This window comes from Budorcas taxicolor, chromosome 17 (genome assembly GCF_023091745.1).
Source record: "Budorcas taxicolor isolate Tak-1 chromosome 17, Takin1.1, whole genome shotgun sequence".
Lineage (NCBI taxonomy): Eukaryota > Metazoa > Chordata > Mammalia > Artiodactyla > Bovidae > Budorcas > Budorcas taxicolor.
In genome coordinates this window covers 66143049-66264944 of record NC_068926.1, presented here as the reverse complement: position 1 = coordinate 66264944, position 121896 = coordinate 66143049, and the positions used below count along the sequence as shown (strand labels likewise).

The 121896-nt window shown below is 49.3% G+C and overlaps 1 protein-coding gene across 1 annotated transcript; it reads right to left on the bottom strand.

Annotated features, from left to right (window-relative positions):
* Positions 1-219: 219 nt before the first annotated feature.
* SEZ6L (seizure related 6 homolog like) lies at positions 220-71887 on the bottom strand. The gene is made up of 18 exons (XM_052654471.1): positions 71828-71887; positions 70456-70513; positions 68019-68777; positions 67102-67235; positions 64385-64577; positions 61973-62158; positions 57598-57763; positions 53602-53768; positions 52977-53171; positions 50872-51010; positions 26477-26673; positions 21371-21565; positions 20862-21053; positions 8719-8913; positions 5198-5230; positions 2174-2288; positions 1958-2060; positions 220-249 (listed from the first exon to the last, which is right to left on the bottom strand). The coding sequence occupies exons 1-18, from the start codon at positions 71885-71887 to the stop codon at positions 220-222; spliced, it is 3117 nt and encodes a 1038-aa protein (XP_052510431.1).
* Positions 71888-121896: the final 50009 nt, after the last annotated feature.

Here is a 121896-nt window from a genome sequence, read left to right as displayed (position 1 = left end):
TTTGGCTGCAGCTGCAATACATCCGACCACACACCTAAACTCGATTTTAAATATAATAAATACAGCGAAGAAAACAGTAAGTCTCCAGTAAAGAGTCTAAAGAAAGCCAGCCAACACTCCGGGGTTTCCATCAAATGCCACATGGTCTCTGGATGAGTCTCTCGAGGAGGTTGTAGTTGAGTTCGTATTTTTCAGTTCCCGTCTCACATGGAGCTCCCTCTAGATGGAAACTTCATACTCTCTGGTTTCCTGCGAGACAGAGAAGCACAGATCTGGTGACCTCTCGTGTGGCAGAGAGGTCCTGGCGTGGTTCTGGATCTCCACTCCTCCCTGTACCCGACACTGGACAGAGGACTTTGCAGAGCTCTGGGCTCTGGCCTTGACCTGCTTTTGCCGGTGGGTTATGGTAAGGTGGGGCTTGAAGAGTGCGTGTGTGTTTCTGCCTGTGTCTGCCCTTCTGCCATCAACAGGAGCAGAGCATGCCTTGATGGCCTCTAGCACCATCGAGATGTTGAGGAGAAGATGAGAGTTCTGGACAGCAGAGTTGGGTCATCGGCCAACAAGCCAGTCCCAGATGTGTACGTAAGGGCTGCTGAGCCAGGACTACTGCCCAGCTGAAACTAGCCAAAAACACTGTCCCACGGATCGATGAACAAATTAACGCTTTTTGGTCTGACCAACTGACTTTAGGGGCTGTTTGTTACTCAGAATTATCATAGTTCTAGGTGACTGATACACAAAAGTCTAATATACACAATGATACACATAAGCCTTAATAGGGTCTACTTTCTAAAGTACTATTTTTCGCCCACTTGACCTTCTTTGAGGATTCAGAAATAAGCTACATATGACATAAGACATATGACTTTGTCTTACCAGTGGCAAATCTAAAATGACCACAACATGTAGGCAGCAATCAGTTCCATTTCTCCAATATTCATTGAGTGTGTGTGATACACTCCAGGCTCCCAGGGCAGAGAAGGGAGATACAGGAAGTTAGAGACTTGGACCTGGAAGGGGTTGCTGTCATATGCTTTAATAGAAGTCTGTATTTCCCACTGGGTCAACACAGATAAGCAATTCTGTCTGTTTCATGGTAGATGAGACTGTGGTGGGAAGGCTCCAAGGTGGTCCTCATGATCCCCACCCTCCTGGTTTTCACATTCTTGTATGATCCCTTCCCCTTAACTGTGGACAGAACCTATGATTTGCTTCTAAGCAACAGAATACACAAAGGTGTCAGGATGTCACGCCCATATTTTATATTATATAGGACTGTGGCTTCCTCTTACAAGGGGACCCTCTCTCTCTCTGATTTTGAAAAACCAAGCTGCTATGTTGTGAGTCGTTCTACGAGAGGGACACATGGAAAAGAACTGAGGTTGACAGCCTACAAGAAACTGAGCCCCTCGGTCCAACAACCTGCAAGGAACTGGATGCCATCAGCATCCACGTGAACTTGGATGTGGTCCTTCCACAGTCAAGCCTCAGATGAGAATGTAGCCTCGACTGACACCTTAACTGCAGCCTGTGAGTCCTGGAGGAGAGGACCTGCATAAGCTGTTCCTGGACTCCTTACCTACACAATCTACGGAGTAATAAATGGGTGCCTTTTCAGGTTCCTAAATTTGCAATAATACTGTCACACATCAATCAATAACCAGCGCAGGAGCTCAGAGTAAGTGGGAGTGCAAGAAGGTCAGCAGGGACAAGGAACAAGTCAAGTTTATGCCCCCCAAATATTGGGAGACAGTTGTACGCCATCACACAGTGAATCTGAAGGGCTCTGATGCTGCAAATCCCGAGTAATCTTCTGGGGTCTTGGTGGGGGTCAGCCACTGGCCATGCCTTTCTGTCAGTGGCATCGTGAGCAAGAGGAAATGAAGCCTCTTGTTTTGATGTCCATGAGTTCAGAGCAAAGAGGGAGATCCCGGGGAGAGAAGGGAGACCGACTCACCCCCGTCTCGTAGATGGGGTTGTCGAACTCGGTCTCCACGGTGATCTGGCTGTAGGGGTGGGAATACATCAGAGGCAGGCGGAGGTTGGAGTAGGAGCGGCACCTGGAGAGAGGCCGTCAAGGGGAGAGAAGTGACTTTTCCTGGACAAGGAGACCTCAGCTTGCTGGTTGTTGGGGGGTTGAGAGCCCCCATCCCCACCCGGAGCCCCGCCGAACCTGGTGATGTAAATGTAGGCTCCTCCCAGCAGTAAGGAGATGATGAGGACGGGGATGAAGATAGCCAGAGCCATGTTTCCTCCTTCCAGAGATGTCTCTGCTGCCGCTTCTGCTACTAAACACACAACTGGTAAGGGTACCCGGCGCCCAGCATGGGGGCCCCACCCTCCCAGCCCTACACCCACTCCAGGAGCTAATGCCAGAGTGGGTGAAAGACTTCCTCCCTGGACAGCTGTCTCCAGAAGGGAAAAGAGGCGGAGACCGGAGGAAACGGGGCTGGTCCTTTGCAACAGAGCCCAGACTCAACCCTGGATGGGGTGGTCATAGACACCACCGAGAATTACATTCTTTTAACTTCAGTTGGTAAAGAATCCGCCTGGAATACAGGAGACCCCTGTTCGATTCCTGGGTCAGGAAGATTCCCTGGAGAAGGGATAGGCTACCCACTCCAGTATTCTTGGGCTTCCCTTTGGCTCAGCTGGTAAAGAATCTGCCTGCAATGTGGGAGACCTGGGTTCGGTCCCTGGGCTGGGAGAAGGGAAAGGCCATCCACTCCAGTATTCTGGCCTGGAGAATTCCATGGACCATACAGTCCATGGCGTTGCAGAGTCAGACACGACTCAGCAACTTTCACTTTCAACTCGTTTCTTCCAGGGAGGGGCGAGGTGATTAAAAGTTACAATCTGGTTAAAACCCAATCCAAGGGAAGACTTGCAGAAAACTCGCAATGTGCTAACTGGAAAGGCAGATTTGCTCGACTTCAATGGAGAAGACAGGGTTATGTCTAGAATGGCGGATCCCCCCAAGACCTGCTTAATCAGACTCACCAGCAGAGGGCGCTGGGCAGCCAGGTCAGTGCGCGGTACCCACACGTCTCATGACACCCCAACTGTGCCAGCTCGGGTTTGATTATCAGAGGCCGCGGCTGCACGCTCCCAAGTAACCCTCTCGGCCTCACCTGGAGCCCCCCACTACCTCCCAGTAGTCTGCAGAAATCACAAGAACTATCAGAACTGACAGCGGACGAGATGGCTGGATGGCATCATCGACTCCACGGGACAGGAGTTTGAGCAAACTCTGGGAGATAGTGAAGGAAGGGGACCCTGGCGTGCTGCAGTCCATGGGGTCGCGAAGAGTTGGACACGACTGAGCGACTGAACAACGACAAAATCATAATTCAGTGTGGAGGTGAAGGGGGTATGGGGGTGTTTTCCCAGCAAAGCCCCGCATCCCTTTTGGACACTTGACCTCCGTTTTCCTCTGCCATTCTCTGTGGCCACGTCTAACAGAGCTCGCCTGCATGCCAATCTATAATCCATTAACTGCCACTGTTTGGGCCTGAAAAATCAATTTTAATACCTATGATAAATGCGTGAGCACAGAACATCACAATGGCATCATGCCCTCCAAACATCATGCCCCCAGGCGTTTGAGACGTTCTCTCGGTTCACCGGTTGGTGGAAGACAGCAAAGAGAGGGCCTGAGTTGAGACTGACAGCATAAATGCCCTCTTTTTCCAGAGGACTGGCTAATACAGCCTCTGTTCCTGTACACACTTGAGCCCCAGTTCCATCTGCGTGGATTAAAAATGTCATCTGTTGCAAGAGAGTGCCACTCATGACATGTAATTCCTACCGCCCCAGATTCTAAGTGAACTGCGTATAGTCAGAAAGACAAGCGGCTCCAAAAATAATTTATAAGTCATCCAGTTGGTTAAACTTAAAAAGATAGGTAATTCGTTTCGGCTGTGCTGGGTCCTCGCTGCTGCACAGGCTTTCTCTGGCTGCGGCGTGTGGGTTTCTCGTTGCTGTGGCTTCTCCTGTTGTGGAGCACGGGTTCTAGGGAGCACCGTCTTCAGTAGCCCTGGTGCACAGGCTTGGTTGCTCCGGGGCACGTGGGATCTTCCTGGATCAGGAATTGAACCTGTGTCTCCTGCACTGGCAGGCGGATTCTTTACCACGGAGCCTCCAGGGAAGCCCTAGCACTTTTTATTTTTATGTTTTAACAAAATATTATTATTAGTTTTCCTGACTTGAGTGGTTTTGGACCAAACCAGATAAAGGTTATACAGAACAGAACATTTAACATATGAGAGGGGTTGAAAAGGGAAAAGAAGACAAAATCCTGTATCACTTTTAACATCTGTTCCCCATTAATAAGTCTCGCTTGGTAATTTCTAACCAAAGAAGAGAAAACAGGGACTTCCCCGGAAGCCCCTTGGTTAAGAATCTGCCCGGCAGTGCAGGGGCCGCAGGGGCCAGGGTTCTATCTGGGGTTTGGGAAGATCCCACCTGCCGTGGGGCAACAAAGCCCGTGTGCCACAACTATAAAACCGAGGCTGCGCGCCCTAGAGCCCGCGTCCCGCAGCAAGGGAAGCCACCGCGGCGAGCTGCCTGTGCGCCGCGACCGCAGAGCAGCCTCCGCGCACAGCAGCTAGAGAAAGCCCGCGTGCAGCAGACAAGGCTCAGCACAGCCACAATCAGAAACACACACACACACACACACACACACACACACACACACACACACACACAAGGGGCGGGGGTGAGGTGGGGTGGGGGGCCCAGGGATAGCTATATTTGGGGGAAGAAAAAGATGGAGGGAGAACCAGGTCACAGAGCATCCCCCAGGGAAGAGGTTTCCCTCCTGAAACCAGGAGCCTGCTCAGCATGAAAAGTGAGGCTTTCCTGGATTTAGTTCCTCAAATAGCACCACATGGTTGAAAAGTCTGACAAGAGGAGCAGGTCTTTCTCAGGCATGTGGACCCCCAGATGTTTTCTGCTCGGCATCATGAACAGAACTGGCGTCTGATCTCTTTTGGGTCATGGTTAGGACCATAAGTTGCAAACGCAATTTTTTTTTTCTTTACAGTATCATTTGTTTTCAAATTAGCTTCAGCAATGTGAAGGCAGAATTTTTGCTTAATTTTTTTTTTTTAAGCACCTGGATAAGGATTTCCAAGGGCCTTCCCTTGCTTTCTGCTATTAGCTTGGTTAATGAGGTGTTTTTCTTCGTGGGACTCACCTTCTAAGGCGTGTTCAAAGCTGTCTTGATTAACTGAAAGAGAAAAATTAGAGCACTGGTTGGTGTCAAGTGAATTCACTCTGCTCGTATGAAACGAAGGTGCCCCTCGCCCCCCGATTAAGTGCATAAGTCCATGCCCTGCCTTGCTGAAGTTAGTGCTGTATTTGTTTGTTTGAAATCTTGGGCTACTGGAATTAGTGGGGATGCCTGGCCTCATTCCCTCCCTATGTTCCTTAGAGAAAATGAGACATATGAAAGGAACAGGGCAGAAATCACTGAATACTCACCACGTGTCAGATTCTGGGCGTCAAGGACTTTATGTATATTTGTGCTTAACATGACAATCCCGTTAGGTGCTTACTATTATCATCTCCATTTAACAGATGAGCACACAGAGGCTCAGAGAAGGGAAGTGATTTCACACAGCTTCTAAGCGATGGAGGCAAGGTTTGATCCTGCTTGGCTTCCTGCGGCCTCTGCCCTTAACGACACAGTTTTGATCTCTTCAGTGTTTTTGTGTCCAACAAAGGCTGGCGGATGGTGAGGGGTGAGACAGAAATCTCCAGTCCTCAGCCCAGCCAGAGGGGAACTTGTTCTCCTGCTTGAAAATATGCATTTATGTGAGCCTTTCTAATTTCATTGTTCTTTTGTATTGATTTGGAATATAGGATTTATATTCCGTATTTTCATTCATCCACTGCCTTAGACTGGAACTCTCTGGACTTTGTTTATTCACTGTACAACTGCTCTGGAGGTTGAGGATGCTGGAGGCTGGCATCTTCACACTTAGGCATCTAAGTCATCCTGATAACTGAGCACAAAAATATACCCACACAGGGACTTCCCTGGTGGTCCAGTGGTTAAAACTTCACCTTCCAATGTCGGGGTTGCAGGTTCGATCCCTGGCTGGCGAGCTAAGATCCCACGTGCCCTGTGCCCCAAAAGTGAAATCTTAAAACAGAAACAAGATTGTACAAATTCAATAAAGACTTTAAAAATGGTCCACATCAAAAAAACTCTTTAAAAAATATACCCACACAGGTGGGGTTCAAGGATGAAAACCCCCAGAGTGAAGGGCTTTGATGAAAAGATTGTATGATAAGGTAATGAGAAGCGGTGACCCCCCAAAGGCTCAGCGATCCTCATGTCCTACCTAATACCAAGGCTTCCTAATTAGAGCTTTGGCCAAAGTGACTCTGACTTCCATCATTACCAAGTGATGATAACAAAGCCAGCTGAAAAAAATAGTGTACTAACTCATTCACTGACTCCAGCCATCTCTGGAGCCAGGGCTTTAGGAAAACGGAAAGATGAAGGCAGATGTGTTCCACCCAAGACATGAATGGGGCCTTGACTGCGTGTCTGGGGGAGGGCACGTAAGCTTCCATGAAACCTTAGAAATGGAAGATGTGGAGCCAAGTGTGATCAGTGGCCTTGTGGGGGGCGGGGACACATGCCCAAAAGCAGCTTCCTGGGCTCTTTTCTGGACCTGCCAGGGTGGCGTCTTTGGGGGTGCATGTCTGAAACTCTTGCCAGTTCCCCAGGATTCTGAAGCTGCTGGCCCAGCCACTGACTCTCCCTTAGAAGCCCTGACCTCAGTTCAGTTCAGCTGAGTCATTCAGTTGTGTCCGACTCTTCGTGACCCCATGGATCACAGCACGCCAGGGCTCCCTGTCCATCACCAACTCCCGGAGTCTACTCAAACTCATCTCCATTGAGTTGGTGATGCCATTCAACCATCTCATCCTCTGTCATCCCCTTCTCCTCTTGCCTTCAGTCTTTCCCAGGATCAGGGTCTTTTCAGATGAGTCAGCTCCTTGCATCAGGTGGCCAAGTATTAGAGCTTCAGCTTTAGCATCAGTCCTTCCAATGAACACTCAGGACTGATCTCTTTTAGAAGCCCCGACTTGGGCTCACCCAGTTATCTCACACAAGGGGAAACCAAGGTCGGAGGTGGGGGGTGTGGGGCTCACCCAAGGTCATACAGATGGTCCAGGGCAGAGCCAGGCTGGAGCCTGGGTCCCTAAGTCCCAGGGGGTGGCTTTATATTGGTGTTCAGTCATTTCTCCAACTCCAGACCATAAGTGATGAACCTCACTTATATTTGGGGAAGAGGAAGTGATTTATTATTTCCTTACAGAGCTTGGGGTAGGTCTCAAGAGTGGCAATGGAGCAGAGAGACAAAGGCACTTATCTCCCAAGGCAGTGTCTTTCCTGGTGGGCAGTCTGTCACAACTGAGGGGCCAGGACCAACTCAAACCTGGTGGGGTTTCAAAGGCAAGGAATTCACCATTAGCAGAGGTGGGTGCAAATCCTAGATTTATCTTGTTACCAGCTGTGTGGTTTGGGGAAAGTCACTTAACCTCTCTGAGCCTCTCGGTCCCCTTTTGTGAAATGGCTCACCGATCTCAGAGTAGAGTCATGAGGCCTCCATGAGGTGATTCGGGGAAAATCTTTTTTCTATGGGTAAAAGTCACATAAACTTAACCACCTGAATTCTGTGTCCAGTTCAGGGGCGCTGATCACATTCACGATGTTGTGCAACCATCACCTCTATTTAGTTCTAACACCTTTTCGTCATCTCAAACACAAATTCGTCCTTTGTAAATGATGCTGCTCTGGTCGTTTGCGCCAGTGTTGGTCTGAATACCTGTTTTCACTTACTCTGTGCCTATACCAAGAAGTGGAAATTCTGGCAGGGAAAGTGTTTTTAAGCCCTAATGCTGAACTTCATGAACAGGCATTTGGGGATCTGCTGAAGTTATGGGTTCCCAAGCAGAAATGTGGAACTGTATGTCTCTTTTCCCCTGGGGAGAGAACTCAGAGAATTTCTGCCTGATTCTCAAAAACGGTATTAATATCTTAAAAGGTTAAATCCACTTGCCTACAGCATTGAATCTATTTAGGATACGATTAAGAATCTCACACCTCAAAGATGCAAATAAGTGGACCCAAATCTCACTAGGTGCGTCATAACTTAATTTCAATGGTTAGAAAGAGTTCACTGATTCTAAAATACATTTCCCCTCTTCTACCCATCTTGGGGATGGGGGTGTCTTACAATCACAGGGGTGTTACAATCAGGGCCACCAGGTGGCGCTCACGATGCCTGCGCCTGTGCAGCCTTCAGTCCAGGACCCTTCGGAGATGGGGGTGAGCATCTCAGGGGAACACCCCAGAGATGACAGGGGAATACCCATCACCCTCGGGAAACAGGTGGTTGTGAGAAGGGGCTGCAGGCGGCGGGAAATGTTTAAGCCATGCTGTCCAAGCTGGAGTCAAAAACAGGCAGCCTCTCCTTTATGATAAAAATCGAAGCTCATTTAGGAAGTAGAAACAAAAACGCTAAGCACGGAGAAGGCACGGTGTCATAGTTTAATTGGTAGCGATTTCCTTTCTCAGAGGTGCAGAAAATAGCGGCGGTGTCTTAGTTGTAGCGCAAGTAGCTCGGCTTTTTAAAGCAAATTTAGAGTCACTGCAAGTCGGTCCCCATGACTGTGGGAGGGGGCGGGGTTCTTTACCTTTGCAGACGGGCAGCGGCCCGCTCCAGTGGGACGGCTGTCCCAGGATGCAGCGGATGGTCACTTCGCCCGTCAGCTCGAAGCCCTCGTAGCACATGAAGGTGAGGGACTCTCCAGGCAAGTAGAGCCGTTTGTAGAGGATTTGGTACCCGTTCTCCGGTAACCCTGGGTTGTCACAGGCCAGGGACTCCTCCGCTGAAGTGCAAGCCAAAAGGAGCTCTGATGAGAGGACGCAAAGCTCTGGGGCCTCCCATTCAGAGAGCGTGTGATCTGAGGCCAGGCTCTGCAGCCTCATTTCTCTGTAGCCCCGCCTCGCACTGAACTGTCTGAAATTCACCTTTTCCTCTCCCACCTCTGGGCCTGGGTTACATGTGGGCACAGTAGAATGTACTAAGCTGTGGAATCTGGGTTAAAAATCTGGGTTCTGCTATTTGCTAGCTGTGTGACCTCCAGAAAGGGCCACAACCTCTCTGAGCCTTAGTTTTCTCAATGGTAAAATAGTAGCAGTACCTATCTCACAGGGATTTGGAAGATTCAATAAGATCATGTGTACAAGTGCTCAGCATGCCCTTGAAATGGAGGTACTCAGTAAACGATGGACTCAGTAAATTATGAACTATTCCTCCTGCTTCTCAACTTGCACCTCACCTGCTCAACCAGTCTGGGTAAGCCTTGTCTTTCAACACGCAGTTCTCATGTCTCCTCCTCCAGGAAGCCTTCCCTGATGCCCCCTACCCCTAATTGAGTCACTAGTCTCTTGGGTTCTTCCTCCACCACAACACTGCCTATGCTGTACTGTATTTAATAACAGTCTCTCTCACTTGAGATGAGCCTGTTAAGGCATGCCTGAACCCTGTTAAAGCATACTTGAAGCTCAGGGCCTGGTATACAGAAGGAGCAGCATAAACGACCTCAAGAGATACAGTAGGAGCATTGTAAATGATGCCTACTAGCTTAAGAATGATTGGAGAGTTGAACTGCTGGTTTAACCCATTCCAGGGCCAGCTCCTTTTCAGCACCTGGATGGAATGGACACCCAGCGAAAACTGCTTTGCATACAAGACTACAAATCCTGAAACATTAAAACACGTTCATTATTTAAAAAATTAGACTGTGGTAAAATCTATAATATAAAATGGACCATCTTAACCATTGTAAGTGTACAGCTGAGGAGTGACAAACACGCTCCTACTGTTGTGCCATGTCCAGAACTCTTCATATTCCCAAATGGAAACTGTCCCCATCGAACACTGACGCCCCATCACCGTTCCCAACCAGCCCCTGGCAACCACCATTCTCCTTTCTGTCTCCATGACTTTGACTGTTCTAGGAACAGTATGTAACTGGAATCACACAGTTTGTCTTTTTGTGACTAGCTCATTGCACTTAGCATGATGTCCTCAAGAGTCATCCCTGCTGCAGCAGGTGTCAGAATCTTCTTTCTTTTCAAGGCTCAGTCATAGTCCATGGACTATGATGCTTAAATGATGCTTACTCCTTGGAAGGAAAGTTGTGACCAACCTAGACAGCATATTCAAAAGCAGAGACATTACTTTGCCAACAAAGGTCCGTCTAGTCAAGGCTATGGCTTTTCCAGTAGCCGTGTATGGATGTGAGAGTTGGAATATAAAGAAAGCTGCTGCTGCTAAGTCGCTTCAGTCGTGTCTGACTCTGTGCAACCCCACAGAAAGCTGAGTGCCAAAGAATTGATGCTTTTGAACTGCGGTGTTGGAGAAGACTCTTGAGAGTCCCTTGGACTGCAAGGAGATCCAACTAGTCCTTCCTAAAGGAAATTAGTCTTGTATATTCCTAGGAAGGACTGATGCTGAAGCTGAAACTCCAATACTTTGGCCACCTGATGCGAAGAACTGACTCATTGGAAAAGACCGTGATGCTGGGAAAGATTGAGGGCGGGAGGAGAAGGGGATGACACAGGATGAGATGGTTGGATGGCATCATCAACTCCACGGACATGAGTTTGAGTAAACTCTGGGAGTTGGTGATGGACAGGGGGGCCTGGCGTGCTGCAGTCCATGGGGTCATAGAGTCAGACATGACTGAACAACTGAACTGAACTGAATATTCCATTGTATAGAGAGACCACATCTTGCTTATTCATTCACCCATCAATGGACACTTGAACGGCTTCCCCTTTTGGCTACTGTGAGACAATGCTGTTATACAAACATGGGTATGCAAACCCCTCTTTGAGACACTGCCCTCAATTCTGTGGATATATACCCAGAAGTGGGATTTCTAGACCATATAGTAATTCTAGGTTTAACTTTTTGAGGAACCTCCATTCCGTTCTCGACAGGAGCAATACCCCTTTGCATTTGCACAGAGAACAAAGGTTTCAGTTTCTCCATGCCAAATCCTAAAACATTTCTTTCCTTCTAGATCTTGCTTTGCTGTACAAAGATCCAGGTCTTTACACATCACGGCTGCACCTGCCATCCGTGTTTCAGAGAAACCAGCTTCTGTCAATAGCTCTCGGTGCTCATTTGATTAGCAAAACTTCTCGGAAGAGATGACATGCTGTCTCTTTTACCTGAAGGATTCCTGTAATATCTGAGTGATTTCTACAACGTAGTGGTATTATTCTCCAGCTTGTCATCAACCTGACCCTTCAGGCCCTCAGCTTAGAACATGGAGTAGGCGGTCTGTTATTATTTCATAGCTGGTGATTCTGTTCCACTGGGGGAAGAGGCAGGTTCTCCTGGTTGGGCTGTCACAGCTTTGTGCATCGGCTTCTTGCCCTCCTCTTGGCTGGTTCCTGGCTTCACATCGAATTGGTCGTATTGGGCCAGGTGGGTTACACTATTTCACCTGTTTGTGCTTTGTTGATTCTGTTCCCTCGGCCCGAAATGCCCTTCCCCTTCCTATGTAAAGGAGAGTACAGTGGAAAGGCTAAGACAGACCTCAACAATCTTCACCGGCTACATTAATGCTCTTTGTAGCAGGACCTGTGACTCACTTCCAACCAATAAAATCACAAGGAGAAACGCTGTCACTTCTGTGAGGATGTTACCAAAGAATGGTTTTGACGTGCTGCGGACTCTTGTCTTCGGAGCAACAACTGGCCATGCAGCAAGGCACTGAGGGTGACGGCAGCAAGGAACTGAGTGCTTCCATCAACCACGCAAGCTGGGAAGCAGCTCCTTCCCGTGCTGAGCCGTAAGACGAACCAGGGAACCCAGCGAAGCCGTCCCCCTGACTCCTGAGTGGTATCTGCAGTGCGGCAGAATGGCCAGCAGGGGGCACTGGCAACTCAGAAGACTCCCCGCCCACAAACTTCCCCTGGAATTTTCTTTCATAAATGAACGGATTAATGAATATAACAAAATAATTCACTGAGCACCTTCTATGTGCCTGTCACTGTTCCTGGCCCTGGGGAGATAGCAAGTGACAAAGGACAAATTCTAGGACCTGGAAGCAAAGGACCATACAGCCAGCAGGAAGAGAAGAGGGAGGTGTGTCCAGCTGTTCTCGCCTGGCTTCATTTGAGAATTACGCTGGGTTATTCAGTGAGCTGGCTCTGCTCCCTAAGGTATTTTAATCAGTCCCCCAGAGCATTCTTTTTAAAGTTCCACAGGTGATTCTAAAATCCAGCCAGCAAAGACGACATACTGAGGGCCAAGAGGCACACGAAAAGATGCTTCACATCGCTAATTATTAGAGAAATGCAAATCAAAACTATAAGGGACCACCTCACACCAGTCATAATGACTGTCATCAAAAAGGCTACCAATAATAAATGCTGGAAAGGGGGTGGAGAAAAGGAAGCCCTCCTACCCTGTTGGTGGGAATGTCAATTGGGGCAGCCGCTATGGAGAACAGTATGGAGGTTCCTTAAAAAATCTAAACGTGGAGTTACCGTGGGACCCAGCAATCCCGCTCCCTGAGCATACGTCTGGAGAAAAGTCTAGTTCAAAAAGATACATGCAGCACTATTTACAACAGCTAAGACATGGAAGCAATCTAAACGTCCATCAGCAGAAGAACGGATAAAGACGGCGTGATACATTTAGCACTTCCCAGGTGGTGCAGTGGTGAAGAACCTGCCTGCCAATGTAGGAGACACGGGTCCGATGCCTGGGTTGGGAAGATCCCCTGGAGAAGGAAATGGCAGCCCACTCCAGTATTCTCGCCTGGAAAATTCCATGGACAGAGGGGCCTGGTGGGCTAGAGTCCACGGGGTTGCAAAGAGTCAGGAGTAACTGAGTGACTGAGCAGGCATGCCTACATGCAAGCCGTGGAATTCTGAGCTCAGTCACTCAGGCGTGTCTGACTCTCTGTGACCCCGTGGACTGTAGCCCACCAGGCTCCTCTGTCCATGGATTCTCCAGGCAAGAATGCTGGAGTGGGTTGCCATGCCCTCCTCCAACCATGGAATATTACTCAGCCATAAGAAAAAATGAAATAATGCCATTTGTAGCAACATGGATGGATCCAGAGATTATTATACAAAGCATCATATGGTATCACTTATATGTAGAATTTTAAAAAATGAGGCAAATAAATGTTTTTACAAAATAGAAATAGACTTTAACATCCAGCCAGAACTTTAGGGTTGAACGGTTTAGACTCAGAGCTGCTGCTTTGGTGTCTTGGAATGGTTAAGAAATTAACCACTTAATCCATTAATTTCCAAAATAGTCAAACACCCATTCTGTACCAGATGATTTGCAAACATTATTTCTAATTTCCCCCCAAATCCTTAAAGATGATAACAGTACTGACCAGAATAGCCAACATGTACTGAGAGCATTTTATGAGCCAGGCACTATTTGGAGTTTTTCTATCTACATGCTTAAACACTTAGTTGTGTCCAACTCTTTGTGACCCCATGGACTGTAGCCCGCCAAGCTCCTCTGTCCATGGGATTTTCCAGGCAAGAATACTGGAGTGGGTTGCCATTTCCTCCTCCAGGGAATTTTCTCAAATCAGGGATCGAACCTGAGTCTCTTATGTGTCCTGCATTGGTGGGCAGATTCTTTACGTTAAGCACCACCTCTTTTAATTATTACAACAACCCCAAGACACATTGTTATGGCTGTCCTCATTTTATATCTGTGCAAATGAAGAACTGTTGGGGTATCCCACTGGGTAACCTGTCAAGCCAGTGAGTGGGAGAGACAGGATTCAAATCCAAGTGGTCCTAATCTTCTGTTAATCACTACTCCAGAGAGCCCATTTTACAGATGAGGAAGCTGAGGCTCGGGCAAAGGTCTCTTACGAAAGGTACACAAGAAGGAAGTGGCTGAGTTGTGGTTTGACTCTCTGCTTCCAGAGTCAGTCCGATTCAATTCTGACCCAATCATCAGTAACAGTGAGAAGAATTCCACATGGAATTCTATCCCTGGTAGAAGCCAACCGTCTTTGAAGACATCTGTGTTTATCTCCAGTTCCCAGAAGATGGCAGGAAAGTGACATGGGAAGTGACTTGAATTTGAAACTGGAGGCCAGGCTCTGCTGTTCGCTTCACGTCTCTGGACTTCATTTTTTTCCTGCCTGTTAAGTGAACGGACTGGACCAAGACCTCATCTGTGAGCTGAGATGTGGCTGGACAATGGCATTCCCACTGTGAGAATGTACTCACACTTTGAAATAAGATTGTTTAAGGCAGGTATTTTCCAACCTAGATGCTACTGACATTTTTGGGCTGGGTAATTCTTTGTGGGAGGGGGGTGGTCCTGAGCCTTGCAGGATGTTGGGCAGCATCCCTGGCCTCTGCCCACTAGATGCCAGCATAACCTCTCCCAACGACAACCGAAGATGCCTCTGGAAACTGTCACTGACAGCTGTCCGCTGGGCGGCACATTCAGCCCAGCTGAGAATCACTCGTCTGAGGTCTAAACAATTCTGATGGTAATCCTTGTGATGTCATCCTGACCTCTCCCAGGAATTCAAGTGAGCTGGACTCGTGGCTTATAGACATAACCACCAAGCTACCCTCATTCCCTCCCAGCCACTCCTCTCTCTCTTTCGGCACAGGAAAAAATGTACATTTATGGAGCACATGTGGGCAAAATGCTCAAAATCAGGTTGCTTGCTTATTGCTATGAATGGTTTATAACACACTCTACAGTAGTGGAGCATTGAAACTGAGTGGTAATTAGCAACCGGTGTTAACTGAACACCTATTATATGCTAGACACACGGTTATGAGCATCTGTATCTATCGTTGTCATGATCCATTTTTCTGATGAGGACACCAGCTTTGGCTTGTTTAAGTCACGCAGCTGACAAGCGGCAGGGCAAACCTGACCTGCTGGGTTCGAAGTCCTGTGCACTTGATGGCTCTGCTATAGTGAAGGTTCGTTCCAGTTGGAGCTGGTGGTAAAGAACCTGCCTGCCAATGCAGGAGATGTCAGAGATGCAGATTTGATCCCTGGGTTGGGAAGAGTCCCTGTAGAAAGGAATGGCAACGGGCCCCAGTACTCTTGCCTGGAAATCCCATGGACAGAGCCTGGCGGGCTACAGTCTGTTGGGTCGCAAAGATTTGAACATGACTATAGTGACTTGGAGAAGGCAATGGCACCCCACTCCAGTACTCTTGCCTGGAAAATCCCATGGATGGAGGAGCCTGGTAGGCTGTGGTCCATGCGGTTGCGAGGAGTCAGACACTACTGAGCAACTTCACTTTCACTTTTCACTTTCGTGCATTGGAGAAGGAAGTGGCAACCCACTCCAGTATTCTTGCCTGGAGAATCCCAGGGACAGAGGAGCCTGGTGGGCTGCCGTCTATGGGGTCGCACAGAGTCGGACACGACTGAAGCGACTTAGCAGCAGCAGCAGCAGCAGCATAGTGACTTAGCACCGTACACATCGCTTTCTCAGAGACAGGAATTTCTAAACGAAGACAGGCACCCTGCTGCAGCCTGGCATGCTGCCTGAGGTGAGGCTGCTGGGGACAATTCATCAATGGAAACTTTTACTATGGCCACCGTTTGGCTATGTGGGTTCAGTTCAGGTCAGGAACTTTCCAGGTCTCGTATTTGTGGGTTCTGGGCTATGAAGGGCCAGGGCCTCTTGGGGGATCCCTGCAAGCCTCCCTGGAGATTCCATCCAGAAAACCCTCACTGACTGTGTCAGGTCCTCATGACTTTTCGTGGTGTGGTTTATGTCTTCTGGATGGGATTCCCAGGAGCCACCTACCACGCTGCCTCCAAAGAAGGGAGGTTGCAACGAAGCCGCAAAGTGCAATAAAGACCACGTTAGTACTGCTAACCGTGACAAAGACAGTAACTGCAACAAATACTGTCATTTTTTTGAGTCTGCTGGGACCGAGGGACACGACCAAATGGATACATTCCTAGTAAGTGTGTGACTCTCTGAACATAAAAGCAGGTCATTTCAATCAGCTGCAGCAAGTGCTGTGTGGCTATAGGAGCCGCGGGAGCACAGAGGAGGGAAGCGTGACCTCGCCGAGGCGGGCAGGGAGGCCTTCCTGGAGGAGGTGATGCTGAAGATTCACTGTTATTCCTTTTACCGACTTGTGTCTCTTCCCACATCTTCAGTAGATCCCAGGCTTCCTGACTATGTGGATTGTGTCTGTTTATATATCGCTGTGTCTTTTGCTGTATTTTCAGGACCTACCACCACTATTCCCAAACTATGTATCGTGGTGCCCCGGGGTGTCACCATGAACTCATGAGGGTGCTGTGAGGTTTTTTAAAAATGTGGAGGAGACACGGTGACACCTTCCAGACCCATGTGAACTCCTACTTTGAGGAAGCTCACAATTTTAACACCAGACTGAGCTATGTCCTTTTTGATGATGCTAGGTTTTCTCTGGTTGCTCTGCTAAAAATCAACGGCTGTGACAAAATCAAGGTGGAACAGGGAATGCAGGTGGCAGAGCCCAGCCTGATTCTAAAAGGCTGAGACGTTTGGGAGAACCCAAAAGGCACATACATCCCCACAGTAGTAACTGTGTTATTAATTATAGATAAGTATTATTTAAGAATGAAATAAAATACAATCCTTTCTCTGAATTCATGGGCATTACTTTTTCAAGCAACTACTAAGTTGTCAGGATATAGCTACTTATTAAGTGGTTTGGACCTAACTGGTTAATAAGTATAACTGCTAAGTGTTCTAGCCTGGGAAATCTATGAAACAGTCCTGGCATTCTAGAGATTCTGTGAGTTGAGAAAGTTTGGGGGCCTCTGTGTCAGCATCTGCTTGCATATAAGAGGACTCGTTCAATGACTGAGCTACATCCAATAACCCTGCCTGGTAGGAAGTAGTAATCCCCTTTTCATAGATGAGGGACCGAGGCCCAGGTCCCCTACTTGCCCAAGGTCACCCAGCAGAGCCGGGGATGGGTCTGATGGCAAACCCGACTCTTCCTTCTCTCCTGATCTGTCTCTTCTTCAAGAGGCCTGGGATAAAGGAACCAAGAGTGAGAAGACATGGCTTTGAGTCCCAGCCTGACCAAATCATGGCATTGGCAAGTGACTGTGAACAGAGGCTGCGGACATCCCGAGCTTACACAACTTGCCGTCTGCTTCCTAATTCTCTTGGTGGAAGATCTTGGTCAACAGCAGCGCCCTGGAGCTCTGCTGAGGAGCTATGACTGCAGGGAGGTGAGGTGGGAAGATGATGCTTTGGGGGTTAATCAGGCTTGAGCTGGAATCCTGAGTGCTTCCCTTGCCTGCTGTGTGACTTTAGGAAAGGTGCTCACCCTCTCTGCGCCTTCTCAGCCTGCTTTCAAGTGGACACACACAGCTCATGCAGTTTTGTGAGTTAAACGTGTGAATGTTGGGGAAGGGCTGGGCACAGCCACAGTGCCCATCAAACTGGGGCTGTTTCCCTGGCTCAGTGGAGGAAACCGCTTAGGGCTGCTTTAGGTTCAATAACCTCATCCTCATCGCGGAACTGGGATGTAGCCTCCCCCTCACTCTGGGTACCTCGCTGCTAGACTCTGACCATCCTCCCATCTCACATGTCATCTCCTGTCGGCCTCGCTGGGCCTGGAACGATGCTGGAACCCCACGCCAGGTTCTTCCAGCGTCTAGCAGGAGGACGGCGTGTCTCCTGACACCCAGCTTGACTCGTGAACTCATTAGCACGGGTGTCAGGGATGCCTTCTCACCAGAGCACTGCGGATCCCGGGAAAGGCAGCAGCCCCTAGGCAGGGGGCTGCTTTCAGGGAAGCTCAGCAGCTGCTGCAGCCCAGAGGGCTTTGAAGACTGTGCCTGATGAGTAAAGGGCCTTTCCTTTCTTTTTAAAAAATATCTCCAGCCTTCAGTATTTTTAAATCAGCATCTATTTTTAGCTTTTCATCTGTAGGTCTCAGCAGCTTGCATGACTCAAGATGCTTTCCACCACCCCCTCCCACGTTGGGTGCGGTTCACCTTCGGGGCTTCCCTCGCGGCTCAGCAGTAAAGAATCCGCCTGCTAATGCCGGAGGCCTGGGTTCACTTCCTGGGTCAGGAAGATCCCCTGGAGAAGGGAATGGCAACCCACTCCAGTATTCTTGCCTGGAGAGAATCCCATGGACAGAGGAGCCTGGCGGGCTACATCCATAGGTTTGCAAAGAGTCAGACACGACTGAGCATCTTTCACTCACTCACAGTCACTGCGGGGGGGCGGGGGGGTGGGGGGGCATGAGATCTGTATTTGCTTCCTGGGCGGCTGTAACGAAGGTCACTAACCAGGGGGCTTAGGACAAAAGTCATTCCTTGTCTCCTAGCTCTGGAGGAGAGAAGCCTGAAGTCAAGAAGGCAGCAGGGTCCTGCTCCCTCTAAAAGCTCCAAAGGTGGGTGCTTCCCTGCCTCTCCCCAGCTTCTGGTGGTTGTGGCTGTTCCTGGCACCCTCGACTCGCACGTGTGAAACTCCCATCTCTGCTTCTGTCATCACGGGACGCTCTCCCAGCATCTCTGTCTCCATCTCAGACCAAAATCTCCACTTTACTACACTTGCTTTTATCGTGGTTGTCTGGACCCGAACCCACAGTAATCTCCAAGGTCTGCCTGTATCTGTTTATCCAATGGAAGAGGACAAGGATTTTCTGGCTTTCCAATTGTCCTCCGACGGCGACGGCTTTTACCCGTCTGAATGGCAGCACTGCTTGTTTGTGTGGCATGAAAAAAGTCCATGAAGCCTGTTTGGAAGATTCGTGAGAAGTGATAAAACATAGCCGCTGGAGGGAAAGCCATGTCCGTAAGCTCGTTGCATCAGATGTAGATGAAGTGAAGTGAAAGTCGCTCAGTCGTGTCTGACTCTTTGTGATCCCATGGACTATGCAGTCGTGGAATTCTCTAGGCCAGAACACTGGAGTGGGTAGCCTTTCCCTTCTCCAGGCGATCTTCCCAACCCAGGGATTGAACCCACGTCTCCCGCATTGCAGGCAGATTCTTTACCAGCTGAGCCACCAGGGAAGCCCCTAGAAGTAGATGAGTTTCCAGTAAACATGAATAATCAACATCTGCCTTCTTGTTCTAACTCTAGATTCTCCGATACTACCAGAGGCCTCAGTGTGGCTCTGGGAGCTTGGGCTGGCTGTGGATTTGCTAGAAACACACGCACGGAAGACAGCACACAAACAGCAGTGTCGCCGACGCTTCTGAACCCCGGACGGTGCGTGAGGCTGTGAGCCTTCTGCAGAGCCTCAGGCTGTCCTTAAGCAATGGGTCCCATACCTCTCAGCATATCAGAATCCCTGGGGAGCTTCTGAAACTCAGGCTACACGCCAGACCTACGGCATCCAGATCTCCAGGGAGTTTTCAGACATTCTAGACAATTCCCATGCGCTCCTGAGGCTGAGACCTCCAGACCCCTGCTCTCCACCTCCTTTGTCTGGTGAGGATATGGTGTTACCCTTCCATTCTCAGAGTGACCTTAGGAGCCTTTTTGGAGTTTTTATGGTAGAGAAACCCCCCAAAGAGTTTTTTTTTAACGCCAAACATTTGTTTTGATGGCTCCGTAGAGGAGGCCAAAGAGTTTAAATCCACTCTACTTACTGCCCTGTGGGCTGCTTGATTTTAAGTACGCAGGGTCAGGCCGGTCTGGGTTTGCCTCTGGCCTCCTGCGTAACTAACTAGGCTGTGTGAGCTGGGGCAACGATTTCACCTCTCTGAACCTGAGCATCCTCTTCAGAAGACGGAGACGGTACTGCTGTGCTCACAGGGCGACTAGAGGAGGAAGAGAGGGAATCCTGGGAAAGGACTCAACCAGTGTGTGTGTGTGTGTGTGTGTGTGTGTGTGTGTGTGTGTGTGTGTGTGTGTGTGTGTGTGTTAGTCGCTCAGTTGTGTCAGGCTCTTCGGGACTCCATGGGCTGTAGTGTGTGTGTGTGTAGGTCTGTGTGTGTGTGTGTGTCTGTGTGTGTGTGTGTCTCTGTGTGTGTGTGTGTGTGTGTGTGTAGGTCTCTGTGTGTGTGTCTGTGTGTGTGTGTGTGTCTGTGTGTGTGTGTGTCTGTGTGTGTGTGTCTCTGTGTGTGTGTGTGTAGGTCTCTGTGTGTGTGTGTCTGTGTGTGTTTGTGTCTGTGTGTGTGTGTAGGTCTGTGTGTGTGTGTGTCTGTGTGTGTCTGTGTGTGTGTGTAGGTCTGTGTGTGTGTGTGTGTGTGTGTGTGTATGTATATGTTAGCTGCTCAGTCATGTCAGGCTCTTTGGGACTCCATGGGCTGTAGTGTGTGTGTGTGTGTAGGTCTCTGTGTGTGTGTGTGTCTGTGTGTGTGTGTGTCTGTGTGTGTGTGTGCGTCTGTTTGTGTGTTAGTCGCTCAGCTGTGTCCTTGGGACTCCATGGACTATAGCCCGCCAGGCTCCTCTGTCCACGGAATTCTCCAGGTAAGAATACTGGAGTGGGTTGCCATTCCTTTCTCAGGGGATCTTCCAGAACCAGGGACCGAACCAGGGTCTCCTGCATTGCAGGCAGACTCAGCACAGTGCCTGATAAACTCACTGTAAATCTTAACCATGTGCTGACGTTTACCATAAATGTTGGAGTAGCAGCACCCTCAATCCTGTGAGTTGTGGTCCTAGGATGGTAATCATAGATCATAGGTCATAATCATAATAAATGCTCCCAACAGTGGGTGCTGCCTCCTCACAGCCCAGCCCTCCACCAGTAGGAAAAGGCAGCCAGCCCTCCCGGCGGAGTCCCCCGGGGGCTCCAGTCAGCGCAGGGGACTCACAGACACAGTGGGGCAGGCGAGAGGTCCAGATGGGGCTGCCGGTCTCACGGCTGTAGCAGGTCAGGAGGGAGCTCCCTTCCAGCACGAAGCCCGGGTTGCAGGTGTACTGGATGGTGGTGCCCACCAGCAGCACGGGGTCCGAAATCAAGCGGGTCGAGTGGTCCACTTCCCCGGGGTCGGTGCAGTACATGACTGTGCAAGACAGATCAGACCAGGCGGGCGTTAGGGCCGCACGACCATCGGTGTGCTGAGAACTACAGAACAGTCTAGAACCCTTCCCCACTTCGTCTTTTCCTCCTTTGAAAGACAATGCACGTGGCTGGGGAACAGGCCAGGACAAAAGAGACTTGATTTCAATTTCGCTTTTAAGAATTGGCGCCCCCGAGAAATGTTTGCGTCAGGGTGCGAGGACCCGTATACAAGGTTGCACACTGCACCTAAGGGTATTTGTAATGGAGGGATTTACGGTCTGATGACCTAAAGGAAACAAAAACCAGGATGGCTCTTACTTTTCTCGCAGAATGGGGGGTCGCTGCTCCAGCTGAGGTCCCACTGGCAGGTGAGGGTATCACTCCCCACGATGTCGTAGCCGGGGTCACACTGGTAGGTGATTCGGGCCCCCCTCACGAGCTCCGTATGAGAAGTGGTTTTCCAGCCGTTCTGGATCTCGGGCAAATCAGAGCAGGAGTCGTTCCTTGACACCTCTTTAAAATAAAAATGTCATCCTTAGATGGGAAGGTGGCCTCTCTGTTGGGGGTTTGTTTTATGAATGTCAGAAGGAAGAGCAAATAGAAGATGAGGAAGCCTCTGGAAGTAAGCAATACAACTTCTGAAACCTGGCAGGAACTCTTAACCTGCAGGAAGTCTTCTAGAGGGGGCTTTTACAATGACTTCTTCCCACTGTGGATGTGTGACCTCCGACCCCAGTCAAGCCGTCGGATGACGGCAGCTCCAGCTGACACCCTGACCACAGCCTCGCGAGAGATCCCAACTCCAGGCCATTCAGTGTGAGCTCCTCAACTCTCGACTCACAGGAACTGTGAGACAGTAAACGCTTATGGCTAATTCGGGCACGGGGAGTCCTCTGTTACATAGCAGTAGGTTGCTCCTGTCCTCAGCCTTGAGCTTCCCAGGCGGCTCAGTGGTAAAGAATCCGTCTGCCAACGCAGGAGACACAGGTTCCATCCTGGGGTTGGGAAGATGCCCTGGAGAAGGAAATGGCAGCCCACTCCAAAATTCTTGCCTGGGACATCCCATGGACAGAGGAGCCTCGTGGGCTACAGTTCACAGGATCACAACAGTTGGACATGACTAAGCGTGCATATATGTACATAGCCTCAACCTTGTCCTAAGAAACGTCCATAGATCTATGGGCTTGATGGATTAGTCATACACATTTTTTGTACTGCAGATTGAGACAAACACATAACTATTAAGATAGAAATAACTATTGGTTGCATTCTTCAAATCCCATTGCCTGCCATCAGTGAACATTAACCACACTCCAGAAAATGCTACACACAGCTTATCATCACAGAGTCTTCCTCCAGAGTAACTCTGTTTTCCTCCTGCCAACCTTCGTTACTAAGGTAGCAGTCCAAAGCCCACTACTATGCCTCTCGCTTCAGAGTGCCCACTGCATAGATTTTGAGACAAGAGCTAATTACACCATATAATTAATTTGCGGCTCTTCTGTGCTTCTGGGGGAAGCAGAGCACCTCCTCTGTCTGCGGGAAAGTCATTCTGAGAAACAAGCAATGGTTTTTCCCTGGGATTTCATCATGATTTTATTTGAGGGAAGGAGATCTCCTGGGTGTCTGTGAGAAGGAGGGGAGCGGGAAACGGCTTCTAGAATTGCCTGGTGGGGAGCAGAAGCCTCTATTTTTAGGCCTTTGAAAAATCATCCAAGCCCTGGATTTGGGACACAGCTGCAAAAGCTCAGACTCTGGATGAAAGAGGAGAAATGGGGGCAAAGACGGAATCTGCGGTCTGTCTCGTGCCAAGAGTTTTGAGACTGAGAACGATTTGCTTGCCTGACTTATTTTTTTGCATCTTTTTTTAAAAAAATATTTATACTTTAATTAGTACAATTGCTTGGCAATGTCACGTTAGTTTCTGCTGTACAACAGCGTGATCAGCTGTATGCACACATATATCCCTTCCCTCAAGCGCCTCCCTCCCGCTCCCCTCCCGCCCCTCGAGGCTGTCACCGAGTGGAGCTCCCTGAGCTGGACGGCAGCTTCCCACTAGCTGTCTATTTCACTCCATGCTACTCGCTCCATCCGTCCCTCCCTCTCCTGCCCCAACGTGTCCACGTATCTGCTCTCTACGTCTGCATGTCTGCTCCTGCCTTGTGAATAGTTTCATCAGTGCCTTTCTTCTAGATTCCATGTATGTGTGTGACTTCTCAGTGAGCTGGCACGACTACACATTTCCACAGGGCCTCCCGTCTCCTCCGGGGCACTCATCATGTTTGCCATTGCTCAGCGCTGCCACCATGCCCCAGGGCCTTGGCTCAAAGTGTGGCCCCACGGTCCACTAACTGGGTGGCTTTGGCCCAGTCACGTAACCTTCTGTACTTCAGTTTCAGATTCAGGAGACCCCCTCTGGAGACCCTGCTTCAGGAATCTACATGTTCACCAAACATCCTGGGGGAAGGTCCTGGCATGATCTGTTCCTATGAAACTTCGTTAACTTTGCTAAACTTGCCTAGGAGTCACGTAACTTCCCTTCTAATTTTTTGTTGTCATCGTTCGTTTTTTAGAAGCTGTGTGATGCCTGTCACGTCAATAAATATCTCTGAGCCTCACTGTCCTCAGTCATAGAGTGGAGACGAGAATCATGACCCTGACTATCCCTAGAGGCAAGGTGGAAACTAATTAATGTGCAGGATATGAAAATAATACTAATATGAGACATATGGATTCAGTGATTTGTTTTGACTAAGACGTGAGTGCCTACCCTGGGGCAGGCGCCAGGATTTAGCGATCTGAAGCCACGGCTCCATTTTCACGGTCAAGATCAGCACGACGGTCCAATTTTTGGCAAAATATGTATTGAGTACATGCCACCACTTCCCAGTCTTACGCTAGCAGACATCACTAATCAATCACAGCAACTTCTTTCTTTGGGTCAAGCTGAAACCTCCCAATCCTTTTCCACACAACACTCCAGGGAGCCAGAGTCATTTGATTGGAGCTGACCCACAATATGGAGCTTATTTATTATCCTGGGATTAGAGGAATAAACACACAAGTGACCAATATCTCTCTGCAAAACACTGCTTACTCATCTCTGCTTTTTAATTCCCTTCCCTCCCATATGCTTGGCCGCAGACAATAGCAAAACATAAGAAGCAATGAGGAGACTGGGTCTTTGCCTCTGTCTGTGCAGAGAAGAATTATGGGAAGCCAGAACCATGTAGGTTCAGGGTTCCCATGGACAGTTCTGACAGCATCCAGGGAAGATAGGCCTTGGCTACCTTGCAGAGCTGGGGTCAGGCCTTGAGATCAGTCTAGGAGCTTCAGAATCCTCTAGATGACCAGAGAAACCCCCAACCCTCCCGTTGGACCCCTCTACTGGATGGGAGTTGCATCTACGTCTAGCTAAATCTAGACCCAGTGTAGCAAACACCTCTCCCGTGCCCATGACAGACATCACTAATCAATCACGGCACCCTTTTCCACTGACTTCAGACCTGGCTTCCTCTGAAGTCAACATGGTCTTCAGGCCAGGTAGTGATGAGCAATTGATTGACATCAAAATTAAACACAAGGCTTCCTCAGTGGTTCAGTGGTTGAGAATCCACCTTGTGATGCAGGGGACCCCAGTTTGATCCCTGGTCTGGAAGAGCCCACATATGGAGCAACTGTGCCTGTGCGCCACAACTCCTGAGGGGTACAGTTAGAGGCCATGTTCTGCAATGAGAGAAGAGGCACCAACAAGAAGCCTGCACCCTGCAATTAGGGAGTAGCCTCTCTCGTAGCCACACCTAGCGAAAAGCCCATTTGCAGCAACCAAGACCCAGCACAGCCAAAAAAAAAAAGAAAACCTGTTAAAAAAATTAAATACAGAAATTAGCTATGTATTTCTTTAACAGAAATAAGAAAAAACGAAACTGTTCTCTCTTTTTGTGTTACCTACATGAGCCAGGCTGTGCACCCCAGGGAAGCACTTGCTGGAATCCTATGCTCATCAGGATATGGTCCTGCTATTGTCTGCTAATGGCACTCACTCTCCCATTTTTACTAACTGGCTCAAGGGCAGGGAAAGAATTCTATTTGTTTCTATATCCTGATGCCTCGCACAGGGCCTGGCATGAGTTTGTGAACCAGACTCTCTGGAAACAGAGACAATGCATTTGAAGAAGAAATAAAATAATACACATAATAGCGCTGGCCAATTTCAAATCGTCACACAAATCTGAGTTTCTCGGCATCAATTAACAACAACACCTCCTCCTCAAGGTACTGCCAAACTGAACACTGGCTGGACTTTCTGGTCAACCTCAGGCAGCCTTGGAGAGAGTCAGATTTCCATCATCAAGCTGAATGCAATTTTGGAAGATTGACTTGGGTACCAGAGGAGACAAATGAGCTATGACCTCATCTTCCAGGAGGGAGGGAGGTGGGGAAGGAAGGTCTAAGGAGATGGATTGAGGCTGAGTCACCAGAAACTCTCCCTCCAAAGGCAGCTGACTCCGGAGGGCACCTGGCTGGGAAAGCCTCTGCCCAGGGCATTGGCCGGTAAAGAAGGCATGGAAAGTGGCGGCAATAACACTCTGAAATACTCAGCACTGCAATCAAGGGTAAAAAGGCCCCTGAGACACATAAAAAAGAGGACAGACACTTGTGATTGCTTTTCTGAGAGATGCATGCAGAGCAGGGAAGGGATGGGGAGTGTCCACCAGCTGGAAGTAAAAAGCAGGGGACCAAGAGGGCTATTTTGAGACATTATTCTGCTATCGTCTCTGTCTGCCAGCTGCCCAAATAAAGTCATATTCCCTGCCTCAACAACAACAACAAGCAAACAACACAAAACAAGTGCAAGGGACTCATTTTAAGACACAGGAAGCTCCTTAAGACAGCCAATGGTCAGGGAAGTAGCTGTATTCTGGAGGCCAGAGAAGGTACAAAGAGAACACTTCATTGGCTGAATATGGGCAAATCTTCAAGCCAATGGGAAGAACCAAAGACATGGTATCTTGTTCAGGCAAGATTACTGACTGGAGATGTATTATGGCCACAGGAGGAGTTAAGTTCCTGCAGAAATCTCCAGGTCAATAATGTGTTAAAGTCATAATCTACTAAGTCCTGGCATCAACCCCGTGGAAGAGGCATCACTATTTCCATTTTACAGATGACAACAAGGAGGCTCAGAGAGGTCAAGTGACTTGCCCAAGGTCACACAGCCATTGATGACAGTACTGACTCGAATCTGGTCCTTCCAACTAGAGAGCCTACCTCTTAAAAAAATGAAAAAAAATGTATATTTCCTATGACAATATATTAAAAAAACTCACATAGTACAACACTCCCCAAAAGACACATCTAGAGGGAATGGTCTTGGCTTGCATCTAAACACAAAGACAAGTAGTAGCTGGCTGAAACACTTACCGATGTAGTTCATGATGAATCCCTGGCCCTTCCCAAAGATGAGCCCAGCGGGGTCCGAGTGGAATTGGATGGTTAGGTCCGGCGTGGACGAGTACAGCTTCTGGGGGCCGCTGTTTCCCAGGTACTGTCCCAAGATGTGGGGCATAACCTCGTCACCGTCGTAGATGGTCAGGATGTCACTATTGCTGAGGTTCAGGCTTGGGGGACAGAGAGAAGAGGAGGTCGTCTTGAGAAGCCAAGTTACAGGCATTCAATAAGACCATTATTTTTTTTTTCCAGGCAGCACTTATTTTCTTGAGATATGCTATGTGGTCAGGGCCCAAACTAAGAAGTGGGGGGGGGTGGGGCGAGGGAGCCACAGGCTGAACCTGTAAATGGCACGTGCTGGTCCTTCCTGCACGCAGGAATGGATCTGCGGGTGGACTGGGCTTTTGAAGACTCATTCATGAAAGGACCATTCCTGCCGAGAGGTCACCGCAGAGCCAAGCGCTGCAGAGCCAGTAGGATTGCCTTCGATACCCCCGTCACTAACAACCCTTCCCTGGGGTAAACAAGTGCTGGGCCCTGAGCCGCCTGCTGGGGGGTGTGACATGGGTCTTCCATTTTTCTCTGACGCAGAACAAGCTGACTGCTTGCTAATTATATCCTGCCTCCTCATATTAAGTGAAATGATCTTTCCACTTGTTATGTGGCAAATGCCTCAAAATCAGCCAGGTTATCTATTATGTTTAGAGGATGGGACCGCGGGTGGGGTGAAGAAAGACAAAAGATGCATGGAAGATGCTCCAACCTGCCGTCACTATTCATAGCAGCATGGGATGACACACTTTTAAAGACCTAAACACAAGACAGAATGCTGATGAAGGACAGTTAACAATCCAGGAAGCCCTTCAATAAGGCCCAGAAACCAGTGCCGTGGCAGGCGTGCTGGACAAAACCGATCTCTGATTGTAGGGACGCCAGATAACTCAGCTTTGGCTGCATCAATCAAGGCAGCCCCAACTGTGTCCCCCCCTTTCCTTGTGTTCCCTCCCTAATATTTCCAAGCATTTACTATGTGTTAGGGCTTCCCAGGGGGCACGAGTGGTAAAGAGCCTGCCTGCCAGTGCAGGGGATGCAAGAGACACGGGTTTGATCCCTGGAGGAGGGCATGGCAGCCCACTCTAGTATTCTTGCCAGGAGAATCCTATGGACAGAGGAGACTGGCGGGCTACAGTCCGTGGAGGTCACACAGAGTCAGACACAATTGGAGCGACTTAGCATGCAGGCAGCATGTGCCAGGCACTGTGCTGTGCTCAGAAGACAGGAGGAGTCACAGAGCAGTGGTCTCTGGCTAGAGAGCCAGGCAGACTAGAAAGCCAGGCACTGTGGCAGGAGTTAGCACCATAAGTGCAGAGAAGGGAGTCTAACACAGACGGGGGGTAGGAGGGGCAGCATGGAAGCCTCCCTGGAGGAGGTGGTACTTGCTTGGGACCCTCAAGAAAGAGAAGGGGACCACAAGGCAGGCATGCAGGAGAGGCAAAGAGGGCAGTGCCTGCGGCAGAGGGAGGAAGGGAGAAGGGTCACGCACGACTCCCGAAGGGACACACCTGGCGGTCCCTGTGCCCAGTTTTGGGAACAGACGTGGGAATGAAGACTAGACCATGAAGGATTTAGAGAGCCAAGTTTAGGTCACCTGGGTGTCACCTTGCAGGGGATGGAAGACATGAAAGGATATTAAACAGGAGCATCCTGACGGACCAATTCACTGCCAGAGGAGAGGCGTTCCAGGAAACAGCCTTCAGTGAAGTTCTGGGAACTGATGCGGAATGATGACAGCCTCCCCGCCAAGCCCCCACCACAAGCTTCACCCAATGCCCGAGGGCAGTGTTTGCTGCCACTCTGGGAGCAGGGAGGAGATAAGAAAACTGCCCATGGTGGTGCTTCAAGGGGTAAGCACAAAGCAACACAAACACAAACACAAGCACAAGCACAAGCACAAGGGCCGCTGCTGAAGGTTGGCTTCCAGCAGGCAGGGGACGTGCTTTATCCACCATGATCCCTCACGTCTGGTTGTTTCAACGAGTGGCTTAGGGAGATTCTAATTGCCCCCACACCCTCTCTCAGCTTCCCCTGCACCACTCCCCAGAACATCCTCTCCTGAAAAAGAGTTCTGTGCTTGCTTTGCACACCGGGCTTTAAGACTAAGCTCCCAGACTCTGCCTATCCCCTGCCAGTTTCCAACTAGATGACAACCTCTAAACCCCTATTACATTGACATTCTGGAGTCACTACCTTCTTCTGCATACAGTAGGTGCTCAGTAGATGCTATGCTATGAGAGAGCCTCCCGGAGAGTCTATTTGGCAACAGAAATAGTAGGGTTAATGTCAGTTTTTGAACTATGGAAAAGCCTCTTAACTCTAAGTACCATGAAAACATCAATGGCTCATGAAAGCGCTGGGTCAGGCCAGTAGGAAACACAGCAGAGTGGAGATGTTTATTCCATAAGCCGACTTCACAGCCCATTCGCTGGTAACAGTTTGCAGACAGTGCATGACTTCGCTTTATTCTATCGTTCATTTCAATGATCTCAGTGCAGCAGAAGCATCTTCTAGGGTGCAAACACCTCTCATTCGAAAACCCAAGAGCAACTGTCTGTTCTTTCTAAAATAGGAAGGAACAGTGCTCTGAGAAGGGCACACAGCCTTGGGAACCAGAAAGGTCTGGTTTGATTCCTGTTTTGACACTTTGATGGAGGGCGTGTGGTTTTTCTGAAGTTCCTTGCCTATGAATTGGGCTTACCATTTCCAGTCTATGTCATGGGCTTTCAGAGTGAGGTAAGGGATACAAGAGATCTGGGATCAGATTCTAGGTTCACTGATAGCACCTGAGCAAAGTCTGTTCATTTGAATGTTATGTCATGTTGTGATATTATTATGGGCATCATCACCACCACCATCATCACCATCACCAACACCACCACAACCATTATCATTACCATCAACATCACAACCATTATCATTACCATCAACATCAACACCATCATCAACACAACCATCATCAACATCAACACCATCACCATCACCACCACCACCACCACCACCATCATTACCACCATCAACACCACCACCATCAAGACCATCATGACCACCATCAACACCATCATGACCACCATCAACACCACCACCATCACAATCCCCCCTTTGATGCTTACCAAGAAAACAGTAATGACAAAAATCAGCCTGGAGCTGCCTGCCTCCCTGGGGGCGGAACAAAGGAAGAAAGGGGAGGTACTGGGAGTGAGCCGCCCATCACTGGCAAGAACAGAGATGTTTCCCAGGTCTGGATGTGAACCCTGATGAAAGCAGCCCCTGTGCATCTCCTCAAAAATGGTCCCACCCTGAAAGGGCAATAGAATCCAGCAGCGGGCAAGGTCCAGACCATCCAGGCTCTGCCAATATCAAGTACACCCCGTAAGGGCGAGGAAAAAAGAGTAGCACTCTATACCTTCCATAATGTAACAGGGTGGTGACATTTGGCTCTCCTGTGAGAAAGCAGCAGCCCAGAGCCCCTTTCTCATTGCAGAATTCCCAGCCCAAGAAGCCCTGTAGAGGGAGGGGTGAGCTTTTACAACAAATAATGTTTAGAGCTATATGATTATTAGACTCAACTACACTTGTTGAGACCAGAAGGCCCATGAAAACAAAGCTTTCAACCACAGAAGCGAAACAATGGAGAAGGTGCATGGAGGACAGCGGGAGAAAGAACGGAGGTACTCTCTCCTGCGTCCTTCTTGCTCAGGCGCTCAGTCGTGTCCGACTCTCTGTGACCCCGCGGACTGCAGCACGCTAGGCTTCCCTGTCCTTCTGGATCCAGCTTTGAGAGGCTGGTTCCAATGATATACACAAATGCTGGTAATTGATTTTCCCTCCTGATCCAAAGACGAGCCTGTGTTTTTGCTTGCCTATTCAGCTGTGTTTGATACACTGACTTCATCCAGGGCCCCTGCCGCTGGGCCACCCCCCAGCAATCGAGAGGAAAACGCAGAGACTTAACGGCGGGCAGATTGGCCACAGGGCAGAGCAGGGCTTTCAGCAGGGGATAGAAGAGAGATGTCAGCTAGATACAATCCGAGGAGGCGCCGAGAAATCAGGATGTCAGTTTGACTCCAGCGCCAACGGGAGATGGAGAGGTGCTGGCAGGCAGGTGGGTTTGATCTGACTGGAATCGGGTGTAGCAGGTCCCCCGCAGGGAGGATTCCACGGGAAGACAGAGCTCCCCACGGCCAGCCCCCGCCTGCGCCAGCCCCCCTTAGGTGTCAGAGGGAAAGGCTTTCCTTGGGCACAGGGGTTTTGAGCTCCTGCCAGAAGATCGCAGCCTCTGCGTCTCCTTCGACATGACAAGCCATCTCTTTCTCCTTAGTCTCTGCCACTGGCTTTTCTCCACCTTTCAGCTGGATTGTGGGGCGATCTGAAGGCTTACTGACTCCGTCCTTCCCTGGCTCCCACTCCTCTCCCAGCAGCGGTCAGGTAAATCCTTCCCAAACACACACCTGGACGCCTTCCCTCAACAGTTCAATAGAGGAGCAAACGAGGTCTATTCACCCAATGGAATCTTATTCAACCATGAAAAGTGTCTGGGGACAGGACCTCACTTAGCATTTAAGTAACGCTACCGGCTCAGTATTACCCATTCAAACAGCAACCCCACAAGCTAAGACGTATTACCATTTCCTCACAGAGAAAGAAACTGAAGGTCAGCCAGGAGAAGTCATCTGCCCAAGGTCACATATGAATCAGACCTTGGATCAAACCTAGGTCTGTCAGAGCCCAAGATACGAACCACTGTTTCATACAACATCCCACGAAAGTCCCACACAGACGTGCCCCAAAAGTGTACCCAGACAAGGACCTATTGTATAGCATGGGGAACTATATTCAATATTTTGCAATAATCTATAAGGGAAAATAATCTGAAAAAACATGTATAACTGAATCAACTTGCTGTATGTCTGAAACACATACAACACTAATTCAACAACACTTCAATAAAAACAAGAAAGAAAAAGTATGCTCAGGTTCTGTCTTATCTCAGAAAATGCAAATTAACAGTTACAAGTAAAACCTGCAGAATGAGGGAGCCTTGTTTCACTGTGCCCCTGCATCCCAATATGCCTTTGGTTCATATGATGTCATCACTAGAGTTCATTTGAATAGTTCTTCTTTCTACAGACTCCTCATGTAAAAAATATTTCGTCTCCTAAACATTTTACATTTCTTGGTCACAAATTTGTTTCATCTTGTTGCTGATGGCGTATAATAGAGTATGTGATAAAGTCAGTGTTAAACTGATTACTTGGTCTGGGTGGTTTTATTTTAGTAGAATGAGATTTGTTACAGTTTTGCAAATATTTTAAGAGTCTGGAAAAGATGCTTAAGAAACGGATATAGCTGTTGCCTCAATGGAGGGGGCTGTTTGCCGGGGAAGGGCGGGAAACTTGACTTTCATAGTAGACCCTTCTGTACCTTTGGGGTTTGAATCATGTGGGTATTTTACCTCTTTACAAAGGATTAAAAAACAGCCCGAGGGACCCTCATCATAGCTTCCAGAAGGGTCTAGAGAGCCAAAGAGGTGAGGATAGAATGCAAACTTGAATCTGACATATATTAGCAAGTGTACTTCCTCTTGACCAGCAGAGGGCAGTGTGCACTTAAGCGAGACACAGGCATCTCTTTCCCCTGCAGGGCAACCCCATCTCCCCATCCTCACTCCAACAAACCAGGACCCTGCAAGTGGGGAGAAGGTGGTAGGTGAGCTTTGTAACTGCTGAGCTGTAGTTAATATTCCATAGAAGGCGCAGAAAGAAATGATGAGCAAGCCACCTTGCGTTTCCTATTCCTTTCCTAACAAACACCTGACCTTTGCTTAGCAATCTCGCCTTTAAAAGCCTCTCCTGAGTAGTATTCACAAGATGATTTGCGGTAGACAAACATCTTTGGAAATGTCTAATGGTTATGTATTTATTTAAATGTGAATTAGAAAAATATATAAATATACAGTTTGCACATCAAATGTCTCATTTCATGGACATTATCTTGCTTAGAGGAAGCCAAGTGAAAAAGGCAAGCCAATTTAAGGAGGGAAATAAAAAGCAGCTGGTAATAGAATTGGACTGTGGAAATAGCAAAAATTAGCCCACAGAATTCCACTAAGTTTTTCAGCCTTCCAAGACTTCCACGGGGTCCATGGGGCAGGGGAGGGGCAGGCAGCCCACCTCTTCTGTCTCAAACATCTTTGGACACCAGATCCTTTGCGGCCTCAAGACCTGCCTTAGCCAGGCTGGTCCTCTAACCTGGAATGCCTCTCCTCTCTGCCTGACGTCATTTTATAGGCCCCTCTGCACTCCTACACCCTCCTGCACTTATGGCCGTATGATAGCTAGCCAAGGCTTTCAGAAGGCTTCCTCAGAGCCAGGAGCTGTTCTTAGCACTTCACACGCACACCCCTTTGTTTATCCTCAGATGAACTCTCCAAGAAGCATTATTCTTACCCATTTCACAGATAAGCAAACTGAGGCCCCCAGAGGTGAAGAAACACGCTAAAGCTCACACGGCTGGTCATACGGGAGAGCCGCGTAGTTAGAAGGCGTGATTCTAGCACTGAACCGTGGGACTCTACCTGCCTATGTCAGCTCTCATGACAGGCTGTGAGCTCCCTGAAGGGACATGCCCAAACTCAGGGCTTCACAAAGGTGAAATAAATGCCATGTACACAGATGAATGATGGAGAATTCATTTCTGCTTTTTTCAGGTGACCAGACTGAGGCTCAGAAGGATTCAATGACTTTCTCAAGAAAACACCACCTTGCAATCAAGTCAGGACCTCCACTGGACTACAGAGATGGGTGATCAAATATACCGTTGACTTGAAATGAGGGAAGAAAGAGGAGCAGAACCCAGAGACGCAGTTGTAAATGCAATACAACTTTTATAAAACATATATTTTTTCTGAAGGCCTTGAGAAAAAGACTTGTTTAGAGTTCTTTTGTATCCATTCTCTCTTCATATCCCCTCAGCCACATGGTGAGGAGACCCGAGAAAATGAAGTTCCATTTCACAGAGGAGAAAACTGAGCCCACAGAGGCCCGGATCCCAAGGCCTCGGCTCCTTCACGAAGCCACACGGCGGGTGCCAGGCGCTCTCTGGCACCGTGGAATTGCTGAGGGACCCTTTGGCCCAGGGCTAATTTGGTTTCAATTTAATTTGATAAAATAGCAGGTGGGACAAGAAACCATGTTACCTCCGGGGAGGGCAGAGAAAACCAATCTCTCTGGCTCCCTAAAAAGACCCATTAAGGATAAAAAGTGAGCAGGTCTCTCATTTCCTTCTCTGTCCTTCCCCGTTTCTCTGCTTTCTTTTCTTCCTTTCGCTTCCAGATGCTCACCAAGAGCATGTCTGTGTGGGGCTCAGACCCGGCCTTCACCCAGTCCCGGCTACACAACAGAATCTCTGGGGAGATTTAAAAACTCCCGATGATGTCCAGGCTGCACTCCAGGTCAACGGGACCCTCAGCATCTCGGGGCGCAGGTCCCGGGCATCAGTGTCACTGAAGTTCCTCAGGAGGCTGTGCTGGCAGCCGGGACTGACAGCTGCTGCCCTGGAGGTTTCGATGTGGGTGAGACCCCACCTCTGTTCTGCCTCTCTTTCCTCCTTTTCCTCCACTTTTCTCCCTGCCTCGACCAATTCCCCCTCGGATCTCCAATGAGGAGAAGAAAGACACCCCCCGCCTCACTGAACGTGCCTTTCCTCTGGGATCACCCCACGGGCTAACCTGCCACATCCCTGGGCTGAGCTGATTCACAACACGGCAGGCAAGGCTTTGGCAAGATCAATAACAAGGCACATCACTCCCAGCGCTGCGGACCAGTGGCAAAGCCCACACTTCTCAGCTGCCTTGCTAGGAAAGCAGAGAGAAATCAGTCTGTAACCACCCTGGCGTTTTTTGCTCCATCTTGAGAGGCAGTGTGAAGAGAATGAACTCTGGGTTCAAGTCCTCAGTGTGCTGGTTTCTAGCTAGGCGACCTTGAGAAAGTGACTTAATCTCACTGATCCTCAGTGTCCTCACCTGTAAAATAGGGATAATATTGTTGAAAGCTGTGAACATTATAATCAATGCCAGGAATTCAATTAACAGAGCATGTTTCTTTTTGTCTGTGAAAAAAATATATTCATAATGAATTATACAGCCTGCTAAGGGGAGAGGGTTGTGGTGTCAGGAGATATCATTGAGAGCCCCCCCTCCCCCTGTTGCTTCTTTGCTTTGTGACTATGGACAAGGCACTTGCCCAGCCCAGGCCTCAGTTTCTCTATATGAAAATCTCAGAAAGCACCAATTGTAAAAAAAAGAAACAAAAAGCAAGAAAGTGTGGCCACTGTTAAGTAGCCACAATTTCCTTCTGCTTCATGCTTTCCTTCTCCCTAGGAGGTCGGGCCCCCATCTTCCCTGCCCTCTCCATCACTAGCAGGTAAGGGATGGGGTTGAGAACTCAGGGATTCAAATACAGACTGGGAAGCTTGGGTCTCCCACACCCAAGGGTGGCCAGAGGCGGCCTTGTAGCCCTTCTCAGACTTTCCTGTGTGCAGATGCCCACATCGCTCCCTCTTTCTGGACAGGAGTTTCTCCACATTTATATAGTTAGTGGGTGGGACCAGAGGCCTTCTTCATTTTAGGACCTCTGAGTCAGGGTAAAAGAGCTGAAATTGATAGAGTATAATTAAAGCATAAGTTAGAGTTTAATTAAGGGTGGGTTGGGACTTGTGGTGTGTGTGTTGTGTTGTCTGTGTTGTGTGTTCTGTGTGTGTAGTGTGTGTGTGTGTGGTGTCTGTGTAGTGTGTGTGTTGTGTTGTGTGTGTAGTGTGTGTAGTGTGTGTGGGGTATGTGTGTAGCGTGTGTGGTGTGTGTGTAGTGTGTGTGGGGTATGTGTGTAGTGTGTGTGGTGTGTAGTGTGTGTGGTGTCTGTGTAGTGTGTGTGTTCTGTTGTGTGTGGTGTGGTGTGTGTGGTGTGTGTATGCGGTATGTGTGTAGTGTGTGGGGTGTGTTGTGTGTATTGTGTGTGTAGTGGGTGTGGTGTCTGTGTAGTGTGTTGTGTGTGTGGTGTGTGTGGGGTATGTGTGTAGTGTGTGTGGTGTGGTGTGTGTGTGTGTGGTGTGTGTAGTGTGTGTGTTGTGTGTGTAGTGTGTGTTGTGTGTAGTGTGTTGTGTTGTGTGTGGTGTGTTGTGTGTGTAGTGTGTGTGGTGTGCTGTATGTGGTGTGTGTGTAGTGTGTGTGGTGTCTGTGTAGCGTTGTGTGTCATGTTGTATGTATAGTGTGTGTAGTATGTGTGTTGTGTTGTGTGTGTGTGGTGTGCTGTGTGTGGTGTGTGTGTAGTGTGTATGGGGTATGTGTGTAGTGTGTATGGGGTATGTGTGCAGTGTGTGTGGTGTGTTGCGTGTGTAGTGTGTGTGGGGTATGTGTGATATGTGTGGTGTGCACATTGTGATCTGTATGTGGTGTGTGATGTTTGTGTTGTATACGTGTGTGACATGTGGGGTGTGCATGTATCTGTGTGGTCGTGCGTGCATGGTATGTGAGTGCACACATGTGCGAACACACACACACATTCCTGTGCAGAGAGTCGCGGACCTGGGCCCCGCGGCGCTGGAGGAAGATGCTCCGGGCTGTCACAGCGGGAGCTGACAGCTGCCGGATCTGTTTGCTGTCACTGAGTCCCCATCATGACGCACCCTCTTGAAGACACCCCCTCATACAGCCTGGTGTGGCTCATCTCAGCTGCCAAAACACATCCCGTGCAACCCAGGGCAGGCTCCGGGAGGGCAGGAATGGTCCTCCAGGAAAAAGCCAACCATTGGGAACCTCGAGGGCTCCCCCGGGCTCCCCCTGGAGGTGTGACATAGCTGCACAGGGGCCCCCCGGCTGCCACAGGACCATGCTTGGAGCCTCTGCCCCCGCCTGGCTGCCAGACCCCACCATGTGAACTTGTGGGTTGTTTAGAGAATTAACCAAGTTGACAGAGGTGATGTACTCTGAAGAGTTTAGCGTGCAGTAAATGAGTGCTTTCTCCAAGCCTCTGATAAGCTAATGCAACGCCAGGCACGTGGTGGGTCCTCACCGAGCACCGGCTGGAGAGGAAGTGCCAGGGTCACTGCACATCAGACAAGCGGTGCGGCTCGTGGGACGTCAGATCTAACTGCATCTGAATGCCGTGGGCTCCTAGGTGAGCACCAGCAAGGCAGGGGCCAGGCTTGAGATGGGGGGGTGGAGGGGGGCGGTCCCGCGGCTGCAGATGCCAAGGCTGCGAAGAGCTGGCACAGCCGAGGAGTGGAAAAGGGCATGTGCTGGGGAGGACCTGTCCTAGGACTGCGTTTCCGTTACCACTCACACCAACAACAGGGGAAGGGGAGTGATCAGCCAGGCAGGACGTCTGGGGAGTGCCCTAGGATGAAGCTTCTTCATTCCTCAGTGCCCGAAGTTGGGGGCAACATTTGTGTGTGTGTGTGTATAGTTGTATAATAGAGCTCAATTTGTACACACATCATGGAAGGAGTTAATTGTCATCATCATCACAGCTGCCAAGTGGACTACTGAGTGTGTGCATGGTGTCAGGCCCTTGCCAGGAGTTCCACCTTCCCTGTCCATCACCAACTCCCGGAGTTCACTCAGACTCACGTCCATCGAGTCAGTGATGCCATCCAGCCATCTCATCCTCTGTCGTCCCCTTCTCCTCCTGCCCCCAATCCCTCCCAGCATCAGAGTCTTTCCCAATGAGTCAACTCTTCGCATGAGGTGGCCAAAGTACCGGAGTTTCAGCTTTAGCATCATTCCTTCCAAAGAAATCCCAGGGCTGATCTCCTTGCAGTCCAAGGGACTCTCAAGAGTCTTCTCCAACACCACAGTTGAAAAGCATCAATTCTTTGGTGCTCAGCCTTCTTCACAGTCCGACTCTCACATCCATACATGGCCACAGTAAAACCCATAGCCTTGATTAGACGGACCTTAGTCGGCCAAGTAATGTCTCTGCTTTTGAATATGCTTAACCATAGCTTTGACTATATGGAATTTGTCAGCAAAGTGATGTCTCTGCTTTTTAATATGCTATCTAGGTTAGTCATAGCTTTCCTTCCAAGGAGCAAGTGTATTTTTAAATTTCATGGCTGCAGTCACCATCCTCTATGACAGGCAAAAAGAAAGCCTTTTCCTCTTCCTGAAAAAGTCTCAGGATCTTTTGAGAGTGCCTTCCACATGTTAAGAAGCGTCAGGTGGAGAAAGAAACATTTTCTGATTCTTTATGCCAGGCACTGAGCCCTGGGTAGAACTTATAGCTGTGGGATCATAGGCAAGTTATTTCACTTCTCTGGGCCTCAGTTTCTTCATCTGTAAAATGGGGACAATGATAGTCATCTCCTAGGGACAGTTGTGCACAGGGATATCATTTGGAGCTTCGGACTGGGACCAGGAGACCTGAGTTCTCACCCCTACTCTTTGTTGGGTGTGGTAGCTTGACTGCAGAAATGATTTCAAAGCTATGGGGGCCCCTCTGTGTCCAGACCCTTTGTAGGGAGGCTCTCAAACATCTGCCACCAAGAGATGGAGTCCACTTCTCCATCCCCTGAATCTGGTCTGGCCCTTGCTTTGTGATTTGCCATAGGATACCAACGATGTCACACCAATTCCTGGTCTAGGCTCACTCAACAGGCCATGAATGCTTCTGCTCATGGCTGTGGAATGCTGGCCAGTCGCTACAGGAAGGAGCCCAAGCCAGCTGTTCGACGATGAGAGACCCACAGAGTAGAGGTGAGCCATCCAAGGCTACGGCTGCCTAGACTGACAGCCAGCCCACCCCAAATACGTAAGGCCAGCCGTGGACCCACGGGGCCACCTCCCTAGTCCATAGTTGCCCACAGACACAGGAGGGAGTCAGCTCAGACCAGGAGAACCCTCCTTGCTGACCTGCAGACTCATGAGACATGACACAAACTTGCTGTTTCTTATCACTGAATTTGGAGGGGTTTGTTATATGGCAATAGCTGACTGAGAAGGCAATCTCGGAACAGTCTTTCCCCATCTCTGGGCCACAGTTTCCTCATGTGAAACAGGGTGAAATTCGGGCTCTATGAACTGTGCTGCTCGAGATTCCCTAGAGTGTTTGGCTCTGGAAAAAAATCCCTTCTCTCTCCACCACTGGACTGGAGGGCTTGCTTTCTATCGTGGCCATTTCTCTTCATGATTTATGCTTGCTGTGTGGATATGGCTTCCCTGGTGGTTCAGATGACAAAGAATCTGCCTGCAATGCAGGAGACCTGAGTTCGATGCCTGGGTCGGGAAGATCCCCTGGGGAAGGGAATGGCAATCCACCCCAGTGTTCTTGCCTGGAGAACCCCATGGACAGAGGAGCCTGGCGGGCTACAGTCCACGGGGTGGCAGAGCCGGAGACGACTGACCGACTAACACACTGAGTGTCTGTGCTTCTTGGGGGCTGCCCTCAACTCTTTAAAAATATATATTAGTGGCATGCAGGAGCTTTGTGTCATCACGCAGGATATTTCATTGCAGCACATGGTCTCTCTAATTGTGGCTGTGGACTCTCTAGTTGTGGCTATGGACTCTCTAGTTGTGGCTGTGGGCTCTCTAGTTGTGGTGTGTGGGCTCTCTCGTTGTGACTGTGGACTCTCTAGTTGTGGTGTGTGGACTCTCTAGTTGTGGCTGTGGGCTCTCTAGTTGTGGCTGTGGGCTCTCTAGTTGTGGTGTGTGGACTCTCTAGTTGTGGTGTGTGACTCTCTAGTTGTGGTGTGTGGACTCTCCAGTTGTGGTGTGTGGACTCTCCAGTTGTGGCTGTGTGCTCTCTAGTTGTGGTGTGTGGACTCTCTAGTTGAGGCTGTGGGCTCTCTAGTTGTGGTGTGTGGACTCTCGAGTTGTGGCTGTGGGCTCTCGAGTTGTGGCTGTGGGCTCTCTAGTTGTGGAGTGTGGACTCTCTAGTTGTGGTGTGTGGACTCTCTAGTTGTGTTGTGTGGGCTCGCTAGTTGTGGCTGTGGGCTCTCGAGTAGTGGTGTGTGGACTCTCTAGCTGTGGTGTGTGGGCTCTCTAGTTGTGGCTGTGGACTCTCGAGTTGTGGTGTGTGGACTCGAGTTGTGGTGTGTGGACTCTAGTTGTGGTGTGTGGACTCTCTAGTTGTGTTGTGTGGGCTCTCGAGTTGTGGCTGTGGGCTCTCGAGTGGGGGTGTGTGGACTCTCTAGTTGTGGTGTGTGGGCTCTCTAGTTGTGGTGTGTGGACTCTCGAGTTGTGACTGTGGACTCTCGAGTTGTGGTGTGTGGGCTCTCTAGTTGTGGTGTGTGGGCTCTCTAGTTGTGGTGTGTGGACTCTCGAGTTGTGACTGTGGACTCTCGAGTTGTGGTGTGTGGACTCTAGTTGTGGTGTGTGGACTCTCTAGTTGTGGTGTGTGGGCTCTCTAGTTGTGGCTGTGGACTCTCTAGTTGTGGTGTGTGGACTCTCTAGTTGTGGTGTGTGGACTCTCTAGTTGTGGCTGTGGACTCTCTAGTTGTGGTGTGTGGACTCTCTAGCTGTGGTGTGTGGGCTCTCTAGTTGTGTTGTGTGGGCTCTCTCGTTGTGACTGTGGACTCTCTAGTTGTGGTGTGTGGGCTCTCGAGTTGTGGTGTGTGGACTCTGTAGTTGTGGTGTGTGGACTCTCTAGTTGTGGTGTGTGGACTCTCTAGTTGTGGCTGTGGGCTCTCTAGTTGTGGTGTGTGGACTCTCTAGTTGCGTTGTGTGGGCTCTCTAGTTGTGGCTGTGGGCTCTCTAGTTGTGGTGTGTGGGCTCTCGAGTTGTGACTGTGGACTCTCGAGTTGTGGTGTGTGGGCTCTCTAGTTGTGGTGTGTGGGCTCTCTAGTTGTGGTGTGTGGACTCTCGAGTTGTGACTGTGGACTCTCGAGTTGTGGTGTGTGGGCTCTCTAGTTGTGGTGTGTGGGCTCTCTAGTTGTGTTGTGTGGGCTCTCTCGTTGTGACTGTGGACTCTCGAGTTGTGGTGTGTGGACTCTAGTTGTGGTGTGTGGACTCTCTAGTTGTGGCTGTGGGCTCTCTAGTTGTGGTGTGTGGACTCTCTAGTTGTGTTGTGTGGGCTCTCTAGTTGTGGCTGTGGGCTCTCTAGTTGTGTTGTGTGGACTCTCTAGTTGTGGCTGTGGGCTCTCTAGTTGTGGTGTGTGGACTCTCTAGTTGTGGTGTGTGGACTCTCTAGTTGTGGTGTGTGGACTCTCTAGTTGTGTTGTGTGGGCTCTCTAGTTGTGGTGTGTGGGCTCTCGAGTTGTGGTGTGTGGACTCTCTAGCTGTGGTGTGTGGGCTCTCTAGTTGTGGCTGTGGACTCTCGAGTTGTGGTGTGTGGACTCTAGTTGTGGTGTGTGGACTCTCTAGTTGTGTTGTGTGGGCTCTCTAGTTGTGGTGTGTGGACTCTCTAGTTGTGGGTGTGGACTCTAGTTGTGGTGTGTGGACTCTCGAGTTGTGGTGTGTGGACTCTAGTTGTGGTGTGTGGACTCTCTAGTTGTGTTGTGTGGGCTCTCTAGTTGTGGTGTGTGGACTCTCTAGTTGTGGGTGTGGACTCTAGTTGTGGTGTGTGGGCTCTCTAGTTGTGGTGTGTGGACTCTCTAGTTGTGGGTGTGGACTCTAGTTGTGGTGTGTGGGCTCTCTAGTTGTGGTGTGTGGGCTCTCTAGTTGTGGCTGTGGACTCTCTAGTTGTGGTGTGTGGACTCTCTAGTTGTGGTGTGTGGGCTCTCTAGTTGTGGTGTGTGGGCTCTCTAGTTGTGGCTGTGGACTCTCTAGTTGTGGTGTGTGGACTCTCTAGCTGTGGTGTGTGGACTCTCTAGGTGTGGTGTGTGGACTCTCGAGTTGTGGCTGTGGTCTCTCTAGTTGTGGTGTGTGAACTCTCTAGTTGTGGTGTGTGGGCTCTCTAGTTGTGGCTGTGGACTCTCTAGTCGTGGTGTGTGGGCTCTCTAGCTGTGGTGTGTGGGCTCTCTAGTTGTTGTGTGTGGGCTCTCTAGTTGTGACTGTGGGCTCTCGAGTTGTGGCTGTGGGCTCTCTAGTCGTGGTGTGTGGACTCTCTAGTCGTGGTGTGTGGGCTCTCGAGTTGTGGTGTGTGGACTCTCTAGCTGTGGTGTGTGGGCTCTCTAGTTGTGGTGTGTGGGCTCTCTAGTTGTGGCTGTGGACTCTCTAGTCGTGGTGTGTGGGCTCTCGAGTTGTGGTGTGTGGACTCTCTAGCTGTGGTGTGTGGGCTCTCTAGTTGTGGTGTGTGGACTCTCTAGTTGTGGCTGTGGGCTCTCTAGTTGTGGCTGTGGACTCTCTAGTCGTGGTGTGTGGGCTCTCGAGTTGTGGTTGTGGACTCTCTAGTTGTGACGTGTAGTCTCTCTAGTCGTGGTGTGTGGACTCTATAGTTGTGTTGTGTGGGCTCTCTAGTTGTGGTGTGTGGACTCTCTAGTCGTGGTGTGTGGGCTCTCGAGTTGTGGTGTGTGGACTCTCTAGTCGTGGTGTGTGGGCTCTCGAGTTGTGGTGTGTGGACTCTCTAGTTGTGGTGTGTGGGCTCTCGAGTTGTGGCTGTGGTCTCTCTAGTCGTGGTGTGTGGGCTCTCTAGTTGTGGTGTGTGGGCTCTCTAGTTGTGGCTGTGGACTCTCTAGCTGTGGTGTGTGGGCTCTCTAGTTGTGGTGTGTGGGCTCTCTAGTTGTGGCTGTGGACTCTCTAGCTGTGGTGTGTGGGCTCTCGAGTTGTGGCTGTGGTCTCTCTAGTCGTGGTGTGTGAACTCTCTAGGTGTGGTGTGTGGACTCTCTAGTGTGTGGGCTCTCTCGTTGTGCTGCGCAGGCTCCAGAGTGCTTGGGCTCAGCAGTGGTGGCACTTGGGATCTTAGTTCCCCAACCAGAGATCGTAACCCTGTCCTTCATATTGCAGTGTGGATTCTTAACCACTGGACCAGCAGGGAAGTGCCTGCCCTCAACTCTCAGCTCTCCCTTCTTGCTTGGCTTTTGGGCTGAGTTCTCACCGCGCAAAGAAGCTATATCTGTTTGATGAACAGGAGTGCCCCTGGACAGGCACTTAATTTTTAGGGCTTGGAATTGACTTAGCGCAGAACGGGTTGGCAGCAGCTGAAGAGACATATTCCATAGCTATCATTCATATGGTTACTGGGGTTTGTTATTAGGTTCTTTTATTTCTTGGCTGATGGATTGTGCTGGGGTCCATAACAGGGAGAGATTTGGGGCTGTGCTCCACTGTGGACCCAAGAAAAGCAAACTGGAGCTTGGCTGAAATTTCATTTTTCCACGAATAAATATATATGTATATATATATATATATGAAGTAGGTGTCCAGGAAAAGGGAGGAGGGCATCTCTTTGAGCCTCACTTTTTCCTTCTGTAAAATGAGTCAAGGGATTTCTCCTTTGCTGAACACCTCATTACCATTTACTGTGCGGTTATAATATTGGATTTTGGCCCCAGAGACCTGGGTTCCAATCCCGCTTGGTTTCTTTCTAGCTGTGTGACCGTGGGCAAGTGACTTCACCTCTCTGAGCCTCTTGAGTTTTCCCATCTGTAAAATGGGGGCAATCACAACGTGATCACACACGTTTCTCAGGTGAGAGGTAAATGACGTGAAGGGCACTTAGTGGCTGGCAAACAGGAAGTGCTCAATGAATTTAGATACTGATTTTGACGCCAATGATAACTGCCATCATCATTCATGAAATAATTCCTGCCAAGTGTTTGCCATAAAGTCTGGCATATAGTAGGGACGACTGTTTGCCAGTTTGATGCCAGAAACCTTCCTGAGAACTTCGCATGCTGTTTAATAAACATACACACTCAAGGTCTCCTCTCTTTTATTCAACAGATATTTATTGAGCACTTACTGTGTGCCAGGCCCTGGGGATATAAACAAAATATCCCATTGCAAGGCAGCCACCTTCTGTCACCTTCCTGAAAATGCAGAGTCTGTAAGCAGCAGAGTCAGGGTTGAAAGGAGCTCCCTCTGACCCTAAAAGAGGTGATACCCACTCTAATGGCAGAAAGTGAAGAGGAATTAAGAACCTCTTGATGAGGGTTAAAGAGGAGAGTGAAAAAGCTGGCTTCAAACTCAAACTTCAAAAAATGAAGATCATGGCATCTGGTCCCCTCACTTCATGGCAAACAGATGGGGAAATATAGAAGCGGTGGCAGATCTTACTTTCTTGGGCTCCAAAATCACTTCGGATGGTGACTGTAGCCACAAAATTAAAAGACGCTTGCTCCTTGGAAGAAAAGCTGTGACAAACCTAGACGGAGTATTAAAAAGCAGAGACATCACTTTGCCAACAAAGATCCATATAGTATAAGCTACGGTTTTTCCAATAGTCATATATGCATGTGAGAGTTGGACCATAAAGAAGGCTGAGCACCAAAAAATTGATGCTTTCACATTGTGGTGCTGGAGAAGACTCTTGAGAGTCCTTTGGACTGCAAAGAGATCCAACCAGTCCATCCTAAAGGAAATCAACCCTCAAAATTCACTGGAAGGACTGATGCTGAAGCTCTAATACTTTGGCCACCTGATGCAAAGAGCCAACTCACTGGGAAATACTCTGATGCTGGGAAAGGCTGAGACAGAGGATGAAATAGTTGGATGGCATCACTGACTCAATGGATATGAGTTTGAGCAAACTCCAGGAGATAATGAAGGACAGGGAAGCCTGGTGTGCTGCAGTCCATGGGGTCCTGAAGAGTCAGACACGACTTAGCTACTGAACAATAACTCTTTGCCTCTAGAAGCTTCGTGTCTGGCAGGCGGCACCTCCAAGCTTGTGGCCCCAGGGCTCAGCTCTTGCAGCCACGCTCAGGCTGTCTTTCAGGGCCTAACTCTAACTTGCTGTGCAGTGCTGGGCAAACCACCTTCCCTCTCTGGGCCTCCTGCCAGGTATTCCATCCTCGAGCCTCTTCTCCAAGCACACCTTAGTTTCTTTATTCCCTGTTTTATGCTTTACGTTTTGAGAGAGCAAGAAGGAGAAAGAAGAGAGAGGATTCAGGGACTTCCATGCTGGTCCAGTCACTGAGACTGTATGCTCCCAACACAGGGGGCCAGGGTCCAATCCCCACTCAGCGAACTAGGTCTCTTAGCTGTGGTAAGACCCTATGTGTTGCAAAGACGACCAAAGATCCTGTGTACTGCAACTAAGACCCTGGCACAGCCAAATAAATAAATAAATATATTAAAAAAAAATTCTGAAGGATTTAAAAGATTCACATCCAGACGCACTTTAGGGTAAGCAGCGGATTCCTGACGGAACTGGGAAGTACAAGGTGGGTCAGGGACTAGGTATTTTGGGTGTGAAGGAGGTACAGTTTGGGGGCTCCTGACTCATCTCACCCACCTTCTTACCCATGATACTGACAACACAATTAGAGGGTTCTAATTACTGCTGCTCCTTGGAAGAAAAGCTATGACCAAGCTAGATAGCATATTAAAAAGCAGAGACATTACTTTACCAACAAAGGTCCAAACAGTCAAAGCTATGGTTTTTCCAATAGTCATGTATGGATACGAGAGTTGGACCATAAAGGAGGCTGAGCACTGATGAATTGATGCTTTTGAACTGCGGTGTTGGAGAAGACTCTTCAGAGTCGCTTGGACTGCAAAGAGATCCAACCAGTCCATCCTAAAGGAAATCAGTCCTGGGTGTTCATTGGAAGGACTGATACTGAAACTGAAGCTCCAATAGTTTGGCCACCCGATGCAAAGAGCCAACTCATTGGAAAAGACCCTGATGCTGGGGAAGATTGAAGGTAGGAGGAGAAGCGGACGACAGAAGATGAGAAGCTTGGATGGTATCACTGACTCAATGGACATGAGTTTGAGCAAGCTCTGGGAGTTGGTGGTGGACTGGGAAGCCTAGCATGCTGCAGCCTATGGGGTCACAGAGTCGGACAGGACTGAGCCACTGAACTGAACTGAACTGAACTGAACTGAACAGGGTAACTGCTGCAGTTCAGGGCATCCTGTAACACTGCTTGAGTCCTTTGTTCACAGGGGCCGCTCGGGCAATGCCCTTCTGCCATTACAGTTTGACCAAAGGACACTCCTCAGAATCCTGCTTGGAGGCCACCCTCTCTGTGACATTTCCATAACCCCAGTGCCCCAACCCACCCCCTCCAGCCACAGCACTGTGCCTGTATTCTGTGGGGTTGTCTGTTTATGGTCCTACTTCCCTTCCTGACCTGTGAGTTGTTGGAGGCCTGGGAGCCTTCTGGCTTCATCACTGAGACATATAGCTGATGCCCCCAAAAGGCTGTTCAAGTCAATGCAAGTGGACGCTACGGTGTGCACACCAACCCTGGCTCTGTCTTTCCCTAGCTGTGTGACCTGAGGCAGCCGCTTCACTCTCTGTGGTGTCATTCCCAAATCCACGAAGCAGTGGGGATCAAGATGGACTCACGAGGGTCCCTGGCACCTGCAGACCTCATTTGCTGCTGCTGCTGCTGCTGCTAAGTCGCTTCAGTCGTGTCCAACTCTGTGCGACCCCATAGACAGCAGTCCACCAGGCTCCGCCGTCCCTGGGATTCTCCAGGCAAGAACACTGGAGTGGGTTGCCATTTCCTTCTCCAATGAATGAAAGTGGAAAGTGAAAGTGAAGTCGCTCAGTCATGTCCAACTCTTCGTGACCCCATGGACTGCAGCCCACCAGGCTCCTCTGTCCATGGGATTTTCCAGGCAAGAGTACTGGAGTGGGGTGCCATTGCCTTCTCCGAGTCCTCATTTATGAAGCGCCAACTACATGCCGGGCCCCATGTGATGTGCTCTGCGTACGTTATCTCTAAATTTGGGTAATTACCCCTCTGCAATTATCTCTGCTCACATTAGCACTAAATTATGTAATTATTATCTCCATGTAATAACGTTCACATTCATTATCGCTCTCTGGGATGAATGATGCAGCTCAGGGCCTGGCACGCAGTAGGTCTTTCATAAATGATGACTAATTAGAGCCGCTATCCTAATGCCCACAGCATCAAGAGATGGGCCCAGAAGACAAGGGGGAGAAGAGTCTCCTCTCGCGGGCCACAGGTGGCTGAGGACCTCATGACTCAGCAAACATTCCAGCACCTACTACAGGCCACCTACCCAGCTGGTCCAGCAGTGCAAACTCCTTCCCCTTCCCCGATGTGATAAATAACAATTGCAAACACTTAGGCCACGTGAGGGGCCCTGAGGATGGAATTATTTTTCTATCACAGCCAAATTGGTTTACTAAAACTGTCAGCGGAAACCAAGCAAGATAAATTAAAGCCAGCAGCTCCTGGGCTGCGTGGCTTCCTCGCTAGTGAGATGCTGTTTTCTTTCCCTCCGTGGGAGGAAGCGGGCACCAGGCCCAGATACCGCTCTGCCAAGTGTGTGCTGGGGTTTGCCGTGGAGAGACCCGGGCTGGTGACCCCGAGGGCTCAGCTCCCTCTTGCCATGCTTTAATCCTGTTAGCTGCCTGAACCCCTTCCCCTGCTGCCTGGTTTGGGCACGTCCAGACTCCCTGATGTGGCCTTCAAGGCCCTGCCTGATCCCACGGCTTCCTCACTGGTGTCGTGCCCCCTCTATCTCTGAGCTCCAGACACATAGGCTAGGTCCTCTCACAGGCTGGCGAAGACCCCAGGCCCTGGAGACATGGCAAGCAGTTTGAATCCCAGCCATGTGATCACAGTCACCGTTCTACTTCTATGCACGTGTGTGTGTTAAGTCGCTCCGTCGTGTCTGACTCTTTGTGAACCCCATGGACTGTAGCCTGCCGGTCTCCTCTGTCCATGGGATTTGCCAGGCAAGAATACTGGAGTGGGTTGCCACTGCCTTCTCTAGGAGAGCTTCCCGATCCAGGGACTGAACCCGCATTTCCTGCATCAGCAGGAGGATTCTTTACCACTGAGCCACCTGGGAAGCCCTCTACTTCTATGAGTTTATTCATCTGTAGAGTGGAGATAACCACCAGACTTGCTGCCTGCGTTTGTTCACAAGGGATGTGAATGCCTGGGATGCAGTAAATGCTCAGCATATGTTCCATGTTATGGATGAATAATAAGAGAGTCACGCTTCCTGCTTCTGGACCTTAGCACATGCTGTTCCTTTTGGCTGGAACACTGTTCCCTCCATCTTTGCCTATCTTCTGCCTGTTACAGTTCACAGGCAGTGTGCTGGAACCAGTGGCTCCTTCTGGGTCATACGAGCTGATTGTTAAGGGTCCAGGCATTTGGTGAGCCTGTTGATGTTGTGTTGATTGCTTGAAACTGGTTTCACAGCGTAAGTATTTACATCGAGGAAATTGGCAAATGCTGCACATCGGGGAGCTGCTCCCCAGCCCACCAGCCAAGAAAAGCCACTGTGGAACCTTGACCAGCATCCTCCTGCTCTAGAATAACCCCATGTCTTTCGGGTCTGAGCAGCTGGCAGGATGGACGACTCCCTCCTGAGATGGGAAGATGAGTCGAAACAGGTTTGGAGAAAGGGAATCAAGGGGTTTAAGTCTGGGGACTTCACTGGAGATGCCTCTTGGACATCGAAGTGAAGAGGTGAGAAAGCAGGTGGAAATAAGGTGAGCTATATAATAGCTGGATATTCCACCTAGGATTACTTGGAGGAGCAAATTAATTAACACTTGAGAATAACCTTGCAGACAGTAAGTACTCAATGATGAAAAATAGCTTTCCTCACCACCTCCATGAGAAACGACCTTAACCACTCTCTAGACTTGTAGTTCCTCAAGTCTGAATCTGGTAGGGAGATACTTTTTATAAAGAGGGGGCATTATTTCTAAAAATTGAATTTATATTAGAGAAATGCAAATCAAAACTACCATGAGGTATTACCTCACACTGGTCAGAATGGCTTCGTTAAAATGTCTAGAAATAACAAATGCTGGAGAGGGTGTGGAGAAGAGGGAGTGCTCCTACACTGTTGGTGGCGATGTAAACTGGTGAGTCCCGTTGGGAGCAGAATGGAGGCTCCTCTTAGCACTGAAGCTACAGCTGCCATACGATCCAGCAACCTTACTTCGGGCACACAGCCTGACAAACCTACCGATATAATTTGAAGAGATAAATGCACCCCAATGCTCACTGCAGCAGTGTTCACAGCAGCCAAGACATGGAAGCAATGTGAATGTCTATCAACAGGTGAACGGATAAAGAAGAGGTGGTGCATATACACGCGGGAACACTCCTCAGCCACGATAAGGAACGACATACCGCCACCCGCAGTGACACAGCTAGACCCAGAGATGGCCATGGTAAGTGAAGCAAGTCAAAGGCAAACATCATACAACATCACTTCTATGTGGGATCTAAAACACGACCCAAACAAATGCATCAAGGAAGAAACAGGCACACAGAGAACAGACTTCCGGCTCCCGAGGGCGAAGGGGGTGGGGGAGGGAAGGGTTGGGAGTTCGGGATTAGCAGATGCAAACTGTTATACATAGGATGGATAAAAAACAAGGGCTCATGGTAGAGCACACGGAACTGTATTCAATATCCTGCGATAAACCATAATGGAAAAGCATGTGAAACGATACATGTAACCCCTACCCAGCCTCCACACTCCAGACACACTGAACTCCCGTTTAGCCACTAAGTGGGCCACTTTCTCTCTCATTTCCAGACTTTGCACATGCTGAACTCACTGTCTGGACCCTCTTCATTTCTCTTCATCACTTGCATATCTTCTTTCATCCCATCCCAGAAGTCACTACCTCCTGGAAGCCCTCCATGATTTCACACAGATGCCTGCTCTCCCCATCATTGCTCTTATCACACTGCACAAAGTTTCATGTCCTCATTCACTAGACAGTGAGGGCGGAGACTGTTCCACCTTTCTCACAACTGTATCTCCAGTGCCTAGCCTAGTGCTGCCTCACAGTAAGTGCACAGCAATTTTTTTTTTCCCAGAGTTTATAGAGACCAGTCAACCCACTCTTTTCCAGTATAAGCTTTACTGCTGAGTTGGCAACTATCAGAGCCTTTTCAGTGCTTGGCTCATAGCAGATACTCAGAAAACATGTCTTGAATGAATGACACTTCATTCCAGGCTCTAGAAGTCAGACAGCTAAGAATGGGAGAAAGGGGTGACTTATCATTGAGGAGGGAGGGAGGCAGTGGGCAAGGGAGGCTTAACTCCTGCCTCCAGTAGCCACAAAACACCCATGTTCCAGGAATCTCATTATAGATGAGAAAAGCCAAGGCCCAGAGAGAAGTCCAGAGTCTCACAGCTGGAGGTGGAGGAGACGAGACTCAGGTTGGCCCGACCCCAAGGCCACCAGAGGCAACCGTGCAAATCTATGACTCAGGGCAGCCTCTGAGGACACTCCTGCCTCCAAGGGACTGCTCCAAAGATAGTCACTCATAGTCTTGCAAATCATCTTCCTCTTGCCAGGCTCCTCTGCAAAGCCAGGCAACCCCAGAGTTCTGCTTCCCAGTCAAGCGGGTTCTACTTCAGGCTTGTGGGGACAGCTGACCCCCAGAGGTCCTGTCTGCATCCAGAGAGGCCCTCCCAAACTTGGCACCCAACCATGTGTCTGAGTCTGCTGGCAAGCCCTTTCTTCTGCTTTTCTAGACACCACTGTCTGTCTCTGTACCCTTCTCCCGATCCCTGCGGGCTTAGAGAGGGCAAGTTCTGGATGGAGCATCTAACAGGTTCCCTCACTGAGTATTGGAAAACAGACACACAGCCAGGGAAAGTCTATTCACTGTAACATGTCTTTTTCATTCGGCAGTCACTGTCTGAGCGTCTGCTGTGTGTCAGGCTCTGTGTAAGATGCCGGAAGAGAGATGAATCAGACCAGGTCCTGACTGCAAGGACCTTCTGCTCTAGCTGAGTGATCAGACGGGAAAACGAACTGCTGTGTGTGTTAGACTCCCTCCTCCTCCTGACCATCCTGGCCATCCGGGCCTCTGAAAATGCTGTCCTTGCTCTGGCACAGGGCCTTCAGGGGATTCTGCTCCTTTTGAATACGTTCACTCCAATTCATCTTTACATTCTGAGCTTTCTCAGATCCTCCAGGAAAGGCTTCGCTGACCTTCCTCTTGACGTCAGATCTCCATTATAGAATCGCATAGCATCAGGTGCCTTTCCTTACAAAGGTGCATTAACAAAGTTACATTGATGCATCTCCTCATTCAGTGCATGCTTCCTGAGCAGACTGAATTTCCTGAGGACAGGGGCTCTTTCTGGGTGTATGTTGTTTCCCCACCATAGGGACCCCAGTTATTTGCACAGCCCCTGACACACAGGAGGTGCTTGATTAATAGTGGTCAAAACAATCAAGCAGGAGCAATTTCTTCCCCAACTGGCTAGACCTGGGGGTCCACCCATCAGAAACACTCACAACTGGATGTCTAAGAAGATCCGCTTCTCCTCGCCGACATGGATCTTCCAGATACAGTCTTCACCTTCCACGTAGGGCTCCGGCCAGTTTGGTGACAGCACCACCCCGGCCACAGCAGAGAGCTCCCCACCACACATGGCTGTAAAAGGCACAGACAGACAGACATGATGCATAAGGAGACAGATATGGCATAACAGCTAGGAGTGTGGGCTATGAGACCAGACAGTCCATACATGTGTGGAAGGATTAAATTCAGACCGCCACCTGTCTCCTCCAGCTGAAGGCTGGCAAAGGCGGTATAAGGACATTGTACTGGGGGTTCTGCAACCCTGGGATTCAACCAACTGAGAAGCAAAGTCTGAAAAAATTCCAGAAAGTTTCAGAAACCAAACCTTGAATTTGCCACTCACCAGCAACTGTTCACATAGCATTTACATTGCATTTAGGACATTCCTGTATCATTTACATGGTGCTTGCAATTGTTTACTAGTATTTACTTTGTATTATAAGTAATCTAGAAATGATTTAAAGTGTATAAGAGAATGTGTCTTTTTATATAAGGACTTGAGCATCCATAAATTTTTATATTGGGGTAGTGGGTAGCGCTGGTTCTGGAACCAGTCCCTTGCGGATACTAAGGGATGGCAGTCAGGCTTTCAGGACCAAGGACAAAGCCCAAGGTTTCAAGGAACTCTTCAACAGACTCCCCCTTGAGCAGGGGGTGTAGTGACCAAGAGATGGTGCATTTGAATCACGTGGACCTGAGTTCGAGTCTTGCCTTGGCCACCAAAGGATCTGTTGACAAGGCATGTAAGTTCTTGGAGCCTCAGCTGTCTCCCTCTGGACAGCAGGGAGAAACACCAGTGCAGACCTCACTGGATAATTCTGAGGCTTAACTGAGCTCATGGATGTCAGACACGGCACAGTGCCAGGCACAATGTAAGCATTCAGTAATTCTTAGTTAAGGTTACTGTGGAGGGCCCTGGCTCCGAACTGGAAGTGGAGATGTGTGGCCGCACTTGGCCCTTTAAATTTCACTCTGTGTTTGCTGCTTTGGAAAGTTCTCAATGTGGCAGAGGCCAAAGCACCAATAAATTCTGCTCTGTTAAACCAGCACATTTAATACAGGGATCAATCCCTCACCACGGCAAGGCTATGACTTCACGCCAACTGCCATCTGAGCAGCGGCTGCCAGGAGCCAGGGCTCTGTTCATTATTCCACACTCCCCACGTGAGTTCAGGCTTGGAGTGGCTCAGCGGGGAGGGCAGGCCATTGGGCGTCCACATAGCTGAGGGTTCCACAGAGCTAACACTGTCCAAAGGGGCAAAGAGCACAGCTTTCAGAGAACAGAGAGATGAGAGTTCCATGCCTGCTTCTGCCAATTACCCTCAGTGTCTTCTGAGGCATGTCACATCACAGCTGCTATTTCTTTGTCTGTACCTGGGATCAATAATAATATGCTCCTCAGGTAGTGGGCTTCTCCAGTGGCTCAGCAGTAAAGAATCCTCCTGCCAATGCAGGAGAGTCCAATCCTTGAGTTGGGAAGATCCTCTGGAAGAGGAAAGGGCAACCCACTCCAATATTTTTGCCTGGGAAATCCCATGGATAGAGGAGTCCGGTGGGTAACAAATAGTCCATGGAGTCACAAAGAGTCAGACATGACTTCGCAACTGAACAAGACAGGATTGTGGTGAGGATTAAATCATATAATGCTCAGAGTGCCTGCAACACAGTTTTTTTTTTTTTGCACTCCTCTTAACAACTATTATTATCATCATTATCATTAATTAGACTCAGGGTTGCCATGTGCTGTTGGGTGGGCTGTGCACTGCACAAGTCTGCACAGCATATGTAGGAACTGAACTCCATGCAGAGATCTTCTCACCAAGCTGTGCATGATGGGGCCTTGTATCCGGAGGAAGGGGCCCCTTTTCAATTTTATCCATTTTGTAATTTTCTCAAGGATCAGCAGCAAACCTGACCCAACGAAGAGTGAGCCCTGGAAAGGGTTCTAATCCTAGAATCGGTACACAAGCTGGCTCTCTTCATCTGAAGGAGCGGAGGGCCCTGGGACACCCTGGAGGGAGGGCTGTGACCCACTCACCTCTGCACAGGGGCTCCGTGTCGTTCCAATACGGGTCTCGCACGTTGATGCACTCAATGATGGCCGGGCCCTGCTCCAGAGAGTGGCCGGGGTCGCAGGTAAACTCCACTATGGTCCCGATGCTATAGGTCGGGTCGGACGTGGTGAAGTTCCCGTTCTGAATGTAGGGCTCGTAGCAGTGGCCTTTCTCAAAGGCTGGGCCAGAACACAAAAGAGGGCAGCTGCTCACGCGAGTCGGGGGAGGCGTGCAGGGCCGTGCTCACGCGAGTCGGGGGAGGCACGCGGGGCTGTGCCACAAAAGCAGGCGCCCCTCCTGCTGCTAGGGAAGCCCCATGGAAAACGGGTACCAGACCCCCCACTCCAGCTCCTGCTGACCTGCTGAGGGCCCTTGGCCATTCACCTGGCCTCTCTACCGCTTTATTTTCATATCTGAAATGGGAACAAGGACCGTTGCCTCCCCAGCCCCAAAGAGGCAGCCTTTGGGGGTCCAAGGGGCAGTCTAGCCACGGCCTCTTCTCCAGTCTTAGCAGGTCACATTTCTGCCTCCCAAGACCCAGCCCTGCCATGCTTCCCTCAATCCCACAGCGACAACCCAGCAGAGGGGGCCGCTCCCCGGGACCCTCACCCTCAAACCGGATGTTGAAGGCTGAGGCCGCCGGCGGCTGGTGGGACGTGAATTCGATGCGGATGGTGTGGCCATCGCTCAGCAGGCCCTCGAAGGGGACATTCTCGGTTTGGAAGGAGTCGTAGAGAAGAGTGGACTTGTTGGTCAACCCGCTGTAAACCATCATCCTGGCAGTGCGGAAGGAGATGGGGGTCAATGAGAGGTCTTCAGGGGCCACTGACATGCAGCAGCAGGAGGCGTGTGCTGTGCGCGCCCGCTCTGGGACCGCATTCCCTGACTCACACCCCGACTTCACCCCATACTCACCAGGGTACTCTGCATCATCTCACCAAATTTGTCTCCCTTTCTGTACAATGCTTATCCTAGACTCATGGATGGATTCTGAGCTTGTAAGGAAGGTGCTGTGTATGATGTAATGACCCACTGAATTAATAGTTACCAATTATTTATTACTAATATGGGCTTCCCCAGTGGCTTAGCAGTAAAGAATCTGCCTGCAATACAGGAGACGAGAGCGATGTGGGTTCAATCCCTGGGATGGAAAGATCCCCTGGAGGAGGAAATGGCAACCCATTCCAGGATTCTTGCCTGGAGAATCTCATGGACAGAGGAGCCAAGCAGGGTGTCCATGGGGTCGCAAACAGTCGGACATGACTCAAGCGACTTAGCGGTAGCAGTATTTATTACTCACTAAGAAGTTGGATGATTGGGCTAATAACATTCTTGAAACACTGATACACACACACACACACACACACAAATACACATGTAATCACAGTCCCACCTTTAAATTCTGAGCTATGGGACTTTGGACAAAAACACTTTACCCCACCAAGCCTCAGATTCTTCATCTGTAAAATGGGTACAAGAGTGTGGGGATTAGAGGCCAAGGGTATAGTGTGCAGGTATGCAGGTCAGACAACCAAGTGTTGGACCACTACCAGGCTCTGCCACTGACTCTTGCCTCCTGAGGACACTGCGTGTGCAGTTAGAGGAGTCCCAACTTCCAGTCCCCAATTCCCCATCCACTGAGGTTACACAAGTCTCAACCCATCTCGGGCCTCACTTTCCACAGTCCTGAAAGGAGGGGTCACAAAGTCTTTCCTATCTGTCTTCCAGGGGGGCTTTGAAAAGATGAAGCACCCTGAAAACTGAAAGGTATCAGACATGTTGACATTCTTAGTGTTATTAAAACCCTTTGGCACTTGACTCTTTGCTAGCCATGGCAGTTTTAAAGAAGTTATGCAAAGATGTGGAAGGAACCAGTACACAAATTGGATCACTTACTTTTATGGATGGAATCATAACTAGGCATTTTTAATTTTTCAAGTTTTTTTTTTTACCATGACCCATATAAAGCGTTTATCATATGAATTTCTAATGCCATCAAAATGTAGAAATATTGGAGTCTCAGTCGGTTTATTCTGCCTTGTGTCCACTGTGATTCAGATAAGGAGGGGGCTGGGGTAGAGGCCAAGGGCCTCTTCACAATCTTCTAATCCCTCTTGACTTTATTGTGTCTTTGGGGCCATTCCCAGGACTCTTGTTTAGGAGAATTGAAGCCTTTGGCAACAAAGGTTGCTCCAGGGCAAATCCTCAGGATCTCAAAATCTCTACAGTCAATGACTCTTCCCAAGATAGCAGTTTTCTAGCTATGTTCTCTAGAATGTCTGAAATAGTGAAGAGTTTTATCTTAAATCTATGTATAGTCTCTGGTCAAATGGGCTTGGAAAATTTAAATGAAAATTAAACATTTTCTTCCCTTGCAGGACTTGTCAGTGCCTTTGCCAGTGAATGTGCCTTGATACCAAGATAGAGCCTGGGTATAGTGTCTCCCAAACATATTTGACCAGAGAACCCACTTTCTATGCTGCATATTATGGGACTGGAGTTTAGAAAGACTTCATTTTGGGGGGGTGGAAATCATCTTTAAAATTTCATTTCACTCCTCTACTCAAAATCCCTCCATGACTCTCTACAGCTTCTAGAAGCATCTGGCAGCCAAAGCCCTTCAGAAGATGGCCCACATTTACCTCCTCATCTTTGTCCATCTCCACTCCTATTCTCCCTGCTTGGGCTAGCTACTCCATCCACTCACCGTATTTTGGGTTCCCTGAGTGAATCTCTAAGGTTTAGATCAAGGTCCCATATCTTACATGGAGCCTTCTCTTCTAGCTCTAAGCTCTTGCAACTGTGGTACTTAAGCTGTTTTCCCTCAATAAAGTCCATGGACAGATAAAGCTCCCCTTTCTTCTTAGCACAGCGAGTACCTTCGCTCCTGTGTGTGTGTGTGTGTGTGTGTGTGTGTGTGTGTGTGTATGCTTTGACCTTGATGAGCAACCCCAAACTTCTTTCCCTAGAGACACTTGAGCACTGGTTTTCCCTGGTGGTTGTCAACACCTCCCTTTCATAAACCTTTGCAGGGCTCCACAGAAACACCCAGTGAAACTACAGTGTCCATGTGTCTGTCGGCTCATTTATCAGGATTTCATAAACTTTCAGAAAATACTCATTTTGGTTAATTTTTCTTTCTGCTTCTCACTGTCTGGTCTAAACGTACACTTGGTTTATTCCCAGTACTGTTCAGAAGAGGCAAACTAGAGGTCTGAATGTTAAAAAGCATTCATCACTGAGGGCTCCCAGGTCTTGCTTCTCAATGAGTCTCCAGGGGGAAGAGACTGGGCATCTGTTTTTCTTAAAGGTTCCTGAGGCCATTCTGATGCTACAGAGAATCCACGCTCTGAAGCCCCTATTAGACACCTTGTACTTTAAGGCAGTGATTTATTGATACAGAGTTGTTCAGGATAAAGCTGAACAGTTTGGAGGGAAGTGGACTCCAGAGTTGGGTAAATTATTCAGTTGTCTGGTATTTTCTCAGAATCCTTTCCCAGAGGTTAATGGTTTAGGTCTGAAGCTTCAAAGAAGCCAGGACACCATAATTCTAAGCTGAAAGTCGGACAGACTCCAGGACTTGAAGGTGCTGGCATTCTGTGGGTGCCCTACCCGTACCCCTCAGCACTCTTTGCTCACCCAGTTTTGGCCAGTTTCCAGAGTCTCTGAGAATCAGCCAGTTCAGCCAGCTCAAGGGGTGAGAGCAATGCTGGGCAGTCAGTGTGTCCAGGAGCACCCCTCCTCCACAGTGGATGAGTGGGTAGATAAATACCCCAGCTCCCTTGCCCTCTGACAGGAAGTCTCTGAGCCATGCTAAATACAGCTTCCTGGGGGACCCCTGTAGATAAGACACCTGACTATTAACACACACTGTATCTACTCCCTTTTCTTCTCTGCTCATTTTCCTGGTGCTTTCTAGGATCAGCTGCTAAATAAACCACTTTCTCTCACACCATTGTCATCCTGTCTGTTTCCAAGGGAACCCATTCCAACACAGCAATTCTAAGCAGCCAAGATCCTAATTTTCTAGAATGTTTCAGAATATTCTGGAATAAGGTCTCAGCTTATCAAAGTTTTCCGATTCTGGCTTCTGTGCCTATTACTTAGCATTGACAGATGTGCTCTTAGCTAAATCCTGTCTTGTTATCGAAAGTTCCTTCATGTGCATACATCTGGTTTTTGAATCTCAATTTCCTGTCACACCAGGAATCAACGTTCTTCTCTCCCATTCTCCTTTGAGGCCAATACATAATTTGGGCACAGAGCAGGTGCTCAGGAAACGCTCTCTCCTTGCTCCACTGCAAAAAGGGATGTGCAGGAGAAGGGACGAGGCAGTGAAAGGTAGGGGGACTCCCTTCCTGCCTCTCCCCCCTACCCTGCTGTGTGACTGGGGCAAGTCTCTTCCCCTCTGTATGCCCTGGTTTCCTTATGTGTAAAAGGAGGAGATCAAAACTGATGGTTTCTAATATCCTCGCCTCCCTCCCCAGCTCTTCCTTTCTCGACCTCCGTGAGCCAACAATTTAGCCATTTCAAGACTCCAGATCCCAAGCCACATCCTAACAGTCTGGGAAGGCATGAGGCCTCTGGGGACCCTCAGGGGTTTACCTGTCCTTCTCGTGCAGTGCCAGCCTCTCAAAGTGCAGGTGCAGCTTCTGGCCCTCTGGAGCTTCGATCGTCCACACGCAGAACTGGCTCCCACTGGCATTTGCAGAGTGACTTGGGGACAGGACGCGGCCGATGGTGGCGTTGTGCACAGCCCCTCCACAAGGGGCTGGAGCCAGACAGTAGGGGTGGGTGGGCAATGAGAGGATCGCGGAGAGAGAGAGAGAGGTGGAGGGGAGGATAAGTGAGTGTTTTATCCTTCTCTGACCCCAACCCCTTAGGAAGAGGAAGACCGCGGGCAAGTCCCCTCCTCCGGAGACAGGTTCGTTCTGTTTGACAGGAGATCCAGTCCCACGACCGGAACCACTGCCCCATGCATCCACGGCAGGGAATGAATGACTGTGCCTTAATGCACTGGCTGTGCCCTGGTTCTCAGTTACAAAATGGTAATCAAGAAAGACATAAACAGGCAGTTCTCCAAAGAAGAAGTCTGCTTTTAGTACTTAGCTAAGCACTCAAAAAAGTCAGCCTAACAATAAAAGAAATGCAAATCTAAACTATATTCTATCTCCGTCCACCTAATTGGCCCAGATAAAGAGCAGCAATAAACGGGGAGCGCCATCTTCAGTGATGAGAAATGGTTGCTCTCCATTCAGGCCTGGTTAGAATGCAAATTGCTATGACCTTTCAGAAGGGAAATCTGATGAAAAATACGGAAAATGTGTTTAAACACTTTGACCTGGTAATTAAGGTTCTGGGGACTTATGTCAAAAAAAGATTTAGAGAGTTTCACAAAAATGTATGAATGATGATGTTCACTGTTTGATTGCTTCTAAGAGCAAAACACTGAGAAATAACACGAATGTCCACTTACAAACGCTTGGTGAGATGCATGCCATTCATATAGTTTTTAAAAACCTTGTTATCAAAGAGTACTTCAGAGTATAGGAAAATGCTCTCTATATTTTAAGTGGGGGAAAAAAAAAGTTAGAAAATGGTCTGCCATACCTATTTCAATGAGCTATATGCAAAGATCAATTGAGATCAGGGGTATAAAAGTGATTTGTCAGACTCTTCAGCACTTTTGTATTTCTTGGAAATACATTTTTTAAAAACCAGAGTTATATATTACTTTTATCATAAAAATCTAACATACATGAAAAAATGGTTTGTGAACTGAGAAGAGTTCTGCAAATGTTGGGAGGCAGTTTTATTCTTAGAAGATATTTGGCTCTCATTAAATGTTTGTTGAATGACTTCATGACTAATAAAAAATTGCAGAGATGAGAAAGGCCAATAGCTCCCTTGCCTGCTCTGGACTCTGCTGTGACCTACAGCAAAGATGTTGCTAGGAAGACTTGCACTTTTTTTCAGGACCACGGACAGAGTACCGGCTCCTCCATCTCTGCACTCTGCCTCCTGTCCCAAAGTGGAGGTTCAAGTCTGCCCGGTGTCACTTACCCGCTGTAGATCCAGGACAAGTCACGGAAGCTCTCTGAACCTCTAGTAAAGCGGTAATAATAATTTCACCCTCCTTATGGACTGAGATGAGAAGTGAAACACTGCGTCGAGAAGGCTTGTCGCCATCCCTGGCACAGAGTAGGTGCTCAGAACGCAGGCAGCCTCCTTGCCCTACAGCTCAGGGGCCAAGGAGATGGACGAGCTGTCCCTGGTGGGGGGCTCCAGCCATCTGTCCTCTCTGAGCGGCTGCTCATTTGCTGCCTCTCTGCTTCCCTTCCTTGCCTTATTAAGCCGACTGATGACTCTGTTTGGCTTCAATTTGCCAGCCGTGGCTCCCCATCCATCTTTCTTAGCACAAATTGAGGCTTAATTCCTCTCTGATTTCATACATAGATAAAAATTAACTCGAGGGAGGCATGGAGACCAACTGCCCTATGGTTTGGATTTTTCTTTTGTTTTTTTAAACACACACACACACACACACACAAAATTCTGAACAGCCTTGAGAGAACAATACTGCAATAATTAAATCTCAGAATTTACCATCAGCTCTCATTTGCATCTTCAATTCTAGTGACTACAAATGCCTGGAGGGCAGGAACGATGTTTTTCTTATTCCCAGTATCCTGTTTATACATGGCTCATGGCCTGGCACATAGTAGGTGCTCAGTTAATGTGAGCAGCCTGTACTCTCCTGGCCACAGTCAGGACTTTTGAGAATCTAACAGGGTACTACTCTCTCGATAACTGAGGAAGGTCAAGGTTACGGCCACTGGTACAGATAGAGTGTAGCATAGTGTGCTTCTCAATCTATGATGTGCAGCAGTGAACCACAAAAAGAGCAAGCTAAATGTAGATTTTTGATTTGCTTGGTTTTGTGTGGGGCCCAGGATTATGAATTTCTAATAATCTCACCCGTCTGCACTTTAAATAGTGAATGTGTCAGGGAAACAGCTCAAGAGAGAAGGACGCTAGATCCAGTTCAGTTTCTATCTGGTGACTTGGAGGAAGAAACTTCACCTCCATGAGCCTCCGTTTCCTCATCTGTGAAATGGGGATAATGGTTCATGCCATGTAGGACTGCTGTGAGGATTCATCACAGCCCTGGCTTATGGAGTGGGCTCATAATATGGCAGCTGTCACATCAAAAGCTCAAGCAACAACAACCAGAAAAAAAATCCCCCATAAATTAGACTTTGCCAAAATTAAGGACACTAAGGGGGTGACAAAGGATGAGATGGTTGGACGGTATCACTGACTCAAAGGACAAGAGTTTGAGCAAACTCTGGGAGATAGCTAAGGACAGGGAAGTCCGGTGTACTGCAGTCCGTGGGGTCACAAAGAGTTGGACATGACTTAGCTACTGAACAACAAAAAGCACGCTATTGAGAAGCGAAAAGACAACCCACAGAGTGGGAGAAAATATTTGCAAATCATATATCTAATAAGAGTCTAGTAACTAGAAAACATAAAGAATTCTTACAACTCAAGAAAAAGACAACTAAATTTTAAAAATGGGCAAAGGACTTGAATGAACTTTTCTCCCAGAAGATACACAAATGGCCAACAAGCATATGAAAAGATGATCAATGTCATCAGCCACTGGGAAAATGCAGAGTCACACTAGGATACCTTCACACTCACTAGGATGGCAGTCAGAATAAAAAGAAGGCATGGAAAAGAAGTGCTGGTGAGGATGTGGAGAAACTGGTACTTTCATACATGGCTGGAGGGAAAGGACATGGTGCAGCCAGTGGAAAATGCTTCGACGGTTCCTTCAAAACTGAAATGTGGAATTACCATGTGACCCAGCAACTCTGCTTACGGGTATATACCCAAGAGACAGAGAAGGCAATGGCACCCCACTCCAGTACTCTTGCCTGGAAAATCCCATGGACGGAGGAGCCTGGAAGGCTGCAGTCCATGGGGTCGCTGAGGGTTGGGCGCAACTGAGTGACTTCACTTTCACTTTTCACTTTCATGCATTGGAGAAGGAAATGGCAACCCACTCCAGTGTTCTTGCCTGGAGAATCTCAGGGAGGGGGGAGCCTGGTGGGCTGCCGTCTATGGGGTCGCACAGAGTCGGACACGACTGAAGAGACTTAGCAGCATATACCCAAGAGAAATGACAACATATGTCCACGTCAAAATGTTCACACATGTGTTCATAGCAGCACTATTCGTAACACCTCCAAAGTCCAAAACAACTTGAATGTCCCCCAATAAGGGAACAGATAAAATGTGGTCTATATAATGGAATATTATTCAGCCATCAAAAGGAATGAACTTCTGATACATGCTACTATATGGATGAACCTTGAGAACACCATGCTGAGTGAAACAAGCTGGATTCAAAATATCACATAATGTACGACCCCAGGCATATGAAGTGTCCAGAATAAGTGAATCTGTAGAGACAGAACGCAGGGGCTGGACACAGGGGGAAACAGGGAGTAACTGCGAATGGGTCCAGAGTGTCCTTTAGGGGGTGATGAAGGAAGTGGTGATGGCTGCATGGTACTGTGAACGTCCTAAACGTCACTAATGGTCACTTTTATGTCACGTGTATTTTTATCATGTAACAAAACCGACAGCCACCACATTTTTGGAGCAGTCTCTTTCCTAAGGTCAGTCTTAACACCACGGGCTTCCCTTGTGGCTCAGACAGTAAAGCATCTGCCTGCAATGCGTGAGGCCCGGGTCAGGAAGATCCCCTGGAGGAGGGCATGGTAACCCACTCCAGTATGCTTGCCTGGAGAATTCCACGGACAGAAAAGCCTGGCAGACTACAGCCCGTGGGGTCACAGAAAGTCGGACGTGACTGAGCGACTAACACTTTCCCTTTAACCCCCTGGGGGCTGGTCTCTCCTCTCCTGGGAGACCACCCATGGCGGGTCCGGCTGAGGCTGGCGTGTACCTGAGCAGATGGGCTCCTGGCTGCTCCAGTGGGGCTTGGAGGCATTGATGCACGTCAGAGTCTTGGCACCCTGGAGCTCGTAGCCCAGGTGGCAGTGGAAGTGAGCCTCCCCGCCTGAGTGCAGGTCCATCACCGTGACGTCCCCGAAGTCAGGCCGGCGGGGGAAGCTGCAGCTTAGCATGAAGGCTGGGGAGAGATGCCGGGGCAGACAGTCGTTTCTCAGAGCAGGAGACGGAGAACGCGACCCACATGCCGGGAGCTGGTTTGTGCTGAGGAGAAAAGATGAGGCCCCCAGGGACTCCCGAGTGCTAAAGGAGTGTATTTCTGTGACTCGACTTGATCACGCGCTGCTGAGACTGCCAGATGAGCGCTTTTCTCTAGGCTCAAAGCTCACCCTGCCCCCGACCCTGCCTAACCGGAGACAGCAGGTTTGGGGTGTCCCCACCCCTCCCCCGAGCCTCTCTCCATGTGGAGACAGAACTACTTTCTCCTTGAGCACAGGAGGGGCGGGATCACCCAGGTGGGTTAGTCCCACCCACACGAGCAGCTTAGGCTCCTTTGTTAAAAATGCAGGCTCTTGGGCCAGGGTTGGGAGAACCAGTTCTTTAGGAAATGCCAAGGATGTGAGAGCTGGAACTAAGTCCCGGGAGGTCAGGGCTTGGGCTGTGGAAGAGGCTGATGTGAACGTACGTTCTCTTACTCCATCACGTAAAAACCAGGTGACCTTGGGAAGTGAACAGTGCCCTGAACTCACTCTCCTCCCCTAGGACTGTCCCTATTGCATGGGGGGCGGTAAGGATTAAATGGCAAATGCCAGAGGAGAGCCTCTTTAGGTCAACTGCAGTGGGCAGAGCTTGCTGGATGGAGTGGCAGAAGAGTGCCCATGGCCACGTTGAGCTCCTCAAGTTTTATTTTGATAAGAGAATGTGGAGTCCATCCCTGGACTGTGGTCTGATCTCTCCTGCAGTTGAGGATTCCTGCACTCCCAGTACTCATGAGGAGGACTGAATTCAAGTTCATGGCTCAATGAGCTATTTTTTCCCCCATTTTTTAATTAACAAAGACAACAGACGCTCATCTGCATACTGAGAAGGTGCGAGGGAACGGATACTCCTGTATACAGGCATCCATCTGTTTCAGAAACATCCAAGGGGAAATTTTTAAATGAAGTATTTTTCCAGACATTTGGTCAATGTGACGTAAACGTGGATGGCTGTTGATTTCCCGAGGTGTGGCGAAGGGCGCCCCCCTCCCTGGCAGATACTTGGCACGTATCCAGGGAGAGCTCCCAGGAAGGAAGCGTCCCAGGAGGTGGGGGAAAATGGGATGACATTGAAGGAGAGAGAGAAGGAAGACAGAAGAGGGGGGGTGGGAATGAAGCAAGGGAGAGGTGCAAGGAAAGAAATGAAGAAAGCTGGGACTTCCCGGATAGTCCAGTGGTTAAGACTCTGCACTTCCAATGTGGGAGGCCATGGGTTCAAGCCCTGTTTGGGGAACTAAGAACCCATATGCTTTGCAATGCAACCAAAGAAATGAAATAAAGAAAAGAGAGAAGAGAAGAGAGGGAAATGGTAAATAGGAAACAAAAGGAGACCAGAGGCAGACAAACACAGAAGAAAGCGGAGAAGGAAAAAAAAGCAAGGGACCCTGGCAGCAGAGGCTCCCTCCCAGAAGCCCGTGGGCCTTCATGGGATTGGTGTCAGATTCAGGGGCCATGAACTCGAATGGGAAAAGGGGGCTTGCTTATTCTTCACTGAACAGGTTCAAGGTTAACCGCAAAGGTAGACGACAAACTGTTACACAGTCACAGCACCCGTGGCTTTGTCACCAAGGGAATCAGATATGTTCACATCAAAATGAATATCTTGACATATTTCTTATGCTCCTTTGAAATTACAATAATTATCAGAGCCACTGGGAAATATGATTTAATGTGTTAATAAAGAAGCACATAGATTATGATATCATAGATCAGAACAATGTTTTGACAAGTGCTGTTCAGTATGAACGGCTTCCTTTTGAATTGTATATATTTTATTTTATGCTCTTAAAAACACGAATCTAAGGGACTTCCCTGGTGGTCCAGTGGTGAAGAATCCACCCTGCAATGCAGGGAAGCTGGGTCTGATCCCTGGTCAGGGAACCAAGACCCCATATGTCTCGGGACAACCAAACCCGCACGCAGCAACTAGAGTCTATGTGCCACCATGAATGAGCCGGCACGTCGCAATGAAGATCCCGTGTGCCGCAGCTAAGATGAGATGCAGCCACATTAATTAATTACAGAAGGAATCACGAATCTAAGAAGGGGTCCATGGTGTTACCAAACCAGCACAAAGTGGGTGGCAGTCCTTGGCGCTGGAGGGGAACGGAGGCCAAAGGTACATCTCAACAGCCCCGACCCGGCCTTACCCTGGTAGTGCAGCTGGAAGGTCCCGAGGCCGTCGTCCTGGAAGGTGCGGAAGTACACAGAGATGGTGTTGGTGGGGCTGCGGATCACCTGGCCCTCGACCAGGAGCGTGTGGTTGGCCAGGACGGTCAGGGAGGGGCCGTCTACCCCTCGGATGGAGAGCAGCTCCCCCTCGGACAGATTCACACTCTTCACCTGGGTACGGGCAGGGGCAGACAGGATCTGAGTCATGTTTGAGACAGGGGTCCTCCCAGGCTTTGAGGGTCCCCAGGCAGCACCCCCTCAAGGAGCCCCTAGTGCATGGGGTGGATGGGGGGCTGCGCCCCAGCCCCAGAAACACTTGGAGCCCTGGGAACCTCTGGGCCCCCTGACAGCTCCTGAAGCTGCAGGGGAGGTGCCGCAAGGATCTTCAGCCCCCTTTGCTGGGTCCTGCAGGAGAGGCTTTCTGGAGGCTGGCAGCTGAGACAGATTTTTCTGGAGCTGGCAGGTGGGGGTAGGGCTTTGATCAGCTTGGGCCTGAGGTCCCGTCTCCAGGGAGACGGAAGAAGGCATTTCATCAAAGGTCAGCTCCAGGGAGGAGGGAAAATTTTTGTGCTGCTCAGGGTCCCCAGGGCCTAAAATAGTGCCTGGCACATAGTAGGTGCTTGACTATGTGCTCGGCTTTGCAGACTGACTGAAGACATTCTTGCCCTTCTGCACAAACTGGGGAGGGAGTGCGGGGTCGGGGGAGGGGGCGGCCATCTCTAGGGCTTTTTCAGGTCCATGTTCTTATCCTCCCCAATGCTGGCTTCACTGGCAGCACCTCCTCAAAGGACTGTGTACTTGGTTTGCCGAGTCTGCTTTCCAGGCTTGGGAGGGGAAGAAGGGAGATACTTTACTTACAAGGATGGTGAACAATCGGAGGAGGGCATGGGGTGGGGACTTTAGTCAGTCCCCAGTCCCCAATTTGAATATCTCCACCTGCCATAGTGGGGCCAGGGACTCCAGATCCTCTGCCTCTTGTGTAAACAAGGCAAGAATTACCCACGAGCCCTTCCCCTTTCAGCCCATATATATATACATATATATATATATATATATATATATATATGTATACTCTTACTCTTTTCTGCTCTTTGATGAACTCCTACTCATCTGCCAAAGCCCCACTAAAATTGCCCTCCTCTGTGAAACCTTCCCTGACTGCCAGGGAGCTTGCCTGTCCCTCCACCTTACTCTTTTCTGCTCTTTGATGAACTCCTACTCATCTGCCAAAGCCCCACTAAAATTGCCCTCCTCTGTGAAACCTTCCCTGACTGCCAGGGAGCTTGCCTGTCCCTCCACCTTACTCTTTTCTGCTCTTTGATGAACTCCTACTCATCTGCCAAAGCCCCACTAAAATTGCCCTCCTCTGTGAAACCTTCCCTGACTGCCAGGGAGCTTGCCTGTCCCTCCACCGTGATTCTACATCCACTGTGAACGTCTGTTAGAGGTCATTTCAAACAGCAGCCCAATGTCTTCATGAGCGTCTATCTCAACCATAAAACAGTGACCTCCCTTAGGGCAACCCCTGCACCAGTTTTGCACACCACCATGCCCCCCATTGCTACGACTGGTACATTATAGACGCTCGCTGAAGGAATTCTGCTGTCCCTGACAAAAAGCGCCACACAGTATTAGACAGAGTGGATCTGTTCAAGTGGAGGGAAGTGTTCCTTAAGTGTCAGCATCAGATGAACTGCAACTTTTCTCCAGCTTAATTCCGGGAACGTTTATAAAGTACTGACCACATGCCACGTGCTGTGCCAAGCTCTGGGCACACGTTCTGCTGAGAGGCTTATCTTTTATTCTCTCTATAAACCAGAAAACCTTCCTAGGGTGGAGTTCCGCTTAGGTCATGCAGCTGACTCTGCTTAAAATCTTGGGGGCACTTTCTTGCCCATGAGAACAAAGCACATGCCCAGCCTTCTGCCCTTGGCCTGGAGGGGTCTGCCACCACGTGGTACTGGCCTCCACTTCTGGCTTCAGGGCAGTCCTTTCCTCTCTCGGACGGTGAACCGGACAGGTCACCACTTGTTGGGATGTTGCCTCAGTGCATATAAAAAAGCGCTTCTAAAGATGGGGCGGTGGGTCGGCAATGGCCCAGAACGAGGGTGGGGATAATGGGTGACAGGCATTGAGCGCCCTCTCTCTCCCCCCTAGACTCTGGCTGAATACTCTTTGTGTACTATTATATATATTCCTCCCTGAAACTCCATAAAGTAGCAACATTTTTATCTCTGTTTCACTAATGGGGAAACAGACTCAGAGAGGTGGAGTCCCTTGCCCAAAGTCATGCAGCATTAACTGGTAGAGCTGGGACTTAAAACCCAGGCGTTTGAGGATGATGCTACCCTGCTCTTCCCGTCTTAGTTTGCAGCCAAAAGTTTATGAATCAAATGAACCATGTGGGGCTTCCATGAGTATGTGTGTGTTCAACAAGCAGGATATCACAGGACTTTCCTTCTGGGTATAACGGCTTACAATTGATCTATACATCCCCTTCCCTCCACGTGGGCCAAGGTAGTTCTTCTGAGTTGGGAACTCCTATTCAATCGCCAAAGCCCAGCTCAATTCCCCCCAGTTAGGGCAAAGAGAGAACCAAACCGGTTAAGATGAAAATAAGCCTGACTCAGATGACCCTTCAGAGGAGACCTTCTGCTGGAAGAGGCAACCAAGGCAGGGCAACTTCGTGGGTTACCTGGAGCTCCACCCCATAGCCCGTGTAGACTGTCGCGTTGTACGTGCACTCCAGGAAGTTGTGGAGGGGCAGCGGCGGGTAATCACTGGAGTCGATGTACCCTTCAGGATCAGAGAAGCTCACACTGCAGACAGCTGGAGGAAAGGCACTGTCATCAGGACACAAAGAGCTGAGATGTCATCTCTCAGATGGGCTGCTGGCTGGAACAGGGCCTCTGAACACTGGTGTTCCCATCCCCACTGCTGCCCCTGCTGTTCCTCCTCCTTCAGCTCCACACTCAACATAATAATCAAATAGCAAGAGCTGACATGGGACTGATGTTTCACTCTTATCTTAGAGACAAGTAAAGCAAAGCTCAGAGAGGGAGCACATTTGGGCCAAGGTCACACAATGAGCAGGGGTCAAAAGCACAGAGCTCCCAGTCTTTCCTGAGCAGCCACATTGCATCTGTCCCAGATCGATGTGTAATTGACAGCTGATGCCCCTGTGATGCGCTTGAAGATGGGATAGAAGACGGAAGAAAAGACTGGAACACAGAAGTGCATTCTATCAAGTTCACGCAGGGACGAGAGCAAAAGCACCTTGGAAGGCTAGGGCCTTCTCGACAGGTGAAAGGACTCTGTCCCAGGAGGAGCGGTTTTGAATCTTGCTCTTCAGCTGTGAGACCTTGGGCAGGTTGTCTGATGTCTTAGGGTCTCAGGGGTCTCATCTCTGAAAATGGGGATGCTAGTTTTTAACCCCAGGGTCAAGTTCATAGCTAGGGCTGCATAGATGGTAACCAATGGCCGGGCATGAACCTTCCGGGGGGGGGGGGGGCGGGACACGGGGACCCCTCCCCCCATCGCGCCCCCTCCCCCCATCGCAGAAGCTGCCACCTCACAGTTGCTGCAGGGCCGGAGGGGCTGGGGGCTGCCTACCTGGGGCCTGCTCGGTGGTGATGACCGTGGTGGTGATGATGGTGGACGTGGTGGTCTCCTGGCTCTCCTCTGAGGCTGACCCGGTCAGCTCGGTCTCGCCTTTGTCCGTCAGCGTCCCGGGGCTTGCATCCTCGAGGGGAGCCTCCAGGGCCTCCTCCGGCACGGCGGGCGCCCCGGGGTCGGGGCTCTGGGGGAGCGTGTGGGCCACCAGCGGCTGCGAGGTGAAGGGGGCAATCTGCAGGGGCGCGGGGGTCGTGGGGACCGTGCCTTCCTTCCGCTCCAGCCAGAGGGGCTCCTCGGAGGACAGAGAGAGCGGGCGGGTCTCCTCCCCTGCGGAGGCCACGCGGTCCTGGTCACCGGGTGGGCGGGGCTTCCCCGGGGCGGAGGCCAGGAGACCCGGGCCCGGGGACGCGGGCCTCTGCGTGGCCGCTGCGGGGGTGGCCTTCGGCCTCCGCTGCTTCCTGGCCAGGTTCACCTGCTTGAGCGAAGGCGGCTTATTCCTGGCGGGGAAGGCGTGCCTGCTGCCCGGCTCCTCCGGAAGCGGAAGCAGCGTAGACACAGCCGCCGGGTCTTGAGGCGCGAACGGGCCGGTTCCTTCCAACTCCGGCTCGCGAAGCTCATCCCCAGACTGCACTGGATTCAGAGGGGCCGTGGTCACGCTCTCTTCGGGGTTCTCCTTGCTCAGACTGCTGCTCCCCAGGATTTCGGAGGGCAGAAGGTAAGTATCTGATTGGCCGGCATCTCCCTCTGGGGGCTCATCTTAGAAAGAGAACAGAGGCCAGTTAGCTTGGGGCCGCGGACTTTGAGGCCTCTACCTGGCCCACGCTGAGGGTAGCCCCTTTAAGGTGGGACCCAAGGCTTGCCAGGATGCTGGCACATTTTGATCCGTAGATGTGGGGCTGCCACCTTTCTTTCCTTCCTTTTGCTGACTATGGAGACTTGGAGTGACCTGGGCCAGCCCCCGTTCAGCATTAGAGCTACAGAAATCGAGGACACAGAATCTCATGGTCCTAATAAAAAAGCAGAAACAATCATATTAAATGTGATAAATGCTTAGGAAGAGAGCAGCTCTGTGTGCCAAGAGGACAGAGAGGACAGGCCTCTAACCCAGTCTCTGGGCAGGACCACCATGTACAGTTGGGCAGGTTGCTCACTGCAACAAGGTCATCCTGGTAAGAGGATGAAAGGGGCTGTAACCAACCCACAGTCTCTTCTGAAAGCTGTGTGCCCTGACTCAGGGCTGTATTGTCCCAGGACTGGGGAAGTTTGGATGTTTTTTGTTTGTGTTTTGCTTATTTTTAACTAAAAACTGTACAAGTGACCTTGTAGGAGACACAGGAAGATTTGAGGATCCAGAGTTATGAGGCAGAACAGAGGGGTGTGGGAAGACCCTGGAGGCCTGGCTCAGGTGGGTGGAAAAGAGGAACGAAGGAGAACAGGGGACAGAGGTGGGGGGTGATTAGAGAGAAGGCTGGGGAGCCAGGAGGTCAGGGTCAGGCTCTGGTGGGCCTTGTACATCCCGCTGATTCCTTGAGATTTCTGTCTTGAAAGTAAAATCGCCTATAATTTTAAATAAGGGCTGGCCCAGGCCACTGTTTGGCAGAATCATGTCTGAAAGTAGCCTCATCATTCTCTTCTTTGACACTCACTTCTGCCAAATGGAAACTGGCAAATGGCTTTACCTCTCTGAGCCTCAGTTTCCTGAGCTGTAAAATGGGGCTGTTATCCCCTGTCTCCTCGGGTGGTCATCGTTCAAGAGGGTGATGTAGTGAAAGCAAACACACACATATGCACAAGTGGGTCCCTCACCCACAGTGAGTGCCTGGCGTCAGCTGCTGTCATTGTAACCACCCCTCAGCAGGGGACCTGAGCAGTCAGAACATTCCAGACGAGGATCTCGAGATAGAGAGGAATTACGTCCTGAGGGACAAAGGACTGATCACCGTCCTTGTCAGTTTCCCCGCAGAAAGACACACTTGCTCAGCCACACAGTCTTGGGCCCTTCAGCACTGTTATTCAAACTGATCTCCCTCAGAAAGGTTCATTTGCTTTCATGGAGTCAGCAGTGGCAGAGGCTCAATCTATCTAGACTGCAACAGTGTGCAATTGACATCAACAAATATTCCTGTGGTATAACACTGATTACCAGCCGGTGGGCATTCCAGGCTGATGGGAACACTGGGGCGGAAACAGACATCGGGGAGGAGACGGTGTGCAGAGGACCTGAACACAGATCCAGGTCACTTAAGCCAAGCAGGTTGTCTTGGTCCAAGGTGGGATGGATTGAGGCTTTGGGGTTAGACCCGGGTTCAGATCCCGCCTTTTACAGTTGCTAGCTGCATAGACCTGGGAAAGTCCATTAAACCTCTTTTATGTAACAGATCATGGGATCAGATCAGACATGGGGCTGCTGGAAAGCTGTAGCTTTTACGCTCACAGTCGCTTTTATCAGATGATTGGTACTGACCATCTTTGTAGATTGTCGAGTGAGAAGGCTATGGGGCAGAAAGATGAGAGGATGAGAGTTCAATACACCTGGCTCCCAAGACCCAGCTGTGGTTCGATGCACAGAGCTTGGATGCAGCCAAGGGCTTGGGGGACCTGCATGGTGGTCCTCTCCTGGCTACCACTCCCCATCAGAACTGGGTATGTTATGATAGCTAGGTTTCTTCTCTCGGTGTGTCAAATGGACAGCTAGACTGGATGAAGTCTAAGGGTCCATCCAGCTCTGACATCATTGATTTTTCAAACAATCAGGTGACTGATAAGTATGCTTAGGGCCTGTTGGTAATCTTGCTAAAAAGGGCACAGTGACAACCTCAGTCTTGACTCGGGCTTGTGAGTTTTGTGGGGCCCTGTGGCTACATTAGTTTCAGGCAGTCTTTCCACAAAAATGTCCCCTTGATCACAAGGGACTGGAGGAGAGACAGGAAGAGGGAGTGGGAGACAGAGATGTTAGGAAAACAAGCTGTGTCAAAGGTGATAAAAGATTACAGATGACATAAAGCACGTTGATGTGCCTTGGCCATAACAACAGTGATATTTATGACATTGCCTCCTGATTGCTTTATTGAGTGCTGAATATGTGCCAATATTTAGCTGAATATTTGTTAAACGCTTTGTATCCATTACTTCCTTTAAGTCTTTCTCAACCTTATTGATTAGAAATCAGTATTCTTATTTTACGGATGGGCAGATGGAGGTTTGGGATATTAAATAACTTTCCAAGATCATAGGAAACAAAGCTGGGTTTCCTGCCTTGGTTTTCCTGATGGCACAGACCATGCTGCTGCCTTTTAAGAAATATGGGGCATATATATTTTAAGAAAATGCAGTACTGTCACCTGCGCCCCCCTTGTCTGCTTGAATCGGCCTCTCCCCACTGCAACACCCTTCTCTCCAAACCCTTGTGTTGTGTTTCTGCTAAGTGGGCTACAGCGTATTCCAACACCCCATAGATGATACTGCCATCCCTCAGTGCATTCCTTGTTAAAATACAAATTGCTGGTCTCCCCTGCCAGACCCATCACATCTGGATCTTCTCTGAGCCCAGTGAGACCCAACAGAGCTGGGGAAAGCGGAAGGAAACAAGAGAGAAATGATCCTATAATCAATTCCTGCCTTCCAATCACTACTCCCACCTCTGAGAGCCCCAGGAAAAAACTGGTGCCAGTCTCAGCAGCGATAAAGCATCTTAGGAAGCAAATCCATGGGAATGAGTCAGTCTTTTCCCCACTGAACACCTGACTTCCAGAAAGAGTTGTATATTTGCCGTGTCAATTCACCTCCCTGCCCCCAGTGCCCCTTACCCCTCCGAGCTCACACATGCTGCGGTTTGGCTGGCCGGCTGGCTCCAAGCTGAAGGCCATGTTCGAGAGAGATGAGTACATATCTGTGACCTGAGTGTATGCAGCCTGGAGACGCAGCATTTGTTCTCGACTGGGACACAGGCCAAATGAGTGCCACGTGAAAACATGTCCCAGCGGGAATTAGTCAGATTGGATTCCACGGCCTCACAGATGCAGAGGCTTCACTTGCTCAAATAGGCTGGCTTTTCCCGGGGCTCCAGTGACCACCGAGTTACATTAACACCTCTTCCCCAAAACATTTAACTTCTTTAATCACCGTAATCACGTTTGGCTGGTTCTCCCTTTAATGTGGGCATTCAGCGCCCCACTGGGATGCTGTCAATCAACTGCTGAGTGAAGGTGCTGGGTGCTGACTCTCCCTGCTGGTTGACCCTCAGCACGAGAGAGTCAGCACTCTAGGACATGGTCCCTGCATTCAAGAACTTAGGAAGGCACAGCAACAGGTCCTACTGCATTGCACAGGGAACTATATTCAATAACCTGGGATAAACCATAATGGGAAAGAATATGAGAAAGCATATGGATAACTGAATTGCTTTGCCGTACAGCAGAAATGAATACAGTGTTGTGAATCAACTCTACTTCGATTTGAAAAAAAAAAAAGGAAGGCAGACAAACAACAAAAACTCAACATGGGTACCAAACAGAAGAGATGGAGTTTTAATTACATCCTTATGCTGTTTTCCTCTCTTGAGACAGCATGGAGCAACATCGCAGGCAACTGAGCGTTTGTTCTGCCTTCCAAGTTGGGAGAAACACCTCTCTCTCTCTCTCTCTCTCTCTCTCTTTACTAACGTTGATGGGGAGATGGAAGATTAGACTTGGAAGCATGCCATTAAAGTCGAAAAAGGACATATTAAAAAGCACATGTTCGGAAGCCATGAAGCTGACGATTTTTTGTTTTAAACGCCCAGAAGCAGTGGAATGGCCAAGAACGGCCTGGAATCTGAGCAACAGCGGATCATCACGCAGGCACGGAAGGACAGACCGAGAAGTGGAGGAAATAGAAGCCGGACGATGCTTCTGCTATAATGTTCTGTGAAGACAGCAAGATGGAAAGTTCTACGGTGTGGATGCAAACAACTTGACGCAAACAACTCAAGCAAATGGCGATGCAGAGTCTTTTTTTCACTTGGAAGAATGGCCCCCAAGCATGGTCCTGGCTGCCTCTGGGTGGTGGGACTTCTGGAGATGTGTTTGCTTCCTTCTACTTGTGGGCATTTTCCAAAATGTGTGTAAGAAGTATTCAAAACTTCTTAAGAGAAAAAGAATTATGAGAGGAGGGTTTAAATGCTGCCTTTAGCTCCTTGTGAGGCGGGAGATCAGACACACGTTTGTAATCAGGGATGTGCTTTGCTCACTGAGTCATTGAACCCCTGGGATGTGGTCTCCTGGTGGGGATGTCATTGGACTGTTCACAGTGGGTGCTTTTAGGAGGAGGGGATGGCAGGTGGATCGATGGGTATCTGTTTGCTAAACAGCGGTACAAAAATTCTGGTCACTCTTCTCTTCGACATTACTCATATCTGATTCAGTGGTGCGTTCTCGTACCTTCACTCTCCGCAATGAGGACTTGTTTAGCTCATGCTGGTGGGTTTGCCTGGCCTCATCAAGGGACAAAAACCCAAACTAAATGTCACCTCCTGCAGATGGAACGTTTCCCAGAGTTTCTGATCGCAGGGTATCCAGAGGAAGGGTTGGAGGTCTAGAGAGGGAAAATGGACTCCCCAGGGTCACACCGCCTGTTTGTATTCGTAACAAAACAATGAGGAGCACGCACCCCGCAGCTAGAGAGTAGCCCCTGCTCGCCACAGCCAGAGAAAGCACGGGCGTGGCAACGAAGACCCAGCGCGGCCAAAAAGAAAGACAGACTTCTTTGAGGCTTGGAAAAAACCACACCCCAGCACATCAGGCAAAACCAGAAACAAGCCCAGGAACATCTGACTGCCCTGAAGAATGTCGGTTGATTCCATGCTTCCTGCATCTAGGCTGGGCCGCGAGGGGCCATCCCATGCGTTGCAGGATGTTGAGCATTATCCCTGGCCCCCACTCACTGCAGGACAGTAGCACCCTTCTCCCACCCCCTGGGGACAATCAAAAATGACCCCAGACATTGCCAAATGTCCCCTGGGTGGGGGTAGCCAAAGACCCTCTAGTTGGCGGCCACTGGTATTGCCCCCAGAAGTGAATAGACCTTCCCGCTTCGTTCCTGGAGCTGATGTGCTTTGTCTCACTTACATTGTTGACTTTTAGGGCAGAGAAGGTCTTCGGCTTATCCCTACTTTACAGATTAGGACACTGACATGAGTGAGGGCAGTGTTTCTTCCTCTCACTCACATTTGGTCATTCATTCACTGAGCACCTGCTGTGGTCCAGACGCAGGCAACAAGGGGCTGGCAGGCAGAGGTCCACCCCGGAGAGCAAAGAGCCAGAGCGGATGGGGTACAACCCTTCCCTTCAGCCGGAGAGGACCCGGCTCACCCAGCCCACTCAGGCCTGCGGGAACGAGGCCGCTGCGGTGGCTTCAGGTTCTGATCACACCTGGACTTGGAGAGGAGTTTCCGGGACGGAAGGGGCAGAGACAGATAGAGGGGGCGGGCTTGGGGTTTCATCTTGGGCTTCACTGGCCGCCTTCTGCCTACACCCGGGCCAACAGTACTGAGGTTCAGACTGTGATTAACACCCTGCAAAGTGCCTTCCCAGCTGTGATCTCATTCCAGCCTCCAAACAACTCTGTGAGTTTGGTGTTTTGTTTCTTTCCATTTTATAGATGAAAAAAAAAAGTCAAGGCTCAGAAAGAGGAAGTGACCTGTCCAAGATGATTAGAGCAAATTGAGGCTAGGATTAGATACTTTCTGACCTTGTTTCCAGTGTCCTTTCCTCTTTCCCACATCTGCAGATATTTTTTCCCCCTATAAAATAGTTTATTTGCAAAATACAGGAATACTTGAAAGGCATGATGTCAGAAGTGTCAGCCTTGTACCACCCTGACTCGTCCACTAGTCCTGCCTTCCAGAGGGAACCCCTGTTAATGGGATCTGTTTAACCTCCAAATAAAATGTATTGATGTAAAAATAATAAAGTATGTTACCTTAAAATGTGGGGCGGCGCACAGGAGTGTGGGCTTGGAGTCAGAATCACTGGGGTTCCAGACTTAGCCTGCGGCTAACTGCCCACGAGACCCTGGACAGCCCCTCCCTTCTCTGGGCCTCCTCTTTCTCATCTGTAAGATGGGATCACACAGCCTTATCTCCTAGGGTCGTGAGGAAGTACGATGAAGCCACGAGTGTACAGAACAGCTCACACAGCGGCCGTCAACTCTCATGAGCTCCTTTGCAGCTTTCTATTGGTCTGAATATTCACCGGATTATGACGTTGTGTATACTGCCCTGTCACTAAGAAATGCATTTTGAAATATTTCAGTCATTCAGAAAGAGTTCAAGACTAAGCCAGCAAATACCCGTGTGTGGATACCTTTAGCTTAAGAAACAGAAGGCGCACCAGTACAGTCAAAGCCTCTGTTTGTTTCTCCCTACCAGCCTCTCCTCCTTCTCCACCTCCTGGGAGTGACTTCTGTCCTGAAGCTGGCCTTCCGCATTCTCATTTATTATGTGCATTACCTGTATTTAATATTAGTAGTTATCGTGTGTATTTATTATACATGTCAATACCTCTGAGCGCTGTATGGCACTGTGCAAACTTTCTGCGTGAACCCTCCTGAAGCTTACTCCTTTCTTCTCTTTTTTCTTTCCTTGCCCTTTCTCTTATTCAACACTTTGCGATTCATCTACGTTGATGAGTGTGGTTGGGACTGATTCATTTTCACTGCTGCATACTACGCCATTACGCTAGTGTTCCACCACCATTTTTTTCACTTAAAGCCCATCATGGCTATGTTTTTGTCAGCACTTATGCAGCCACTTCATTCTTTTTTAATGGCTGCATTAAAATGTGGGCTTCCCCGGTGCTATAAACACACACATGGTTGAACCAGGCTCTTGATTAACATTCAGGTTGTTACCATTCTCTCCCCTGTCATCCCAAATAACCCTGCAGTAGAGATGTATCCTTGGTGAACATGGCCAGGTAATTCTTCAGGAGCGTGTCCCTGAAGTTGCACTGCTCAGCCAAAAGATTTGCATATGTAAAATGTTGACACTGAAAGGGCACCTTCCAAAAAGACATGAGCCTGTTTGTTCACCCTGCCGCCAACTCTGCACAAGATTGCTACTGCCCGCCAGGCTCTGTCTATGCATAACTTCCAATGATTAAAAAAAAAATTTAAATGTATTTATTTATCATTGGCTGTGCCAGGTCTTCATTGCTGCACAGACTTTCTCTAGCTGTGGTGAACAGGGGCTACTCTAGTTGCGGTGGATGGACTTCAAATTGTGGTGGCTTCTCTTGTTGTGGAGCACAGGCTCTGGGCACGTGGTCTTCAGCAGCTATAGCTTGGGGGCGTCCGGAGTTGTGGTACTCAGGCTTAGTTGCCCCGTGGCACATGAAATCTTCCCAGACCAGAGATCAAACCGGTGTCCCCCTGCATTGGCAGGTGAATCCTGAACCGCTGGACCACGGGAAGTCCTTGCAGTTGACTTTTAACTCAACCATCTGGGGCAGATGGATCCAGGCACGGTGGGTTTCTAGAATGCCACCTTCCAAGGTGATTCTGAGGCGCTCTCTTGCTTTCTCTAGTTGGTGCTGAAGCTGTGTCCAGGGTTGGTCCTGACCTGTTGCCTGCATCATCAGACTTTTACTCCAGAGCATCCAGGAAGGCCACCTTCCAAGGGTGCTTCGGAAGCCTGCCCCACCACAGCCTGACTTCAAGTCACAGATCAGGCTGGGGATGGGTGGCTCAGGAAGGCTATGGATACTGTGGATGCTGGGGCAGGAGAGCAACAGACGTCCCATCTGCACAGCAGTAGATTTCCAGGCAGATGAGTTGCTTAGTCAGGTCCCAAAATAGAAGGACAGCTATGGTCATGACACCCACTGGGATGGTACAAAGTATTCGCAGCACAAAGTATTATTTCTATTAGGAAAAATATGCAAACAGTTGACCTGCCTGTCTCTAGGGGGCGAGTTAAATGATTGTAGAAACACAGTGGAATACAGGCAAGGTTCAAAGAGATGAGATGACGTCATTGGTGAATTATGTGGTGAGTAACCTGGCAAGAACATTCAGAATTACATCTCCCCTTTGACTCAGCAAGCCCACTTCTGGGAATTTATCCTGCAGACACAGGTCTTCCCACAGGCAAAATGATGCACACACAAGGTTAAGCGATGCAACACTGCCTGTTGTAGCAAAAGACTTGGAGACAAACCAAGTATCCATCCATAAGGTTAAATCAATGACAGAACATCCAGACAGAATGCCGCACAGCTGCAAGAAAAGGGTGGCGAGACTGTCTATGGACCACAGAGGAGGGAAGGCAAATGTTTCTGCTAGGTTAAAGAGCAAAGTGCAGAACCGTATGCAGAGTCTGTTGCTTTTTGTGTAAAAAAAAAAAGGAGAGAAAATAAAGCTACATATGTCGGCATTGGTTAATATGTGCATAAAGAAGCTTTGAGGGGGTGAGAGGGAAGTTCACGAAGGAGGAGATATATGTATATTTATAGCTGATTCACATTGTACAGCTGAAACTAATACAACATTGTAAAGCAATTATCCTCCAATTTAAAAAATGAAATTTAATAATAAAAAGAAACTTTGAAAGTGGTTATGGGGAGGTGGGGCATTGGAAATTGGGAGGATGACCAGAAAGAGTGGGAAGGAGAATTTTCACTGTACATTGATACATATATATGTATCTATGCATATGTATATATACATGTATAGCTGTATGTCCTACTCCACAACTATGTAACTAATTCAAAAATAGCATGAAGAATGGCAGAGCTATGTGCCAAGGCAATTCAGTATGAGCTGAAAAAAAATCAAGGTAGAGTGGTCGGTATACGAGCTCTCATGGGAGTAAAGGGAATACATTTGAGCAAAGTAATGGGAACTGCCTTAGCAGAGCAGGAGTAAGGCTTGCAGTGGAAGAGGGAAACACTTTTTACTGCAACTTTTAAATAGTTTGATTAATTTGTAATGTGCATGCTGTAACCAGAGATCAAGTTGCCAACATCCATTGGATCATCTGCCTCTTGAGAAATCTGTATGCAGGTCAGGAAGCAACAGTGAGAACTGGACATGGAGCAACAGACTGGTTCCAACTAGGAAAAGGAGTACGTCAAGGCTGTCTATTGTCACCTGCTTGTTTAACTTCTATGCAGAGTACATCATGAGAAATGCTGGGCTGGAAGAAGCACAAGCTGGAATCAAGATTGCCGGGAGAAATATCAATAACCTCAGAAATGCAGATGACACCACCCTTATGAAGAAAGTGAAGAAGAACTAAAGAGCCTCTTGATGAAAGTGAAAGAGGAGAGTGAAAAAGTTCGGTTAAAACTCAACATCCATGTTAGAAAACTAACATCATTGCATCCCGTCCCATTGCTTCATGGGAAATAGATGGGGAAACAGTGGAAACAGTGACAGACTTTATTTCTTTGGGCTCCAAAATCACTGCAGATGGTGACTGCAGCCATGAAATTAAACGATGCTTACTCCTTGGAAGAAAAGTTGTGACCAACCTAGACAGCATATTAAAAGCAGAGATATTACTTGGCCAACAAAAGTCCATGTAGTCAAAGCTATGTTTTTTCCAGTAGTCATGTATAGATGTGAGCATTGGACTATGTAGAAAGCTGAGCGCCAAAGAACTGATGCTTTTTGAACTGTGGTGTTGGAGAAGACTCTTGAGAGTCCCTTGGACTGCAAGGAGATCTAACCAGTCCATCATAAAGGAAATCAGTCCTGAATATTCATTGGAAGGACTGATGCTGAAGCTGAAATTCCAATACTTTGGCCACCTGGTATGAAGAACTGACTCATTGGAAAAGACCCTGATGCTGGGAAAGATTGAAGGTGGGAGGAGAAGGGGACGAAAGAGGATGAGATGGTTGGATGGCATCACTGACTCAATGGACATGAGTTTGAGTAAACTCTGGGAGTTGGTGATGGACAGGGAGGCCTGGCATGCTGCAGTCCATGGGGTCCCAAAGAGTCAGACACAACTGAGTGACTGAACTGAACTGAACTGAACTTAATAATTAGTAATAGTAGTGAACTCCCTGAGGTTTGCCATCCCAGTTTCAAAGGAGAGCAGAGAACAAACCCCAGCCTTTCTTCAGGTTTTAGACGGTTCTCACCTTTCCACAGGCGATGGGGCAATGTGCATCACTCCGTCAGGGAGTGATCCACTTCTCCACCCCCCAACCCCCTTCCTCAGAGTGGAGGGACCATCTGATTGGAGGTGTAAGGGAGGGAGGTACTCGGGATGTCTGATATCCACAGCATCCCGTATCCAGGGCAACATCGCTGGACCAAAAGCCAGCAGTGTGGCTCCCCCTGTCCCTCTGTCTTTCCAGACTTCTCTCCTGGGGCCTGGGTACCTGAATCAAAGTCACGCAAGAAGGGCAGGGCATAGGCACCCCCCTGTGGTCTGCAGCCCAGCTTCACGGGCCATCAGGCCGGTCCCATCGGCTCTGGGTGCCTGCTTTCCCACACTTGGTTAAACCAGGGGAGAGGACCACTGAAGGGAGTGACGACCATCCCCACCCTCTGCACTGACTAAACGTAGAGTCCAGAGTCTCGGGAGAAGCTTCTCCCAGTCTCACGACTCGCTTATTATGTCTTCACCTGGCACTTCACACTCTTCACAGGAGTATGGAATTTGCAGGTTCATCACGTGGCCTGTGGAGGGCTTATACTTTCGTCAGGACAGATGCAAATCTTCATGTAGATAGAGCTTTGCGAGGCATTTAGCAGGTGCTTAGGACATCATGAGGTCCCCTTGCAATCCAGGAATTCTAGAATTCTGAATGTGGCCGTGCCTGGGTGGTGGGGAGCAGGCTGTGGACACCACTCACACAGCATCACGTGCCCAGGCCTCATTATGGTACAAGCTACTCTGGTCCAGTCCTCAGCTCTCACAGAGCCATTCTCTGACTTCCTTTGTAAAAACCTCTATTTCTTCTCTGATCTTTATTATTTCCTTCCTTCTGCTGAGTCTGGGTTTTGTTCACTCTTCTTTCTCTAGCGTGTTAAGGTGGCAGGTGAGGTTGCTCACTTGAGACTTTTCTTGTGCTTGTTTTTTGAGGAAGGCCTGTATCGCTCTGAATTTCCCTCCAAGAACTGCTTTTGCTGCACCCTGTAGGCTTTGTATGGCTGCACTTTCAGTGTCATTTGCCTCAAGGCATTTTTAAATTTCCATTTCAATTTTCTCACTGACCCATTGGTGTTTTTAGTAACTTCCTTCCCTTTCAACCAATTTTCTCTTCAAGACTGAAATGGACACACTTCTATTCCACATCCTCTTTCCACCTGTAGATGGGCTAATTGACAGGGAAGTGAACGCCAGGAAAAAGCGAGCAGGCTGGGATCAGGGATTCACCATTCGTGATCCAACACTTCCATTGTGGGGGCACAGGAAAGGCCCAGGACCCCCTGAAGAGGAGAGGCAGGATTGGGTCCCCTCAGCATGGGATTGGCTGGCATCACCTGGATCGTCTAGCCATCCTCTCCACCAGGCTCAGACATTCATCACTGAAAAAAGAGTCATCTAAGGAGATTATTTCTGGGAGCACCACGTTGTCACGGACAGAGCATGGGAAACATCCAGGGCAGGCCAGACCCTGTGGGCAGTCAAGGCACCAGGGTTCCTTTCTACACAGTCCAGTGGGGGAGCTGGATAAACTCAGCTTTTCGTTTTTACAAAGCACCGAGGAAGCTGAGTGCCACCATGACAGGAGAAGAGACAGCAAGTTGTATCTTACAGAGATATTTTTAGCTATCTTGTTATTCCTACAACATGGTTATGAAAGCCCCGTTTCTTTTCTGGGCTTGACCTCATAAGTCCAGCCCCTTCCACCCCCAGCAGGTCAGGGAGATCTTTCCAAACCACCCCCTTGCAGTGGTAGGTGTCTCTCCTGGATTTTCCCGTCATTGTCTTAACTCCTAACAGTACCAAAGAGATACTCTTTGATTTTCTCACCTTATCTTGATTCCTTCCAAAAAGATAAGCCGCCACATAAGTCAGGCACTCCTATTTGGCTGGCGTCTTCCCCGTTCTTCCTCACTAGGAGCAAGTTTCCTGAGGACAGCAGTCGGGTCTGCTCCATTCGTCACTGTCACCCTGGAACCTCTTCCATGACCGTGAGCCTGACACACAGGCGGCCCCTCATCAAAAGCTAGTTAATGAATCATGGTCACGCCTGCAGCACTGTTGAGAATAAGACTTGGAGTCTGAGATCAAGTCCAGCTCTTTAAGTGAGGGATTACAGACCAGCAGACTGTCACTACTACAGGCCCCCATGAAGGGAAATCCTGAGGGCTTCCCAGGCAGCTCAGGGTAAAGAATCCGCCTGCCAGTGCAGGGCACATGGATCCCTGGGTCGGGAAGATCGCCTGGAGGAGGAAATGGCAACCCACTCCAGTATTCTTGCCTGGAAAATCCCTTGGACAGAGGCGCCTGGCAGGCTACTCTCCATGGGGTTGCAAAGAGTTGGACGTGACTGAGCACACAGGCGAATGGAAGTCCTTAGTAGACAAAGATGTTCTGGTTTAAGGTTTTGAGGGTGGGAAGCTATTCTCGGTGAATGTCCATACCTACTCATTCTGACTACACAGCAGAATTTCATTACAGTGCAAGCAGGGAGCAGGAAGGCAGCCCATTCCCATTTAGCAGTGGGAGGGCAAATGGAAACCCAAATCATGAATTTGTTTGACAGTCTCTTCATTTCCCTGGCGCTGCTCAATATGCCATAGTCATATGGCTGGAGGGGAGATTTTGGTGTGGTGTAGATAACACCTGAAAAAAAAAAAATCAGCCCTGAATATTCACTGGCAGGACTGATGCTGAAGGTGAAGCTCCAATGCTTTGGCCACCTAAAGCGAAGAGCCAACTCACTGGGAAAGACCCTGATGCTGGGAAAGCTTGAAGGCAGGAGAAGGGGAGGACAGAAGATGAGATGGTTGGATGGCATCACTGACTCAATGGACATGAGTTTGCACAGATTCCAGGAGATAGTGAAAGACAGGGAAACCTGGCGTGCTGCAGTCTATGGGCGACAGAGTCGGACACGACTGAGCGACTGAACAACAGCAAATATCACCGCAAAGAGCACCCCAGCTGTACCTGTGAGCAGACCCCCTGACTCACCCCCACTCCCCCAGCGCCCCCCAGATCTGCAGCAGAAATTCAGGGGGCTCCAGGGCACTTGGAGCAGGTGTTAAAAGGACAAGCTTGTAAAGAAAAGACTCAGTATTTCCGCTACAAGAGTAATTATCCGATAATCATCCTCTGTGATCTGGCGTCTCCCCCACGAATGGGCCTCCTTTGTAATTCATGTTGGGTACGGAAAGCCTTGGACGTTCTTTTATGTCCAGTTACGTCTCATCAGAGCAATGCTGGGGGTACATCCATCTTCCCCGTGAACGAGCCCAGATAGCTGTTGGCATGGGGGTGTGAGCCTGCCTTTGTGTCTTCAACAATCTGATTAACTGTGGCTGACATCAGTGCCAAGTGATTAGCATTTAAACACTCCTCTCCCTTCCCACCTCCATCACCACGCCCACCAACCCCCGCCCCCAACCCCGACTCCATTCACATCTCATGGGGCTGCGACGTGATTTCTTGCCAGTAGCGAGGGGGAGAGGAACTCAGTGTGATTTATTTGTGTACAGGAAACTCAGTGAGTCATTGAGAGCGGGTTGGGAGACAGACACGCAAGACAGCTCTGAGAGGAAACCCACGGTGGGACATCTGTCTAGATACAATTACCTTTATAGTCACGTAGACAGAAATCAGACTTGGGAATGGACCCAGATGGTCCTGAGTGAGTTCAAGAGACATCATCAGGACGCTTCCAATTTCCCTTCACCTGTTTGCTCAGGTTCACAGACAAGAATAAAGAGCAGATTGCCATCCGGGGATGCTTCTGTGACAGGCTCAGAGAAGACAAGACCCAGGGACTCGGGAGACCTGGGTTCGGGCGCTGGTTTTACCACCAATTTCCAATCCGCCTTAGGCAGATGCTGCCTCTCAAAACCTAGCTTCTTGCTCTGTAAAGTCAAGACAGTCATCTTTGCCTGGGCACCCTCAGAGAAACAAAACTGGGACAATGGCAGGGGTGGGGAGTGATGTGTAAGATTAACTTTATAACTGTGAGGCTTAATTTGTTTCATTAAAAAGCTGAAGGGAGGCCTTTCTTCAGACAGAATGTGAACAGCAGTGACTTTACTGGCTGGGGAGAAACAAAGCATTTCTTGGCTTTACTTGCAACAATGAAATGTCCCCAGCCCCGCCACCCATGTCCTGAAATGTAGCTACTGTTATCTTCATTTTAATGATGAGGAAACACAAGTACGTGGTAAAGAGCTAGGATCTGAACTGGGGCCATCTGACCCTCACAGCTGTATTTGTTCTGTGTCCCTCCTCCAGTTGATTCCTGACCGTGGCCTGGCAGCTTCCAGAGCAAATGTCAAATGTTACCCACTGCTGACAAATTTCAGAAGATCTGCTCCAGCTGAGAGGTCCCCAGAGATGGTAGAGGACACTGACTGTGCCCTGTGGGTAGCAGAATGCTGGTTGCTCCTCCAAAGGCCCAAACTACAGAGAAAAGTGGAAGAATAGCTTCTACAAAGGTAAAACGTGAAGAGGTGGGGGAGGCGGCCCCAAATTCCCATTTTACAGGCAGGTAAACTGATGCTCATAGCATCTGGTCCCATCACTTCATGGCAAATAGATGGGGAAACAATGGAAACAGTGAGAGACTTTTATTTTGGGGGGGCTCCAAAATCACGGCAGATGGTGACTGCAGGCATGGAATTAAAAGACCCTTGCTCCTTGGAAGAAAAGTTATGACCAACCTAGACAGTGTATTAAAAAGCAGAGACATTACTTTGCCAACAAAGGTCCATCTAGTCAAAGCTATGGTTTTCCCAGTAGTCATGTATGGATGTGAGAGTTGGACTATAAAGAAAGCTGAGTGCCAAAGAATTGATGCTTTTGAACTGTGGTGTTGGAGAAGAATCTTGAGGGTCCCTTGGACTGCAAGGAAATCCAACCAGTCCATCCTAAAGGAGATCAGTCCTGAATATTTCATTGGGAGGACTGATGCTGAAGCTGAAACTCCAATACTTTAGTCACCTGATGCAAAGAACTGACTCTTTGGAAAAGACCCTGATGCTGGGAAAGATTGAAGGTGGGAGGAGAAGGGGACGAAAGAGGATGAGATGGTTGGATGGCATCACAGACTCAATGGACATGAGTTTGGGTAAACTCCGGAAGTTGGTGATGGACAGGGAGGCCTGGGTGCTGCAGTCCATGGGGTCGCAAAGAGTCGGACACGACTGAGCGACTGAACTGAACTGTAGCTGAGGCTTATGTACAAAGGAAAAGGCAGATTAGGAAGGTGAGGGTGCCTTGTTAACTCACCCTACGGCCTTTGGTAAGCCCACTCTCATCTCTGGGCCTCAATTTTATCCTCTGTTTGATGGAATCATCTCTTCAAATAAAACCCTAAGACGAAAGACAGTGTATGATGTCATACAGTTAATAAAGAGTTAGCTCAGCCAGTCTGGGCCGTCCCTACCCTGCAGAACCCTTGCCCCTGGCTCCTGGGGTGTAACCTTTAGGCCTGAAGGAAGAAACCATTTCTACTTACCTTGCATTTCTCCCCTGCTCCCTTTCAGATGACTTTGTCCATGCCAGCTCCACACCTGCTAACGTCTAGGTCAATTTCAACAGGGACTTAGGCCAGAAATTAAAAAGCAGAGATGTCATTTGCCAACAAAAGGCTGTATAGTCAAAGCTATGGTTTTCCAGTAGTCATGTATGGATATGAGAATTGGACCATAAAGAAGGCTGAGTGCCGAAGAATTGATGCTTTCGAACTGCAGTCCTGGAGAAGACTTGCGAGTCCCTTGGACTTCAAGGAGATCCAACCAGTCCGTCCTATAGGAAATCAACCTTGGGGCTGATGCTGAAGTTGAAGCTCCAATACTTTGGCCACCGACCCCTGATGTTGGGAAAGATGGAGGGCAGGAGGAGAAGGGGGTGACAGAGGATGAGATGGTTGGATGGCATCACTGACTCAACGGACATGAATTTGAGCAAACTCCAGGGGACAGTGAAGGACAGGGAAGCCTGGTGCACTGTAGTCCATGGGGTCATCAAGAGTTGGACACGACGTAGCGACTGAGCAACAGCAACAACAATCCCATTCCGTTCTGTCTGGTCCTGGGCTGTACATCCTGTCCCATTCCACCCCCTCCCAGCTCACTCATCCCCTCCCATCCCATTCCATTCTATCCCATGTATTGAGCACACGCTGTAGGTCGGGGGAACACAGGAATGCGTGGCACAGCATTTCTACCCCGAGCCTCACTCAGGTCAAGGTTCTCACCAGGCATAGATGAGCTCAGCTCATCCCGGGGAGAGGGGTTGGCATCATCCAATGCCAAGCCCCAGGCTCCTCCATTCTCTAACCCCTGGGCCTTGATGTCTGCCTCCTGGAGGCCGGCCAGCCTCTGCCCAGAGCCTAATGAGCTCTTGCAGCCAACAAGAACAACGCCTCAGGTGTGCAGGGGCCCAGGGCCGAGCCAGCACACAGAGCTGCCCTTCACTCCCAGGCCTGCCCGCTGGGCAAGGTGGTGGGCGTGAGGCTCCGGGAAAGCACCGGGGTCGGGGGGCGGATTTGATGGTCTTCAGAGTGGCTGTTGTCGGCCCCCGAGGCTGGCAGGGACTACACAGAGGGCCTCAGTGGCCTGGCGCCCACCTGGCCCCCTTCATGGGCACTGTGCCTGCCCACACTGGCGCCAGGCCATCTCCCTGGGCTGGGGGCGGGGTGGTGGTGGGGGGAAGGATATCTTCTATTCACTTGGCAGCCGACTCTGCCAAGGTTGGCTCAGCACATGTGGACTTGTGACACAGAGAAAGAGAGAAGGCTGAAGGAGGAAAGGGGCTAGGCTCTCTTGTTCAGGAACAGTAACCGCAGCTTCATTCATTTTTACAGCAGCCACCACTTTTGGAACCGTAGGGGGTGCAGCATCTCACACACACTGTCGTTTAATCCTCACCACTGCTCTGCAGCAGTGGAACTGTTAGTCTCCCCATTTTGCTGATGGGAAAACTGAGGCTCAGAGAGGGAAATTCACTCACCCACGAACACACTGGGAGAGGGGGGTAGAGCAGGGACTCAAAACCAGGTGTGTTTGACCTGTTCGCCCCTTAACTTCTAGCTCTTCCATTTCAGGGCCTGTGTAAAACATGCTAGGTCCATTATCTGACTTAATTTTCACAGTAGCAATTTGTTCCTTCGTGCATACCCTCATACAGTTCTTCAACAAACTCACCAAGATCCCACTGGGTGCCAGGCACTGTGCTCAGAGATGTGGAAGGAGGAGTATAAGATGAAAGAAGTCTCTGTTCTCAGAGCAGGTGGAAATGAAAGGGAAGGTACCTAACTCCAGAGCCCCTGCTTTTCCTTCAAGTCACCCACACCCTTACTTCTGCCTGGACAGTATAGGTTTTCCACTTGTCATGAAATAACCAGACGGAGCCTTGCCAGGGAGTAAGAACATTGGGTGAGAACTCGAGTCTCCTGTGTCCAACACCCAAAGTGAGGATGGTCATGCAGACTGTGCTTAAGAGTCTCTTGGTCCCAAACATACATTTTCATCCTTTTCATAAACCTTACTTGAAGTGTAACCTATGCAGAGGAAAGTCTACTCAAGTCTTTCTCTAAAGTCTACTTAAAAGTCTTTCCCAAGCTGGACACCTGTGCAGCTAGCAAACAGATCAGGAAGCAAAATGCTGCCAGCACACACTGGATCTGCTGGTAACACCTCGCTCCCAGGAAACACCAGTTTTGCCCTCTGTTATGGAAGATTTCGTTTTGGCTATTTATGAAGTCATTGGGTGATTAGGCACCATGATCTCTTTTGTATCCAACTTCGTTCGTGTTCCTTTCTGTGTCTGACTTCTCTCACTCATTATATTTGTGAGATTTATGCACGTGATTGCATATAATGGTGGTTCATTCCTTTTATATCGCTGCATAGTATTCCATTTGTGACTCCATCGTGTATTATCCTTTCTGGACATCTGAGTTGCTTCCAGCATTTAGCTATTATGAGTAGTACAGCCGTGAACATTGTATTACGTGTGTGTTTGTCTGTTTTGGTGCACATGTGTGCTCATTACTGCCAGGTATATTCCCAATGGAATGCTGGTAGCACAAAGTGGGATGTTCATCTCTAGTAGAGACGGCCAAAGCTTCCAACTGTGATGAAAAAATTATCCAGCTGCTTTCCTATGATGCGGTAAACCAGCAGACCAACAGAAACCTAATGTTGTTTGTAGAAATACTAATAATGACTATTTTTATTGCTGTTCTGTTGCTCCTATCTTTCAAGGATTGGGAACAAAAGCCCACGCTAAGCACCAAATGAATGGTTTGGATATAAACCCTTCCCAAGTGTACATTCACAGAGGCTAATCACACATTATTCCAATACCAATTTCCAGTTTCCAAGGGTCGGCTGGCCACGCTCCCTCCTCATTTTGGTGTCTGGATCGTTAGTGGACATCTCATTACATCCTTGAATGGGAATTGTTTCCTGTAGCCCTTTACTTAACTAAGTGTAAAATGAATCCAAGCCCAGTGGGAGGAGGCTGGGCTTGCCTGTAATGAGGCTTCAAGATGGCTATGCACGTAGAGAGGCGGGAAGGTGGAGTGGCGGGGGGGGGCAGGGGTCCAGGCATGGGGGGAGCCACAAGCAGCCAGGAGACACCAGGAAGGCTTCCCCATGAGAGCCAGCCTTAGGGGAGCAGGCTTTAAGCTGGAGGCAATGTACCCGTGCTGTGTACCAACTTGACCCCCTTGTGAGTGAAGAGATGACATAGGGAGTATAGAGACGGAATTGGACAATTCTGCAGTGGTCCAAAGTTTAAGTCTCCCCTCTTCAAGGCACTGGAGACATCTATTCTATTCAGTACGTGCACGCATGCTCAGTCACTTCAGTCGTGTCTGACCCCGTGGACTGTAGCCCACCAGGCTCCTCTGTCCCTGGGATTCTCCAGGAAAGAATATTGGAGTGTGCCGCCATGCCCTCCTCCAGGGGATCTTCCCAACCCAGGGAGCGAACCCACGTCTCCTGCACTGCCAACAGAATCTTTACTGCTGAGCCACCAGGGAAGTCCCCTAATCAGCATTCTTGCCTGTTACTATTTCGCTGCCATGTCTTTGCTGGTGTTGTTACTGCCACATGGAATTCTTAACTTCCCGACACACACAAGCTCACACACACATCACAACCATCCACACCAACATCTCTGTTTCCAAAATCTCTGCTGCACCTGCTATATTGCAGCTTAAGCCTATTGCTTTTGCTACTATTGCGTGGTTTTTCTTAGAGGCAAAAGAATCATTTTTTTAGTTGGAGAAACTGAGCTCATGGAGGGAAAGTGACTTATCCAGTGTTACCTAGGAAGTAATGAAGATGGCGGCATAATAGTAACATCTCAGTAATAATAATTGAGTCTCTACTGTGTGCCAAGAGCTTCAACATGCCACCACACATCATCCGATTTAATCCTCCTGTGTCAGGCCCCGTGCCTGCTCCATTTTATAGATAGGGAAGAAAAGTTATGACCAACCTAGACGGCGTATTAAAAAGCAGAGACCTTATTTTGCCAACAAAGGTCTGTCTAGTCAAAGCTACGGTTTTTCCAGTAGTCAGGGATGGATGTGAGAGTTGGACTATAAAGAAAGCTGAACGCCAAAGAATGGATGCTTTCGAACTGTGGTGTTGGAGAAGACTCTTGAGAGTCCCTGGACTGCAAGGAGATCCAACAAGTCCATCCTAAAGGAAATCAGACCTGAGTATTCATTGGAAGGACTGATGCTGAAGCTGAAACTCCAATACTTTGGTCACCTGATGAGAAGAGCTGACTCATTTGAGAAGACCCTGCTGCTGGGAAAGATTGAGGGCAGGAGGAGAAGGGGACGACAGAGGATGAGATGGTTGGATGGCATCACCGACTCAATGGACATGAGTTTGGGTAAACTCTAGGAGTTGGTGATGGACAGGGAGGCCTGCAGTCCATGGGGTCGAAAAGAATCAGACACGACTGAGTGACTGAACTGAACTGATAGGTAAGGAAACTGAAGTTCAGAAAAACGAAATTACTATCCAGAAGCTTCTGAACTCAAACTCAGCACTGTCCCCAGGTTTGCCAGCTCAGGAGCAAGTTTTTTGTTTTTTGGGTTTTTTTTTTTTTTTTGTAATTCATTGGCTGTGCAGGGATTTAGTTGCAGCATGAGAATTCTTTTAATTGCAACATGCGGGATCCAGTTGCCTGACCAGGGATTGAACTTGGGCCCCCTGCATTGGGAACGTGGAGTTCTAGCCACAGGGAAGTCCTGGGCAATATTTTTAGGCATTTCTTGTATTTCCTGGCTCTCTGACACTTTCTCAGGGCTCTCCTTTGTGATAGCATCCTTCTCCTTGGATGCCCTCTCCTCCGTCTCTTCCCGGTCCTCAGCCTTGGTACACTAGGCTTGTAATACAGGAATGACAACCCACTGGCTACCGTGGGAACGACATCGGTGGGCAAGATAATGCACTATTGATCTTCCCACGGTAGATCTGGTTCCTTGCAGCCGAGTGGAAGGGAGATTAATGCAGGGCCCCAGCGAATAGCAAACAGCATCTGTAAGGCAGCTTCTGTGACAAGCAGGATAACATGCTTTATTAGCCTCATGACAAGACAATGTTTTACCATAATTTTTGATCAGAGACTGGGTGATGTCAGTATCAAAATAGGTTTGGGATGCGGTCACGCTGGATAAGTAGCAAATGAAAAATGAAGTTGGTGGTGGGGACTGGCAGGTCGGGGGTAGAAGTTAAACTCTGTTTTCCAAAGCGACACAGAAAATGCAGTGATTGCTCAGATCCCCAAACTAGGAGGCTGGGGTTCCAGTGCTGACTCTGGGGCACTGACTCTGGGACTATTATGCCTCCATTAAAGTCCCTGATCTTCTGCTAAGCTTTGGGCATCGCTCTCCCTGAGACCAGTGTTTCTCAAGAGACCATCTGCACCAGAATCTTCTGGATTGATTTTTTTAAAATGCAGATTCATAGGTTCATCTCAGACCCTGTAAATTAGAATTTGGGTGGAGGGGTGGGGCCACAAGGAGTCTTCAATTTTACCAAGTACCCTCAATGAGCCGTATGCTGTTTAAGCATGACGTTTCAGAGTCATTGCCTTGGACTGCCCTGGTGGTGCAGTGGCTAAGAATCCGTCTGCCAATGCAGGGGACGCAGGTTTGACCCCTCATCCTGGGAGATGCTACATGCCGAGGAGCAGCAAAGCCCGTGTGCCACAGCTGCTGAGCCCGAGTGTCCTGGAGCCTGTGCCCCGCAACAAGAGAAGCCACCACAGTGAGATGCCTGCTCACGCAACTGAGAGTGGCCCCCGCTTGCCACAACTAGAGAAAGCCTGCAGGCAGCAACGAAGCCCCAGTGCACCCCAAAATCAAGAAAATAGTTTAAAAAAGAAGCACGGCTTTCAGGAATTCTGGGCATGGAGAAACTTACATCCCATAACATCCCCACAACTGCGCCATCACCCCAGTAAAGCTGAGTTGAACCGCACTGCAGTTAATCATGGAATCTTTGTGCAACACTTTGCCACACACACTGCACAGTCACATTCCCTGTCCAGTTTGGTTCTGGAAGAATCTTGTGGAGAGAAATAACCCTTCCCATTTTGCAGAAGGGAAAACTGAGGCTCGGAGATGCAAAGGGCTGTGCCAAAGGCTTCATTTCCACTACACAAAGCAGCCAGCGCTGATTCCCTTCCTTTCCTTCCAACACATCTTGCTCTCTGGCATTTGCCCAAGGCTGGTGGTTCTAAGGGCTTCAGCTGGGGGTGATTACGGCCCCACCCCTGCAAGGGGACAGTTAGCAATGTCTGGAGGCATTTTTGGTTGCCATGATTGGGGTGGAGTCTAGTGGGTAGAGGCCAGCTCCCTCTCCAAGAACCATCTAGCCTAAATGTCAGTAGCGCTGAGGTGGAGAACCAGGACCTACATGCCCTATGTCATCCCCCCTGATTTTATTCTAAATTCACTAAGACGCTTCTGGTGAGCTTAGGCTCTGGATCCCTCTAGCTGCTGAAGGGAGGGGGACTTTAATGAAGAAGAGGTAAATTCTGGGAGACCAGGTTAGGAAGCTGATTCAATTGTTACATGATCTTGACCGTGGCACCCCTCCCCACTGAGCCTCAGCTTCCACTTAGGTAGGACAGGGGTGAAGGGATGAGGCTAAACGAGACTTCTCTCTTGCTTTCAACCTGTCCTGTGATCTAATTATGTCTAATCTTCCGTTAATGCTGGGTAACCTCTTTTGGAAGGCGAGACAAGAGCTGAGAGGCTGGCGTTTGTGAAAGGCGAAGTTACAGTGCATTTTGGCCGATCCATCTTCCCACCTCATCAGCCAGATTGGTTCCGTGTTCAAAAAGGAACTCCCAAAGCACTGAATGCTTTGGAAGGAAATGGGATTGGAATTTAACTGATGGCCCGGGCGGTATGCCACGGCTGTTAAATTACCCTGAAAAGCCAGCCCATTGTTCTATACAGAAGCCGCATGGCTTTGTTTGGATAATGCTGTGTGTTTGAATTCAGCTTCTTTCCCGCTGGACCCACTGTGAGTTAAAGCCTCTCTCTGATGATGCCAGTGGGCCAGATGCAGGCGAGGGTCCCGACGGCCTTCACGCACATCCTTGTTGGGAGAGTCCTGAATTCAGCAGAGCCTCCGCATCTAACGCCTGTGCTGTATTCTCTCCAGGTGCCTTCACCACAGTCCGGGTGATCTTCGATCTGACCACACCACCTGCTGCCTTGAACCCCCCGCCACAGATCTCTGTCACCTATGCCAGCCACCCCCAGGTTCTGAGGGCTAATGAGAGGTGTGCCACAGGAGTAAGTTTGGAGATACTCTCTCCTCCTCCTGGGCAATGCTCACTTTCACGGTCAGGCTCTGGCAAATCCTGCTGCAACAAGAAAATGCGTCCAGCTTGACTTGAACCATGTTTCCCAAATCGTTGGCATATGAATCCCCCTCCCACTCTCCTTTTTATCCCCATCTCTCTGTGTCTTATAAAATAGGCTTCCACAGAACTCCGGTCTGAGAAATACTGATCTGTAGAGAAGCACCGAAGGCTCTTCATGGAAGGGTTCGTGGCTACCTGGCCAGCCTCATGTCCTGTCTTCCCTGCACTCACCCTATGGCCATTTCCAAATCCCTGACATTTCCCCCAAACCCATGTTTCGGAGGGGCAGGCAGTAAATCACAGTGGTTACAGCCAAGCCTGGAGTCAATGAGTCACTGAATCACGTTTTTGACATTTTGACATTTCCTAGCAGTCTGAGCTGAGAGCGTTAACCTCCATGACCTCAGTTTCTTTACCTGTGAAATGGGTATAAGAGCACCACCTCATAGGTAGTTGTGAGAGTTGAATGAGCAGATTATAGAAAGCGCTTAGGACATAGTGTTCTCAGTCGCTTCAGTCACGTCCAGCTCTGCAGCGTCATGAACTGTAGCCCACCAGGCTTCTTTGTCCATGGGATTTTTCAGGCAAGAATACTAGAGTGGGTTGCCACGCCCTCCTCCAAGTAGGACATGCTGCTGCTGCTGCTGCTAAGTCGCTTCAGTCGTGTCCGACTCTGTGCGACCTCATAGACGGCAGCCCACCAGGCTCCCCTGTCCCTGGGATTCTCCAGGCAAGAACACTGGAGTGGGTTGCCATTTCCTTCTCCAATGCATGAAAGTGAAGTTGCTCAGCCGTGTCCGACTCTTCGCGACCCCATGGACTGCAGCCCACCAGGATCCTCCGTCCATGGGATTTTCCAGGCAAGAGTCCTGGAGTGGGGTGCCATCGTCTTCTCCATAGTAGACCCTTAATAAATGTTAGCTGTTGATTTCATTATGGATGGTCCCAGCTTATGATGGCTTGACTTACAATTTTTCTACTTTATGGCAGTGCAAGAGTGATATACATTCAGTGGACACCATGCTTAGAAGGTTGAATGTGGATCTTTCCCCAGGTTAGCCATAATGTGGTCCAGTCCTCTCTTGATGCTGGGCAGTGGCAGCAAGCTGAAGCTCCCAGTCAACCGCGCAGTCACAGCCAGCACTTCAACCACTTGGTACCCATACAACCATCTGGTTTTCACTTTTAGTACAGTATTCCATAAACTTAATCAACAATTGTAAAATTGTAAAAAGGTTTTGTGTTACATGATTTTGCCCAACTTGAGGCAAATGTTAAATGTTCTGAACACATTCAAGGGAGGCCAAGCCATGATGTTCAGTCAGTTGGGGGTATAAATGCATTTAAACTTATGATATTTTCCATGTAGGATGGGTATACTGGGATATAACCCCATGGTAAGTTAAGAAAGATTTGTATGCTGCTCTGACTTTTTATACATTATCCCCTCTGTTGGAAATACCATCCCACCTCTTGGCCATCTGGTAAACCTCTTCTCAGTTTCAATATCCCAGCCCTGATATCATCTCTCTGTAGAGGCTTATTCTCATCTCTTTGAAAGAGACAGGTGTCCCCTGCCCTGTTCTCCTGCAGGATCTTGCCGGCTTGCTTGCCTTCCTTCCCGCCTTTATCCATTTAGTTTAACCGAGCGCCTGCTCTGGGCCTGCTGTCCTCAGCACTGGGGACGCATTGGAGGCAGCGCTGATCTGGTCTCTGACCTCCTGGCGCTGGAAGTCTAGAAGGAAAGACAGATGTGAAACAAGAGCACAGAAGATCAGCTGCCACCAGGATGGGAGCTACGGGGCCTCTTACCAGGGCTCTGGTTTCTATTCTTGCTCTTAGTATATGCTGCATTTTAATGACTTGTTTTCAGGCGCATCTCTCCCATCAGACAGGGGGCCCCTCCAGGGAGTCTGACTGAATGCCTGGAACACGGAAGATGCGCCTGAAATGTTTACTGAATGGGGGGGTGGGGGCTGGGAGCAGGAGCGGCTGGGAATGACCCTCATCCCTGTGTCCCCTTTGACCAAACATACCTGCCAGCTACTCTGACAGTTTACCACCGGTTGTATCATAAACCCAAGCCCTGAAGGAGGAGAAGAGAGAATGACCTGGTTTATTCTGTTTAAAGAACTCAGAGTTCCCAGTGCCCTGGGTACCTCTCAGAGCTCCATTTTTATTTCTTAAAGAAAGATAATAAACCGGGTTAGCACTAAAGAAGATGAATAGGCAGAGAAACAGGCTGACCGGCGGTCCGCTGCTCTCCGAGGCACCATGCTTGTCAGTTCCAGGGAAAGGGAGGGAGGAAACACAGGATTCCTCAAATACCTCCTCTCTTTCTGAGGTGGGGAATAGGTAATCGCCTCAATTAAAATACAGACCAGAATATTTAATGGCATGGAAATTGATTTTGATGCGGTTTAAATAAATTCCCCCTGGGGAAAATGGGTATTACTTGGCCTAATTTGGTGGAAGTGTTCATTTTCTTCCTAGCCCAGAACTTGAGTACGTGAGGTTCTGTTCACAGAAACACAGACCTGAGTTTGTGTCTGGCTCAGAGGACTCTTCCAGGGGACGAGACGAGAGAGGAGCCCAAGCACAAGTCAACGAGAGCAGAAACCTTGCCCCAGCTACACCATCCTCGGCTCCTCTGAGTGCATTTCCATGGGAAGGATCTTCTGGAGGGTGGGTCTCATGGTCCGGCAGCACTGTCTATGATGTCACTGAGAGTGGGAGCCGAGTGGAGGAGGGGCCAGTGATGCATGGCCCTGTATGATTTCCCCAACCCTAGCAAAGCGTCTAGTGCAGTGTGAACACACCACACCCTGTAGGAAATTCACGCGTCGGTTCTCTCTAAATTGCCTTTCTTGGAAAGAGGGTGTGAGGAAATGAACCTGCGTTTGCTGCTCACCAGACACTGCTGGGCTTCCCTGGTGGCTCAGGGGTAAAGAATCTGCCTGCTAATGCAGGAGACCTGGGTTTGATCCTTGGGTGGGGAAGATCCCCTGGAGGAGGGAATAGCCACCCACTCCAGTATTCTTGCATGGAGAGAGGAGCCTGGTGGGCTACAGTCCGTGGGGTGACAGAGAGTCGGACACGACTGAGTAACTAAACGGCAACAATAATAAGACGCTCCGCTAGGCCCTTACAGCTCCTCCATGCAAGTCCCGCATCAGATATTATCACCGGCAAAGGGAAGCTCCTGGGCTGAAAGCAGAGGTAGGCAAACCACAGCCCATGAGCCAAACCTGGCTCACCATCTGTTATGGTAAATAGTTTTATTGAAGCAAATCCATGTTTTCCCTCTTACATAGAGTCTATGGCTGTTTTTCTGCTGCCATGGCAGAGTTGAATAACTGTCCCAGAGACTGAATGGCCAGCACAGCCTAAAATATTTACTGTCTGGCTCTTGGAAGGAAGAGTTTGCCAACCTCTGTATTGAAGTATGAATATGTGAAATTACCATTTTAGCCATGCAAAGAAGAAAAAGGTAAAATAGTGGCAATTTCACGTGGTTCGATCTAATGCCCCATTTTGGTGTTAAACCCCATTAAACCCCAAGGTGTTACACCCCAAGGTTGTATAGCGTGTCCCATTCATCCTCCTCACTTGCCTTTGTATCGTAAACAGAACTAAGGGTCAGAGAAGTTAAGTGACTTGCCCAAGGTCACATGGCTGGAAACTGACAAGATCAGGACCCACACTCAGGAGCCCAGCTCCGAGATACCTGCTTTTCCTGCTCGCCACGGCTCCTCCCAGGGAGACCTGGCAAGGTCTGTGCTCTGTTGTCAGTCTCTGTGCCCTAGGAGTCACCAAATATTAACATCCTTCCCCGCCATGCTTATTCCAGCAAGTGCAGCCTCAGCGTCTGCCAAGAATCCAGAAATGAGATGACCCTGAGTTGATTCTTTGTGTTACTAGCAGTAAAACTTGTGATTGGAATCCTTGATCTGAGGGACAGCCAGAAGTCATCTCATCTGTCCAGGTCGAAGGTTTCAGAGTTATCTCGAGAGCAACGAGGGTTTTAAACATGGGGGGAGGGTAGAGGTGACGCAGCCAGCTGTGCAAAGATCACTCTACTTTCTGACTGCAGCTTGGAGCGGGGCAGGGGTGAGAGCAGAGAGACCCATCCAGGTGAAAGATGACAAGACTTGGGCAGTGCAGCCAGAAGGGCGAATGGAACCTAAGACAGATCTGCTTAGAGCCAAGAGGTCTTGGGATTGGCGGGGTGGGTGGGGTGGGGGGGCGCGTGGATTGAAAGGTGGCAATAATGGTGCCAGTCTTGAGCCTGAGCAATCAAGTGGAGACTGAGGACTTCCCTAAGAAGGACAATTCTGAGTGAGGACTAGTGTTGGGAGGAAAGTTGGGTTTGTTATGTAGGTCACTGAAGAAAGGGGAAATTATCTCAGTTGGCTGTTGGAAGAATAACTGAGATAGTGTTTGTGCAGAGCTGAGCATGTTGTTGGTATTCTATACATGCAAAGTTTGAGAACGTGGACGGATTTCAACAAAGGCACGGGGCAGAGTGGAGAGAACGTGGCTTCTGCAGACAGACGGATTCGAATCCCTGGTCTGCCACTTTCTCTCTCCTGCGACTCTGGATGCTCTGTTTCATTCCTCTGAGACTTGGTCCCTCTTCTGGAGATTTGGATGGGTAGACACCGTGCTAAGTGATTGACACACCTGTCCACACTGACCCTCACACCTGCCCTGATAGGTAGAGGCTGCTACTGCCCGCCTTGTGCTAGAGATGAAGACAGCGGAGCTCAGGAAGGAGAAGCCACCTGCCCCAGGTGCCACCACAAGTGGCGGAGCTGGACTTGGCATCTAGGCCCGAGGGCTCTGCAGTGATTCTGGTCTCCAGGTAATAATGCCCCCGCTCCCTCTTGCGCTTGTGAAAATGAGATCAAGGGAAGGGCTAACATGGTGTCTGGCACCTAGTGGAGGTCTCAGGCTGCACGGCAGTGCTGAGAGGTCTCAAGTCCTTCCCATAAGAGTTTAGGGGAACAAAGGGTAGGTGCTCTGGGAGGCTTCCTGGAGGAAGTGGTATTAGATCTGAGACAAAATGGTAGTCATTCTAGGAGGGCAAGTCTATGGGAAGAGGAGAAGATGCTTATGGATGCTCTAAAATACAAAATCAGTCATTTTGTAGATCATAAAGGAACCAAAGTTCTTTGCTTTGTGCTCAAACCATCCCCTCTTCCTTCTGATTTAGCAGCCTCAAGCTGGTCTCTCTTTAGGGGCTGAGCTTTGTCAAGATAAGTAAGTTGGGCTTCACACTTTGAGCTCCTGGTACCACCACCCTCCATCAAACTCCGCACACTTTCGTCCTCTTTGTCTCCAGTGGCGACCTTTTTCACTCAGATTTCAGGCTCTTTGCTTAAACATCACCTCTGCAGCTTTTTAGACTAGGTCAGTCCCCATTTCATGCTCCCTGAGCTCCTGTGCCTCTAATTACTTGCTCAACATCTGTCTCTGCCCTCGGAAAGAAGCCCAAGAGTAGAAACAATATCTATTTTTACGAAACTAGCCCTTGCAGCAGCTCTGAGTCAGGCGCACATAGGAGGCTAAATAAGTGCTTGAATAAACGAATGGATGGGTGAGTTTGTATACCTCATCTTGGTTCTTTTCCACACCTGGATTAATAACTCTCCCTTCCTTCCTTCCAGGGATTTCTGTAGATTGCCAGGAACTGATATGTGGCTGAGTCTCATGTCTACCACAGTGATCCAGAAGGCTCATATTTACCTTCCAACTTAGAAGAGTCACAGCTTCCTTAAAAAAAATACCCACCAGCCTAGCCCTGGTCACTCTGTAACTCCTCTTTCTTCCTAGGATAACCCAGCTCCCTCCTCCCTGGAGATGAATTCAAATACTCAGTCTAGGCTTTTCAGACCCTCCAGTGCTGGACCAAGCGTGAAAGTGAAAGTCTCTCAGTCATGTTGGACTCCTTGCGACCCCAGGGACTATACAGTCCATGGAATTCTCCAGGCCAGAATCCTGGAATGGGTAGCCTTTCCCTTCTCCAGGGGATCTTCCCAAGCCAGGGATCGAACCTAGGTCTCCTATACTACAGGCGGATTCTTTACCAGCTGAGAAACCTCCCCAATATTACCTCCTCCCGACCCCTGATCATTTAGGCTCTCTCGCCTATACGCCTGGAACCCTCACGATTGAAATCCTGTGGTCCCCTTTGCTGTTCCCCCTTGATCAACCCATCTCTTCCTCAAAGCCATCCCCAACCACCCCAGTCCAAACTGGCTGCTCTGAAATACCTGTATCCATTCTGTCCAAACCCTTCCTTTGTGTCATTTGATCTGTGTCTACTCCAACACCCCAACTATATTCTCAGAGAAGAGGAGGCCTTGTCTTGGCCAACTCTGTTTTCTTAGAGCAACTAGTGCCCTATGCTGCGCGAGGTCATGCTACTTATGAACCGCCTCTCTGAAACACACCCATGCCACCTGGAGCTGCCCTCTCAGTGTCTGACTTCCCTGCTAGACCATCCGCTTCATGAGGGCAGGGCATCTTCACATCTGCTTCCTGACCCACTGCCGTGGAGCAAGTTCTCAGTAAGTGTTTGTTGGATGAATGCACCAAATACCTGTATCACCCTGATGTTTCTCTCTGCACTGCGGATCTTTCCTCCCCTAATTCGATCCCTAATGATGGCAAATCAGCATTTGGTGGTGGTGGGGGGGGATAATTTCCCTCCCCAAATTCTCAGAAGGAAATCATTTTGTAATCATTCAAAGCATAATCAAGCCTTCATAAAATTACACACCTGCAGGGCCACACGTAAGTCATGGCTCCGTTTTTTGTTTTTTGTTTTTTCCTTCAATAGGACAGAGATCACAAACTTTTAAAAATAATTTTTTTTCAAGAAGTTGAGAGAAACTATGAGTTCTGGGAGAGGGATGACAGACATGATCTGTACTCTTGAATTTCAAGGCATGTTTAAGATCCCCTGGAGAAGGGAATAGCAACCCACTCCAGTATTCCTGCCTGGAGAATTCCATGGACAGAGGAGCCTGGCAGGCTACAGTCCATGGGGTTGCAAAGAGTCAGACACGACTGAACGACCAACACTTTCACTTTTCCTACAGAAGACAGTGATTTGAAGGATTGTGCCCTTAAGAGCTCCTACCCCTGTGTTAAGACCCTTCTGGGCGTCTCTCCAAGTCCAGTGTCCTCTTCACTTCCCTGACCCCCTTTCCTGCCATGCTCTCTCCTGCTATCCCATTCCTCATACTCAGTTTTTTTCCTCTTCCCCATGGATCTGTGACCTTTGTCCTTTCTTTGCCAGCTGAGCTAAGAAGGAAAGCCAGTGAGAGCAGAGGGGTCTTGCAGCTGTGAACTCATGGGTTCCTCACCTTTATCTGCACTCCCAGCTGCCTTTTAAGATGAAACTCTATTTTGAAACTCATTACTGTACACACAGATTCCCCCATCCCCCAACTCTCCAAGTCTGTCCAGGACAGAGGGAAATAGTAATCATTTACATCAAGGCTGTATATTGTCACCCTGCTTATTTCACTTCTATGCCGAGCACATCATGAGAAACGCTGGGCTGGAGGAAGCACATGCTGGAATCACGATTGCCGGGAGAAATATCAATAACCTCAGATATGCAGATGACACCACCCTTATGGCAGAAAGTGAAGAGGAGCTAAAAAGCCTCTTGATGAAAGTGAAAGAGGAGAGCAAAAAAGTTGGCTTAAAGCTCAACATTCAGAAAACGAAGATCATGGCATCTCATCCCATCACTTCATGGCAAATAGAAGGGGAAACAGTGGAAACAGTGGCTGACTTTATTTTTCTGGGCTCCAAAATCACTGCAGATGGTGATTGCAGCCATGAAATTAAAATATGCTTGTTCCTTGGAAGGAAAGTTATGACCAACCTAGACAGCATATTAAAAAGCAGAGACATGACTTTGCCAAGAGAGGTTCATCTAGTCAAGGCTATGGTTTTTCCAGTGGTCATGTATGGATGTCAGAGTTGGACTATAAAGAAATCTGAGCACCAAAGAATTGATGCTTTTGAACTGCGGTGTTGGAGAAGACTCTTGAGAGTCCCTTGGACTGCAAGGAGATCCAACCAGTCCATTCTAAAGGAGATCAGTCCTGGGTGTTCATTGGAAGGACTGATGTTGAAGCTGAAACTCTGATGGTTTGGCCACCTGATGTGAAGAGCTGACTCATTTGAAAAGATGCTGGTGCTGGGAAAGATTGAGGGCAGGAGGAGAAGGGGATGACAGAGGATGAGACGGTTGGATGGCATCACCAACTCGATGGACACGAGTTTGAGTGAACTCCGGGAGTTGGTGATGGACAGGGAGGCCTGGAGTGCTGCTGCTCTGGGGTCACAAAGAGTCGGACACGACTGAGCGACTGAACTGAACTGAGCTGATCCTGCCTCTCCTGGTGCCAGCCAATCTCACCTTCATGGTCTAACCCAAATCATAACCCAGTGCTCTTTTATTTCTCTCATGTGGGGTGAAAATATAATTCCCTCCTCACGTCAGCGACTGTGGGGGTCTGATGGAAGCTGGGATTCTGGAAGCCTTCCATTTCTGCTCCCTCCTCTTCCACTCAGCCATGGGGTCTTGTAATTGCTCATCCTTTCAGCTTCACCAGGTCCTCTATCCCCCCGCCTGCTGCCATGCCCACCGGCCCAGCTACCATCCTCGTGTGCCTGGACGGTTATTACATCCTTCTCATTGGCTGCCCTCAGCCCACTCTCTCCCTCCAAAGGATCCTCCTTTCTCGATGATTTTTCTAAAATTCAAATAGTACTCCTCTGCCTAACAACTTATTGATCAGAGATGTATTAAAACATCTTCTGTTACCTGAACGTTATTGATTGGAGTGTCTCAGTATTCGCTTACATAACAAATCCCTGGCCACAGACATTAGTTTCTGCAAAAATCCCCAGGTCAACAATGTGTTAAAATCCTTCAGATTTTACCCTCAAAATATGGTTTGACTCCTCCAAACACCAGGTGCATGGCCTTTCAGTTCCCATCCAAGCCTACATTTAGAGCCTCAACTCCCTGTGGGTCCCTACTCCAGATCCGTTCTGATTCATTATCCAATGATACAGAATTAAACACACATTTCTAGATATGTGCAGTATAAGCATAGTGGTTAGGAATATAGGTCCACCCGTCAGACTGCCTGGGCTTGGATCCAGTTCTGCAGTTTGCTAGTTGTATGTCTTGTCCTTGTACTCATTTTCTCATTTAAAAATAGAAAAAGAAAAAAAAAAAACCAACGTAGTAGCGCCTACTTCAGAAGGCTGCTGTAGCGTGAATGAGATCATTTACACAGAGGTCTTAACACAGCACGCACCTTTTAAGAATGTTTTTACACTTGCTGTATTCCCTGGGCCTTAGTCCACACTAGTGCTTTTGCCCTCTCGTCGCCTGGTTAATTGCTAACTCTTCTTCTTCTTAAAAAAAAAATTTATTTATTTGGTTGTACCAGGTCTTAGTTGCAGCATGTGGGATCTAGTTCCTTGACCCGGGATCGAACCCAGGCCCCCTGCATCAGGAGTGTGGAGTCTTAGCCACTGGGCCACCACGGAAAGTCCCTAACTATTCTTTTTTTTTTTTTTTTTAATTGAACATAATTGCTTTACAGAATTTTGTTGTTTTCTGTCAAACCTCAACATGAATCAGCCATAACTATTCTTAAACTCAATTTAGGAAGCACCTCCTCCAGGAAGCCTGTTTGGATTCTCGGGCCAGGTTAATGACCCGCTGATGCCTGTTCATGTCGCCCAATGACCTGTGATGATGTGTTTATCTGACACACGCCATGTGAGTTAGGGGCCGCGTCTTCTCTTTCTCCATCCTCAGCGCCTGGCCTCCACTTGGGGAGCATCTGTCGAATGAATGGACATGTAAGAATCTTACTTTCCTATGAGCCTGTGTGTATTTCAAGGGTAGAGGCTGCTGCTTCTCTCCCTGCTCCCCCTCCGGCAGCTCTCCACCCAGACCTGGGCAGAGCGGATGCTCACAAAAGACTTTTTAGCTCGACTGAATTGGAAATGACAGACCCATTCCAGGAGTCCTCGCGTGGCCATCTTGATGCGGGGAGAGGGCGGCTGGTTGGCAGGAGCGCGCCGATAAAGCGGGCCAGAGTTGGTATAAGCCATTTATTCTGAAAGAACGAAAGCTAATCTTTCACAAGCAGTCTGGTCGGATCCTCGTTTCTAATACAGATGCTATCAGGGTCTTTGATGTGATAAGCTCTCCAGGGTTTCTGTAAGACTCTGAATGCTGGCTGGAGTTAAATGCCTGTTCTCTTCTGAGTCCCAGCAACTCCCTCTAGACCAGTGAGCTGTGGATGCGCTCGATGGCGGGGACAAAACCAGATTCTCCTTGCAGGCTGGGGTCACGGAAATGGGGGGGGGGGCTTAGCACCCCCTGCTCCCTCTCCCCGTGGCTGCCCCTCTTCGGCCTTCAGATCTCATCATGAATACCTTCTCAGAAGGGTCTTCTTCATCCACCTTAAATTAAGAAGTGTTTATAATTTTACTGATGCCCCATTTACTGTGAGTCCATGAGGGCAGGAGTCTTTTCTGTCTGGTTTCCCATTATATCCTTTGTGCCAACACAGTACTTAGCACATAGTAAATCCTCAGTAAATATTTATGGGGACGGATTAATGGATAGGAATTAGGAGTGCTGGGAGACCCTAGGGGGCCATTTCAGCTCTCTGGCTTCTTTCCTCTGTAAAGCGAGAGAGTTGAATGGGATTTTGTCGGGTCCCTTCTGAGTCCACTGTCTGTGAGCTTCCAGGAATGAGATCAGGGAGAAAAGCGTCTCACATTGGATGTCTCTCTTCTAAAGCTAGAGCCTTGCTAGGAGAATTCACCTAGACTGGGATTTCTCAACATCAGCATTCAGTGTTTGGGCTGGAAATTTCCTTGTGGTGGTGGTGATGATGGCGGGGGTCACTGCCCAGTGCACTGGAAGGTAACGAGCAAGATCTCTGGCTTCAGCCCATGAGATGCCAGCAGTAGCCCCCCAAACAAGTTGTAACAACCCTGGATCTCCCCAGACATTGCCATACATCTGTTAAGGGTGCATTGCTCCCCACCCGCATTGAGAGCTCCTGCTGGGGACCACGGAGGCCTGCCCTGATTTGAGGTCATGCTGAGGTGTCCGGACTCTTTCCTTCACCAGGAGCACGTCTCCCTTTGAAGGACTCTCAGCAGTTGCCCAGCTCCCTCCCTGGTAGCGGCCCTCAGACGTGAGCGGGTATCAGGATTCCCTGGCAGGACCCGTTAAGAGCCAGACTGCTGGTTCGGGCCCGCCCCCCTCCCCCGAGCTTCTGAGGCAGCAGGTCTGGGGAGGGGTTGCAGGTTCTGCATTTCTAATAAGCTCCCAGATGATGCCACTGCTGCCGCTGGTCCAGGGACCAGACTTGGAGAACCGGTGCCCTAGGGCAGTGATTTCCTAACCTGGCAGGACACGAGAGCCACCTGAACAGATTCTGCCAGCCCAGGTCACACCCCAGCCCACTACATCAGCATCTTTAGGGTGGCACCGAGACAGCTGTGCTTCCTAAAGCTCCCAGTGCTGCAGACAAGCCTGGGATCTCTGTCCTTACAGCACAGAATGAGCCATGAGCACCGTCTCTACGCTTTCTGCATTCTGTTCATTCATAAGGAGCCCTTGGACCATACCGGCCACAGGGAAGTACTGCAAGGGAAGAAACCTGCTTTCCATTCGTGTGTCAGTCCCCTCTCCACTCAGTTGGCCTCTTATCCACTTTGTTGATTCACTTATTGGCTCATCTCCCTGTCCCCATGTGTCTTTGTCCGTTCTTTTCTGCACACGCCCCTTTCATCCCTTAATACCCCACCGCTTATCTGCTGCTACTCCTTACCTAGCCTCTTATTTATTGCCCTTCTCCCCACCCACTGGTCATTCTCCTCCCCCATTTTTAAAATTCACTCATTTATTTTCCTGTCTTGCTTCGCAAGCAGGGAGGCAGGGAGCTGGATGACTAAGATGGCAGACCTTTGCACATGGAACTCTCTCCCCTGCCCCACTTCCCCACCTCCCCTCCTGATCCTCCTTGAGGTTTCAGAGTCATCGTCACTTCCTTAATCTCCCAGACAGGCTCAAATCCCTCTCCTGTACTCTTACACCCCTACAGCTCCCACAGATGTCATTTTACAATGACTTTTAAATTATGTGATCACTGTTTGTCATCTGACTTCATTAGGGCAGAGGACCTGTCTATTTCTGCTCTCACTGGACTGCAGTGTCTAGCCCAGTGCCCGCTCTTGTGTTGAATGAATACTGTGAGGCTGCTTGGACACCTGACACAGGGCACCCTCCCCTGTCTGCCTCTGTCAAGGTCCTTTGTCCTGGCAATTAGTGGATACAGAAGTGACAGCCCCAGGACTCTTTCTCTAGCAACTGTGGGCCCAGGTGGATTATGAAATCACCTGGAAAAGACAGAGGCAAACCTAATCCCTGTCTTGGCAAAAGTTATGCTTGGTGGTCAAGAGCGATTTCTCAGGTTGGTCTCAACTGCTCCATGTCAACCCAGGATGTTGAAAAGGCATGCTATCTGACATTTACCCTTCAGAGCAACTGATTTTAGGTTTCTCTCTAGGCCTTCCAGACTTCCCTGGTGGCTTCCAGGCCCCACCTACCAATGTGGGAGATGTGGGCTTGATCTCCGGGTTGGGAAGATGCCCAGGAGAAGGAAATGGCAACCCACTCCAGTATCCTTGCCTGAAAAATACCATGGACAGAGGAGCTTGGTGATCAACAGTCCATGGGGTCAAGAAAGGGTTGGATACAACTTGGTGACTATTTAACAAGAGCCAGGCTTTCCAGGCCTCTCTAGGTGGGAAAGCTGTAGGGGCCTAGCATAGACTTCCTGAAGTACTCACCAGACTCCTGGGGGGAGCACAGGGCAAGTTTGTAAGTGCAGACGCCTGGATCTAAGATGGGTAATGCCTTATGATGCCTACATATCCCTAGGCCAAAGGGAAATGGGCCGTGGGAGAGAATTCCAAAGTGTTCTCTAGAACTGGTCTGCACAGCACACCCCAGGCTGGCTCCTTAACCCTAGTTAACTAACGCAAGTTAACTTTAGAAACCGGAAGCTCCTGACTTTCTCACCAGCAATGAGCTAGGGGGACCGGGTAACAGAATTCTGAGGACAGGAAATTAGGGGTGAATGGATCAAGAAGAGGAGGTGCACATGTACACCATGGAATGCTACTCAGTCATGGAAAAGAGTGAAACCATGCCTTTTGCAGCAACATGGATGGATCTGGAGATTATCACACTGTGTGAAGGAAGTATGTCAGAAAGACACAAGTACCACATGCTATCACTTATACGTGGGATCTAAAGTATGACACAAATGAGCCTATAAAACAGAATCACGGACATAGAGAAAAACTGGTGGTTGCGAATGAAGAGGGAGGTGCGGGAGGGAAGGGTTGGGAGCTTGGGATTAGCGGATGCAAATTTTGTATATAGGGTGGACAAGCAACAAGGTCCCACTGTCGAGCACAGGGAACTATATTCGATATCCTGCGATAAACTGTAATGGAAAAGCATATGAGAAGTATATGCACGCCCTACCCAACCTCCAGAGGAAGGGCTGGGAGGCTGGGGTTAGCAGGTAGAATATTTTCTATATAGAATAGATAAACAGTAAGGCCTTACTGTATAGCATGGAAAACAGTATTCAATTTCCAATGATAAACCATAATGGAGAATATAAAAAGAATGTATGTGTGTGTGTATATATATATATATATATGTATATATATATAAACTGAATCAATTCACTGTGCAGCAGAAATTAACACATTATAAACCAATTCTACTTCAACTGAGGGGAAAAAAAAAAAGAATTCCGAGGACAGGAAACAGCCTCATATTCATGCCTGGAGATACCCACTGGCTGACAAAAAGCTATGCAGGATGCCCCCCTGTCTGGGCAGCTGTCCAAGGTCCTAGCTTTGCTGGGATTGTATCAATATTCCAGACCTTCCTCCCTATGACCCCTGACTCTGACCCTCTTTCCCAAAGCCCCCCACTCCACATGGGCCAGGTACTCAGTTCCTCCTGGTTGGGAGGGCCGGCCCAGGGAAGCCACTGCCTCGGCAGTATTTATCTCATGTTCGGTGCTCGGCTAAGGGCTTCACCACATGTGCTGGTTTCGGGGGGACATGTCTCCCTCCTTCCCTCTCTTCCACTTCCAGCGCTGGCTTTGGCTAATGAGCATCTTCGTGTGTGCAACTCCACTCCCATTGGACCCACTTCTAAGCACAAGTTCCCCAGGACGAAATTCTTTGGTCAAAGGGCATGCAGATTTTCACAGCTCTAGCTGAACAGAACTGCCACACTGCTTTCCTAAGGGGTCTTTCAAATTACAAACATCCCCGCTTACCAATGACACAGTAACCTTGCCAGCACCCAGCCTTATTGGTTTAAACGTTTGAAGCTAATTCAGTCAGTGCGCTGTGATCCCTCAAGGATACCATCAGGTGCATTTACTTGACCCCTGTGAAGGATGAACCTTTCCCATGAGTTTTCCACTCGTGGCTTGTGGTGGTGAATTATTTAATTATGCACTCCATTTGTGTTTTGTGGTCTAGATTTTCAAAAGGATAACTGTGAATAAATTATACTATAAGCCTGTGTTTATCAAATCTTTTTCATTATCACCCATCCCAGCAGGCTTTTAAGATAATTTTTTTCCATGAAAATTTAATCCGGCAGCTAGACTATGTATCTCTTTATGTACTGTGTGTCGATCTGTGCTTTACACATACATGGGAACTCAATAACTAATTTTTGTCCCACTGGGGGCAATATTGCCGTTATTAAGCATGGATGCAACAAACTAAATTCAACTAAATAATTCAGTGAAGCATAATAATGAACTAATGATCCCGAACTAAACAATAATTCAGCTAAAGACATAAATTCCACAAACACTTCCTGGGACTGCCTTGGCGGTCCAGCAGTTAAGATGCCGCGCTTCCAAGGCAGGAGGTGCGGGTTCGGTCGTTGGTTGGGGAATTAGATTCCACACGATGCATGGCCAATAAATAAATGAATTAATTTAAAAAATAAACACTTCCTGGGAGGCTGATATGTAGCAGCAATGAGTTACTCACTGTGGATTCAAAAATGAAGACGGCAAGGGCTCCGATATATTTTCTTCTGTCGTTTTTAATGCAGATAGACGAGGCCATTGAGAAAGGGCATTGCAAGGGGGAGGCAGAATGGACTGCCTGAAGAAAGGTCTGGGAACAATCAAAACAAACAAACAACAGTAGGAGCCGCAATGACAATTAAGCAGGTGAGAGGTTTGTGGGCAGAAGCATTTCAAGCAGGAGCAGAAGCGCGATCAAAGATTACACAGGAGCCATCCTCCCGGTGCATAAGGGAGGCAGCCTGGTGGCCAAAGGGGGACCTGGCAGCAGGGGACCTGGTTCCAAGCCCAGCTTGTAATGGACATGCCGTGTGACTCTGAACCCGCCACGTTACTTTGGATTCCAACTCGGCAAAATCAAGGAGGCTGAGAAGACCCCCCCCGCCAGGTAGGTCTGAGGGTTGAGTAAGAATGCTCCCTAAACTCTTAGCACAGTGCCTGGCTCGAACAGTTTGCTGTTAATACCACTGCGTTCATTTTAAGAATGTTGCCTGGAGGCTGTCAGACACTTGCGGGTGAGGAATGACCCTGCCCAAAAGGTTTTTGAAGGGTTCCAGATAGAGTGTGACCTTCTGGTGTGGCGCTGTCAGTATATAAAGTGGGCTTCCCGGGTGGCCCTAGAGGTGAAGGGTCCGCCTGTCAGTGCAGGAGATGCAGGTTAGATCCCTGGGTGGGGAAGATCCCCCAGAGAAGGAAATGGCAGCCCACTCCAGTATTCTTGCCTGGGAAATCCCATGGGCTACAGTCCATGGGGTCACAAAGAGTCAGACACCACTGAGTAACACTTTCACTTTTTCTTAATCCAGTACGACCTCATCCTAACCAAGTACCTCTCCAAAGACCCAGACATCGAAGTCGTATCCAGGAAAGGTCAACGTTCTGAGATTCCCGATTGCCATGAACTTGGAGCGGGAGTGATTAACCCAGGAGAGAGGGTGACTCATCTGAGGAAGCAGCAGAGCTCAGGTTCAAACCCAGATTCTGTAAAGCCCACGTCTGCGCTTTCGGCTATTCACTGTTGACACAAGTAGGACCCCTCTGCCTTCCCATGCCCTCGTCTACTTGGGTGTTGGGTGCACCTGAGCCAAAAAAGTGAAAAAGCTCTGGGCAAAACCAGGAAAGCCAGAGAGTCATTTCACATCATGGGATGAAACTCCGGGCCCCTTTTACCGCTATGATGGAGCTCTCTCTGCCTCTCCATTCAGACTACACAAAACAACACAGTCTCGAAGCCTGTAAATCCCTCCAGTGTTTATACAATGCATTCACATATGTAGCACCCCAGAGTGACTGGTCTTTTGACAACTTCACAAGGTCTGAGCAGTCACCCCCATTTGTCTGATAGGAAAATGGAGACCCAGATGGTGCCTTTAGGGAATGCACTGGAAAAATTGGGCTCAACATCCCAAAGTGCTGTGCTAACAAAGAGGTTTATTAATAACTAATTAAGAGCCACAACAATGATGCTAATAGTGGCTGCCTGTAACCAATGCAATTCTGTGCAATAAACATTTCCAGGCGTGGTGCTAAGTACTCAACCAATATTATCTCATTTAATTCAATTAACGATGACAACCCAGGAGAAATGTGGTGAGTTAATTGACTCTGTTGTGAGAAGTACTAGCAGGTCTGCAACGAGGATGCTCTTACATCCTGGAAACATGTTGTTTTCTTCCTTTAGGCATTGGTGAGTAAAAGGGAAGAGGGACAGACTCTTTCATGGTGGGGGGAATGATGAGAGACATACGAGAGACATACGAGAGGGTCTGTTTCTATTTCCTTCTCCAGATTAACTGTCTCAGGAAGCAACGTGCCCCCTGCTCCCCTTCCTTCCACTTCCCTCCCTTCCTCTCTTCTAACAAACACCTATGCGCCATTGGGGGAGGGTTAGGAATACAGCAGTGAACCAAACCTGGACTATGAACCTGCTTTTCTTCTACAGGAGGCTGGAGGGAGGGGAGGGGTGTGTCTCATAAGTGTCTGAACTCAGGATTCTCAATAGAATTTAGCATCACCTAGTTTGGAACTAGATGTACAACCCAGACCAGGGCTGGAAACTCAGGGACAGAGAGAGTTGGGTCAATTATTAAGACTCAGACAGATGAACACTTGAGGATTAACCTGCCTAATTACTCTCAATGCCCATAAGCAATCCCGTCTTGATGTGTAGATGATATAGTATTTAATTTCCTTGAGCTCTTTCCTATAATTATGTCTCAAAAAGAGAAGATGAAAGGGTACTGCGTTGTCTGCTTCAGTCTGACAATCTCACATTCTCCACTAGGGACGGTTTACAGGATTTGATCTTTGCCCTCTGCAGCAGAGACCGACAGAGTAAGGGGTTATCATAAGAAGTACTAATACTAGCAATAATACAGTAAACATAGTAACAGTAACAACAGCAATAATAATCAAGTTTAAGAGCTTGTGGTGCACAGGAAAGAGGTAACAGCTCCTTATGGCATAAGGACAGGGAGATCCAGAAGGGAAGCGGCTCCCTCGAGGTCACACTCCAGGCCGTGGCCAGCCTGAGCAGAAGACCTGGTGTCCTGATACCAAGGCCAGCACTCTTTACAGACAATGCCAAAGAAAGCAATAACCACCAGCATTTGGTGCCATTTCCCCTGGGCCAGGCATTGGGTAGGCAGCTTGGCAAAGAGTATCACAAGTTATCACAAGGACCCTGAAAGGGGGCAACGTCAGCCCATTTTCCAGGATATCCTAAGCCCCCATGGTATAGCATGCAAACCAAGGGGCAAAGGCAGGCTTGGGAGAATCCCTGCCTGGAAGAGGGAGGAGGAAGGGGTACGGGGGCATCCCAAGGGCTGCCTGGGAGCCTGTATCCCAATTCCAGCTGAACAGTTTTGCCTCAATTCTCCCTACCTCTCCTTCAATCCTACCACATCCTGTCTTTCTAAAGTCAAGCTTTCGGCTGCCAGCAATGCTGGCTTCAAGGTCCACAGGAATGATGCCTGGGGAACTGCAGAGCTATCTTCACTATGGGCAAGCAAAGGTTGCCATGGAAACCCTTCATCCCTTCGCAGGCCTGCAGCCTGTTCTCCCTCCCCTGATGCTCTGTCCCTTGCTTCCCCACTACACAGGGGCTGGGTTGACCAGAAAGCCCAGATAAAAGCCGGGCACAATTGTGAGTCTTCCTTTGATGCATACTTGCCTCCCCACCTCTGGCCTCCTTCCAGTCTATCTTCTACGTGCTGCCCAAATGATTATCTCCTGTCCAGTTCAAGTCATGTCACCCCCCTGTTTAAAACCTGCCATGGTGCCCCAAAGCCAGAAGGAGCAAGCACAGACTCTTTGTTCTGATGTTAAAATGTCCCCCTCCTTCGTAATAGAGATATACACAGGAGCATTAAAACCCCACCAGTGTGTGGGCTCCAAGAGGGACTAGGTCTCTCTTGCTCATTATTGCTTCCCTGGTGCCTAGCTCCAGGCTTACAGCAGATACTCAGGAAGGAGAGAAATAGGAAGAAAGTGAAAAATGCTGACTTCTTATACCCTTAGCAGACCTCTGCTTCAGTTGTCCATGAGACAAATTCAAGTCTGACATACTTCCTCAAAGTTCTTCCTCCAAGACCAGGCAGGTCTCTTTCACAACTCTGCCAAAATCCCACTAATCCTTAGAAAGCTCAGCTCAGCCGCCACCTCCTCCAGGAAGACCTCCCAGGTACTCCCTTTAGAAAAAATGTCTGTCTATTCTAGAGCTCACTGGGGTGAGCTCTGTGTGTGCAAAGCACCTTTGCCTCTCCTCTGTAAGTACTTTGAGTTTCTTCATCCCTGCCCGCCCCACCCGCCCCCCACCTCCCCCCGCAACCAGTGACTAGAGCTTAACACCATGAGGTCTCAGGAAGCAAACATATTTTGGATTTATTTGCATCAAAGGCCATTGTGACTTTCCCTTACTCCAGGGCTTCTTAGCTCATGGAAGGACAAGGTTCTCAACTTCCACCCACACTTGACTTGGGTGATGGCCCACTCTGCTGAGTTTTCTTCTCTGGGGAGTTTAGTGGGTTGAACAAAATCACCAGACCAAGCCCTTTGATGAACCTCAGTGCTCTCTCTCTTCTTTTAGTTGCTGTGATACCATCCTTGACTTCTTTGCAATCTGTTCTCCATGTATCAGCTAGTGATGCTTAGAAAACTTCAACCTCAACAAGGTCACTCCATGGCTCAAAGCCCTCCAGTGGCTTCCCTCTTGTTCTGAGTGACAGCCAAAGCCCTTGGTCTCTAGGATGACAGGCTGTGGACTGAGACACAAGAGGGAAATGGGGCACGGCGGTCCTGGCAGCCCATCTGGGCAGTGAGTCTGAATGCCAGCTTCAGGGATAGCTGTGTGATTCGGGCAGCCGACTCCTCCTCTCTGAGCCCAGAGGACACCAGTGAAGGCATTTGAATCCCCCTATTATCGCCCCCCGCACCCCCCCCCACCCCCGCCAAAGTCAATTTTCCCTGAGCTGCTTGGGTATGCCGGTTGTCATTGATGTTTATCAATCCCTTAACACCCAGTTAATCATAGCATCTCACTCTTTTTAAAAAGTCTTTCTTGAATTTGTTAAAATATTGCTTCTGCTTTATGATTTGTTTTTTTGACTGCAAGGCATGTAGGATCTAACTCCCCGACCAGCATCCTGCAGGTTGAACCTGCACTCTCTGCACTGGAAGGCAAAGTCTTAACCACTGGCCCACCAGGAAAGTCCCAGCATCTCGCTTTTAAGAACCTTGAGGAAGCCAGGCTCAAACCCTGGGGCTCCGTTGTTCCGTGTGCCTAAGGTATGTATGACTTCTGAGCCCATGACGTTGACAGAGAGAATGCCAGCCCATGGCAGGAGGCAAAGAACCTCCACTTAAAATAAGACAGAAGCCTGAAAGCCCCAAAAGCTATTTTTAACTGAGTCTAGAAGTGTTTGTTTTTAAAATATCATGAAATGGTTATTACCGACCATTTTTCCCCCTCCTCCCGCCTTCTTCCCAAACAGGTGCAGTAAGATTAGTGGTAATTTAAAAAAGCAGGATTGCCTCCATGTCAATTTCTTGCTAATGAGCAAAACACGCCATGTAATTGCTACGTATTGAAGGAGGCAACAATACATCCTTGGAGGCTGTTTAATACACTGGGGCTTGGCGGAGCAGATGTTCTGAGACTCGCTTTCCAAGACGGAGGAGGCAAGCCCAGAGCAAGAAGGTGATGCTTCTGTTTCAGCTTGGTCCAGCGCTGGGCCCCTTGGAGGGCGTCAGACAAAGCCACGTGTGTGTGACACAGCATGATAGATTCCCGGAGGCAGAGCGGATGAGCTGGAAAACAGGTTGGGGCAGTATGGGAGGAGAGTGAGAGTGCCCTGCAACCTCTGGATCATAACAAGGTCTTGTATTTCAACTTGCAACAAGCCAGGGTTGTACCCTGCTAGCTCCGTGATCTTCAGCCTCTCTGCGCAGCAGCCTCATCAACTCACGAATGGGGATCGTAAGACCCTAGTGCATCTGGTGGGGATGAAATGAATGAAGGACTAGGTGGGGATGCCTGTCTCTAAAGTGCCCACGTGGACTTCCCTGGTGACTCAGTTTAAAGAATCGGCCTGCCAATGCAGGAGACACGGGTTTGATCCCTGGTCCAGGGAGATCCCACTTAATTGCTGAGGAGCAACCAAGCCCGTGTGCCACAACCACTGAGCCTGTGCTCTGAAGCCTGGGAGCCTGAGCCCTCGCCCTGCAACTACTGAAGCCTGGGCAGCTACAGCCCATGCTCTGCAACAGGAGAAGCCGCCACACTGAGAAGCCCAGTGCACTGCAGCTAGAGAGTAGCTGCACACTGGCCACAACTAGAGAAAGCCAGGGCAGCAATGAAGACCCAGCACAGCCGAAAACTAAACAAATAAACTGTTCACGTGACTCACTCCCCCACTGGGCGCATGGATGCCTGCAGAAGTCACCCTCCTCCGTCTGCATGTGGCAAGGTCCTTGGTGCTGGGGAATTGGTGGACATGGACATCAAATATCACATCTTCACGAGGCCTTCCCTGACCACCTCCTGGCTCAAAGAGGGTAAGATTTATCATCTGTATTTTTCTTTTGCTGATGAATTCCAAGCACATGAAATGGTGCCTGGCACATAGTAAGTGCCCGATTCCTCTTGACTAAATGATGCCTTTGGAATACCTACCCTAGCAGTAGCTCTCTAAGTGGCAGCACGTAAGTTATTATTTAAATTGCTCTGGACTTCCCTGGTGGTCCAGTGATAAGAGCCAGCCTTGCAACGCAGGGGACACTGGTTTGATCCCTGGTTGTGGAAATAAAATCGCACGTGCCACAGGGCAACTAAGCCCATCCTGCAACTACTGAGCCTGCAAACTGCAAAGAAAGATCCCGCAGGATGCAACGAAGACCCGACGCAGCCACGTAAACAAATAAATAATAGTTTTAAAAGAACTGCTTGGAGCAAAGCGCTTTCACATTGCATTAAGTGTCTGCCGTCTGCCAAGCCCAGGAGCAGATGCTATTACGTGAATTATCTTCCCAGTGCTCCCAACAGCCAAGTAAGTCACGTACTGTTATCACCCCATTTGACGGAGCTCAGGGAGGGGAGGCAAGGCGCCCACACTCACACAGCTGTCAAGAGGCAGGAGCTGATTGCACATCGGTCTGTCCTGAGTTCCAGGTCCCCTTTACAGGGCCAGCCCCGTCATGGAACAGATGGTCACGGAAGTGCCTGATGAATGCCTCTTCCCTTCCACCAAGGAGGAGGGCTTGTCTGTTGAAGCCTTTCAACAAGGAGCCAAATGTGAGTGAGCGGAGAGGGCGCACGAGACACAGGGAATAGCGTGAACAAAGGTGTGGGGGGTCAAACCGGATGCGTTTCTCATGCTTCCACTCTGGGTCCCACCCCTGGGGAAGAGGCAGTGATGGATACCCAAGGAGACACACTCCCCGGGAGAGAAACAACACCTGGGGGAGGCCAGTGGATGATAAGGCAGAAGAGAATCATCCCATGATTCAGTGTTTGCAGCTCCAGAAGCCCCAGCTCCAGGCTGGTGGAGGGAACCTGCTCTCCCTAGGTTAAACCGAGGCTGAGCTCTGTGTGTTTGTGTGTGTGTGTGTGTGTGTGTGTGTGTCGGGTGGCGGGCAGCCTGAGGAGGTGCTGTTGGAGGTTGGAGAGGGAAGAGGAGGACATTTAAGTGGCTGGCTTCCTGCCTGGGCTGCGTGCAGCAGCCCAAGCTCATGCCAGCAAGTTTCAGACGCACTTCTCCAAAGTGGAAAGTGACATGAGAGAGCGTTTTACGGACCCTGGCAGCTCAGGGCGGCAGAACAGCACAACGGTTTCACATTGATAAGGTAACCAAATGGGATCAATTGCCCCTTGGGCCTGAGGAAGAGGCAGCAGACAGAGCTGGAAGGATCTGGGGGCCGGGGTCTTGTCTTGCATCTGTCTGTCCTCCGTTTCCTCCTCTACAAAGCGAGGGTTTGCGTAGTCCCTCCTCACGGACCGGATAGATGAAACGCTGCCTTGTGAACACTGAAGACATAGGGGGCAGGGACTTCCCTGTGGTCCAGTGGCTAAGACGCCACTGTCCTGATGCAGAGGGCCTGGGTTCGATCCCTGGTCGGGGAACCAGAGCCCATAGGCTGCAATTAAGGGTTCACATGCCATAACGAAGACCCGAGGTAGCCAAATAAATATTTTATTTAAAAAAAAGACAGAAATAGGGGGCAGAGGCTTGCCTGTTGGTGCTTAGAAAGGCATGTTGGTGCTTAGAATCAGGAAGTTCCTGCCAACCACCAACTATGTGCAAGACACTAAGACGCGTGCTGGCGGGCGGGGGGGGGGGGGGGGGGGCGCGGGGGGGGGGGGGGCGGGAGGGGCGTTGCGAAACCCGCCGCCAAGGGCTCACCCCAGCCTGCCCTTCAGCTGGGTGTCTACTTTCTGTAGTTGCTACTCAGCAGTTAAAACAAGGTGTTCCAAAAACAGAAACAGCACTGTGTGCTCTAGTTATTTTGAGAGGCAGGCTAGCCTAGTGGTTGACAGCAGGAGGGTCTGGGTTCAGATGGGGCTGCTCTCACTCGTGATCATGTCCTGCCTGCCTGGGCCTTCACCCAGAGACTCACCCTTCTCAGAGCTCCGGACTCACCATCTGCACACCCGGGGTGAAACAGGCCCTCTCTCACGGAGCTATTGAGACAGCAAATGAAGAACCGGGAGCGGAGCCTGGCTTACCGTCAGCACCCGACCGGCGGCCACTGCTTCTGCGCTCATCCTTGTTGTTGCCGTGTGTGTACTGCCTCCCGGGAAAGCAGGGCCTGCATTTTGCTCCCCACTGGAGTCTACAAGTCATTAGAACCATCCCCACCTCATCGTAAGGTGCTAAGTTTCTAAGTAAACGCAGGGATGATGGAATGAAAGCCATCTTGTCACAGGGCCTACCTTTATCAACACAGTTCCTGACGCCTCCACTCTTTCAGATGGAGCTGGCATTTTCAGCTCTTATGCTCACGTCTGGGTTTCCTGGGTTTCCTCTCATGGGTGCTTCGCCCAGTGGAAACTCAGAGTGGGTGCTTATGAAATGCCAGCCTATGTGCCTGGGCATTACCTTGGGCTACACCGTGTCAAGGACACAACCTTGACACTGACAGCAGGGCTCTAAGCCACAGCTAAGCCACCTGAGTTAGTCCCCCTAACCCTCTGACCAGTGCCTGCCCCTTAATTAATAACAGGGACATGGTTTGCTTAGGACCCCACCTCTGCCCATCTACCTACCATCCTGGGTCATCGGGAAGACCCCCCCCCCCCCCCAAGGAAGACCTCCTCCCAAGCCTTTGGGCCCGACTGCTCCTCCATCGAGAATAATCCCAGGCTGCTGGCCTGAAGTGGAAAATGAATATTCTGGCCGCTTTTCAGTTTCCAGATTGATTGGGGACAAACGGGAACTCGGCCCCCCTCAACTAATCATCCAAGGCAGTCAGCTGTAACTAGGTATACACTTAAACAGCTGGCGTGTGAAATAGCACACCCGCACTCTGCTGATTAAAGAAAAAACATCCCAAATCCTTATTTCCCGCAGCGGCTGGCTTGGAGGCCAGGCCGTGGGTGGGATGGGTCAGGGGAGAGATGGTGACACCTCAGTAGCCCCAAATGTTTCATCATTAATGCCCTCTACCCCATTGTATACTATAAAATATGTTTTGCCTTCCGCAGTGCTTTGGTGAAGTAGTAAGTCATTCAGTTCCCTGGTTTTATCAATCAAATAATGAGTGACACTTAAATAGTGTTCACTTTGTGCCAAACACTTTACATGCATTAACTAATATCCTCCCAGCAACCCCACAACGTAGGTATTATCATAATACCCATTTTACAGATGAGGAAACTGAGGCACAGAGTGGGGAAATAACCTGCCCAGGTTCACCCAGCTGGTAAGCAGTTCTGGTTCCCTCTCTGACATCTTGGGACATCTTCATGCAAATGTGTACCAGAAGTCTCCTGCTCCTGAGGTGTTGCACCAGAAAGTGAGGATAAGGGATCCAAGACTGGTCCCTGTCTCCTTAGAGATGCTGCGGGGTGAGCAGACCTGTAAGTGAAGACAGGGAGCCACCGCCGATTGAAGAAGACCATCTCAGAGGCAAGGCAGCACTGAGCGCCTTCGCGATTTCATTTAATCCTCGCAACAACCCTACAAGGTAGGAAGGCAAGTACAGTATGCGTGCTGGACACGTGAGGAAACAGAGGCCCAGGGAGGTGCATTCATGCCTCTGGGAAGTGGCTGAGCTGGGATGTGAAGCCAGGTCTGTGTAACTCAAGATTCCACTCCCTAGAGGGTCCCCGGAACACAGGTCTGGGTGGTCAGGAGATGCTTCTGGGAGGCAGGATGGTGAGCCAAGGACTGGATGAGGCAGAGGGTGAAGGGGGAGCTGGGAGGGGTCTCCGGCAGAGTCTGGATGTGAGAGAGGCTGGTATTTATGGGCTTCTGTGTGGCAGAGAAGACAGTACTTGATCTCAGCCAAAAGGCCGAGAAGGGATGAGAAGGGAGCAGAGGGAGGCAGGAAGGGACGTGGTGACAGTGAGGTCCTAGTGGCTGGCAGTGCCCATGCCGAGCTGAGCCTCAGAGCTCACAGTTAGGGGGTCATCCTGCAGACAGTATCCATGAATTTTAAGCTCAAATAACCTGACCTCCAAGCTAGCAGATTCAGCCTTGGTTTTGTTAAGTAGAGAATCACCTGCAGGATTTTCAGAACCCTTACCCTAGTTCTCAAACCCTCCGCCATCACCCTTTTCAAAGACCATTAGGGTCTGGGGACCTCAGACTGGGAACTGGTACTTTAGCTGATAAACTACCTTTCTAAAATAAATGTCATGACTGCAATTAATCAAGTTCACAGGCTCAAAACGTTTGACCCCTCCCTCCCCCTCCCAATTCCATTCCCATTTCTTATTATTTAAAGCTCCCTTCCTGGACAGATGAACCGAACACATAAATGAATGGTCTAAAAGAGCTGCTGGAAATGTGGGGGCTGCCTGGGAAGACCATACATCATTCAGACATGAAGAAGTTTCCACACCAAAGTTCTCAAGCAATTAGAGGGTCGGGGCTCTGTTCAGCTCTGGAGACCTAATGGGCTGGCTGCTGTGACTCTGCAGAGATGAGCCGTGTCCCCAGTCTGTCTTCAAACTCCAAGCATAATCGGGGACTGGATGACGGGTCTAAAGGCAGGGTAGCTGAGAACGTCCCCTCACATCAACCTAGAGGGACTGTGATCACTGAGAAACCACTGGACAGGAAGGTGCCCTTTGTGGAAGGTGGCGGGGAGGAGACAGACTGGGCTATTGAGCGGTGCATGGAGACCCACACATCTCCTCTGCAAAGGGGACCTCAAGGGCAGGGCAGGCCTATGCCCAGGATTGCAGAACTGCCACACTCCCCTAAAAGGTCCAGGTCTGCCCACCCTCGAGAGCTTCGCTTATCCCAGGTCCTTGGTTTAGACTGCCTTCTCTCCCTTTCACCTGGCTAATTTCTCTTTATTTTTAATATTCAGGATAGGTGTTGCCTCTTTCAGGGAGCCTTCCTGGAATACACTCTCCCGCTCATACTCCCACAGCCTCTGGGCTCCCCCATCATAATTATTGGCTTGTCTCTCTTCCTGTCTGCCCTGGTGACTCCCCAAGGACGGTGGATGTGGCCGTGGCTGTGTCTTACACATCTTAGTGTTCCTAATGCCTACGTGGTTAAGTATTCAGTAAATGTTTGTAGAATACAGGAATGAAAAAAATGAATGAATGAATGACTACGTGGAGATTCCATGACAGTGGTTCTCCAAGTGTGATTTTGCCTCCAGGGGATACTTGGCAATGTCTGGAGACATTTTCTGTTTGTCATGACTGGCGGGGTGGGAGGGGAGCCAGGGATGCTGTTAAATATCTTACAATGCACAGCACAGGACAGGCCCCCAGTCCACTCTTGGTCCAAATAATTACCCAGCCCCAAATGCCAAGAGTTCTGAGGTTGAGAAATTCTGCTCTACAGGTCAGGTCCACTGTGTCCTGTGGTCTACTGCTGTAGGAAATTGGAAGGAAAGGGGAAAACACAATCCCTGCCCCTAGTGAGTTTATAATCTGGCAAAGCCCATAGGAGAAACATCTGAGAAAGCACTAGAAAAGAGAACAGGACAGGAACTCACCCAACACTCCCTACTATCAGGCACTGTGGGTAGATCTACCCGTTGCACTTCTACTCATCCTTCAAAACCCCGCTGAAATATCACCACCTCTCGGCAGCCTTCCCTGATGCCCCAACCCAGGCAGAGTATGCCCCTTTTCTCTGCTGCTGCAGTTTCCATTGCACCATCCCATAGTTATTCATATATGTGATCATCACCCCTCCAGCCTGAGGACAGGGGCTATGTCCTAATTATCTTTATTTCTCTCGTTCCTGGAGAATAGCGAATAGTTTACTAAATGTTAGAGGACGTGAACATAAGAAACCGGACTACTGCAGCCATCAAGCCAACGCTGGGGTTTTGCACCTTCCGGAACCTGGGGGAGGACCGCGTAAGGGCCACCACCACAGAGATGCCCAGGAATGCCAGTGAGGTCCGCCACCACTCTCGACCTGCCATGGAGGAAGAAGGCTCTTCTGAGCTGCCAGTGCTTTGTCATTGACTCGGCTGCCAAGCCAGAGACAAGACGTCCTCCCAGTGAGCCCGTCAACTAACAAGCTATAAATTAAAAAGGAGGGAGAAAAAAAAGGTCTGCTAATTCTGACCCACTCTATTTTTTACTCGCAGCTGCTCGGGAGGGAATGCACTGTGACTTTCAGATGGAACATTTTTTTGGCTGAAGTTCCCCTCTCTCTGCCTGCCCTGGCATTTCCCTCCTCCGGGGTCCAGGCTGGATGGAGTCGAGCGAGTGTGGGCTTTGAGTTCTGGCCCTGCCACTTTTTCACCAAGTCTCTCTGCACCTTCGTTTTCTCGCCTGTGGAATCCCAGTATCTCAGCAGTTCCAGGAAGCACTGAGGGGTGAAAGGTTGCCCATCCATTGCCCTCCATGCCAGCATCTCCCAAGTGCCCTCAGAGGATCTGGAACTACCTGCAAGATGCTCTTGGTTCAGAAGGAAGCCTGGACTTCTGATCCTGGAAGGAAGCCCTCCCCATCCCAGCTCCCAGTCCCCAACACTTCTCCCTCAGTATCCCTTTCCAGCCTTTAGAGAATATTAACACTCTGTCTATGATAATGGGCTCTCAAATATCACTGAGTCATGCAACTCCCTCACTGCCCACACAGGGAAACTGAGGCTCAGAGAGGGGAAAGAGCTTAGCTGGGCCACACAGAGAGGGGCACAGAGGTGCTGGGCCCCCGGGCCTCTCTCAGGGTACTGTACTTTCCCTTTCAAAGTTATAACAAGGGCATCTGCCATTTATTAAGTACCTGTTAATGTGCCAGGCACTGGATTATCTTAATAGCTTGTAAGGGGAAAAAAATATCCATAAAAGGGAAAATTGATAAATTGAACCTCATTAAATTTAAGAACTTCTGCTCTTTGATAGACACTGTTAAGAAAATGTAGTCAAGCCACAGATGGGGAGAAACTAACTGCAGATTTCATATCTGATAAAGAACTGTTCCTGGAATACATAAATGATTCTCAAAACTCAATAGTAATAAAATAAGCAATCCCCCAAAGAGGGCAAAATATTTGGACAGGCACTGCGGTACCCCAAAACTACATGGACATTAAGTAAACTCATGAAATGACGTTCAACATGTTAATCATTAGGGAAATGCAAATTCAAATCGCAATCAGACACCCTGACACACCTATTAGGTTGGCTAAAATAAAGACAGATAGTTGCAAGTGTTGACAGAGAACAGAAACACCTGGAATACTCACATATATGTGGTGGGATGTAAAATGGTAACATATTGGTAAATAGAAAGTTTCTTAAATGTAAACCTACCATATGATTAAGAAACTCTACTCTTGGGTATTTACCTGAGAAAAGTGAAAACCTATATCCATATAAACACCTGTATACATGTCTACAGCAGCACTATTCATAAACAGCCCCCAAACTAGAAATAACCAAATAGCTATCAATAGGTGAATGTATAAACAAACTGTGGGTCATTCATTGAATGGGATTCTGCCTGACATAAAAAGGAATGATCTTTTGATATCCATGAAAACACACATGAATCTCAAAAAACCACTATGCTGAGTAAAAGAAGCCAGATTAAAAAATCAGAGTACATATTACATGATTCTATCTATAGAAAACTCTGGGAAAATGCAAACTAATATGTAGTATGGTGGTAGCATGGAGAAGAGGAGGGGAGTAGGGAGGGGTAAGAGGGAGGAATTTTTTTCTAAGAGTGCCTGAAGACTTTTTGGATGGATGGATGGATGTGTTCATTGTCTTGATCGTGGGGATGGTTTCACAGGGGTATATGTATATCAAAACGGATTGACTTGTACATTTTAAACATGTGCAATTTATTGGATTCCAGTTATATTTAAAGAAAGCTGGAATAAAAAAAACGCTGTGAGGAGGAAAACAATTTTCCTCCTGTTTTATAAGATAAACCCTGCTTCCCTGGTGGCTCAGAGGTTAAAGCGTCTACCTCCAATGCGGGAGACCCGGGTTCGATCCCTGGGTTGGGAAGATCCCCTGGAGAAGGAAATGGCAATCCACTCCAGTATTCTTGCCTGGAGAATCCCATGGACAGAGAAGCCTAGTAGGTTACAGTCCACGGGGTGGCAAAGAGTCGGACACGACTGAGCGACTTCACCTTACCTTTATAAGATAAACTGAGGCTCAGAGAGGTATGTCACTTGTACTGGGTCACCCAGCTGGTAAGCGACGGAGCTGGGACTCAAAGCCAGGAGGGGGTGAGTAAGAAGTCCTATGTCTCAGTCGCTGGTCCAATCTGCCGCTAGCTCCCAGTGGGTGGTGTTATCTGCCATATCTCCCGTAAGGCGAGAGAGAGAAAGAGACAGAGGTGGGAAAGAGGAGAGACCCAGACGGGCAAGAGAGACAGAGAAACAGAGAGACCGTTGGGAGCTCCTCCTTCTCATCCCTCCCCACCCCGCCGGCTCCCCCACGCTCTCATGTATCTGCTCTCTGTCACTATGCC

What these genes read in the sequence shown, in the direction of transcription:
- SEZ6L (XM_052654471.1), bottom strand. Translation starts at nt 71,887, where the DNA reads ATGGCCTTCAGCTTGGAGCCAGCCGGCCAGCCAAACCGCAGCATGTGT. An exon ending in ATCATCTGATAAAAGCGACT is followed by an intron (nt 68,778 to 70,455) that starts GTGAGCGTAAAA and finishes TCTCTTTCTAAG; the next exon opens with ATGAGCCCCCAGAGGGAGAT. An exon ending in GCTATGGGGTGGAGCTCCAG is followed by an intron (nt 64,578 to 67,101) that starts GTAACCCACGAA and finishes GCCCGTACCCAG; the next exon opens with GTGAAGAGTGTGAATCTGTC.